Genomic DNA, 144,179 nt, shown 5'->3' on the forward strand with positions numbered 1-144,179 from the left:
ACTGCGTCATGCTTGTCCCAAATCTGGGGCTGGGGTACGCATAGGCCAAGGGGCCCCGGCTTCCTCAGGACTTCCGGCCAGGTGCCATCACAGAGCCAAGCTGAGCTGTGAAATCGCTGACCAGTGGTGGGTGATATTGGAATTACCCATTTTCCTGGCTTCCCCTGTCAGAGGAAGCTGGCTTGCCCCAGCTCCTGTGAGAGCACAGGTTCTTCCATCTGCATCCACTGCAGGAGGCGGAGTCGTCCTTGCTGAGAGAAGACATCAGCCTTCTCTTCCCTGGGCCCTTAGGCAGTAGAGCTGGGCTGGGGATGTGGACTCTGAGTTCTCCGAGGCAGGGCTGGTGCAGGCTGAGAAGTGAGGCCAGGAAACCAGAAGAGGAGCCTTCCTCCTCCAGGATTTACAAAAGGGCTGCAGGAAACTGGGGGCTGGGGGGCGGGGGGGCGCTCTGGGAGTGGCGGGCGGAATCTGAGGGCCAAGTGAGCCTGCAGAGCAGAGCCTCCCCTCCCAACTTCCCAAGGCTGTTCTTGGCAAGGACACAGTCGGGCAGGAACAATGAGAGGATGGGAGAATGTGCTGGGTCCTGAGGTGGGGGAATCTAAACCTAGTGCGCATTCAGGGACCAATTAGAATACAGGGGTCCCGTCCATAGGCCAAGGCTGCTGGCGCCTGTGCGTGGTGTGGCCTGTGCCATGGAGGGAAGAAGGCCGGGTTCTGGGGTGGAAGAGTGGTTTGGGTGGGGGGGGGTTGGTGCCAGGACCCCACGGTCCTGCTGCCTCACAGACAGCCCTGGAGCACCCACAGCCCTTGGCTTGGGGGAGTCTCACCCCAAGGCGACACAGCTGTGCCAATGGGAGGCTCTGGGAGGCTCCAGGAGGGTGGTTGGATAGGTTTCCTGGAGTTGGCTGAGAAGCTTGGAGGGTCCTCTGTGCAAACCATCGTGGGAGATCTGATCTCAGGCTGGGAAACTATGACCTGGTTCTCAGTTAGGGGCAGCACTGATGGAGGTGGAGACCCAGGGATGCTGCTCTCCAAAGACTCAGACCCTCTTTCTTCATGTTGACAACAGAATTGTCTTCAAGAAGTTCTCTCCATTTGCTTGCTTTTTGCAATCCCCTGAGAAGGAGCTCCCCCCGCGCTGCCCCGTCTCGCCCTCCCCAGCAATTCCACATGGCCAGACTGGGGACTGCAGGGGTGTCCGACCCTGACCTGCGCCTCCAGGGCAGGCGCAGCGGGGGAGACCCAGGGGAATCCATGTCCAAGGGGAAGACAGGGCAAATCCTGAGCTCTTTCTGGTGGTGGCCCGGGCAAGCCTGCCAAGGCCGGCACTTCCCTGGGCGGCGTGGGGCAGTGCTCACTGAATATTTCTTTGCCTCCTTTTGTCTGCAAGTGTCTCCAAGGGCAGTAGGCGATAGAGCACCACTTCCCCCACACTCTTGGAAACAACAAGCGGATCAGGTCCTCCCTGGGCTCTAGACGCCGCCCTGTGCTGAGTGTATGTGTGAGTGTGTGTACGTGAATGTGCTGTTCGTATGCGACTGTGTGTGTGAGTGTGATGTGTGTGCATGACAGTATGTGCAAGTCGGTGTTTATGTGTGCGCACATGAGGTGTGTGAGAGTAGGTGGTGTGTGTGGGCACTGTGTGCATTTGGGGGTGTATGGGTGTGTAAGGAGGCTCTCTAACCTGACAGGCCCTGCCCTCCCTACAAAGGACCCATTGAGTTTGTCCTGATGCTTTCCTGGGGCAGTGGTTGGCGGCCTGTGAACATGTTTCCAGAATGTCCGGCACGGGGCTTCTCTCTCTTGGAGACAGAATCCATTCCAGTTAAAAGTCATGGCCTTTCCCTCTCTGACCCCATCCCATGGGCAGGTGTGTGTGCCTGCCAGTGTGTGTGAGCACACTGTGTGGTCACCGGGGAGCTCTGCAGAGCTGACCCCAATCTCCAAGCCCTCTGCCTGGATGGTGTCCCCTGGTGCAGGTGGTTTCTGCCTCTATGGGTGAAGGAGACGCTCCCTTCCACCTTAAGGATGCTGGGCAAGGCATTTGAGTGTTTGTCTGTAGCTCGGCTCCAATGTAATGTGGATGAAGTGATTGCTTTGATCCTGAGGGCACTGAATGACTGCTTGGGAATCAAGCCCAATGCCCTGGTCACTGAGCCCTCTGCTTCTTCCAGCCCCACTTGGGGTATGGTTGGACTATAGGGTGGTGAGGGCTGGCCCGCAGAGGCCCCAGCTGGCTGGCTGCCTTCCTCCTCTTTGACCTTCCATCAGCAGTTCCTGCACACCACATTCTTAGTTGTTCCTTGATGGTCTGTTGACAAGAGAAAGGAATCCCTGCTGGGTTCTGGCAGGGTAGAAGGATCCTGCTGTGCACGGGGTGTGCCTAGATACAGAAACAAAATTTCAACCAAGAGATGTCCAGGGACTCAGCTTCACCCATAAGCGCATGTAACAGAGGTTTTTGAGCTCAGCTGCTGGACTCACCCAGATCTGAGTTCAATTTCTGGCTTTACCACCCACCACGCTCTGGAACCCTGGACAAGTTACTCTATCACTATGAACCTCAGTTTCTTTCTCTGTGAAATGGGTATAATAATGCCTACTTACCTCATAGAGGTGCGATGAGGAATAGTCCAGCTTCAGGAGAATCTAACTATTGGGTCATGGAGAAGCCCAGTGATTTGTGAGAACTGTAAGCAGAAGGGACTGGGGGGCGGACCCTGATGCTTCTGTGTCTGAGAGATTCTAATAGCAGGCAGCTGTCTTCCCTTCATTCTCTTTACTTGCTGGCAGTACTTTGGAGATCACCTGTCTTGGCAGAAACCCAGAGAGGTGTCAGCAGTAGATCTGGGACTGGAATCCTGCCCTGCCAACTTGTGGGACTCATTCCGGCAATTATTACGACAATTAAAAGCATAGCTTCTGGAGTCTGTCAGATTCGGATTTGCATCCCAGCATCACAACTCAGTCGCCTCTCCTCTCTGAGACTGTTCTCTCATCCCTAACAGTAGTCCAAAACTTGGAATTGCATTGGCCAACGTGGTAGCTAGTAGTCATGTGACTATTACACTGAATTTAAATGAAATACAATTGCAAATTCAGTATCTCATTTGCATTAGTCACATTTCAAGGGCTCAATAGCCAGATGTGGCGAGTCTGGGAAAGCATTAGCCCACAGCACACACAGGCTCATACTGCTGGCTGAGGGGATGCTTTTGGCCTTGACACCATTACCTGGACTCAGGTAGCTTGGCGATGGGAGCCGATCCCTCCAGCCCTGGCTGCCACAGCAGCCCTGACCACATGGCCGCCCGCCAGCCTCCAGTGTTGTCTGGCTCAGGGGACTGCTCTCCGACAGGAAGCCTTTAATCTCACCATGGCAATCATGAGTTGAGAGGGGCCAGCTTCCCATTCCAGTGGGGACCGTGCAGTCTGGCCCTTTGTACGGAGAGCCCCCTTTTATCTAAGCACTCCAAGTGCCTTGTTATCTGTGCGGCCTGGAAACAGAGACAGCACTGGCCAGCTTCTTCCCCCGTGTGCGTGCAGCCTTGCCATTGCTCTGGGGATTAAGGAACACGATGGGCGCCAGGGGTGCTGACGCGGGGTGCACTGGCTGGACGGCCCTACTCATCTAGGGTAGCGCTTTTCAGAAATCTTTCCTGCTTTCCATAACTGACTTCAGGCCCTGCCCCATTCCAGGGGTGAATCTCTCAAGAATGGGGATCCCTCGGGATGGGGTTGGAGCCGCGTCTTCACAATCCTCTGTTCACTGCTTGCGCTGGTTTGAAAGGATTACTCACCCTAGAAAAGCCATGTTTTAATCTTGATCCATCTGGTGGAGGCAGCCATTTCCTTTAAACCCTGTTTAGCACTATAAATTGAGACTTGATTAGACTATCTCCACAGAGATGTGACCCGCCCAATTGTGGGTATGTGATTCGAGGGAGAGGTGACTCCACCCATTCCAGGTGGGTCTTGATTAGTTTACTGGAATCCTTTAAAAAAGGAAACATTTTGGGAGACGCTGCAGAGCTAGGAGAACCACCAGAGCCCACGCTACCAGAGACCTTTAGAGATGAAGAAGGAAAATGTCTCCAGGGGAGCTTCATGAAACAAGAAGCCTAGAGAGAAAACCAGCAGACATGCCATGTCTGCCACGTGCCTTTCTAGTTGAGAGAGAAACCCTGAACGTCATTGGCCTTCTTGAACCAAGGTATCTTTCCCTGATGCCTTAATTGGGAACATTTTCACAACTTTAGAACTGTAAACCTGCAATTTAATAAATTCCCCTTTTGAAATGCTGTTCTGTTTCTGGTATAGCACATTCCGGCAGCTAGCAAAGTAGAATACTGCTTAATAGGTTTCAACTGGGTCTCCTTGTAAACACCAGCCCGCTCTCCCTTCCCCAAGCAGACTCTGCATCTTGCTGATGCTTAGGAGAGGGGAGTGCAGTTTCAGAAGATTCCAGAATCTGACACCCACTCCCCAGAGAATCTGACATGGAGGATATTTACATGTGGGTAAATGACCCCTCAAAATACATTCACTCATCACTCATTCATTCATTAATTCATTCAACATGCGTTTACTGAGGGCTCCACATGTGTTCTAGCCTCTGGAGAAGAGCAGGGAACAAGAGACAAAGTGCGTGCCCCTGTGGAGCTTACCTTCTCGAGGGAGGGGGTGGGTTGAAAATGAACAAGTTAAACATACAATGTAACTTGAGTCAGAGAAAGGGCCATCAAAAAATTAAAGCAGAGTCAAGGCAGAAGGAGGGGAGGGGTTAAATCTGATGAGGTGGTTGGGCAAATGTCCTCAAGAAGAGTTAACTACCTATACCTTTTCCCTGGCATGAAAAGCATTCTTAAACTATCATTCTTCCTACTGCTTAGAGTCTCTTAGAAACCAGAGGTCAAAATTCCCATCTGATGCTCATGGTGATGAATACACAACCATGCGATGCTATTGTGAGCCAGTGAGTATACACCATGTCTGGACTGTATGTGGATGAAGAGTTGCCAATAAACATATTTTTTAAAAAATTCCCATTTGAAGAACCTTTTTTTGGCCCTCATTACCGCCTCTGTATACTACTTTCCAACCATGGACCACAGAGTGACTGTGACATGATAAAACTTAGGAGGTAGATGTTATGTCTATTAACTTTAAGGCCGGTTCAGTCAAATCTGAGGCTGACAGTAGTCTGCTCAGGTCACCGTGGGCTTCATTCCAAGAAAGCACCCCCCTGGAGCCGCTCTTAACTTTCTTTTCGCTAAAGCAACACCTTGGAATCATTGCTCCTCTCCCTTTTTAGGAGGATGGAGGCACAGAGGTGTAGTTTGCAATATGGGAGTGTCTGCCCTGAGACCAGTCTGCCAGTGCTGATACCAGGACGCCCAAGATGACATGTGGTTCAATGCAAGTGGGCCCCTTCCTGGAGAGGCAGAGGGTGTGCTGGACTTGAGGCAGAGCCCTGGCTGGAGTTCCTGCTGCTTGGCTCCTTCGAGCGTGGCCTGGAGGGAGCACAGGCTGGGGAGTCAGGCAGACCTGGAAGCCAGGCATGGTACTGCCCCTTACTGGGTGACCTCAGTCCCTCTGAGCCTCAGTTTCCTCATGGGGAAAATAAGGATTTTCAGTGATCTTCAAGAAACTGCCCACAAGCTCCTAGCATATGTTAGATACTTGATAAATCATATTGGCTGGAGCTCTTGGGTAACTAGCAGCTTTGATTCTTCATCTGTGAAAGCGAGATATCAATATTGGCCTCACAGGCTTACTGTAAGAATGAGACAATAAACGTAAAACCTCCTGACCTGGGGCTTGAGGTTCAGTCTCCAATGGGAGTCCATCCTAGAGTGAGTCAGCAGGTTGGCAGATGCATAGAGGGGCATAAATACTGGCCGAGCAGCCTTCCACATCGCAGGGCATGGGGCCTTTTCCCTGGCGTATGGCACAGTCAGTGCAGAGAAAGTAAGGGAGAGGAAGTGGGAAGAGGGGCTCACTGGACATTTTTGCTAATTTAAATTTTGTTTCACAGAATTGGAACTTACCACATTGCCAATTTACCAAATGAACAGATCACAGGCTTAAAGGAAGGTGGGGAGGCATGCGAGCAGAGGTTGCTGAAAAGTGCAGTCTCACAGCCTCCACTTCCCCTGTCATGGGAAGCAGTTCTGCTTCTCCAGGTTCACCATTAGCCTTCCCATCTGCTGACTCATTCTCACACAGCTCCAGCCCCGAAAAGCTGAGTGTGTGGAAGGAAGCCCTATGAATAGTCTTTTCCTGGGACACTCACCCTGACTTTTTCTAAGACAGCTCAAATGCAAGCCCTCATGTCGTGTGCCTCATTCTTAACCCCTTCCCCTCACCACTCCCTGAGAAGTAACAATTCTGGGCATTTACAAGTGTCCGGAAAGTTCTGGAGCTTCCATCCTGTCACTCTTAGATCTGTCAGGATTTCAAAATGGCATTTCTTAATTTTGGTCCAAGAATAAGGCGGAGGTGACGCTCTTTCTAGGGTGTTCCCAGAAAGGTAGAACAGGAACCCCAAACAGCCACTGGAAGGAAGCCATAGCTGTGAGGAGGAGGGAACAGAAAAAACCCTCAAAGACATCCTGAGGCCCAGAGGGAAGACAGGTGCCCAGCCTGGGAGGGCAGGAAGCAGCAGTGCAGTCAGCTTGGCTGGGTTTGTGTGGGAAGAGGCTCTGAGAGTCCTGGGCTTCTGCCCACTCCAGGGCTGGCAGAGCTGGTTCTGCAACTGGCCAGGGGCAGAAAGCACCTGCGCTGTGTGGTATGGGGCCCTGGCACTGGCCACTGCCTCTCTGGCCACATGGCATGACCTGCTTTGGAAGCATCATCTGTTTCAGTGAAGGACAGTGATTGGGTGAAGTAGAATCCACAGGCCAAGTTGAGGCTCCCTGGGCAGGCTTGAAGAAAAATGAGTCACTTCAGTGATTCCTGATCACTTTACAGATTCTTGACCAGTTTACTGGGGAACTTGCTTGCACATCTCTGCGGAGGGCGTTTGTAAGTAAGTAAGGCACAAATAAAGAGTACTGGTTTTTAGCCTCAACCTTATGGCTCATTAGCTGAGTGACCCTGTTCAAGACATGGTTCCTTCCTGGGCCTCAGTTTCCTGAATTATTTGGACAGCGTGTTAGTCAGGGTTCCTAGAGAAATAGAACCAAGAGGAGATATCTCTAAATATGAGATTTATAAAGGTGTCTCATGCAACTGTGGGGACACAAGAGTCTAAAATCCATAGGGCAGGCTGTGAAGCTGGCAGCTCCGATGAAGGGTCTCTCCGAACTCCATAGGAGAGGCTCCCAGGCGGAGAAGCAGCACAAATTCTCTCTTCTCCCTTTAAAGTCTTCAACTGGTTGGATCAAATCCAACTGATTGGATTCTTTCATTTGTGGAAGACACGCCCTTAGTTGATTGTAGATGTAATCAGTCACAGATGCCATCCACTGACTGATGATTTAGTAAGCCAGTCTTGTTTGTCAACCAGCCACAAAATATCCCTGCAGCAATGGGTTCGGCCAGTGCTTCCGTGATCAGACACCTGGGCACATCACCTGGCCAACTTGACACCTGCACCCAACCATCACAGACAGGATGAGTGCTAAGGTGTCTTTCAGGCCTCACTTTCCTAGTTGATATTAAGTAATTGTTCAGAAAGTGTTGATCTATTCTGGGGAAGAGGGAGGAACAACAAAAGGGGGGTCAGTAGAGGGACTTGGAGGAGAAAGAAAGGGATGAAGGAGGAGTTGGGCCAGTTCTGCACAGAAAAGCAGAGTGGCTTTTTGGGGTCTGAGACATGCCTCCCACCAGTAGCCTTGTCAGCCCAAGCTCTGCTTCCTCTTCCATCCCCACCCTTGCCTGCGTTGATTATAGATATAATGTAGATTGTAGATGTCTGAGTTCTTTCCTTCCCCCCGGAGCTCTTTTATGCTCAAATTAGTATTCAGAAGGCTTCCAGAGGAAGGTAGGACTTTGTGAAGGAATGAAAGTGATGTGAAGGGGTCTGGGTAATAAAGCAGAGACCTTGGCCTGTCGGGGCAGGGGTGGTGAGAGAGAGACAGAGAGAGGGAGAGAAAGCTTGGAGCTGGAAGAGACATCGGGAGTTGGTCATCCACACCCCTGACAACCGCTGTGACCTGCATAGTCCTAATAAGTCTTTTGCCTTCACTTCCCCATCTTTCAATTGGGCTGATCTACCCTTCTCTGTATCAGGAGGAAGTTGGGAGCAGTCTTGTAGCTCCTCAACAGCCTGCGGCTTTCCTAGCCCTGGCAGAGAGTTGGGGGAGAAGCACAGCTGCCTCTGGCAAGGAAGGGTCACTGGGGACCTGGCTGGACTAATGGCTTAACTGCTGGGATGGGAATAACCCAGCCCCCAGCTCCAGGATACCTCGGCACCATTCAAGCGGAACCAGGCCAGGTCCCCCTTCCCTTGCCCCCTGAACTTGGCATGCAGGATGCAGTTGAAATGATTTCCTGGCTGGAGCTCCAGCCTGAGCGTCTGTCGGGCAATCGCTCACCATCGCAGAAGCCACCTTGCACGTGGCTCTTGGATGCAGATTTCTGCAAAGCGGCACCAGGAAAACATAGCCGGTAGGGGAGGGGATCTGGCTGACGAACTTGCTTCAAGCCAAAAGAGGGTTTTTTATTTGAAAATGGACTGTCTTCTGCTCTGTTGATGTATCCCTGGCATTAGCTTGCTAGGTTGAAAGAGGCTTTCAACCCAAAAGTAAGTCTTCATGGAAAAACAGACCAGAGCACTGGACCTGGAAAGGCTATTCTTCCTTTCCAGCCTGGTGGCCACAGTAACAAAACACATGGAGCGAGCCCCAGCGGGAGGAGGAGCAGTGGGTTAAGAGCTGGAATGCAGATACTGGATACAGAAACTGGAATTAAACTGCTGGGTGGAAATCACAGCTGTGTTGTGGGACCCGGACCTCAGTTTCCTTATCTGTAAAGACGATGATAGGTGAAGCTTACACTGAGGACTCTTCTGTGAGGTAGTCAGGGCTGTACCCGGTACCTGGAAAATGCTCAGTAGCTCTTCCTTACTGTTACCCTGAGGTTAAAGGTGGGGAGGGGGTCTGCGAGGGGCCACCAACCCTCTGCTGACTAAGAGACAGGGACCAGGGCAAGCACAAAGAGAGGAGGAGACAGCCACCAACCAGGATTAGTTCAGGATGAGGGATGGAAAAAAGCCAGCCCAGAGCCGCCTCCATTCCCGTAGCCTTCTGGGTTAAATAAGAGCGTCTTTGATCCTTGGGCTGGAGAAAACTGGACTGTAATTCAGAGGAAGAAGGGACGAGGCAGGGCTGTCACTGCTGAGGAGGCTCCACCAGAAGCAGGAGGAGAGGCTGGAGGGGCCGGGGAAGGAACCACGAGGACCGTCATGGCGGTGGGAGGGCCTGAAGGGTGTCCGGGAAAACAGGGGTGGGCTGCTTTGGTTGGAGCCAAGGATTAGGCAGCCAGAATTTTGGAAGTATTCAGAAAGATACATGGTTGTATCAGTTAGGATGCTTTCAGTTGCAGGTGACAAAAGGTAGACCAAACTTGGCTAAAACTCTTATCCCGAAGGAGCTGACTGATGTGGGAGAAGCCGGCAGGTCTGCAGGCTTTTGTCACGACCTAATCCAGAGTTCAAAGCCACACCATTTGCGTTGCCTTTTTCCCCTTCTATGGGCTCATCCTAATTCCACCTCCTTGGCTCTCAGTCAATCTGCTAAATGATTTGCCAAAGACATAATTTAAGGAATGTTCTCTTGCTCATTTTTTTTTAATGAAAATTAAAATTTTAATGTTATATTTTTATTAAGGAACAAAATACTCTAAGTTTAGGTGAATGAATATGCAACTATAACAGAATTCCATAAAGCAGAGAATCATGGCACATAACTTCACCTAAATTCATCAAACCTCCAAAGGTAAGCATATTATTGGCAACAGCTAAAAAACATGAGACGAATATTCTTTTTTAAAACAGTCAATGAAGGGGTGGGCCATGGTGGCTCAGCAGGCAGAGTTCTCGCCTGCCATGGCAGGGATCTGGGTTCTATTCCTGGTGGCTGCCCATGCAAACAACAACAACAACAACAACAAACAGTCAATGAAAATGCATACTTTTCTAATTTGATTCAAGAATGGTCTTTTAGCTAATTGGCTTTCAGGAAAATGTATTGAGGCAAATTGTCCTGTTTCCAGCCATTCTTGACCACCGAGATGGCTAGTGGCAGCTCTTAGGACCACAAGCATCTCTATCGTGTCCAGGAGGAAAAAGGACCTCTGTGTCCCAGCCCTGTCAGCAGAACCCTCATTCTCTACCCTGAGCCAATGATGGGGCCTAGAGGTTCTGGCTGCCTTGGTCCTAGGTCAGTGCCTTTTCTGGAACAAGTTGCTAGGGCCGGACGATGGGGCTGGGTTAGCGGGCTTAAGCCATTCAATCCCCACTCCTGAGGCTAGAGGGTGGGTGAAGTCAAAGCCAGGGGACATGACAGGGACACTCCTGCTAGGAAGGGCCATGGAGGTCACAGATGCAGAGATCGCAGCTGGCAATGCTGCAGGCAGCTGGGGAGGATATGGAATAGCCTGCCAAAGGGTGTGATCTTCATTTTATAGGCAGCAAGGTGACACTGGAGGCTTTTAGATCAGGGACCTAACCTGTTCCTGGTCGTTTTAGGCTGGAAAACCAGGGGGGTTATTAGAGAACCCAGGGGAGGCAATAAGGACTGAGATGAGGGAGAAAGAGTGGGAAAAGAAAGGGACAGATATGAAGTACTTTGAAAGAATAGGAACTAGTGTCTCATTAGATATTGGGGAAGTGAGTGGATGGTGAGAGAGGGAGGCCTCAAAGGGCTTCTGGCCTGGGTGAAGTTTTGGAACGTCTGCTCCACCCTGAACTTCTCTGAGAGTTGCTTCTTCACTCACAGAGTCATGTTTGCACTGGACCCCCTCACTCTGGCAGCCTAACTCTCCTCCCCATTTCTGAGAATTGGTCCTTCCCTCCTTCTGGCAACTGCCAGTTGCCACCACGATTCTTTCATGATTCCTGTGGAAGTCGCCATGTAAATGCCCAACCCTGTCCAGCGGCACCTGACCCAAGATGGGTCAATCAGAATTCTTCCTCGCCTTTGGGACTAGAGCTGAGAAACTGATGTCCTTCTCTCTCTGAGAAACTGAAGATGCGATTGGCACCATTGGCGAGGAGCTACTCCCCTGGTTCTTCCACATGGAGAAGCAGAGAAAGCTGGCCTGCTGTATGGAGGAGGATGAGGCAGATGCAGATACGCTTTCTGAAAGAGAGCCTGGGACCAGCTGTCTGGGTCCCTGGAAGGCTGTGAGTGTTCTGGATATGTATCCTGTTCTTGGGTTCTGTGAAACACTGTCTGGCTTCTTCATATACATTTTAAGCAATTATTTCTGATGTGGGGACATCACTTGGTGAGCAGAACCTCAAGTAAAGATGGAAGCCAAAGGCATGGGTGAGATCTCTTAGGGAGAAAGTGTGGAGAGAATTTCAGAGGAATCTTGCAGAACAACCACATTTAGAGATCACAAGGTGTAAGGGCACCCCCCAAAAAAGATAAGGATTTACCGTGGAGTTAGGAGAATGAGGACTGTTCAGTGTTCAAGAATCCAAAGGAGGAGTGAATTTGGGGAGCTAATAGATTCAGCAGCTCAGTGATGTTATGAAGAAACCAGGTTCTTTCCATCTGTGATGCTCAGCATGGGTTTTATCCAAGGGTTGGTGTCCCGGTAGGTTGAGTTGACTGTTGGTAACCAGCACCGTGGAAGAGATAGAGAGAGACTTTCCACAACCATGGAATCTAAGCTTCTCTCTTCTTTCTGATGGGTTCACTGTTAGATCATGTGCACACCCTTAGCCTAATAAGAATGATAGAGAAATGTCATTTACTGATTGGCATAGACCAACTGAGAGCTGCCCCTTAAGCTGGGAACATGTGGCGAGTGTCCCCTGAAACATGCGACTGTGTGGAGGACGTTGGCTCCACTGATCACGGTCAGGATTCTGTTGTGGAGGAAGAAAGGTGCATGGATGCCGAGGAGGCAATAAGGCATCCCTCACACGTGACCCTCAGGCCCCGCCTCACCCAGCTCTTGCTCCCTGTGCTTTGTAAAGTTCCTGGAATGTACCAGACTCCTTTCTCCCTCAAGGTCTTCTCGTGTGCTGAGCCCTCTGTGAGGAATAGACTCCATGATATCTGTTGCCTAAGTCCTGTTCTTACATCAGGTCTCACTTAAATGTCATTCTTTAAAGAGAACTTCCTTGATCTCCTCAACTAAATTAGGTCCATTTATAGGGTCCTAGAGATGGCCAGGGTGTGTGTGTGTGTGTGTGTGCATTTTTATCATGTTCAAGTAACTAATGCTTCGTGTCAATATGCTCACATAGACAAAGGCTAAAACTAGGGCAAATCTGTGAACCACTTAAACACTCTTTTCACAGCATCCTTACCTCATTACCTTATTATCTTAGCAAGCATTTGTTGAATGTCTCCTCTGCACGAGCCATGGTACTGGGCTGTAAGACTTGGCCCGGGTTTCAGTGCATAATCTAGTAGGGCTTCCAGCACTCCTTCTCTCTTCGTGGCTTTCCACAAGTCAATTCAACAAATGTTTATTGAACTCACAGTTGGGTGGAAGAAACGGTAAATGAGTGACTCCATGGCACTGCCTTGTGCCACAATTTTCCCAACAATGGCTATGAGATGCTATAAGATATAAATATATATATATATATTTTTTGCATGGACAGGTACCGGGAATCGAACCCAGGTCTCCAGCATGGCAGGCGAGCACTCTGCCTGCTGAGCCACTGTGGCCCGCCCACTATAAGATTTTGAATCATGAAATTTATGTTAGTGTCATTCAATCTGCTAAGGCAAGAAATGAACTAATGCATCGTAAGAGTGGTTTTGTACCACAAAGATTAAAACAAATAGGTTCTTCTGGTTAACCCTCAGATAATTCAATTAACCTCTATTACTGCTACTTTTATTCAATTACTCTTTTAGTATTCTATTCTGTCTGCTTTGCTTGTCAGAATTTCTACACAGGAGGCACTTAAGAGTCAGCAATCTGGTAGGAAGAGGGGCTGGAGGTTGTCTCGAAGTCATGTTGCACAGCAAGATGCTGTTTTTTCTTAGATTGGGTGGCAGTCGGGGATGGCTATAGGTGAGTATTGGAAATTATGGGAAAATTATATAATAGCCCCCTCCCAACTGCCCTTTGCAGACACCACTGGTCCTAATTAACTGAGGCATAATTGCATTTTGTTTATCAGACTTTCAGATATTCCAGGCTTCAAACTCTACTAAGATTAAAAAGGAAAAAAACCAAACTCAAAGGGAGGAAGCAGCAGTGGTCTGCTCTGATAACCTGTTTATCAGTGTATTTCCCCATTGCCTCATCCTCTCACAGAGGAAGGCGTGGCTGAGACTCAGATTCTGGTTGTCAGGACTTATGTACAGCGATAGGCAGTGAGGTAGAGAATGTGTAAATCATTTGTTATATATGTATATTTTTTGGCCTTGAAAAGAAAAAAAAAAAAAAACAGGAAAATGTTGCTGGAACGCCAAGTTAAAAATTTGAAAGCTAGCAACATTGAAGCATGTATTTAACCACTTGATAGGAAGGTCAAGGCATCAAAATCAGAAAGAAACGTGCTGTGAAAATACAAAAGATGTGATTTAATAGCTTCTGAGTGGCCTTTCTTGTTTATCACGGGTCCACTCCAAGGATAATGGGGGAAAAATGACTATTTACCCTCCTCACTTGTGCTGAATGAACACATTTTACTCAAGGAAGGCAAAACGAGACAGGTCTGGTTTAATTGCACAATCGGATATTAATACAGTGTTTTTGAAGATAAATGCCTTATGACCTCAGAGTGAATCAGCGCCAAGGCGAGGAGCTATTGAAGCCTACCCACCCCACCCCAACCCCCGGCGGGGCACCTGCCGTCCTCCACGTGGCGGGATTGCAGCCCTGGGCTCCAAGATCACATCACAGGGGGCAGCACACACGCAAGCTGGGTTAGGGCGAATGTGTGAACGTGGACTTCACACTCTTTCTCTTTCCTAAATTCTGCTCAGGAAGTTGGTGTCTGCAATTATGTAATCCTGCTGGACGGCAGCTCAGAATGATAACGATGCTCCCAATAATAGCCATCGTTCGTTGTGCACCCATCACAGGCCGTGCTCCTGGCTAAATGCTTTGCGTCCTCGTCTTGGGAGCCCTCACCTCACCACTGCGTTGATGTTCTCATTTTGTAGATGAGGCGACTGAGCAAGTGAGCTGTTTAGTCAAGTGCCCTGGATCCCACAGAAAATATTTCAATCTAAATGCGCCTGGCGTAGAAAGAGATTCTCGGAGAAACTAAACAGCTGGGGTGTCACGGCCTTTTGCGGCATGCGTCCTTCCAAGGCCCAGTGCCTGGTTCTGTGCTCGGAATTGTATAAGCTTTACCCACAAAGCCTGTATCCATCCCTGGCTTGGCCTCAGAGCCTTCATTCTTAATCTCCAAGCTGTAGATGCTAGCAAATGGTAAATAACCTGAATGTCAAGGACTGACCTTCTATTCCCCACCACACAGTAGGTATTCAATAAATGTTGAATGACAGCCTTGGGACCAAATAAATGCTTTGCTTGAAAACCATGCTGTGGATTGATCGCCACTATGGGTCGAAAACCACAGGATGGATTAAAAAGGTGGGGACCCAGAGGGCCTCATGGACCCTTAAAAGAAACTGGTTCTTTCCTGACATAGGACATGGAGTAGGAACTGGGCTTTCACCAGAGCGACAGAGCAGTCAGGCGACTTCGATTCTTCTCTGATGCCTTCACCCTCGGTAAGGCACGCAGAATGCTACACAGATGAATCTGCAGCGGCTTCCTTTTTGCAGGCTCTACCATAAAAGACAACTCATTTTCACTTAACTTATCCTATTAACAAAGGGAGAAAAACAAATTAAAAGGAAGTCCCTGAGGTGGCTGAGACCCATATGCCTAAATGGATAAACAACATAATTGGAATTACCTACCCTGACGAAAGCACCAAACTCAGGGCTGGTTTTGAACAAGTGGTTCTTCTAGTTTTGCAACAGTTTGCTGGTGTCATTTCAGAGGAAAGAGGAGGAGGAAATGTGTTTAAAATGAAACAAGAGAGGTTTTGGTTAGCCACACAGATGGTGAGGATTGGTACGTAGTGGAAGTAGCTGCTGAAGGAAGTTGGAGAGTCCTTGCCCCTCATCTGCCTAAAATGTAATCTTGCCTCCAAGCAAGGAACCTGGGGAGTTGTCAGGGCCCTTTCCAACCTGGAAATTCCAGTGTCCTAATGGGATGATTTTCCCCACCATTTGCACTGAACTGTGTGTCAGAACAAGGAGGTTCAGAGGAGTCTGGACTGCTACTGGGAGCAATTGGTGACAGCTCCCAGGACTGCCTCTGCTGTTGTGGCGACGTGACCTCAGAGCCCTCTGCCCACTGGTTTTGGACCCACATGCTCCCCTGATTCGGGGTGGTTGGTTGCCTGGGTCTTTATGCCTTGAGTACAAACAAACAATGCCTCAGTATCATATTACGTACCGTCTGCCTGCTTTTGTCTGTAACAGTGGGACAATCAGCAAAATCATAAATTGTTGTATTTTTCAGATTTGGGGGCTACTCATGATTTAGTTTCAGGAACTCAATGCATTGATGGGAGAATCAGGACTTGTCATGGGTGGCTGTCTACACGAATCAACCAATCAGATTTAGTACAACTGAAATAGGTAACCGAAAAAGTAAGAGGAGGAAGAAAAAGGAGACGAGGAAGAAGAGAAGGGCAATAAGGTAATGAGGCAGTCACTTTCTTTTTCAAATACTGATACACTTCATAAATGTTCAAGTATATATGGTAATTAAAAGGGTGTAGCCCAGCAGTCCCAGTCCTAGGTGAGACCATGTGAAACCTGTGTTCACACAAAACCCCGATGTTGACAGCAGCCTTATTCCTGATTGCCCAAAACAGAAACAACCCAGATGTTCCTGAGTTGGGAAGTGAATAAACAAACTGTAGCCCATCCATACAATGGAATAGTATTTGTCAGTAAAAAGGAATGAGTACTGTACTGACACAGGAAACAATTTGGATGGATTTTAAGAGGTTTATGCTAAGTGAAAGAAACCAGACTCAAAAGACTACATGCTATATGATTCCATTTTTATGATATTCTGGAAAAGGCAAAGCGATAGGGACAGAGGAGAGATCAGTGGTTGCCAGAATTAAAGGAGGGGGAAGGACTTGATCACAAAAGGGGAACATGAGTGAATTTTGGGAGAAAGATGGAACTGTTCCCTTTCTTGACTGTGACGGTCATTGCATGCCTCTCTTCACTTATCAAAACTCAGAACTGTACAACAAAATTTACCATATGTGCACTAAAAAAACAAAATAAAATAAAGCAGTTTTGCCCTAGTATAGGTATAGATGGGTCAGTGGAACATCATAGAGAGCTAGAAATGGAATCAAGTATAAATAGTTCATTAGTTTTGTTAAAGGTTGCAATTCAGATCAGTGGGGAAAGATGCAATATTTAATCAATGATGCTGGGAAAACTAATTCTAATCATTAAAAAAGATACCTACCTCATAAGTTAAGTCAAAATAAATTCCAGAAGGATTAAAGATTTTTAAATGGAACAGAAATGAGAATACTAGAGGAAAATGTAGATTTTGTAATAACCCTAGAGTGGGAAAGGATTTTTGAAGCATGATATAAAAGCCAAACTAGAAGAAAAAATGAATTGACTATAAAAAACATTTTAAAAACTCAATAAAACAAGCAAAAAATAACTATTAGCAAGTTGACAGACAAATGACAAACTAGAAAAAATATCTACAAGACACATAATAGTCAAAAATACCTGTAGTGGATGAATAAAAAATATGGATAAAAATAAATAAATATTAGAGGGGGACAAAGGGTAAAATAAATTGGGTAAATGAAAATACTAGTGGTCAATGAGAGGAAGGGGGAAGGGGTATGGTATGTAAAATTTCCTTTTTTTTATAGTTCTTTTGCTAGAGAGATGCAAATGTTAAAAAATGATCATGGTGATTAATGCACAACCGTGTGATACTGTGAGCCATTGATTGTACACCATGTATAGAATGTTTGTATGTCAAAAACGTTTGTATGTTTGTTTGTTAATGTTTACAATAAAAACATTAAAGAGAAAAAAGGAAAAGGACGGCCTTAAAAAATTTATATATTTATAAACACAAGACATTGTACAATGATCAAATAAATTCCTTAAAAAACACTCTGTAAAATAGATTGCACGGTACATAACATATCTAAAGTAAAAAAAAACAGTTTGGTAAGTTATAAAACAAAATTTTAATAGTCAACATTTCTTGAGATTATGCGGGATGGTTATTTTATTCTTTTTTTTTTTTTTTTTTTTTACATGGGCAGGCACCGGGAATCGAACCCAGGTCCTCAGGTATGGCAGGCAAGCATTCTTACCTGCTGAGCCACCGTGACCCACCCGGTTATTTTATTCTTTATACTCTGCTGCGTTTTCTGAAGAATAAAAAAAAGGTAATGAGTAAATAGTATATAACCAGAAGAAAAACAATGCTTATTTCTAAAAGGATACTATTGAATACGACTTTAATATGAAATTTAAATCTACTAATTAAAAGCCAAGCATATTTTCATTTCCCCATTCCCAATAGTTCCAATGAAAGCAAAATAATTAACTTCAAAATTAACATTAACAAGGTGTAGCAGAGAGGCTGGAGGGAGCTGCCTGAAACTGTAGAGCTGTGTTCCAGTAGCCATGTTTCTTGAAGATGAATGTATAATGATATGGGTTTCACAATGTGACTGTGTGATTGTGAAAACCTGGTGTCTGATGTTCCTTTTATCTACCTTATCGACAGATGAGTAAAACATATGGATTAAAAATAAATAAATAATTGGGGAACAAATGTTAAAATAAATTGAGTAGATTGAAATACTAGTAAACAATGAAAGGGAGTGGTAAGGGGTATAGAAAAAAAATAGGGGGGACAAAGGTTAAAATCTACTGAGTAGATGGAAATACTAGTGGTCAATGAGAGGGAGGGGTAAGGGGTATGGGATGTGTGAGGTTTTTCTTTTTATTTCTTTTTCTGGAGTGATACAAATGTTCTAAAAAATGACCATGGGGATGAATATACAACTATGTGATGATATTGTGAGCCGTTGATCGTACACCGTACATGGAATGTTGGTATGTTAAGAATGTTCATGTTTGTGTGTGGTTTTGGTTTGATTATACAAAATAACTTAAAGAAAAAAAGTCAGCCTTAACAGAAAGGTGTAACTTATGGATTGATTATGGGTTTGCTGTTCCTGTTGGTCCACAGAGCCCATGCACTACCCTTGCTGACGCTGCAGTTCTGTATTGGTTTCTCCCGAGCAGTGACCTCCCACCTGCAGGAAGTGTGCCTGGTTTGCCTTAGGGAAACTGTCCCTCCCTCCCCTGAGGCCTTGGAGTCCTGTGCTCTGGGGAGTTGGTGACCCATCCATACGCCCAGCTCCCTAGCTGCTTTTAGGAGGCACAAGTGTCCTAAGTCGGTAGATAAGTGTCAACTTCAGGATTTTGGCTGCAACTGTTAGAAAAGCAATGCTCCCTTTGAACTGGTGTTGCTAAGCTGGTGGAAGACGAGCCTGGAGAAATGCTGCTGAGAATGAGGTCAACACAGAGCAAAGCAGGACAGAGAGGGGAGAGAGACACATTCCTGAAAACAGCTTTGGAGCCCTTTGATGCAGCTGTCCCCAAAGCCAGCTACATTCCTGGACTTTATAGTGAGGCGAGCCAATGAATTCTCCATCTGTGCTTCAGCCTGTCTGAGTAGGGCATCCTTTCTATCTCAGGGGATGTGGTTTTATAAACATTCCAATACATCTCTGTAAAAACCAAAATCGTCTTCATTCATTCAAACATTAATGCATTCATTTAAATTTATTGAGCGCCTAGGACCTAGGAGCATTTGGGCCAGCAACTGTGCCAAATCCTAGAATACAGGATGAAAGACATGATCTGTGCCAGTAACACAAGGAGTACATTTGGTGGGAACTCAATTAGACAACAGCCCCTGGGGGTGCCAGAATCCATTCTCAGGAGGCTTTGCTGCCACCTGTAAGAAAAGGTGGGTCATCCCCCTTTCTCTCTTCAGACACACTCTCTTGCCGGACAGGTAGCATCTTTCTTCTCCTTGGTGCTCTCTGACATTCCCTCTTTGGACTCTTCCATCTGTCCAGACTGTAGCAGCCACCACCCGGGAGGGCTGGGGTGGACAGACTGGCCCAGCTTTGCTTCTGGTAGTGACACAAATGCCCTTTTGGCTTGACTTCCAACTTCTTGTGCTGTCTTCTTGTTGCTTGGACTTTCTTCCCCAGTGGACATAGTGAGGGCCAGGGCCCAAGAGTGGACTTATAGAAAAAGGAAAGAAGAAGAAAGCTGTCTCATGCCTAGTCAAAGGCGCTCTCAATTCTGCCTGGGCTCAGCCTAGGCAGATGGGCTCCACAGTAAGGTTTGCAATCCAAGTCTCAGAGTCGTAGTCTTTCCTTACAGAATTTCTCTGAGCAGATGTTCCCCTCAAAGACCCCAGGGAGAAGGGCTGTTGGCCAGAGGGCAGCATCGGGGCCTTCCTGGGCAACCTGGCCAAATACTCTCTTAACCTCACCACCATTGTCAATCCACAGATGTATATGAGACCTTCAGGGAAAGTGTATAGAGTGAGAAGAGAAAATATTCTATAGAGCAGGGAAAGAGTGGCGAGTACAACCTTTCTTAATGTGTCTGACTCAGCCAGAGGGCTCCCTCAGAAGTCCCTCTTAGAGAATTTCTGAGGTTGTAGGTCATATTACCAGGAGGGGGAAATAAGCATCCTCAGCAGATTCCATTAGAATAAGGGCAACCCATGAGGTCATGTCTGGTGATTTTAGGATCATCTTCATTATTTATTAATGTATTCAAGCATGAGAACACGGGTATTTTCACCACATAGTATAAATATTCAAAACCAAGCCCAAATGCTACCTGGGGAAACCACACGAACGCGGAGTTCGCTCCAGAGCACATAGGGGATAAATGATAAACTGTTGACCTCATGGAGCTGCCTGATGACTTTTTTTTTTTCTTTCAATCCTGGAGAATCATAGAATCTTTCAGCCTATGAGAACTATCAATCCAGTGGTTCTTTTCTTGGCAGAGTCACCTGAGGAGCTTTAGCAAAATTCTCTTGTCCAGACCCCACCTCAGAGGATTCTGATTTAGTAAGTTTGTGGCAGGGCCCCAGTATCTGAATAACCAATCCGTCAGTGAGCAGGTGGGGAACCAAGACCCAGAGAGGGAAGGAAACTTGTCTAAGGTGACAGTGTCTGCCAAGGAGCCGAGACCAGCGCCAAGTTTCCTGATTCTGACCCAGTGTTCTCTGTACTGCGCAAACAGAAATGCAAAGAAATAATCATTCTCACCCACACTGTCTAAATCTTCATTTACCCAGGGCCCACCTTGGAGGATAGAGTGTAGCTCCAGGTTTGTGCTTGGGAAGACTGCTCAGAGATATTTGGCACTGTCAGATAGACAAACCTGCCTTGTGGGTAACAGCTGTCACACATATCTGCCCTTATGTTCAAAGTCAAGGCCACTTGCCCTCTGCATTTCACTGTAGTGGACAAGATAGGGAAATATGTGACACATGTCTCCCCTGTTTCCTGTGCACATACTCTTAATGCCTTGTGGTTTGTGGTTATGGTTGCTTGTTTACAAAACCTGGCTCTCAAAGTCATGGTCAGCCCAAAGCCTTTGTTGAAAAAGAACTCACCATTTACGCAATAGCTTTCCAGAGGGGCCTCTCTGCTGCTCTGCTTTACTAGACATTTCCACCAAAGCCATCAAGACTGAATGTGGGCATTTTCATTGCATGTGGAAGCCGCATCCCATAACATCAGTCAAGAAATAAACATTTATTGAAAGATAGTATGTACCCAGCATTGTGCTTATGTTTAACTCCTGCTGTTGTTAGAAGGCATTCCAGGGTGTTGGGAAAAAGGAATGTAAGCTGCTTCAGAACTCCCTTTTGGAAAAAGAAGTCTTCTTTATTTAAAGCACACCTAAAAGGACACTGGAATGCATTAACTCTGGAGGAAAACACCCTTTGGATACTCTGGAAAACTTTCATTCAAATTCTCTGCAATGTACTTGTCTGTATAAGCTAAGCTTCCTATCATGAGTAATTATTTCGAAAGTGCCACCTTATTTAGCAGTGATCTGGCAGCTAAGAGTCTGACAGTTTCCTGGACACTTGGACTTGTCACCCATTATAACCACCTGTGTTTTACAGTTGAGGAAACCTAAGAACTGAGCAATTAAACCCTGCCAAGGTCACTCACATGGAGTTCAGAGTACAACCAGAGCAGAAGAGAAACTTCCTGAGTTTCTAGAATCAAAGGACCCTATAGTCGAAAGGGATTTCAATAGGTCATTTAGTTCACTACAGTGAAATCATCCAAGACTAATGATTGTCTAGGGGCAAAGGCCTCGCAAGGCTTCCAACTCTTCCTTCAAGTTTACACTTCCCCACAATTCTTCCTGAAGTCTAACCTAACTCTGTCTTGCTGTTACCCTTTCTACCAGCAATCCATGCACACACTGCTTAATAGAGAATAGTTTTGTTTTGTGTTTTTAATGAAGCCTGACCCTTGTTCAATTTAAGGTACGGGAGGTGAAAGCGGGCTATTCTGTATTTTTGGCTTGTTATACCCTGTCTGAATACCAGAAGATTGTGCTTCCTTGATCCATCCTCTCCAGGGATTATTTTCCCTGGGGAAGAGAAGGTTGAGAGACAAACCAATGGATTGCAAATTCAAAAGATACCTAACAACAGTGTCCGTGATCATAATAAACTGGAGGGCGAAGAGTTTTAGGGTGGGCTGTTGGAAGGGATTTTTCCCTAATCTAGAGGGAGGCTGTGCCATCTCCTTCCCAGGACGATTTACAGATGGGAGAAGTTCCTAGCACAGGATTGGTTTCTGTGTGCTCCCCTCTGGGAGGAGAAACTTTCCTTGGATTCTTTCCTACAGTGGCTCTTCTCCTGGTCTGAAAAAAGCACCAGTTCTAAGCATTTCGAAAGATCTGTTTGTGTGTGAGGAAACTAAGAAGCAACTGCAGCTAAATGAGATTCCCTTTGAATTTGGCCGTCACCCTGCCTTAAACCAGCATAGACAAGCCTAAAATGAGATGGATTTTTACATGGCTCCCAGGCAAAATTTTGAACACTAACTACTGATATTTTCTTGATATTTTCCCACTCTACTACTGCCTCCTTCAATTAGACTGTGCTGTGGGAAGAGATGCAGAGTTCTAAGATAATTCCCACATACAGGATTTTATTTTGTTAAGTCTCCTTTGAGGATAAACTATCCACTAGCATTTGCATCAGTTGTTCTTGAATCACTACTTAACACAAAATGCTTCACTTGGGTGAAAAATTTCTCTTAAGCCAATTCTCCCTAAAGGTAAAATAAAATATTTCAAGCTCTATGCAGAAAGAGTTTTAAAGAAAAAATGACAAATCTACAGCCTTTTCCCAGCAACAACACTTTTCAGAACACTTTTCACTTCAGCATACCACGAAGCGTATCCATCAGTTAGGAAGCATTTACTGAGCCCAGCTTTATATCTGGCAGTGTGGGATCTACCCCAAAGAATAAGACTTAATCTTTGCCTCAAAAAATACCCAGGCTAACTTAAAATTAGGCCCAAGAGTCACCCCCTAGAGAACCTCTTTTGTTGCTCAAATGTAGCCTCTCTCTCTAGCCAACACAACAAGCAAACTCACCGCCCTCCCCTTCTCTATGTGGGACATGACTCCCAGGGGTGTAAACCTCCCTGACAGCATGGAACAGAAATCCTAGAATAAGCTGGGACTCAGCATCAAGGGATTGAGAAAGTCTTCTCGACCAAAAGGGGGAAGAGAAAAATGAGACAAAATAAGGTGTCAATGGCTGAGAGATTCCAGAGTCGAGAGGTTATCCCGGAGGTTATTCTTACCCATTAAATAGATATCACTTTGTTAGTCAAGATGTAATTGAGAGGCTGGAGGGAACTGCCTGAAACTGTAGAGCTGTGTTCCGGTAGCCATGTTTCTTGAAGAGGATTGTATAATGATATAGCTTTTGCAATGTGACTGTGTGATTGTGAAAACCTGTGTCTGATGCTCTTTTTATCTACCTTATCAACAGATAAGTAAAACATACAGAATAAAAATTAATAATAGGGGGAACAAATGTTAAAGTAAATTTGGTAGATTGAAATGCTAGTGATCAATGAAAGGGAGGGGCAAGGGGTATGGTACATATGAATTTTTTTCTGTTGTCTTTATTTCTTTTTCTGAATTGATGCAAATGTTCTAAGAAATGATCATGATGATGATATGCAATTATGTGATGATATTGTGAATTACTGATTATATATGTAGAATGTAATGATCATATGTTAAGAATGTGTTTGTTTTGTTGTTATATTTTTTAAAAATTAAAAAATTAATAAAAAAAAATACCCAAGGTAATAGGGACACAAGGTTAACTCACAGAAAATGACCAGAGGCTAATATAAGAAAATATGTTTAGTGGTATGGAGCAGACCTTAAACATGACAGGAATTCTGAGATCAGTAGATTAAAGCAGTCAGGAGCTTTTATTGGAGGGGTGCAACCCGAGTGGGCTTTCAGTAAAAGGTTTGGGAGAGGCAAAGTAAAAAAGCAAAAGCAAACAAACCAAAACAAAAGACACAAAGAGAATTAGGAAAATGCCAACTAGTATTTTAAAACCTTCAATTCTAGATAATTGCAATCACATAAAAAGGTGAAGAAGTCCCCTGTACTCATCCTTCAGCAACTCCCAGCCGATTTTGCTTCATCTGCATCCTCAGTCACTTTACCCTATCTCCTGAGTTATTTTGAAGCAAATCCCAGACATCATATCATTCCATCTGTAGATATTTCAGTATTTTGCTAGCATTTCAATGTAAGCAAGATCAAATTATACAGGTCAGAGCTTGTTGCAAAAAAATGGCACCAACAGGATGAAGCTTGAAGATAGCAGGTTGAATAAAATAGGCCAGACACAAAAGGACAAATATTGTAAGACCCCACTCATATGAAAAAACTAGAATTTGCAAATTCATAGAGACAATAGGAGATTACAGGGTATCAAGAGCAGGGGCAGAGGTGGGGAATGAGGAGTTAATGCTTGATGGGTGGAGAGTCTCTGTTTGGGGTGATGGGAAAATCTTGGTAATGGACCAGGGTGAAGGTAGCACAATGGCGTGAATGTAATTAACAGCACTGCGTTGTATATTTCAAAATGGTTAAATGGGAAATGTTATATAAATGTTACCACAATGAATTTTTTTTTAAAGCATAAAACTGAAAATCTTGGCACAATAAAAAGATCCCCCAAGCCTTAGTCAATGGCACACTTATTCCCTATTCTATTTTATTCAACCACATCCCAGTACAACAGAAGAATCCCTGATTATTTTGGAGGAGGAGGTTGAAATAAAATGAGCATGTCTAGAAACACATGCTATAATGCTGGGATCTTAGTGGAATGTCGGAATCCTACGGGCAAATGCTTGTCCCTGTACATCTGCTGCAACTTATTCTATTTCCAACGTCGATCAGAGTGATATTTCAGGAAGACATGCCTTTCTTAAACCAGAGTCCAACAAAAGTGGCCAATAGAATCTGAGGGTGATGGAACGGTCTAGGGCAAGGGGGCAGAAGCACAGTTGGGGAAGAGAGAGAACAGGGTGGGGTGTGGACGGGGTGCAGAGATTCTCAAGGCTCAGGCTGGATGTGAAACTGAGTGGGAGGCAAAGACTGAAAGTGGAGCATGTTAATCTTGGAATGACGATGAGTCACGCAGAAAATGAGATGCTTTCCCACTGATGCTTTGAATAATACCCCTTGACTAGAAAAGAAACCAAATGAAGATTTTCTTGATTGCAGTGGAGATATGATCTGGAATACAGAGTGTGTAGTTGAAGACTGGGCACCTCTCCCAGCTCTTCCATTTTTCCTGGTTGACCTGGAGAAAGCCATTTAGCCTCAGGGTCTTTCCCTCCTCATCCTTGACTAGGTGAGACTCACAATATTCAACAATTCAGTTAATTGAAATGTATGTAAAAGGGCAGGTAGATAGGAATTTGGAGTGACTTTTGGATATCAGCAGCTAGCGATAAGAAGCAGCAGTGGCAATCGAGGCAACTCAGACCACACACAACCTAAAATTGGGGGAAAATAAAATAGTGGGCATTTGCTCAGATTTATCAAGTACTTGTGATCATGATGTCTCCCCTGCCAGGTAAGTATTTTATCAAGTACTTGTGTGTCAGTTACTCTCCTAAGCATTTTACATTAGATCACTTAATTCTAACCCCAACCCTATGTGCTAAGTTCTAATATTATCACACTATTACGAAGTAACTGAGGCACAGAGAGGCCAACTAACTTACCAACAAGACATTGCTAGAAAACAGGAAAGTCAGATTTGAATCCAGATCTATCTAAATTCCAACTCCTTAAGCACTGTACTATGTCTCCTGTTATGCTAGTGTGCATAGGATAACTATTAAAGTCTTTTATTTTATCATTCAGTCAAACTCCAGAAACCTTCATTAAATATCTATCTGACACAGACGCCCATTGGCCAAATCTGGGGCAAATTCAGTATCAAAATAAAGTATGGCAATGAATCATGTTACTGAAAACAAAAGAAAGGAATTCATGAGTCCTTATTGATATAAATAGAAAAATAAGTAAATGGTGGAGAAGTGGGGGGCTCTGCTTACAGTAGAATACCAAGATTCAATCGGTGAATGTGGAGGGATTTTTGGAGCTGGAAAATCGTTACTTGGCAATCATCATAGTAAAGATGGGGCCAGGCAGGAATCACCAATGGTGTGCTGGTTTGAAACTGTTGTGTACCCCAGAAGAGCCATGTTTATTGAGGGATCTTTTTTATTAAGTTGTTTCCATGGAGATGTGTCTCCACCCATTCAAGGTGGGGTTGTTTGCTAAAGTCCTTTAAGAGAGGTCCATTAAAATAAAAAAGAGAGAGATCCATTTCGGAAAAAGCTTCAGAACTGACAGAACCAACAAAAGATCCAGCATTTGGAGATGCAGAAAGAAAATGCCCCCAGGGAAGCTATTTTGAAACGAGAAGCTAAAGGACTAGCAAATGCCAGTCACGGGACTTCCCAGCTGACAGGGGTATTCCAGATGCATGGGCAGGAACTGGGAATCAAACCTCTAGGGTTCTAGCATGGCAGGTGAGAAGTCTGCCTGCTGAGCCACTGTGGCCTGCCCTTTATTTTTTTAACATTGGCCTTTCTTGAGTCAAGGTATTTCTCCCTGGATGCCTTAGTTTGGGCATTTTTACAGCTTTAGAACTGTAAATTTGCAACTTACTAAATGCCCTTTATAAAAGCCAACCCATTTCTTGTATATTGCATCTTGGCAGTTTTAACAAACTAATACAATGGGGGAAATGATGATGAGCAAAATATTTGCATGGTCTTAAAGTATCTCCCCCAAGACTGCTTATTAGTGTCAAAAGAGAAAAATTAATTATACAGTGAACAAATTGGGCAACATCTTGATTGAGTGATCAATATTTACATCATCTCTAGTGTCTTACACAGTTCCCAGCCCTTTATAATATGTGCTCAAATTAATTTCTTAAATAAAAAAATTACATCATCAATAAGAGGCAGATGCATATTATGTGCCTCCAGATACGATATCTTAGAAGGATACAACAATTAATTTTGCAATATTCCAGCAAAGAATATATAATGAAGCATCAAACACAAAATGGAGATGTTCTATCAAAAAAAAAAAATGAATGGAAAGACTAAAATGAACAAAGACTGGAGGTTTTTTGGATTGAAAGAGGCTAAAGGGACAGGACAACTAAACGCAAACCTGCCCCTAGACTGGGTGCTGTACAAGGTGGGGGAAGACGGACAATGCTATAAAAGGCATTTTTGGACCAAATGGTGAAATTAGAATATGGACAATAGCAAAGCAAATTTATAAAGTTGACAACTACTGTGGTTATATAAAAGAACATTCCTCTTGTTAGGAAATGCACGCTGAAGTATTTAGATGTGCATTTAACTTACTCTCATATGATTCAAAAGAGAGAAGTCAGAGAGAGCACAAAAGCTAAAGTGAATGGGGTAAAATGTTAACAACAGGTGAATCTTGATTAAGTGTATGGGTGTTCTTGAAGCTTTTACTAAATTTGAAAATATGTCCAAATAAGAAGTTAAAAAAAATTCAATCTAATATCTCATTAGCAAGGGAGGTAGTCAGAACCTGAGTTCTTGAACTGTTAGGGATAAAAAGCAGTGACCTTTGTGGAGCCACAAGAATAATTATCATCTGATAGTATAAGCTTAAGGCCTATCTGGCTCCTTGCCATTTAGGAGTTCACCAACTAATATTGTGGGTTAGTGGGTCACATAGAAAACAGGCTCACAAGTGAGCAAATAATAAAGTAAGTCATTTCCATGGTCACTTGATATGAAATTCCACTGTAAGAAACACAAGGAAAACCAATGTCTCTGTGTGTAAAGAGAAGATTTCAAAGCTCAGGCTGATAACCTAGTTATTTCAATTTAAGTCTACCCAGCAGAGGAATTAGACGTCCTGTCCAAGTTCGCCTTAAATTTGCTGCCCCGTGAAATGTATTGGGAGAAGGTTGCGTGGCAATTGGGAAAGGCAGTGACACTAGGCATTTTGGCATGCGGAGCAAACTACTAGCACTGATGAGGACATAACTATGCTGGGGGCTGGGGAAGCTATGGAATGAGGAACAAATTAGTGTGCAACTTTTGACACCGGGCTGATTATTATTGCCACAACCTTGAGCCACCTATTATGCGCTGGACCCTAAGAATGCAGAGAGATAAAAGGACTGATCCCTGCCCTCAAGAAGCTTTGGGGAAGGAATGAGAGTCACACACAAAAAGGATACTTTGCAGGCCAGCGGGTGCAAAGTGCCAAATGAGTGTTCTTGTTCTTATCGCTGTGTGCTAGAGTTAACGGACGAGGTGAGGCAGGAAAAGCCATCATGGATACGTAGCACCAAGCAAGTGGGTTGAGGTGGGCTTCCATTCAGCTATTCATTCATCCATTCGTCCATCCAATCAATCATTCTTTCAATAAATATTTATTCAGCTTTTGCAATTACAAGGCACTCTACCAGTCACTTAAGGAGAACAGTGAGATCAAAACTGCAGAGGGGAAAAAGGATACAGTACATTTGGAAGTTGAGTGTTAATAATAATATTAATAGGTCAAACTTAATGGGCCTTATATTGGTTTCCTGTGGCTGCTGTAACAAATTACCATAAACTTAGTGGCTTAAAACCACAGGAGTGTATTCTCTTACAGTTTTGTAGGCCAGAACTCTGAAATCAAGGTGTGAGCCAGGCTGTGCTCTCTCCAGAGCTCTAGGGGAGATTCCATCCCTTGCCTCTTCCAACTTCTGGTGGCTGTCAACATCCCTTGGCTCGTGGTGGCATCAACCCAATCTCTGCCTCTGCCTCTGTCATCACATGGTCTTCACCTCTTCTGTCTAATCTCTCCTGTGTGTCTCTTATTAGGACACTTGTCACTGGATTTAGGGCCCACTCAGATAATCTAGGATAATCTCTTATCTCAAGATTTTGAACTTAATTATATTTGCAAGGACCCCTGTTCCACATAAGGTTATATTCACAGTTCCAGGACTTAAGATGTGGACATATCTTTTGAGGGGCCACCCTTCAACCCACTATAGGCTCTTTCCATATGGCAGGCATTGTCCTAAGCATCTTATGTCTACTAGTTATAATAAAATTCTCAACAACCCAGTGAGATAGGTGTCATTTTGGTCCCCATTGAGAAAATGGAGGTACAGAGCCATTAGGTTACTTGGGACCATTTCTTAGAATAATTTGGTTTGAGTGGAGAATCTGTTGAGTCTTGAGAGATAAGTTGGACAGACAAATTAAGATCACATGCATTACACCTTAAGTAAATGGATGAATCACTGTGCCACCGAGGGGTTTGTTTTTGTTTTTGTTTTTGGTTTGAGCAAGAGCAGCATGTGTCCCTTGAAGTTATGGTAATATTGACCAGAAAATACTGTGTAAAAGATATTGGAGGAGGGGGGAATGGGAGACCTATTAGAAAATGCTCACATAATTGCTATGAGCAAGGACATAGGCCTGGACTGGAGGGCTGGCCACAGAAACAAAGTAGCCACAGCTGAGTAGCCACTCAGTTTCTTTTTATCCTAACATATGGAGCCAGACCTTGGGCAACTGAGATAATACCATCTCCATTTACCCCAATTAAGCAGATACTAGTTTTCCCATTAAAGGATTGCACTCAGATTTGGAGGCACCTGAGTGAACAGTTCCTAGAAATGTGACACCCTGCCGTTTGGCTTGTGGGCACGTATAGGACACTGACACCCTGGGAACTGAGTGATATTTCTCCTGAGGTCAGCAGATGGCCAGCTCTGACCTTATGACGAAATGAGGCTTGAAACCGAGGTAAAACATAAACAAAGTCAGTAACAAGGCTCCAGGGAATGGCCTGTGGCTGCAGCCACCATAAGTTTAGATCTTTTCTCTGTTCCTCCAGAATAAGCAAGCAGGCAGAGGGCGCATCTCCTTCCCACCTCCCATCTGCTCTCCTTGGTGACTATGCTGGTTTGAAAGGATGTATATCCCCTAGAAAAGCCATATTTTAATCTAAATCCCATTTCATAAAGGCAGAATAATCCCTATTCAATACTGTATGTTTGAAACTGTAATCAGATCATCTCCCTGGAGATGTGATTAAATCAAGAGTGGTTGTTAAACTGGATTAGGTGATGACATCTCTCCACCCATTTGGGTGGGTCTTGATTAGTTTCTGAAGTCCTATAAAAGAAGAAACATTTGGGGGAATGAGCGATTCAGAGAGAGCAGAGCAGAACGACATAGCCACGAGAAGCAGAGTCCACCAGCCAGTGACTTTTGGAGATGAAGAAGGAAAATGCCTCCCAGGGAGCTTCATGAAACCAGAAGCCAGGAGAGAAAGCTAGCAGATGACACCGTATTTGCCATGTGCCCTTCCAGCTGAGAGAGAAACCCTGACTGTGTTCCCCATGTGCCTTCTCACTTGAGAGAGAAACCCTGAACTTCATCGGCCTTCTTGAACCAAGGTATCTTTCCCTGGATGCCTGTGATTGGACATTTCTATAGACATATTTTAATTGGGACATTTTCTCAGCCTTAGAACTATAAACCAGCAACTTATTCAATTCCCCTTTGAAAAGCCATTCCGTTTCTGGTATATCGCATTCCGGCAGCTAGCAAACTGGAACAGTGAGTATTGCTATTGCTGCTCCTGGTGCAAACTGAACATGAAATGTCCTTCTTGCTTTTAGTCTTTTAGGCTTTCTGTGGGTATTGGATCAGGAATGCGTGATGGGAAGGGTATTACCCATCGGACAAGGAAAGGTTGGAGTGCAAGAGATCCCCACTGGTACTCAAGAGTCCTCAGTCAGTTCATTATCCAGGCTTCAGGGCCATTAATGCTGGTCAAATAACTAAATGTTTCCAGGAGCAAAAAGGTAATTCTGTTTCTCTGACATGTTGAAAGCAAAAACTGCAGGTGGACCATGTTGACTTCCACACCGGCCGCTGGACCAGTTTTCAGGTGTGCCTTCCTTCCAGGATACGGCATTTGATGTCATTTAAAAACATTGGTATAGAAGTTGTATCTGTACATTACAAAAATGAAATTCAAATATGACAGATGACTCTAAGGTGAAAAGTGAACTAAAAGATTTTTTTTTTAAGTTTTGAGGTTACCTTTTTAAATGTGAATACCTTAACTCCATGAGGTACTATCCTCCTCCCACAATTAAAAAGGAACAAGCTTGCTGATACCTTGTAACTCCAAGTGTGGTCTGGGGTACACCAATATTGGCCTCACCTGGGAGCTTGTTGGAAATACAGAATCTCAGGCCCTACCCCAGACCCTCTGAATCAAAATTTGCTTTTTAACAAGCTCTCCAGGTGGTTTGTTCAAGTATGAGAAGCTCTGGGCTACCAGACTGAGGGGACAGTATTTTCATGAATGTTAGCCCTTTGGAAAGCATTGGAGTTGTTAAAAAAAAATCTGAAAGTAAGAAATTGGAAAAAAATGGTAAGCAGAAAAATCAACTCATTCATCCTACAGGATTATGTGTGAAAAGAACCCAGTTTTGGAGTGCACCGCTAGAGAATCAAACTGTGGAGTGAGTGACCTGTTAAAGAGGTGTCACTCACAAATAGGTCATCTCCCCTTAGTCCTGTTAGTAATTACAAATTAATAGGAAAATCATAGAACCAGAGATTTGAGAACTGAGAACTACAGAACTTCTCCTAGTTAGTGCATGGTGAGTATTAAGCCTCAGACTGATTTTGTTCTCCAAAAACTGAGGTATGAAGTCTAAAATAAATATGAAACTAGTGCAACGAGGGCCTCACACTCATAAGCTGTGGAAATCTGAGCAAATTTCTTAACTTCTTGGAGTCTCAGTCCATAATCTGTAGAATATGCCCACACACTTCATAGGGCTATTGTGAAACTCAAACAGAGTAAGGGATGTGGAAGTACTTAGAAAATTGTATGAGACCAAAAATACTTAAAAGAAAATTTGAGCCTAGATCGTAAACCCTTATAGCAGTCACAAGTTACAAGTGTATTTCTAGATTGTGAGACCCTGAGCTATGTGTGTATTTCCCTGGAACTTGTGAGCAACTCTGTGACACCTAACACTCAGAGACACCATGCTGCACCCTGAAAGTTAGCTTAGCTGCATACAATAACAGTTAAATTAACTGAAAAAGAGATCAAGCCTCAATTAGACATAAAAACCAAGCCAATCTGTCTGGGACTAAGGTAAATCAAAATACAGTGTAAAAGTTGATAGTGTATGTTCTCTAGACCTTCATCTACTGTATGAGACCAAAGGAAGAGAGGTTTATTGTGTTCAGAACCTAAAGTTTTTGTAACACACAATCTAAGTCAACCTGTCTGGATAGCTCATTTAAACAAAACAAGCTCCTGGAGTTCAGGATGGGAATGAGGCCTCGTAATTCTGCATTGCTTAATGTACTACCTGGATACATCTCAGACTATAGTGGGCTGATAACTAAAAAGAATTGGTAGATGACTTTAAAGCATATTACAAAGCTACAGTAGTCAAAACAGCATGGTACTGGTGTAAAGATAGATATACTTACCAACGGAATTGAATTGAATGTTCACAAACAGACCCTTTCATCTATGGACAATGGATCTTTGATAAGGCGGTCAAGCCAACCCACCTGGGACAGAGCAGCCACTTCAATAAAAGGTGTTTGGAGAATGGGATAGTCATATGCAAAGGAATGGAGGAGGATCCATATATCACACCTTATGCAAAAATTAACTCAAAATGGATCAAAGATCTAAACATTAGAGTTAAGACAATAAAACTGTTAGAAGAAAATGTTAAGAAAATATCTTATAAATCTTGTAATAGGATAGATAGACCTTACAACAAAAGCACGAGCATTAAAAAAATAGATAAATGGGATCTCCTCAAAATTAAGGTTTTGTACATCAAAGAACTTTGTCAGGAAAGTAAAAAGACAGCCTTTGCAATGGGAGAAAATATTTGGACAACACATCAAATAAGTGTTTAGTATCCAGGATATATAAAGAGATTCTTCAACACAACAATAAAAAGACAAACAACCCAATTTTAAAAATGTACAAAAGACATGAACAGACACCTTTCAGAAGAGGAAATACAAATGGCTAACAGGCACATGAAAAGATGCTGAACTTCACTGGCTATTAGGGAGATTAAAACTACAATGAGATATCATTTCACATCCACTAGATTGGCCATTATCAATAAAACAGAAATGACAAGTACTGGAGAGGATGTGGAGAAAGACGCACACTTATCTACTGTTAGTGGGAATGTAAAATGATACAACTGCTGTGGAAGGAAGTTTGTGGTTCCTCAGTAGGCTAAATATAGAATTGACATATGATCCAGCAATCCCATTGCTAAGGTATCTATTCAGAGGATATGGGGGCAGGGGCACAAATGGACATTTGCACACCAATGTTTATAGCAGCATTATTTATAATTGCCAAGAACTGGAAACAGCCCAAATGTCCATCAACAGACAAGCGGCTAAACAAGCTGTGGTATATGCATTCGATGGAATATTATGCAGCTGTAAGACAAAGAATAAAGTTATGAAGCATGTAACAGTGTGAATGAGCTTTGAGGATGTTATGCTGAGTGAAATTACCCAGAAACAAAAGGATAAATATTGTATGGTTGCACCAATATGAACTAATATGAATGCGTGAACTTTGAGAGTTAAAGTTAAGAACATAGGAGATAGAAAGAGGGTAGAGATTAGGCATTTGGTGCTGAAGGAATACAGATTGTGCAACAGGACTGATTGTAAAAGTTCGGGAATGGATAGCCCAATACTATCTGATGGTAGCACAATAACATAAGTTCATCGAATGAAACTGAATGTGGGTGTGATAGAAGGAGAAGGTCTGGGGGCACATCTGACACCAGAAGGAAAGAAAGAGGATAAAAGATTGAAATGGTATAACTTAGTAATGCCTGGAGTGTACAATAACGGTGATTAAATATACAAACATAAAAACGTTTCTAACTGCTTTTGCATACTAGGGGATATGTTTAACAGGAAAACATCATCTACCATAGCAATACCAGGGGTAAATAATGCGGGGGAAGGATAAAGAGTTGGGGGAGATTTAGATTTTCTATTTGGCGAGGGACAAATGAAAATATCTAAAATTGAAAATGTTGATGGACTGTTGACTTTGGACATTATACACGGTGCCCAATGAACGGAAGTGACTGAAGGATGCACTGACTGAGAAGCAGATTGACGAACGATGGTGTATACATATGGTCAGATATTGTGCTGCTACAAAAAGGAACAAAGTTATGAGGCATGTGACATTGTGAATGAAACTGTGGGACATTTGGTGAGGCAAGAATAAGACAGAAACAGAAGAGCTATTATTGTATGGTCTTATTTAGAAAACACTTTTAAGAAAACAGGGGCCTAGATTGTTGTAAGCTCTTATAGCAGTCACATTTACCCCGGAGTGGTACTTATTATTTCTGGATTTTGACAGGCCGTGTTATATATGTACAACCTGGTATTTAGAGTTAAGAATGAAGACAATCAGGTTAGAATTAAAGTAATTCAGAATACAGGGATAAGAAAGACATTGTCTGTATTTTAGGATCTCATTTACTCTTTGAAACCAAAGGAAGAAAGGTTTATTTTGTCCAGAACCTAAATTTTCTGTACCACACAATCTAACTCAACCTGTCTAGATAGATTATTTAAACAATCCAAACACAGGGATCCCAGAATAAGAATGAGGGCCTTTAATGCTATATAGCTTAATGTAATGCCTGGATACATCCCAGAGTATATTAAGCAGATAATAAAAAAGTATTGCCAAAGTCCTTTGAGGGATGTGAGAAAACATATGGAACTATTAAACTTTACACAGGGAAACCCCAGATATTGTGTCAAACATTAGGGACACCCAAATCAATAGGCCAAGCCCTCCATCTTGAGGCTTACTCTTGTGAAATTTATGTAGATAGTGGAGAAGCTTAGCCTACCTATAGGTGTGCATAAGATTTACTTCTGCAGGACCTCATCTGTTGCTCAGATTTGGCCTCCCTCTCTGTCTGTAAGCCCAACTCTGCATGGGAAAGCATTGCCCTCCCCTCTATGTGGGACATGAAATCCAGGGGTGAAAGTCTCCCTGGCTGTGTGGGAGATGAGTCCCAGGGATGAGCCTGGCCCTGGCACCATGGGATCAACAATACCATCCTGACCAAAATGGGGAAAAGAAGGGTAACAAATAAGTTTGTTTGAAGAGAGAGTTCAAATAGAGTCGAGAGGCTACGCTGGAGGTCACTCTTATGCAAACTTCAATTAGACATTGCTACCTATCATAACTTGCCAAACCTCAGCCAAAACTATTCCAGCCAACCCTAAAGAATACCAAGGGCATTATATTAGCTTCCACAAAGGTTCCATGCACTAGAGTAACTTTCCAGAAACCTGCAACCTCCAGACGGGTCCCTGGACCAGATAAGTCCTGAAATGCAGAGGGGCCAGCCTCTCCAGAACATCACCTAGTTCCATCCCCCTATCCCATATTATTGACGACCCCTTTCAAATGAAAAAGGTAGAATGGGTATAGTGCAAATATCCCTAAAGGATGGGAGAAAGATCAAAGGTGATGGTGGAGTTATACAGAGAAGGTAGGGTTTAATGAGTATGACTGCTGAATCATTATATTAATATTTCTTTTAGTCTCCAGACCCTTGAAACAGCTAGAAGTAAAAACCTAAAATGGTGGAATTGTAACCCATACCAAACTCTGAAATTTGTTCTACAACTAGTTGTTGTGATGTGCTTTGAAATTTATCACTTTTTAGTATATATATATATTTTTTCATAAAAGAGAAAAAAATAGACATTTCTTCTAGCCTCCAGTGTTTTGGAGCAGCTAGATGGAAAAATCTGAACTAGCGGAATGGTAACCTATAACGAATTCTGAAATCTGTTCTGTTTCTACTTATTGACTTCTACTTTGAAAATCATTGCTTTTTTTTCTTTGTATGTATGTTATGTTTAACAACAAAAAACATTAAAAAAATGTTTCTGCATGAGGGAAAACAAATGAATGTCAACATTGCAATGGGTAAAGATGGATGGTATAAGGAAAAGGTACAATCAATGTAAGCTAGGGTCTATAGTCAACACTAACATTGTAATAAGCTTCCACTGAATGCAACAAAGGTATTATGCCAAAACCAAATGTCAAGAAGCAGGGGGTATGGGGGAGGGGTATGGACTCTATGGGGTTAAAAAGGGAATGTCTTCATGTAGATTATGGTAGCGAAGGCATGTCTGTTTATTTAAGCTGATTGTATTATGTGCGAATAAAATTGTTTAAAAATGAACAGAGAGGATCTTAATAAATTGCAATTTTTTTCTTGGCTGTTCAAAAAAAAATGAACAGAGAGAAATAAGTGCTAGAGAAAATGTGAAGTAAGAGATGTACCTATTTACTGTTGGGAGGGAAGCTGAGAGGTGCAGCCCCTTGGAGGGCAGGGGTGGGGTTGCCATAGGATCCTGAGACCCCACTGGTAGGTATATACCTGAAAGAACTGACAGCGGGGCACGCGTGGACATTTGCACACTGATGTTTATGGTGTCAGTGTTCACAATCCACAATGGATGGAGTAGCCTAAGGATACAATGACTGAGGAATGGAAGGGGTGGGACTGTGGTGTATACATCCAATGGACTACTGAGCGGCCGCAAGAAAGAATGAAGTTGTGAGGCATTCAACTAGGTGAATTAACCTTAAGGAAAGTATGTTGAATAAAATGTCGGGAACAAAAGACAAATACCATGCCTCACCTATGGGTTATAATATACAAACTCAGAGAATGGAAGTCGAGAGCACGGGTTATCAGGTTGGGGCCTATTGTAAAGGACCCTAGATTGTAAGCTCTTACAGCAGTCACATCTATCTAGGAGTTTTAACTAATATTTCTAAATTCCAAGATGCTGAGCTATTTGTATATAGCCTGATCGTTTCCTGAAACTTCTAGTAGATAGGTGACACCTGAGATTCAGAGTTAGAGCACTGAAGCAAAGTCAGCATTACCACATTCAGCAACTTTTTAAAAAGCTGACAAAGTGATCAGACTTCATCCAGAGATATGAATGAAGCTGACCTGGATAGGACTAAGACAAATGAGAATACTGGGTAAAGAATGATATGGCCCATATTTTCAAACTTCAACCTCTGTGTGAGACCAAAGGAAGAGAGGTTTATTGGGTGCAAAATTTATATTTTGGGCATCACATTATCTAATTTAACTTGTATGGTGGAGGTACTTGAACAGCATTAATTACATAGAGACTTGAATAGGGTATGAGATCTTGTTGATTTGTATAGGTTAGTGTGGTGCTCTGATATATCCCAGAGTAATTTGGGCAGAGAATAAAAAAGCATTTGCTTGGGGGACTGGGGAGAAAGGGGGAAATATTCAACTTCCCTATCTGGGGAATACCTGATATTCTCACAAGCAATGGGGACAACCAATTCAATAGGTTGAGCCCTCAATCTTGGGGCTTGCCCCTATGAATTTTATTCCTGCAAAAGCATAAACTAAGCCTACTGACAGTTATGCCTAAGAATCACCCCCAGAGAACCTGACAATTGTGTGAGAACCTAGAATACTGTCATGGCAGATTTCAGTGGCTGGTATCAGTTTCATCTAATTAATTGCATCCTATGTGAGGTAACATCAAAACAGAAGGGTGTGAGACTGCTTGAAGTGAGACCATGTCATGTTTTTTCCTATACTGTCCCGAGGGAAAGGGCTCTCTGATTCTTGTGTTCCAGTGTAGATAGGGGACTGTGGGTGTTCAGTACAGATCTGTTGAATGAATGCTTGAATTGCCAAACTTGCATAAGGTAATTTATCAAGCATAATTCATTCTACAAATATTTATGAGCACCACCAGTGTACCAGACTGGCTAGTTACCTTAGTGAGCAAAACCACACACTGTCTTACCTTTCATGGAGTTTACAATCCAATTTTACCGATAAACATAAAATGATGTCATTGGTAAGTGTTGCAAAAGAGCAGGGTAAGGAACTGAGAGAACTTGTAGTAGAAGGATTTGACCTCATCAGAGCCATCAGGAAAGACTTCCCTGAAGAAGTGACCCTTGAACTGCGAGTTAAAGGATGAGCAAGAATTAATGTGGGAAAGGGGAAAATAAATTGGGTAGATGGAAATACTAGTGGTCAATGAGGGGGCGGGTAAGGGGTATGATATGTATGAGTTTTTTTCTTTTTATTTCTTTTTCTAGAGTGATGCAAATGTTCGAAAAAAATTATCATGGTGATGAATACACAACTATGTGATGATATTTTGAGCCATTTATTGTACACCATGTATGGAATATATGTGCATGAAGATTTCTCAATATAAATATTAAAAAAAGAATGCCTAAGACTCGAACTGAGACTATAAAAATTTCACGCACTAAGTTTGCTTTCCTGGAAACTATAATTTTCAATAGGTTCCTAGGTTAGATAAATCCTGAAACCCAGAGTGCCCAGCCTCTCCAAGATTATCAACTAATTACACCCTGCACCCCATCCTTTAGTGTCAACACCCCTTCTCAACATGAAAAAGACAGAATGGGCATTGCATTGCCTAAAGATTCCTATAGATTGGGAGAAGGATCAAAGGAGAAGGAGGAGTTATACCAGAGAAAACAGGATTTAACAAATGAGTATGATGACTGCTGAATCACTGTATCAATTTCTTCTAGACTTCAGTGTTTTGGAGCAGCTAGAAGGAAAAATTTGAAATAGTGGAATGGTAGTCTGTAACAAACTCCGAAATCTGTTCTGTAACTACTTGTTGAAGTGTACTTTGAAAATTAGTGCTTTTTTTTCTTTTCTTTGTGCATATGTCATATTTCACAATAAAAAAATTTAGAAAAAAGAATTAGTGTGGAAAAGAAGGAAAGAAGAGTGTTTCAGACAGAAGGCATGGCATGTGCACAGGCCTTTTGGCAGGAGGAACATGAGATTTCATGGGGGGGTTACTGAGCAAGGGCTCACAGACCAGCACACGCAGTAGCCAATGCCATCACACCAGGATTTAGAGAAAAGAAAAAACTTTAATGCAAGGTCCACTGGCATGGAGCCAGGAGCCACCATGCTCACATCTATCCATCCAAGCTGGAAGTCCTTAGGGATTTTATTAGATAAAACAGAAGGAGGTGCGGTTACAGATATTGGCACATTGTGATTGGTATGTAGCCATGCAAGTTAAGGATTGTAAATTGGCCATCTGAACTAATTGGGATAGGTATTATCTGGCTGTAAGAGGAGTGTGGGAAGAGCATGGTTACAGCACAGTTGTAAATCATTTAGCTAATATGTGACAACTATAATAATGGAAAGAAATAACAAGTAAGGGAAGTATGCTACAGCATGGTTATCAGTTACCACAAATAATAACTACAATAACAGCTAGAAGAATGGAAATAAGCTAAACAAACTGGCTATAAGAGGCAAGGAAGGCAACTGGTCACAGCAATGTTATAAATCCCTCAGCTAACATAAGATAACAACTATAATGACAAGTAAAAGAAATAAGCTTAAAATAACAACTACAATTATGTGTAAAGACCATTGTACTCAGCAGTCACAACCCCCCCTTATTTTTGTTCATTCCTTAATCTTGAGTGATTTGGGACAATGACTGTTTTGGTTTCTTCGGGCTGAGGAGGTATGTAGATATTATGGAGCAGAGGAATGGGGTTGTTTTGCCTGGAGCTGAAGGTTCTCACGAGTTCCTGATCATCTTTATTGAAGGGACTAGTTTCAGGGCTCAACCAGCATCGGAACAATCTGGAGGCTTTAAGTCTCTGAGAAATAAACTTAACAAGTACATTGAAAAGTATATGTCCAAATAAAAAAAAAAGGAGAAACGTTATTAGGGGACTTATGAGGGAATATAACCATGCCATTTTGAGAAAATAGCTTTTCGTATATTCCTAGATAGAGCCTGCTGAGGGGGTGTCGATTTTATGTAGCTATGTGGCTTGTTTATGGTATTTGTATGTTCCCAGCATTTTTAGGAGCACTGTTACTCAATGCTTTACATACTGCAGCAGTTTGTGATATTTGGTTGAGACCTGCAGAAGAGTAACCTCAAGAATGACGTCCCAACTCCATCTGAAATGTCTTAGCCATAGAACTCTATTTTGTTTTATTCCCTTTAACATTTCCCCTTTTGACCAAGATCGTCTCCAAAAGCACTGCCAAATCCCTCAGTGTCAGGGAGTTTCATCATAAGAGTCATGTCCCATATAAGAGCAGAGGTTGAAGGTAGGACATTTATTCGCAGGGTTTGGCTAAGAGAGAGGCCACATGTGAACAACAAGGAAGTTTTCAGGGGGTGGCACTTATGAATTAATTATAATTGCGCTTAGTGTCATCATTACAGAAATGTTTCATAAGTACAAACCTCAAGACCATGGGCTTGACTTAATAGCATATTTCTTTTTATGAGGCAAAGCTAATACATTTCCATGTTTATTTTTATAGGTCTCCTTGTTATAAGTTTAAATGGGGATAATTTGCGCTTTCCAAAAAGGAGAGGATTTTAGATTTAGATCTTGCAAAGTTTCTTCATTATAGTTTCAGTAAATTGGGAGCCCCTATTGCTTGAGAGAATAGCAGGAATTTCCTAGATGGGGAAGTTTACAGTTCCATGCTTTCCTTCCCCAGTTCCTCAAAACCTTACAAATACTTTTTTCATTTTATGCCTAAAACACCTTCAGTATATTACATCAACCTGTACAGCATACTAAGATTTCATTCCCTATTCTAAGTTCCATGTTAAATAGAGCTGCTAGGTTGACCAAACAGGTTAAATCAGAGAGTGTACCACAGAAAATTTAGACATTGGGTAAAATAAATCTCTCTTCCTTTGGTCTCACATAGAAATTAAAGCCTCAAAATACAAACAATATCACCCTCCACTATGTATTCTGATTCACCCTAGCCCTAACCATATCAACCCCAAGAGAAGTCTGATCCCCTTTGCAGCTCCTTTAACAGTTACTGCACATAGTAATGCTTCTCCTTCAGTACCTCCAGAGGTGGAGAACCCCAGCTCTGAGTCTCAGATGTCACACAAAGACCTAAAGTTCCAGAGAGCTTCCAGCTCACACATAAAGAGCAAAGCAGGTCAAAATTTGAGTAAAACATATGGAATAAAAATAAATAATAGGGGGAACAAATGTTAAAATAAAATTAGATTGAAATGCTAGTGATCAATGAAAGGGAGGGGTAAGGGGTATGGTATGTATGAATTTTTTTCTGTTGTCTTTTTCTTTTTCTGAATTGATGCAAACGTTCTAAGAAATGATCATGATGATAAATACGGAACTATGTGATGATATTGTGAATTACTGATTATATATGTAGAATGGAATGATCAAAAGGTAAGAATGTTTGCATTTGTTTGTTGTTTTTTTTTTAAAAATTAAAAAATTAATAAAAAACAAAAGCACATCGAAGTTTTAGAAATAACAACCAAAGACCAGGAACAAATATGACTGCTACAAGAGCTTACAATCTGGCCCTAATTCCCTTATGAGCAGTTTCCAAATGAAGTTATTACCAGAAATAAAAACACTTCACAATTAACTTAAATTAAGGCCATCAACCACAGACCATAGCAGAATGTTTTTTTCTGCCTCCCCTTTATATTTTTACGAGGATTATGTTAACTAAGAGGTAGAATATAATGTATATACTGGTTTCTCTTTTGACGTCCCTTCTTGTTGAAGATTTAGTTCTGACTGGTGTCTGACTACATGCACTTTTAGAGAAGCATCAGAGTAAAACAATGTAACTGGCAAGGAAATTTGCATGTTTTGTGATGTTTAACTTTTTAAAATGAAAACATGGCTATTTTAGAAGGTGGTTTCTAGAAATATTGCTTTACTCAGTTTACCATTCTATCAGTATTACAGTGAGATATATCATGAGTAATTTCTGATACAACTTTCTGGAGACAAGTAGGGAGGACTGATTTAAAACCATGATCTAATTGTGAACTTATAAAAGCAACCAGTGTTTTCCAAAAAAAAATTATTCTTATGGAGCTATTTGGTTCAGAAGTCATCACAGAAATAGAAATAGGATTAAAATTTGTCACTGCATTTTTGCAGATGTGTTTTCCTTGTGATTATAATTGTTTTCCTCTGTATTTGCCTAAAAACAACCAGGAATTTTAATTGTAGCCAAAACCTTTGGTCAACTAGCAATTTCTTAATGTAAGAATTTTTTTTTTTTTTTACCTCTATTGGAGGTTAAAAACTCTGTTTCCATACTATCTCCATATTATGAACAACCTCAAAAGCATACTGATGAATTCATCCTCCAGGGCTGCTAGTAAATAGCCAGGAACCGAATGGAACAACTGTTGGGGGGGCATGAGTGACATGCATCACACCCCAGTCTGGAATGGGTGGAACAGCTGAGACCCCACAAAGAACCGCAGGTCTCCCCAGCTGCGGGGCCAGCACCCCTCCCCCACGTGCACGGCAGGCTGTTTCTCCAAGGAAGAAAGAAGCCGACCCTACCAGGCACAAGGAAGTCAGTGCAACCAAGCTCCAATTGTGGAAGTGATGAACAAATTCAGACTGTTGAAAATGGACCTGAGCACAGAAAAATCTGAAACACAAAAGGAGCTAGGAGCTTTGGTGCCAGCAGAGAGGGGGTGGGGCTTACAGAAAACAACAACAAAAACAATAGAGTTTTTTTGAGTTGGATGATCCAAAATACTGGAGAAGTGCTGGGCCCCAAGGAAAGGGGGCACATAAAACCTGGGGACACACAAAGCTGTATAACAACTCTGGTTCTTGATTGGCAAATCTGGGAGCTGAGGTCCAACTCTAAAAAGTTTTCTCTCTCTTTCTTTACTTCTTCTTCTTCTTCTTTTTTTAATTGACCAAGCAAAACAACATACAAACATAAACATTCTTAACATATGAACATTCCAAACTCAGTGTACAATTAATGGCTCACAATATCATCACATGGTAGTATATTCATCACCATGATCATTTCATAGAACATTTGCACCACTCCAGAAAAAGAAATAAAAAGAAAAAAGAAAAAAATCATACATACCATACCCCTTACCCCCCCCCTCATTGACCACTAATATTTCCATCTACCCAATATATTTTAACCTGTGTTCCCCTATTTTTTCTACACCTGTTACCACTCCCTTTCATTGATCACCTCTTTTTACTTCCTAACAGCTCATTATGTAGAACTGCTAGTATTCTCAGAGTTCAGCACTGCCCCAGGCAAGGGCTGAATTAAGGCACATCTGAGACAAAGTAACTAGCCAGTTGAATGGGGATAATCCCCTAAAGAGTGTATTTTCCCTCAAGAAAAAGAGGGAGGGGCCGAGCTCAAATGGTGGTCCTCCTTCAGGGAAAGCAGGCCCCAGGTGGATGGAAAACAGAAACAAGCCAAGTCCCCCTTCTACCTCAGCCTCTGTATCAACCACACCACTGGAAGGGAAAGGCAGCTGAGAATTAAGGGCACCACACAGCTTTTTGCTGGTGGGAAGCTGCAGACTGACAAGCACAACCTCCTGAGCAGGATAGAAAAGCACAGATATAGATGCTTCATAAGAATGTCTGACAACATGATGGATCTCACCCTCAGGGAAATGTGACAATGATCAGGTGAGCCTGTCCAATCTGAGAAAGTCTGACTTGTGTCAATCATATCTGAAGAGAGCCTCCTCAAAAAAATTTCCATATAGGCAGGGCAAGAACCAGAAAAACAAGAGCTGAAAAATTCTGATCGGTTAAACAGATGTTATGCTAGATGTCTGAATAAGTTGAAATGGATGCCAAAGAACAGATAGAGAACAAAGCCAACCAACAAGAAAACCCTAGGTAAAAGAGTAAAAACAACCTCCAGAATTCAGGAAATCAAATGCCTAGACACCAGCAAAAAATATGAGTCATACCAGGAAAATTGAAGATATGATCCAGTCAATGAAACAAACAAACATTTCAAATTAGACACAGGAGTTGAAACAACTAATTCAGGATGTTTGAACAGACATGCAAAATACATCAAAAATCAAATCAATGAGTTGAGGGAAGAAATGGCAAAAGAGATGAAGGATAAAAAGAAGACATTAGGAGAATATAAAGAAGAACTTGAAAGTTTGAAAATAACAAATGGCAGAACTTATGGGAATGAAAGGTAAAAGAGAAGAGATGAAAAACACAATGGAGACTTACAACAGCAGATTTGAAGAGGCAGAAGAAAGGATTAGTGAACTAGAGGACAGGACATCTGTCCTGAACAGAGAGGGAAAAAGAACAGAAAAATATGAGCAGGGTCCCAGGGAATTGAATGACAACATGATGTCCATGAACATACGTGTTATGGGTGCCCCAGAAGGAGAAGAGAAGTGAAACGGGGCAGAAAGATTAATGGAGGAAATAATCACTGAAAATTTACCATCTCTTATGAAAGACATAAAATTACAGATCCAAGAAGCACAGCATACCCCAAAAAGGATAGATACAAATAGACATACCCCAAGACACTTATTAATCAGATTTTCAAATGTCAGAGACAAAGAGAGAATTCTAAAAGCAGCAAGAGAAAAGCAATCTGTCACATACAAGAGAAGCTTGACAAGACTATATGTGGATTTCTCAGCAGAAACCCTGGAGGCAAGAAGGCAGTGGTATAATATATTTAAGATTCTGAAAGAGAAAAACTGTCAACCAATAATCCTATACCCAGCAAAACTGTCCTTCAAAATTGAGGGGGAGTTTAAAATATTTTCAAACAAACAGTCATAGACAAAGTTTGTGACTAAGAGACCTGCTGTGGAAGGCAGTTTGGTGGTTCCTCAGGAAGCTAAGTATAGAATTGCCATATGATCCAGCAATACCATTATTAGGTGTATTTTCAGAGGAACTGAAAACAAGGACACAAATGGACATTTGCACACTGATGCTTATAGTGGTGTTACTATTACTTTGTTTTTTAAAATATTTTTATTGTACACAACAGACAAACAAATATTCTTGTCATACAAACATTCTATACATGGTGTACAATCAATGGCTCACAATATCCTCACATGTTTGTGTATTCATCACCATCATCATTTTTTTGAACATTTGCATCTCTTCAGCAAAAGAAATAAAAAGTAAAAAAAACATACATGCCATACCCCTTACCCCTCCCTGTCATTGATCACTAGTATTTTAGTCTGCTCAATTTATTTTAACCTTTATTTCCCTTATTTTTTGTTTATTTTTTATCCATAATTTTTACTCATCTATCCATACTGTAGATAAAAGGAGCATCAGACACAAGGTTTTTCACAATCACACAGTCACATTGCTGAAGCTATATCATTATACAATCATCTTCAAGAATCATGGCAACTGGAACACAGCTCTACATTTTCAGGGACTTCCCTCTAACCACTCTAATATACTGTAAACTAAAAAGGGTCTATCTGTATAATTCATAAGAATAACCTCCAGGATAAGCTCTCGACTCTATTTGGAATTACTCAGCCACTGACACTTTATTTCATCTCATTTCTCTCTTCCCCCTTTTGGTTGAGAAAGTTTTCCCAATTCCTTGATGCTGAGTCCCAGCTCATCCCAAGATTTCTGTCCCACATTGCCAGAAAGGTTTACACCCCTGGGAGTCATGTCCCATGTAGAGAGGGGGAGGGCAGTGAGTTTGCTTGCCGTGTCAACTGAGAGAGAGAGAAGCCACATCTGAACAACAGGAGAGGTTCTCGGCGGGGGGACTCTTAGGCCTAATTTCAAGTAGGCTTAGCCTATCCTTTGCAGGGATAAGTTTCATGGGGGCAAACCCCAAAATCGAGGACTTGGCCTACTTATTTGGTTGCCCCCACTGCTTCCAAGAATATCAGGAATTCTCCAGATGGGAAAGCTGAATTTTCCCCCCTTTCTCCCCATTCCCTCAAGGGGACTTTTCAAGTACTTCTTCCTTCACTGTTCCATTCATTCTGGGATTTACTGGAACATCACACTAACCTGAACAAATCAACAAAATCTCATGACCTATTCAAGGTTCCATGTACTTTATGGTGTTCAGTTAAACTGACCATACAAGTTAAATAGGAAATGCCCTAGTCAAAATATAAATTTTGCACCAAATAAACATTCCTCACTTTACTCTCACACAGAAGTTGAAGTTTTAAAATATGAATGACCATCTATTTTCAACACCCTGCAACCAACGTTCCTTTGTTCTTCCTCATGCAAAAACATTTTTTAATTTGTACATTTAGTCACTATCATTGTACATTCTTGGCATTCCTAAATTACACCATCTCAGTCTTTATCATCTAGCTTTCCTTCTGGTTTCATATGTGCCCCCAGCCCTTCTCCCTCTATCATTCTCATATTCAGCTTCATTCAGTGTATATTTAGTGGTATTCACGATTGCCAAGAGATGGAAGCAGACCAAATTTCCAGTGGCTAAATAAGATGTGGAATATACACATGATGGAATATTATGCAGTTGTTAAAAACAGAATAAAGTCATGAAGCATGTAACAACATAGATGAACCTTGAAGACATTATGCTTAGTGAAATTAGCTAGAAACAAAAGGACAAATACTGTATGGTTTCACCAGTATGAACTAATATTAATGAGTGAACTTTGAAAGTTAAAGTTAAGAACACAGTTTATCAGGAGACGGAAAGAGGGTAGAAATTGGGCATTTGGTACTGAAAGAGTACAGAATGTTCAGCAGAACTGATTGTAAACATCCAGAAACAGACAGCACAAAATTATCTAATGGTAACACAATAATATAAGTACACTGAATGAAGCTGAGTGTGAGTATGATTGAGGGAGAAGGACACCAGAAGGAAAGATAGAGGGAAAAGACTGAAATGGTATAACTTAGCAATGCCTAGAGTGGACAGTGATGGTGATTTAATGTACAAACATAAGAATGTTCTTACATGAGGGAGAAAAAAATGAATGTCAACATTGCAAGGTGTTGAAAATGGGTGGTATACGGGGTGAGGGGTGAAATGCAATCAATGCAAACTAAGATCTACAGTTAACAGTAACAATGTAATATGTTTCCATTGATTGTAACAAAGGCAATATATGTCAAAACTAAATGTCAGTAAGCAAGGGCTATGGGGGAGGGACATGGGATTCTTTGCAGAAGAAAGGGAGATGTTTTCATGTCAATTGTGGTGGTAAAGGTATGGTTATGTGATTATGCCAGGAACCATTGACTTTTCGCTTAGGTTGGATTGTATGATATGTAAATAAAACTTCTTAAAAATGAACAGAGAGAAACAAGTGCTAGAGAAAATGTAGAGGAATAGCTGTACCTATTCACTGTTGCTAGGGAGACAGCGTGGTGCAGCCCCTCCGGAGGGCAGTGTGGTGGTTCTGTGGGAGGCTAGGAGTGGGCTTGCTATATGATCCTGCAACCCCATTGCTAGGTATATACCTGGAGGAACTAAGAGTGAGGACACAAATGGACATTTGCACACAGGTGTTTATGGCAGCAGTGTTCATGATCCGCAATGGATGGAGGTGGCCTAAGGGTACAATGACTGAAGAATGGAAGGGGGATCTATGGTGTATACATACAACTGAGTACTGAGCAGCTACAAGAAGGACTGAAGTTGTGAGGCATGCAACTGGGTGAATGAGCACACTATGCTGAACTGAAATGTCAGAAACAAAAAGACAAATATCATCATTCCTCACTCATATGGACTAACTATAAAACACAAACTTGGAGAATTGAAGTGGAGAGCATGGCTTATCAGGTTGGGGCCTGTGCCAATTTGAATCTGTTATACTCCAGAAAAGCCATGTCCTTTAATCCTCATTCAATATTGCTAGGTGGGATTTTTTCATTGTTCCCATGGAGATACGACCCATCCAGTTGTGGCTGGGAACTTTTGATTAGGTGGTTTCCATGGAGATTTGTCTTCACCCATTTAGGGTGGGTTCGCTTACTGGAGTCCTTTAAGAGGGAACCATTTTGGGAAAAGCTTTAGAACCAACAGAGCCCACACAGCCAGAGACCATTGAAGATCCAGAGGGAAAACACCCCTGGAGAAGCCCTATGAAATGAGAGAAAGCTAGCAGACTTCGCCATGGGCCCTTCCAGCTGAGAGAAAAACCCTGAAAGTCACCAGCCTTCTTGAACCAAGGTATCTTTCACTGGATGCCTTAGTTTGGACATTTTTATAGCCTTGCCTTAATTTGGACATTTACATGGCCTTAGAACTGTAAACTTGCAATTTAATAAATTCCTTGCTTAAAAGCCATTCTGTTTCTGGTATATTGCATTCTGGCAGCTTACAAACTAAAACAGGACCTACTGTAAAGCGTCCTAGATTGTAAGCTCTTACAGCAGTCACATCTATTCCAGAGTTGTCACTGTTATTTCTAAATTTTGAAATACTGAGCTATTTATGAATAGCCTGGTTGGTCCCTGAAAAGTTAGGTAGCTATGTGACGCCCGAGACACAGTGTTAGAGCTCTGAAGCTATGAAAGTCAGCATTATGCTGTACAACAACTGTTTAAAAAGTTGAGAAAGTGACCAGACTTCAACTATAGATGTGAAGGAGGCTGATCTGGATAGGACTAAAGTAAATCAGAATACAAGGTAAAGGATGATATGGTCTATATTCTTAACACTTCAACTTCTGTGTAAGACCAAAGGAAGAGATGTTTATGTGGGGCAAAATTTATATTTTGGGCATCACAGTACCTAATTTAACTTGTATGATCAGTTTATTTGAGCACCATAATCACATGGAATCTTGAATAGGGTGTGAAATCTTGTTGGTTTGTACAGATTAGTGTGATGTCCTGATACATCCCAGAGTAATTTAGGCAGAAAATAAAAAAGTATTTGCCAAGTCCCCTTGGGGGACTGGGGAGAAAGGAGGAAATATTAAACTTCCCTATCTGGGAAATTCTGGATATTCTTGTAAGCAGTAGGGACAGCAAATTTAATAGGCTGAGCCCTCAATCTTGAGGCTCACCCATATGAAACTTATTCCTGCAAAGGAGAATCTAAACCTACTTATAATTATTCCTAAGAGTCACCCCCAGAAAACCTCTTTTGTTGCTCAGATGTGCCATCTCTCTTTAAGCCAACTGAGCAGATGAATTCACTGCCCTTCCTGCTAAGTGGGACATGACTCCTAGGGATGAGCCAGGACCCAGCATCATGGGATTGAGAAAGTTTTCTTGACCAAAATGGGGAAGAGAGAAATGAGGCAAAATAAAGTGCAGTGGCTGAGAGATTTCAAACAGAGTTGAAAGGTTATCATGGAGGTTATTCTTACTCATTATTTAGATATCCCCTTTTAGTTTATGATGTATTGGAGTGACTGGAAGGAACTACCTGAAATTGTTGAGCTGTGTTGCAGTAGCCTTGAATCTTGAAGATGATTGTATAAAGATATAACTTTAATAATGGGTCTGTGTGATTGTGAAAAACTCGTGTTTGATGCTCATTTTACCCAGAGTATGGACAGATGAGTGAAAAAAATAAGAACAGTAAATAAATAAATAATGGGGGGGTTAAGGGTAAAAAAAGTTGAGTAGATTGAAATACTCGGGGTCAATAGAGGGATGGGTAAGGGGTATGGGATGTATGAGTTTTTTCTTTTTTCTTTTTTCTGGAGTGATGCAGATGTTCTAAAAATGATGAATACACAACTATGCGACAATATTATGAGCTATTGACTATATATTTTGGGTTGACTGTATATGTGTGAAGATATATATTTTTAAATGAACAGAGAGATACAAGAGCTGGAGCAAGTGTGGAGAAAGAGATATATTTATTCACTGTTGGTATGGAAGTAGAGTGGTGCAGCCCCTCTAGAGGGCAGGGTGGTAACTCCACAGGAGGTTAGGGGTGGAGTTTCCATATGATCCTGCAACCCTATAGCTAGGTATAAACTTAGAGGAACTGCGAGTGGAGACATGAATGGACATTTGCACACTGGTGTTGATGGCAGCAGTGTTCGCGATTTGCAATGGATGGAAGTGACCTAAGGGTACAATGACTGAGGAGTGGAAAAGGGACCTATGGTGCATACACAAAACTTACTACTGAGCAACTGCAGGAAAGAATGAAGTTGTGAGGCATGCAACTAGATGAATGAACCTTGAGGACAGTACGTTGAATGAAATGTCAGAAACAAAAAGACAATGTTATCATGCCTCACTCATATGGACTAACTATAAAATACAGACTCAGAGGGCTGAAGTTGAGACATGGGTTATCAGGTTGGGGCCTATTATAAAGGGTCCTAGATTTTAAGATCTTACAGCAGTCACACCTATTCCAGAGTTGTAATTGTTATTTCTAAATTCTGAGATACTGAGCTATTTGTCTATAACCTGGTTGTTCCCTGAAATTTTGGGTATTTATATGATACCTGAGACTCAAAGTCAGAGCTCTGGAGCTACAAAGTCAGCATTACCCCACACAACAAACGTTTAAAAAATAGAAAAAAATGATCAGATTTCAAGTAGAGATATGAGTGAATGTGATCTGGATGAGACTAAGGTAAATCAGAATACAGGGCAAAGGTGAAATCGTCTATAGTTCAAACTTCTGTGTGGGACCAAAGGAAAAGATGTTTATTTGTTGCAAAATACATGTTTTTGGTAGTGCACTATCTAATTTAACTTGTACAGTCAGGTTACTTGAACACCATAATCACACAGAGTGTTGAATGGGTCATGAGACCTTGTTGTTTTGTACAGTTTAGTGTGATGCCCTGATACATCCCAGAGTAATGTGGGCAGAGAATAAAAAATATTTGCCAAGTCCCCATAGGGGACTAGGGATAGAGGAAATATCAAACTTCCACAACTGGGGAATTCCTGATATTCTTACAAGTATTGGGGACAACCAGTTCATAGGATGAGCCCTCAATTTTGGGGCTCACCCCTAAGGAACATATTCCTGCAAAGGAGAAAGCTTCCTTATAATTTTGCATAAGAGTCACCCCCAGAGAACCACTTTTGTTGCTTAGATGTGGCCTCTTTCTCTCTAAGCCAACTCTTAGATGAACTTGTTGCCCTCCCCTTTACATGAGCTATGACTCCCAAGGTTGTAATTCTCCCTGGCAACGTGGGATCTGACTCCCAGGGATGAGCCAAGACCCGGCATCATGAAACTGAGATAGCCTTCTTGACCAAAAGGAGGAGGAAAAGAAATGAGACAAAATATAGCTTCAGGCTGAGAGATTTCAAACAGAGTTAAAAGGTCATACTGGAAGTTATTCTTAGGCATTATATAGATATCTTTTTAGTTATGGTGTACTGGAGTGGCTAAAAAGTACCCGAAACTGTTGAACTGTATTCCAGTAGCCTTAATTCTTGAAGACAATTGTATAATGATATAGCTTTTATAATGTGACTGTGTGAATGTGAAAACCTTGTGTCTGACGCTCCCAGGGTATGGATGGATAAATTTAAAAAAAGGATAAAAAAAAAAAATAGTGGGGAAGAGACAAGGGGTAAAAAATAAATTGAGTAAATTGCAATACTAGTGGTCAATGAGAGGGAAGGGTAAGGGGTATGGGATGTATGGGGTTTTTCCTTTTATTTCTTTTTTTGGCATGATGCAAAAGTTCTAAAAATGATCATGGCAATGAATACTCAACTATGTGATGATACAAAAAAATTTGAATGTGGTGCTGAACTATGCGATGACAGTCTGGGTCATCAATTGTGTACTTTGGATGAACTGTATGCGGTAAATAAAATTGCATTAAAAAAAAGCATACTGACTATATGCTCTGGAAAATACACTATAATCATTTCATTTGTCCCTAAACATAGTCCAGAAAACTTTTCCATAACTCTCAAGGACATTTTCCTTTTTCTATTGGAACTTTTAACAGTTGGCAATTGGATTTCTTTTTTGTACGCTATATGGTGGGGGTCATGTTTCATTATTTTTTCATGTGAATATCCCATTATTGCAGCACCATCTTGTTGAATTTTTTGTTTTGCTTGTTTGTTCGTTTTGGGGAAGTATGTGAGCCAGAAATCAAACATGGGTCTCCCGCACGGCAGGCAAGAATTCTACCACTGAACTACCCTTGTACCCCCTTGGCAATTGGATTTTAATCTAATTATTCCTGTCCCAAGTTTTAATGTTTTAATAATGATCTGTCTATCGTGGCTATTGCCACAAAGGTATTGTATTAGCATGTCAGCTGCCAGAAGGCAGTATACCAGAAATGGAGTGGCTTTTAAAAGGGAATTTAATAATTTACAAGTTTACAGTTCTAAGGTGGTGAAAGTGTTCAAATTAAGGCACCAACAAGAGGTTGTCTTCACTCAAGAAAGGCTGATTCATCTGGAACACCTCTGCCAGCTGGGAAATCACGTGGTTGGCCATCTGTCTGTCCCTTGTTCCTGGGCTCCATTGCTTTCGGTCCTGTCCCTGTGGGGCTTCCTCACTTTGTTTGTCTGGGGCTGGCTGTCATCTCCTGGCTTCCTTTGGCTCTCTCCAGGTTCTTGCTTGCTTAACATCTCATAGCAACGTCTACTGGGCTCCACGCATCTCCAAACATCTGTGTCTCTGTTCTCCATGTGTCAGCATCTGTGTCAGCTCTGCTCTGAAGTTTCTGTTGACGCTGTCATTTCTGAGGTTTCTCCAAAATGTTTCCCCTTTTAATGACTCTAGTAAACTAATCAAGACCCACCTGGAATGGGCAGAGTCACATCTCCATCTATTCAAAAAGTTTACACCCACAATTGGGCATGTCACCTCTCTGTGGAAATGATCTAATCAAAAGTGTCTGCCCAACAGTATTCAATTAGGATTAAAAGAAGACAGGTGTCCTCACAAAATTGAATTAGGACTAAAGCATCATTTTTCTGGGGTGCAAGATATTTTCAACCAACACAGGTATTATCAGAAAAAATAATTTTAATTTGGGGGATTCCCTCAGAATAAAAATTGCCTATTCCCCAACATTTGTTCTGTGCCTATTACTTTTTATACATGTATTTTAGTGAGATATCTTCACACACCATACAGTCCACCCAAAGTATACAAAAAATGGCTCACAATATCATCACATAGTTGTGTATTCATCACCATGATCATTTTTAGAAAATTTGCATCACTCCAGAAAAAAAAATAAAAAGAAAAAAGAAAGCCCCCATACATCCCATATCCCATACTCTTCCCTCTCATTGACCACTAGTATTGCAATCCACCCCAATTTTTTTTTAACCTCTTATCCCTTCCTATTATTTACTTATTTTTTTGCCCTTATTTCTTTTCTCATCTGTCCATACCCTGGATAAAGGAAGTGTCAGCCACAAGGTTTTCACAATCACATGGTCACACTGTAAAAGCTGTATGGTTATAAAATCATCTTCAAGAATCAAGGTTACTGGAATACAGTTCCACAGTTCGATGTTTTTTCCATCTAGCTATTCTAGTACACAAAAACTAAAAAGCAGTATCTATATAATGCATAAGAATAACCTCTCAACTCTATTTGAAATCTCTCAGCTACAGAAACTTTATTTTGTATCATTTCTTTCCTCCCTCTTTTGGTCAAGAAGGCTTTCTCAATTCCATGATGCTGGGTCCTGGCTCATCTCTGGGAGTCCTGTCCCATGTTGCCAGGGAGATTTACACCCCTGGAAGTCACATCCCACATAGTGGGGAGGGCAATGAGTTCTCCTGCCAAGATGGTTTAGAGAGAGAGGCTACCTCTAAGTGACAAAACAGGATCTATTGGGGTGACTCTTTTGGCATAATCATAAGTAGATTTAGCTTCTTCTTTGTAAGAATAAGTTTCATGAGAGCAAACCCTAAGATATAGGACACAGTCTTTTTTTTGTTTGTTTTGCCTTTTTTAAAATTTATTTTGTATTATCAAACCAAAACCACATACAAACATGAATATTCTGAACATACAAGCATTCCATGTATGGTGTGCAATGGCTCACAATATCATCAAATAGTAGTATATTCATCACCATGATCATTTTTTAGAACATTTGCATTACTCCAGAAAAAGAAATAAAAAGAAAAACTCACACATACCATACCCATTTCCCCTTCCTTTCATTGACCACTAGTATTTCCACCTACTCAATATATTTTTAACCTTTGTTCCCCCTATTTTTTTCTATATGCCCTTACCACACCCTTACATTGTTTCCTAGTATTTAAATCTACTCAATTTATTTTAACATTTGTTCCCCCTATTATTTATTTTTAATCCATATTTTTACTCATCTGTCCATATCGTAGATAAAAGGAACATCAAACACAAGGTTTTCACAATCACAGTCACATTGCAAAAGCAATATCATTATGGCTACTGGGACACAGCTCTACAGTTTCTGGCATTTCCTTTTAGCCTCTCTAATACACCTTAAACTAAAAAAGGAATAGCTATAAAATGCATAAGAATAACCTCTCAACCCTGTTTGAAATCTCTCAGCCCCTGACACTTTATTTTGTCTCATTTCTCTCTTCCCCCTTTTGGTCAAGAAGTTTTTCTCAATCCCTTCAAGCTGAGTCCCAGCTCATTCTAGGGGTTCTCTCAATCCGTTGATACTAAGTCTCAGCTCATTCCAGGATTTCTGTCCCACGTTGCCAGGGAGGTTTACAACCTTGGGAGTCATGTCCCATGTAGATGGGAAAGGCAGTGTAGGACACAGTCTATTGAATTGGTTGTCCCCACTGCTTGCAACAGTATCAGGAATTCTTCAGATGGGGAAGTTTAATATTTTCTTGTTTCTCCCCAGTTCTTCTAGCAGGCTTGGCAAATACTTCTATTTATTTATTTTTTGCATGGGAAGGCACCAGGAATCGAACCCGGGTCTCCAGCATGGCAGGCGAGAATTCTACCACTGAGCTACTGTCGCACTGCCCTGCTAATACTTTCTGTCTGCCCAAATTACTCTGGGATGTATTGGGGCATCACACAAACCTGTACAGCCAATAAGATCTCACACCCTATTCAAGATTCTATGTAATTATGGTGTTTGAATAAACTGAACATACAAGTTAAATTAGTGTGCTACCAAAAAATATAAATTTTCGTGCTTATTACTCTTAATCTACAGGCCCAGTAGAAAGAATTTTAAACCAAAGTCACATCTCCCCCATCTTTCTGCACCCAGCCCTTCCCTCATAGCTGCTTTAACTGGTTCATTCATATTTGGCTAAGGTTTAAGAGGCCCTGGGGCAGGGATAGGTAAGACAGAAAGAATGTGGCTAAATGGGTTGGAATAGTATTTAAAAGAGGGTGGGGTTTAAATTTGATTTCTTTGACAGTGAAGACAGGAATATGTCTTGAACTTTCTTCCTTATCCTGGTCTGTTGAGTCTGATTTTAAAAGTTTCAAATGAAGACAGAGAGATTTAAGACAGATAAGGTGGCTGTAGTATTGATCAGAGTCCGTATGCCCATGTTTTAATTATTTCCAATTATCAGATCTATTTTACCTAAAGATATGATGCGGACAGTTGGAAAAGTCTCTTTCATTTCCCGGGACAGCCTTAGCAGTTACATTGAAAGGCACTTTGCTTTCTTTAAGGGCAAAGAGCATTAGCAGCGGGTGTTGCTGCCTTCTGGAAGTTCTAGGCAGTTTCTTTCCAATCACCAGGTTGTTTGCAGTCATTACAAGTACTAATGCCCTGAGCCCTGATGCCTAGAGGATTTATTGGGGCTTATTTAGCTCAGGAGGATTTCTTTATTTTTTTCTCAGTTTTCCTCTTCTAAGTAGTTTTGTTTCATCAGATATCGGCATGACCTTCATCAGCAATCCTGTAAATTAACTGGCTAAGGTCTGAGCATCCAGGCTTATAAGTCTGAATAAAATTGAATATTTTGTAAAACCTACTGAGTGCAACATTTGCGAAACCCACTTACAAGTCTGAATAAGATTGAGTATTTTACAAAATCCCACTGAAGAGTAGGATTTGAGAAATGTTCATCAGAATAGAAGGGAATACAGGACACAGAAGGGGAAGACAAGAAGACTTCTGAGAGTACTGGAAGCTCGGTTTCCCTATTTTATGGGACTCCATGAGTACTAATTTACATCTAAGCACTTATTTATCTTTAAGCAACTTGAGTAGAGCTCTCCCCTGAATTTCTACTTGTTAATCTGGTATTACTATACACAACTAGGAAAATATACGTCAAGCAAACAGACACAATTAGAAAGCCTGTCCATGAGTCAGACACAGAAACAAAAAACTCATTAGTTCAAACTATAATTTTGTAACTTTTTCTGTAAATTCTCATTCTGATACGCAGACATAAAATATTGACCTTACAGGATTCAATTCTATTTCTCTTCTTTTCTTTTACAATAAAAACTAATTGTAATATAGTCTTATAGTTAAGAGTCCATTTTCTGGCCATGGTGTCCCAGATCCTATTTTATATTAAGGCCAGTCTGTGTGACAAAAGAATATCATCTTTTTCTTTTTCATTGATTCATAACTAATAATAGACCAGTTGTCCAAAAAATATTTCAAAGGACTATAGTCAGATGTAATATGAACATTTCCCCTGGTTACAATTATCTGGCACCAACAGAAGATATCCTGGGATTAGATCTGTTTAGCAGGACTCGAACCTGACTTCTGACCCTTGTAAACTTACCAAGAACCAGAACCAGAAACCGTGAGTACTTCCCACTTCTAAATCCCCATTGGGGCTTGTTCCCAATGACAGATTCTAGGGTGGGATTCAAATCCAACATCCTAGCAGATGGGAACTTGAACTCTCTCAGGCAGTCCTGGCACTAGGGTGACACTCGAACCCACAAACCTAGCAAACAAGTTTTAACAAGAGAATAGGAGCTCATAAAACATTACATACCCAGAAGATGTCTGTTCCCAGAATAGTTACTTTTCCCCAAATAGCAGAAAGCACCAAATGGCCTGGAGCACCGGCTAGAGCCGAGGGGACCCCAATCATCCAGCTGCTGGACAAAACCAGTCTGGATGACCACTTAGGATGGGTGAAGGGGCTCCCTGAACTTCACTGGGGTTGCAGTACCTCAGGCAGGAAAGGACCTGGGAAACTCTGAGTCCCTTCATGGTTACCAAATTGTCACCAAGTAAGGGTTCATTGCCTGACACACACAGAAGTCAATGCCATGATACTGGGATTTTGAGAAAAGTTGGAACTTTAATGCAAGGTCGGCTGGCATGGAGAGAGGAGCCACTGCACACATGTGTCTCTCCAAGTTGGAAGTGCTTAGAGTTTTTATTAAATTAAAAAAAAGGAGGTGGGGTTAAAAATATGGCACATTGTGATTGGTTAGTAAACATTCAAATTTAGGATTGTACGTGGCATATCAAACCTCTGAACTAATTGGGATAGACATGACCTGGCTGTAAAGGAGGCATGTGGAAAGCATCTGGTTACAGCATGGCTGTAAATCACTTGGCTAATACAGACAACTATAATAATGGAAGGAAATAGCAAGTAAGTGAAGTATGCTATAGCATGGTTATCAGTTACCACAAATAACAACTACAGTAGCAAGTAAAGGAATGGAAATAAGCTAAACAAAGTGGCTGTAAGTGAGGGGCAAGGAAGGCACCTGGTTACAGCAATGTCATAAATTGCTCACTTAGTATAAGGTAATAACTACATTAACAAGAAAAGAAATAAGCTTAAAATAACAACTAGAATCCCAAGTGAAGACCATTGTACTCAGCAGTGACAGGGGCCAGAGAGACCAGTCTGGGTAGGTGGAGTTGTGGGTGGAGGCAGGGGAGGCCAGCCGAGGCCAGACCCTGCCGAGCCTTGTGCACTGGGTTTGATTTTTCTACTCAGGGCCACATGAGGCCATTGAAGGATGTCAGCTCTGATGGTGGTGGTAGCGGCGGATGTGAATAGGTAATGATCAGGTCTGCATTTTGAAAACAACACACTGGTTGCAAAATGGGGTATAACTCAGGGGCAAGAGGGTAGAGCGGGTATGGGGAGACAGGCAGGAGAATTTCAGAGCCTAGAAGAGAAATTAGAAATGCTCCCCTCAACAGAAGACCCAGCTCCCATGTCTGTGTCTGCCCCCACCATGCAGCCTTCCCTTTGAGAGGCCCTGTCCGCCCATGTGCCATTGGCTCATCCTTCCAGAACGGCTCCCCAAGGGACGTGAATAAACTAGCCACCCGACGGACAAGTCCGCTCTTTTAAGTCCGTGTGAGTCCGTTTCTTCCAGGTGAAATGATAAAAACGTAGGTTTCAGTATCTGCAAATCGAGTACTCAGTGTCCTCAAATACAAATAGCCTGGAAGGCCCTTTCTGAAGGTATATCAGCTAGTCACTCCATTTCCTTTGCCCACCTCTTAAATCCAGTTAAGTGTAACTTCACACTGAAAACATGAAGGCAAGTGAGGTCCCAGAGCAGTTTAATTACTTGTCTGATGTCACACCAAAACTTTTAAGGCTCTGTTCCCTGAACTTCCTGTCATCCTAAAACCCATTCGGTGTGTAACCCCTTGGAAATGCTCTATTGGTCAGCACCATCTTCACACACAAGTAATGCAGAGAGTAATAGTAACAGGCTTTTAAATTTAAATGTTTTTTTTTTTAAGTTTGTACTTGAATTATGACGCTTAGGCCTTAGAGTAGGAAGGTTAAGGAAAGAATGGGCGTTCAGTCTAAACCTTAAAACTCACTACCTGAAGCTTCGATTTCTTCGTATTATGTAACACTTTTCACCCAAGAAATTCACAAATGCTTTTAATGTGCACACTCTACGGGTGTTGAGACCTTTATTTCTAGACTTAATTTCCAGGCATAACTTGAGAACTTGGATCTGGGTTTCATTCTGCAAGAAAAATGAGTTTCCCTTTCCTACTTGCCCCCCTCTGCCATTCTTTAGCTTAACCAACCAAAAAGCTCAGTCATTGTCTTGGGTCTCTCACTGTACATTCTACTCCCCAACTGTTTCTATTTCCCCTTTGCTTTCATGTGGGGTTTCCTGCTCTGACCATTTCTTTTATATCGTTTCCCTCATACCTGTGAGCCTTTTTGTGCTGTTTCTGTATTGTATTGTTACTTGTTTATTCTTCTTTCTAATGCCTGTTCCCTCAGGGAGCAGGTTAAAAGAATCAAACCTTGGCCCTCGTGTTGTTGCTAGGATTTCAGTTTATATTTGTAAGAATTACTCAAAGGCCTTCCCCCAATCTGATTTTCCCCTGCTTTTGCTTTACAATTGAAAAATCAAAGTGATTGGTGTTACCCAAAGTCAAATTCAACTGTAACTTGGTTTTCATGTGGATTTTTTCTTTTGTCTTTCCAAGGTACAGTTTTACATACTCATGATTTTTCATAATCAAGATTCAGAGGTGTGTCTGTGTTAGGCGTTTTTGTAAGACTCCTTCTAGACCTACAGCTTGGGTTGATGATCTGCAGGTTAGCTGTACATATACTGCTTGAGCTAAGGAGTGCCAGGCTGGAGGAGGGAGATGGCATTGAAAGCAAGGACAAGTCCAGAAGGCGCCGAGATTTCAAGGGTTTGTGTTAACTGCTTGACTTTTATTCAAATTGGCAGTCTCTTTCCAAAGGGAACATTATTAGAGTATGCTGGGTTTAGTTGCTTTGGAGCTAAGCAAGTTATCAGGAGAGTTCTCAAGAATTAGGAGGAATAGTAGTCCAAGTCATTTTACTAACCTGGGCCACATCCTCGAGGGTTGTTGGTGAATACAGGCACCACTGCCTTCATTTTAATCCGTCCCTGGCTGGGTTAACACAATTGCTGGGACAATCAGCTGGAAAGTGAAAAACTCGAGTCAAGGTACCAAAGTATTTTGCCTACACAATGGAAGGGGAAAGAAAAGTTTAGTTTATTGGATTAAAATGTTTTGCTGTTATGGAAATGAAAGGACTCTGTCTGGGAATTCTTGAATATAATTTTTTCCCCTACCCCCTCCCATCATGAAAGAATAAAATAGAATGTCTGGGAAAAGGCTAAGAAGAGCTTAAAAACTGCCTGCACAAAATAGGTCCTCACTAAGTGTCCTTTGAGTTGAATTGAACCCATGAATCTATTTTCGTGTGGCTCTAAACATTTCCCAATTCAGTCTGTCTAGTTATTGAAGGATTGGCTACCCTGCTTGCTGAATATCTCCCCTATTTGGATCTCCTTACAGGTTCTTCACTTCCAAATCCATTTGGAAGGATTTTTTTTTTTTAAACAATAGGAATAGTGCAGGTCCCAATAAGGATAAAATGAGCAAAGCATTAGTCCGCTCTTCCAGCTGCCCCCTGACCATTTCCACAAGAATATTTCCATCCACAGGCAGCTTCCCAATTTCTATATAAGAGGTGGTTAGGCAGGACAAACTGTTTGGCAGGACGTTTGAAGCTGTGTTTATATATGATTGGAAAGCGTCAGTTGTCAAATTCGGTGCATTAAAAAGGGAGCTCAATATTTTCCTCTTAAAACTAGCTCCTCACTGCATCCCCCATCCCCACTTCCTCATCTGTTTAAGGCAATATCTTCCTGTCAGTCAGGTTAGAAACATTGGAACTCTCTTTGTTTAATTCTCCCTGGCTCTTTCCCTTTTGATATCCGATTAGTCATCAAATCCTATCAATTCTTCCTTTATAATGCCTTGGAAACTTTTCAAGTTTCCTTTTTTTGTAGAATTACAGAAAATCATGATGAAAGTACAGAGTTCCCATACATACACACTCATACACACGGAGTTTACCCTATTATTAACTTTTTTTTTTTTTGGTATGCTGAATGGCCAGTTACATTTCATTCTTTTTCCATGTGAGTATCCCGATATTGCAGCACCATTTGTTGAATTTTGTTTGTTTGCTTGCTTTTGTTTTGTTTTGTTTTGGGGAAATGCACGGACCAGGAATCGAACCCGGGTCTCCTGCATGGCAGATGAGAATTCTACCACTGAACTACACTTGCACCCCCTTTTGTTACCTTTTTGCATTAGTGTAGTACCTTTGCTATTACTATATTATGAACTATAGTCTGAAATTTACAAAACAGTTCATTCTTTGTGTTGTACAGTTCTGTTTGCTTTTTAAATTTTCATTCTGGTAAAATATATACAACATAAAATTTCCCATTTTAGCCACTTTCAAGTATACAATTCAAAGGTATTAAATAAATTCACAGTGTTGTGCTATCGCCACCACCCATTACTAAAACTTTTCTAAAACCCTATACAACTTTGTCCCCTTAATCATTAACTCCCCGTTCCTCACCTACCTTCCTGACCCTGCTAATATGCATTCTAATTTCTGACTATAAATTTGCATATTCTAATTATATCATATAAATAAGATCATACAATATTTGTCCTTTTGTGTCTGGCCTATTTCATTCACTATGGTATCTTCAAGGTTCATCCATGTTGTCTCAAGTATCAGAACTTCATTCTTTTTGTGTGTGTGTTTGTGTGAGCTTTAGAAACAAAATTTTACTTAATGTTTGCCCCCCACACACATTTCTTAGGTTAAATTCTGCATGTGTTATTTCTTACACTACTAATCCTTGCACTGCTACAGCTAAATATTGGTTTATGTAGTATTGCTAAAAGATCTAAAAACAACAAAGGTCTATGTTTACCAAGAAAAAAAGATCTTTTAAAAATAAAAACAAAATGGAAGAAAGCGATAATGTTCCAAATGAATGGCACTGGGCAAATTACATATAATAAATAACAGATTTAGACAGAGTATCCTTATTCTTTCATTAGGATAAAATGCTTAAGGAAGATCTTGAGACTACCATACCCTTCCTCTAAACTTTCAGCTTTTACATAGTATCAGATGTTACAACTAGTGTAAAGGATAAATGCTTTTAGGTCAAAATACAAAGCTATCTGCAAAGCAAACTAGCAAAATCTGTAGTGACTGTTTGTAAAAAGTTCTCTTTGTTGGTGGTAATAGCCTTGAGTATATACCCAGGATAGACTAAATTGAAACAGAATGTTTCTGATACAATAGCAATTCTTTCATATACTTTTACTAAATACTATAAAAATCCAAAAATGCATAAACATCGGTTGTAACATGCATCATGCAGCAGTTCGGGGCAGACTAATGAAATCATGGCTGCCATATTAACAGTGAAACATTGCACATAAAGGTTAAAATAAATTGGGTAGATGGAAACCCTAGTTGTCAATGGGGGGGAGGGGTAAGGAGTATGGTATGTATGAGCTTTTCTTTTTTATTTCTTTTTCTGGAGTGATGCAAATGTTCAAAAAATGATCATGGTGATGAATACACAACTATGTGATGATATCGTGAGCCACAGACTATACACCATATAGAAATGTTTGTATGTTAAGAATGTTTGTATGTTGTTTTATCAATAAAAATATATTTTTTTAAGTTCTGTCATTTATACACAGTGTACGGTGAGAGCTCCAGAGAGATGGCAAACCACCTCTAAATTAAAAAGCTTATGATGGAATGTCTTTTGGCTCTATCACTATATGCTATTTCAACCTCCTTATCACAGGGGCAAGTATTAGTGAACTCTTTCCTACTATAAGCATTAGCTGAGAACCTCCAGATGCCGGTCATACATAGTTCTCCATACTATCCTCACCAATTTCATCAGATATTCATTGAGCTTCTGCAGTGTTTTCAAGAACCTCGTGCCAGTGGTTCATTAGCCTTGGACCTTGAATTCTTGATATATGCATAGAATTTGGCAAAGATGTCCAGTCCAGCAGTATTTCATTCTGGGTGTTTTGGCGAAAGCTCTAAGTACTTGAGAGGGCACAAGCCTTGAAATTCCTCAGTCTTATTTACATCCGTTTTGACTTCAGTGTTGAAAGTTATAAATGGTGGGTGGGTCCCAGCAGCCAAGTTCTGCAGGTCTGCAGGCTTCCTCCTCAGGTCAACAGTCACGACACTAAATACAACTCCTTTGAGCCAAAGAATCATGAAGAGCCTCTGGGAAAAGGGGAAGTTTCCTATGGCTTCACCACCACTGAAAGCCTTGAGAAAGAGTTCATGACAGGCTCTTTGTCCTCCTCCTTCAGTCTTCTCAGTAGCATGGACAACTTCACAGCAAGTTCCACTGGGCTCGACTGGACTCCAAGGACTGCTGCTGCTGCTCCAGTGCTGCTTTCGCTGCAGCTGGTGCCTTGCTGTGCTTCCCTCAAGACTTCTCACAGTGGGCGTCCCGCCAAAGCACTGCCCCATTCCCAACCCTTCATTCCTTTTAATGGCAGAATAATATTCCATTGCATGAACATAACACAATTTATTCACCCACTGATGAACTCTTGGGTTGCTTTCAACTTTGGCAATTGTGAATAATGCTGCTGTGAACACTCGTGTGCAAACATCTGTTTGAGCCCCCGCTTTTAATACTTTTGTGTATATCCTTAGAAGTGGGATTGCTGGGTCAAATGGTTAATCCTATACTTAACTTTCTTGAAACTGCCAACTGTTTTGCATAGCGACCGCATCAGTGTATTCTCACCAACAATGCACTATGTTCCCATTTCTCTGTATCCTCACCAACACTTGTTTTCCTTTTTTTTTTTTAACCACAGCCATTCTAAAGGGTGTGCAGTGGTATCTCATTATAGTTTTAATTTGCATTTCCCCAATGCCTAATGTTGTTTTCACAGTGACAAAGCAAAGATCAGAACCCAAGTTTCTCCTACTTGAAGTCTGTACTCTCTAAGTAGTACTTAGATAAGCACATCTTTACATGTATTTATTGGTCATTTGTTTATCTTCTTTGGAGAAATGTCTACTTAAGTCATTTTGCCCATTTTTTAATTGGGTTGTCTTAGTCGTTGAGCTGTAGGAGTTCTTTAAATATTCTAAATAATAAACCCTTATCAGATAGATGGTTTGCAAATAGTTTCTCTTATTCTGTAAGACGTGTCTTCACTTTCTGGATTATGTCCTTTGATGAAGTCCAATTTATTTTTCTTTAGTTGCTTGTACTTTTGGTGTAACATCCAAAAGCAAAGCAGAAATAGAGGACAAGGATCCAGTTCCCCATGCTGGATGGGGAGAAGAAAAACACAAACTCAGACACAAGTCAGAGAAATGTTACAAGAAGAATAAAAATATTAAGAAGTGCAAAACAATATAGCTCCAAACAAGCCTTAATTGCGATGCTGAGACAGTGGCTGGCACTGCTTCTGTCTTGTAGAAATCCAGAGCAGTTGGGATCTTACCTCTGTTCAGGAGCTGTGGTGAAGCCTTGGGGTGTTCGAGTCAGGCCACTCTGATGATTCCAGCCGTGACTCCACCTTAGAATCAGGAAGTCTTCCTTTCCAGATTAACTAATACCCGCTCTGAGCACAGTATACACACATTCATTCTAAACTAGTGTTAGCACAGTTTATCAAGAGTACTTCATCATAATTTTTAAAGTATGTGTTTATATTTTACCACCACTTTGACAGAAGCTTATTTTTTTGTATTCTTACTGCCCCACCCCTCCCCATAGCAACCAACATGGAGTTCTGGGTTTGTAGTCTATAAGGAATATGTTTGTTATGTCATAGGGTCTTAGAATTTTAGAGTCAGAAGGAATCCTAGAGTTCCTCTAACATGAGCCTTTATTTTATAGACGAAGTAACAGGCCCAGAGAGATCAGGCAACCTGCCCAAAATCACACAGCTGGATAGTGATGACAAAATTGTATGGAGAAAGCCGTGGGAACCCCTCAGAGCCAAAACAAAAAAACATCCTCTTAAGTATCCTCTTGGTTGAAATTTGAAATCCCCACCACGGCAATTGATCCAGATAGCTGATTAAGCGTCTAGTTCATTAGTTTTGACCTAATACAAACTAAAGCCCATTTGCCCTAAGCCTGCCCCTATAAGATGGGCAAACCCTGGTTCAAGCAGTAGTAGTCAAGCCAATTTCCTTTCTCTGTCTATAAAAATCCTTTGCCATCCCTAGAACCCCCAAGCTACTTTCGTTTTGGCTTCCTTCGCTGCAGCAAAACTTTAATGTCCCAAATAAAATGCCATGATCTGCATAATCGACTCTGACTGGACCTTCACAGTGACAAAGCAGAGACCAGAACCCAAGTTTCTCCTACTCGAAGTCTGTACCCTCAGTAGTATTTTGATAATCAATGACAGAAATATCTGACTTTACACCAGGTCTCCTTCGGATGGCGGTGGTCGTGGCATTAGGGGTGATTGACTTTACTGAAACATTTACAAACATTCGGCTCACACCACCGGCAAGAGCCGGGAAGGAGTACCACCTTAGCTCGACGTTAAGCAGGGTCACAAATTTCTGGCAGCGCTTGTTGATGAGCCTGTGGGCCGACGGCCTAGCCCAAGCTTTTCTGACAGAAGGGAGCACCCTGGGGCCCCACGCGCAGGGGCTCCCCCTACCGGGCCCTCCCCGGCTGCGGTCTGTCACACAGCGGCCCGCCCCCACGTGGACTCGGCTCACAGGATCAAAGTCGGGTTGCTGCCGGGTCCCCGCAGGTGTGCGAAGGACCGCGGGGACCCGAAGCGCGGGAGCAGAGATCCCGCAGCGCCTGGGAGGGCCCCGCCGGCCCCGCCCCGCCCCACCCCTCCCCCATCCCACGCTCGCTGCACGCGGCCCGCGCCCCACCACCCTCCCCCGGACGCCCGCCGCTGCACCCGGCCGGGGCCCCCGGCCCACGCCCGGCTCCTGGAGGGAAAGACCCCGCCCCCATCGGTTGAAGTCTCGACCCCGCCCCCTCCAGCCCCGCCGTGCCGCCGTCCAGTGGCGAGCGCGGGTGGGAGGGGCGCAGCGGCTGTCGTGAGGGGGCCCTGACCAATGGGGAAGCGTGCCGGGCCTAGTGGGAGGAGCGTCGGGGCCTTGTCACGCTCGGGTCCGTGTGAAAACGGGGGTTCCGAGTGCAAAGCAAAGTTTTTTTGTAAACCGTCTGCAAAGGCGGGGGGGCGAAGAAGGCGCCCGAGACCGGGCCGAGTGCAGCTGCCGTGGTCGCCGCCTCTTAAGCTACTCAGCCGTCGGCTCTTCTGTCCGGCCGAACCACCGCGGAGGAGACTAGCGCCGAAAGGTCGCAGATGCTCGGAGTCCTCTGGAGGCGGAGCTGCCCTTCGCCCGCCGCCGCCGCCCGCCTGCTCCTGCTGCTGCTGGTGTTTCTCGTCCCCCGGCTCCGGGAGCCACGGCTCCCCGCCGCCACCGTCGCCGCCTCCTTCATCGCACGGTTGTGGGTGTGGGGACTCTGGCTCTGGGCCGGGCCTTGGCGCCGGCTCCGAGGACATTCGCCTGAGGAGCTGCGCGCCGCCGGCCCGCCGAGGACGCCCGCAGGTTCGGGGCTCGGTGGCTTGACCCGGGGCTCGCCCCCGTCCGGCTGCGGGAGCCCCTCTGCGGTTCCCCGAGCGGCCGGGCTCGGGCGGTGCGAGCGCCGCGCCTCCCGCCCTCCGCGCTTCGCCGCCGCCTAAGGAGTGACCCCGCCGAGCCTGGCGGGCCCCTCAGCCGCGGCCATGGGGTGCTGGGGTCGGAACCGGGGCCGGCTGCTGTGCATGCTGATGCTGACCTTCATGTTCATGGTTCTGGAGGTGGTGGTGAGCCGGGTGACCTCGTCCCTGGCGATGCTCTCCGACTCCTTCCACATGCTGTCGGACGTGCTGGCTCTGGTGGTGGCGCTGGTGGCCGAGCGCTTCGCCCGGCGGACCCACGCCACCCAGAAGAACACGTTCGGCTGGATCCGGGCTGAGGTGATGGGGGCTCTGGTGAACGCCATCTTCCTGACCGGCCTCTGCTTCGCCATCCTGCTGGAGGCCATCGAGCGCTTCATCGAACCGCACGAGATGCAGCAGCCGCTGGTGGTCCTCGGAGTCGGCGTGGTCGGGCTGCTGGTCAACGTGCTGGGGCTCTGCCTCTTCCACCACCACAGCGGCTTCGGCAAGGACGCCGGCCACGGCCACTCGCACGGGGGTCACGGCCACAGCCACGGCCTCGCTAAGGGGGTCCGCGGCAAGAGCAGCCGCCCCGGGGACAGCGACACCGACGGCACCCGGAGCGAACAGGGGCCTGATCAGGAGGAGACGAACACCCTCGTGTCCAACAGCAGCAACTCCAACGGGATGAAAGTGGACCGGACAGGTGAGGAAAGAAAGTCGCCGCCGCAGGTGGTTGGGTCGAGGAGCCGCAACCCTAGGCTGGCCCTGGGCGAGGCGGCCCGCACGCCCCCTGGTGCCGGAGCCAGGCGCGCCGCCGCGGTCCGGCAGGCTGCTCCCGGGTCCCGCACCCGCCCCAAAAGACCGGCAAATGTCTCTCCGCTTCTGCCGGCGGGTGAGGGGCCGGGGTGGGCCTTGGAGGTGCAGGGGTGGACGGCGGGTCGAAGAGTAGGGGCAGGGGCAGGAGGTGAGCGGTGGCCCGCTACGACCCGCCGCTGGCCTGGGCGGCCTTTACAGGAGAATGTCATGTTTAGGTTTTAGCGTGTTCAGGAATGATTCCTAATGAAATTTCGTGGTCCTCCTGGGAAACGCGAGAAAGCCAATCCCCAGTATGTCCTTGGTTGTCGGGGGTTTGAACTCTTGGGCTGCAAAGTAGATTCTTATGCCCATTAAACAAGTTTCATAATATTGCATTCAAAGCATAGCTAGCATTTAATGCCTTCCCAAACTCCAAAAGTCTAGTTAAAGGTTTCTTTTATGGACGGCAGTGCATGTGTCAGTTAATTGACCCCTAATCCTGCAAACCATCGGCTGCTGACCTGCCTGGGCATATTTAACATTTACTGCACTTAGTCATTTTCATAATCGTGCTAAAATAAAAGTGATGGTAATTTATTTGTCTGTTTTTTTAATAGAAGCTTTTCATTCTCATAGTAAGGGCTCTTGAAGGAAATCTGGAAAGTATAGAACTGTTGAAAGGAAATAGAAAAAAGCATTTAGCTCGTGCCCCACTGCGCAAATGCAATGGCTGTTAATTTGGTGTATTTCCTTCCAATATTTTCCCATTTATATTAATTAATTCTAGCTGTTTCGTATTGCATAGGCAATTTTCCTTTTTTCAAAGTCCAGGAGATCGTGTTCATACAATACAAGTTGAACGCAGCAAAGGTGCAGTATGTAGGATTTCCTCCCACCCCTACTCAGCAGGGTGATCCAAAAAATTAAACTTCTCTGGTGTGTATAAATCTTTTTAAGGTTAGTATTTTGGGTTTAAGAGCTAGAAGGGGGAAGGTAGTGATCATCTAGTTCTGTCCTTTCTGAAGTAGCCTGTGATTATTGATAGATTCATATTGTTAATTTGTCAAGTTCTAAACCCCTCCCCACAAAGAGGCTATATCTTCTATGTTCATGATAAAAGTGTAAAAGTTAAAATTGATTTTATTCTCAAACTATTGAACTTAGTGACTACAATTAGAGGCCAGTGTCAAATCAGGCAGTTTGTAATAATAGACTCATCCATAGCTGCATTTAACTTTGGGTAATGGTGTTCAATTTTATGTTTCCTTTTTGTATATGCCAAGAAGTCTAGCAGAGTAAGTGCAGGACTCCACCTCCATAGAAAAGATATACTTTTTGGAAGGGGAAAGGGCATGAGGAGGGTGGGTGGTTATGAGAGCAGGGAAGCAGTATCATCTTAATGACTTAATTTAACCCTCGCCATTATGTCCTGGCTTGTTCCCAGTATGTCAATTTATATTAAATTACCTTGAGCAGATTTTTAAAATGGTTCTTTGTGAAAAATTTGGCACCTCTGGTTGAAGTTTTATGAAAACACTTTAAATGTATTTGATACAAAATTTCTATTCCTTTACAGAGCCAGAAAAATCCAGAAATGATTCAGTGGAAGTACAGGTGAATGGCAATCTTATCAAAGAATCTGACCGTATGGATTTGGAAGAAGATGATAAACCTGGACAACTTAACATGCGTGGAGTTTTTCTACATGTCTTTGGAGATGCCTTGGGTTCAGTGATTGTAGTAGTAAATGCGTTGGTCTTTTACTTTTCTTGGAAAGGTTGCCCTGAAGGGGAGTTCTGTGTGAACCCATGTACCCCTGACCCCTGCAAAGCATTTGTAGAAATAATTAATAGTACTCATGCTCCAGTTTATGAGGCTGGTCCTTGCTGGGTGCTATATTTAGATCCAACTCTTTGTATTGTAATGGTTTGTATACTTCTTTACACAACTTATCCATTACTTAAGGAATCTGCTCTTATCCTTTTGCAAACTGTTCCGAAACAAATTGATATCAGAAATTTGATAAAAGAACTTCGAAATGTTGAAGGAGTTGAGGAAGTTCATGAATTACATGTTTGGCAACTTGCTGGAAGCAGAATCATTGCCACTGCTCACATAAAATGTGAAGATCCGACATCGTACATGCAAGTGGCTAAAATCATTAAAGACGTCTTTCATAATCACGGAATTCATGCTACTACCATTCAGCCTGAATTTGCTAGTGTAGGCTCTAAATCAAGTGTAGTCCCATGTGAGCTTGCCTGCAGAACTCAGTGTGCTTTGAAGCAATGTTGTGGGACACGACCACAAGCCCCTTCTGGAAAGGATGCGGAAAAGGCCCCAACACTTAGCATTTCTTGTTTAGAACTTAGTGACAATCTAGAGAAGAAGCCTAGGAGGACTAAAGTTGAAAGCATCCCTGCTGTTGTGATAGAGATAAAAAAATTGCCAAACAACCAACCTGAATCGTCTTTGTAAGTCTTGGAAAGGGTGATATTTGACTTTTGCTTTAAACTGCAAGAGGAAAAAGACTCCATTGAATTCTAAGTTTGCCAAGTAGTGTAATTGAAGTCCTTGTTCTGGTCACACAGTTTAATTCTATTTTTGTAAGAACATAATGGAACTGCATAACAGAGTTCTATATTACAACTTTGTGATTATTAGTGCAGAGTACAGCTATGCTGTAACAATTTTGGAAAGCCAGTTTTAACACTATGTTACATTTTTGTTTTGAGTAAGTATAAACCTTATATACCATAATGATGTTTGATTTCAGTTTTCCCATGGTAAAAATTAATTAAGGGGGATAAATAAAATTGTTAATGGAATTTTTCTACTTTTCTTTCCCCCCATCGTTGTACTTTTGTTTCTTAGAATTTTAATTGCTGGAACTTTAAATCATCAACCATTTTTTTCCTTTGATATTTTAGGTAATATTTACTTGTCCTTTGAGATCATTACATGGCATAATGGCAGCATATTATAAGAGTGACTCATGGATATTCTTTTTTTTTCTTCTAATGGAGTATTTATAATACTAAAGATTAGTTACTATCCCATGTTCTATATTGCTGAGTATTATCCTAATAAATGGTGAGATAATCAACAAATTGTGACTATAGTTTACACATATAATAGGGCATGTTTGAGAGCAGGGAAGAAAGTTTACCAAACTAAAACTGTTGTATATTAACATTCAGAAGACGTTTTTAAATTTGAGAATTTCACCTCATGTTTTCTTTTACCAAATTTAGTAAAAAACATGTTCACCAGCATTACTTTGAAAGATTGAAATTAGAAACAGTGAGCTGAAAGTTTACTCACAAAATATAAACAGTAAATATTTTTAACGTTGTTAAATTTAATCAAATAATTACATGTTAAAAGCAAGCTATTAAATTGTAATCTTTTAAATTGTGGGTATTAAAGAAAAAGTTATTTTCAAAGTTAAAGTCATTTCATGGTGACCAACCATGAATGATTTAAATGGAGCTTTCTAAGCATAACCAGTAATGCTTGTGCTTTGCTAACAACAACTGACATGGGAGTTAAAAAGAAATCGGAGGTTGATGCAATTTGGCTATTAAATTCTTAGAAAGCAAGACTAATAATTAAGGCTAGGTGCTGTAAGTCATCCTGTCTTGACTTTGCTCAGATCTTCTAGTAGTGGTTTATTTTTGCAAAGATGCTACATAATTTACACAGGAAATTGTTCTTGACTATTTCATTGTTGCTATGGATTTCAAATCCATATGCAAATATTATTTTAGGGTATTAAGTTGTATTTTTCTCAATAGAGTGTTTTGCTTTGTGAAGAAACTGTAGATTTGTGTCCTCAAATGGATGAATATTAATATCAGTTATCATGTATAGCTCTATTTTTCTAGAAATGAGGTGTCTTGACTACTTCAGTAACTTTTATAGCTGACTACTTTTGGGATGGCTACCTTTTGGGATTTGAAAATAATTCATTGTTTAATGGGTCTTAAAATTAAAGCATTGGAATTTGACAGTTACTTTTTAAAGGGATGATCTTTGTGGTAGACTGTTTTATTTCCCCCTTACTATGCGCCTATTGCTGGCAATGGGCCTATTTAAAAACAGCCAGTTTTTCCAATGAGAATGAAGTCATTTTAGGAACATAGTTTATAAGTTTACATTTACTATAAGGGGCCAAAACCATAATCTACCAGTTTGCAATACATCTTGATCTTTTACTACTCTTATCTGGTATTGTGTAATTCAGTTCCTAAAGTGGTAGTTACCTTGAATTTTGCAAAAATTAGTTTTTTGTTGTGTGTGTGTTTTTTTAACATAAAACTGGGGGATCTCATTATGTGGTGAAAAAGAGAGAAAGCTACGAATTGTACTGTATCATGTACATTCCTGATTTAACCACAGAACATTTTCTTAACACTTTAAACCACAGAACATTTTAGTAAGATCTCAAAAGAGTTTATATTATATAAACATTTCAGTAATGATACAATAGGATAACTGGCAAAATGTATTACATTCAAATGGAGTTTTCTTCATAAATGCTCTATTTAGGGTCTGTTCCTTAAAGATGGTGTATTATCTAAGGATAAGACATGATCTGAATGAGGATTTTTTTAAATGCTAGTATGCATGAGACAAGGGCTGTTTTTTTCCATACATTCTTTGAAGGTAACAGCCTTTTTTTTTTTCAATAATTATTTTTAAGTAGCTTGTATGTAACAAAGTGTTACCATAGGATTCTCTTTTTCAAAGGATTGTGTCATAATAACAAAATCAGTGGGCACTGACTCACCTTTTGAGTTTTAACAGAATTATTTATTTCTTTATGATGCACTTTCTAATCCATTTTTAGCTATATTAGCGTAACCTTAAAGAAACATGCTTTTATAATTTAAATATTGTGGGATTTAAGTGTCATTCCCAAAGTTTATTCCTTTCTAAAAGAAAATGAGGGAAATACCCTGAATTATTAGGAGACTTAAACCCAATATTTAAATATGCTGTTTTATAGCACTGCATCAGTAATAGGAGTTGCATCTCTCCTACTGGCTCTTTTATATTTGAGCAAGATCGGTGTATTTAGAATATGTGTTTAGAAACTTGTCTGTTTTCTCAGTTTAGTCAGAAGGAGGTGCTGCATGTGCCTGAATTAAAACCAACCCAGAAAAATTTCCAAGCCAAATGCAGCCTTAGTGATGAGAGAGATTTAATTCTCCACTGTCACCTTTCAGCTTATATGATTGTTTAACTTACATTAGTTTTTTTTTAAAGGTATCTGCATGGTTAAAAAAAAAAGTATGGACCAGAATCTGAAAAAAAAAAAAATCAAACAAAAATTCCTCAAAAACTTTGCTGTATTGTATTTTAACAGTTTAGGAAACAGTATGTTGAATACCCAAGGTATGTAATTTGAGTAGGAAAAATGTCTATCAAGTGCACCCTAGAACATCACTATAAGTAGAAGAACGCTATGTTAATGTGTTTGTATCTTATTAACATCCTCAATTAATTCTGAATTTTTGAAAGTTTTGAGAGAAAAGAGCTATGGAATCTAATGTGAAGTATTTGGTAGGTTAACTGGTATTGAGTTGAAGATTTTTACTGTTTAGAAGCAGAAATCATTTGAATGATACAGATGCCATTCACCTGCTGTCTTAAGATGTTCACACACACAAATATGGAGAGTAATTCTACAATATAAACATTTATTTTAATGTTGAGTTTCAGTTAAGTCATAAAACAGTGTTAAAACTCTTAGGGAAGGTGGAGGGTTTTTTTGGTTTGTTTGTTGCTGTTTTGATTGAAGCTGTCAAACATGGTGTTTGACCATATTTGACATGGGAATTGTAATAGCACCATTTTAATGTATCTCTACCGATATTAGGTGGCAATGCTATTTGTTTTACTAACAAGCTCTGGAATGTTTAGCAGTCATTTTCACTGGCACAAGAGCCTTTTGTATGTTATTCAATTTAAACTTTTAAACCAAAAATTTTATGGTCCAGTGTCTTTGACCAAAAGATGCTGAAGGGAATGTAACATACAATTAATATGTGGTTATATATAAAAAGACACAAATTGCCATGTTATGGTTCTGCCTTGAAACAGCACAATGAAGTTTATCAGTGTATGCTGTAATTCTTTATGAAAATTTCATATTGTATTGTTCTTGTGTCTGCTGTTGCCTGTCCTTTTGGCCAGATGTGGCACAGTTAAATGCAGTTATCATCTCATTAAGTGCAGATGCAGATCAAATGTCTTTAGTGCTACAGCATTTTACCTAACTTTTTGTATGTTCAATGACTGTGTGTTATTTTCCAAAGCTGTTCCTACCTCACCATGAGGCTTTATGGATTGTTATGTATTATAAATGTTATATATGAGACAGACTACTGTGTTTCTTCTCGTTTATTAAAAGTCATAAGTAGAAAAATAAACTAATTTTAATATCTACTTCATCGTTTTGTGCAAATGGCCTCCCCTGCTATGACAGGTTTGGTTATGTAGAAGAGTGATGGACTTCAGGTATAAGGGAAATTGCAGCTTAAACAGGGGTTATTGGTATGCAGAGTAACTGAGTTACAGGATAGTGGTGGGGAAGAAAACAAACATGGGCAATAATTACAGTAGAAGTTGAAATGGTGACTCATTGCTAAGGCTCACTAATATGAAATACTCAATGGCTGTGAATTTTTGTTGTTAAAAGCATTAGGCTTATAGATATTGTTTATATAGTTATAGGTTAGTTAACCTTCCTTTGGTACTTGCAGTTTATTTATTTGTAAGCACAGCTACTAATAAGGGCTATTAAATATTTTATAATTATATAATCATCTGAAACTATTAAGCCAAGAGTTAGTATATTGGTTTGGCTAAATGAGCCTCAAGACTATCACAAATGTAGTTTGTCCTATAAAAACGATTTCTTTAAAGAACTTACACTTTTAGCTGAGAGACAAACTAGTTGTAAAACCAATTGACAATAAATAGCAGTAGATAGTTGCTCAATGGAACTGACATATTCCAAAGAAAGGGTGAATATTTTGGAAAGGATTCATGTAGGTGGAATTTGAGAGAAGGATTGGGGGTTGATGCATGGTTGATTGGAGCAGAGGCAAAGGGGAATGGAATATGCAGAAGGTTAAGGGTCAAGGGGTAGAAGATTGTAAAAGAGAAGGTTAAAAGTTCTGTGCCTCAATAATGTAAGTACACTGAATGAAGCTGAATGTGAGAAGGATGGAGGGAGGAGGGCTGGGAAGACATATGCACATATGAAACCAAAAGGAAAGAGACGATAAAGACTGAGATGGTTTATTCTAGGAATGCCCAGAGTGTACAATGATAGTGAAAAAATATATAAATTAAAAAATGTTTTTGCAGGAGGAAGAACAAAGGAATGTTAATATTGCAGGGTGTTGAAAATAGATGATCATTCATATTTTAAAACCTCAACTTCTGTGTGAGACGAGCAAAAAAAAATGTTTATTTAGTACAAAATTTATATTTTGCTAGTGCATTTTATAGTATAACTTACATGGGCAGGCTAATTGAACATCACAAGTATATGGAACTTTGAATAGGGCATGAAATTTTGTAGGTTTGTCTAGTGTGATACCCCAATAAATCCTAGAGTGATTGAACAGTGAATAAAGAAATACTTGCAAAATCACCTTCAGGGAATGGCGAGAAAGGGGAAAAATTCATCTTCCCCGTGTTGAGAATTCCTGATATTCTCGCAAGCAGTGGGGACAACCAAATCAACAGGCTGAGCCCTCAATCTTGGGGTTTGTTCATATGAAACTTATCCCTGCAAAAGATAGACTAAGCATACTTAAAATTAGGCCTAAGTAAGTCACCCCCAGAGAACCTCTTCTGTTGCTCAGATGTGGCCTCTCTCTCAGCCAACACGGCAAGCAAACTCACTGTCCTCCCCTTCTCTGCACATGACTCTCGGGGGTATAAACCTCCCTGGCAACATGGGATGGAAATCCTAGAATAAACTGGAACTCAGCATCAAGGGATGGAGAAAACCTTTCGACCAAAGAAGGAAGAGAGAAATGAGACAAAATAAAGTGTCAGTGGCTGAGAGATTCCAAACAGAATTTGAGAGGTTATCCTGGAGGTTGTTCTTATGCATTATATAGATATCACCTTTTTTGTTTAAGATGTATTAGAAAGGCTAGAGGGAAATATCTGAAACTAGAGTTGTCTTTCAGTTGCCATGTTTCTTGAAGATTGTATAATGATATAGCTTTCACAATGTGACTGGGTGATTGTGAAAACCTTGTTTGTCTGATGCTCCTTTTATCTGTGATATGGACAGATGAGTAAAACATATGGATTAAAAATAAATAAATCATAGGTAAAAGAAATGTTCTGTGCCAACCAGTTTACATTTGGTTTTATAGGCAAGGAGGAAGCCATCAATTTTATTTTTTATTTTTTTAAATACGAAAAAACACAAAGCAAATGCAAACATTCCTGTCTTGATCATTCCATTCTACATATATGATCAGTAATTCACAATATCATCACATAGTTGCATATTCATCATCATAATCATTTCTTGAAACATTTGCATCTATTCAGAAAAACGAATAAAAGACAACAGAAAAAAATTTATACATACCATACCCCTTACCCCTCCCTTTCATTGATCACTAGCATTTCAAACTAAATTTATTTTAACATTTGTTCCACCTATTATTTATTTTTATTCCATATGTTCTACTTGTCTGTTGACAAGGTAGATAAAAGGAGCATCAGACACAAGGTTTTCACAATCACACACATCGTGAAAGCTATTATCATTATTCAATCATCATCAAGAAACATGGCTACTGGAACACAGCTCTACATTTTCAGGCAGTTCCCTCCAACCTCTCCATTACAACTTGAATAACAAGATGATATCTACTTAATGCCCAGGAATAACCTCCAGGATAACCTCTCGACTCCGTTTGGAATCTCTCAGCCATTGACACTTTGTCTCATTTCACTCTTCCCCCTTTTGTTCCAGAAAGTTTTCTCAATCCCTTGATGCTGAGTCTCAGCTCATTCTAGGGTTTTTCTCAATTGCTGCTGCTGAGTCTCAGCTCGTTCTAGGATTTCTGTCCCACGTTGCCAGGAAGGTCCTCACCCCTGGTAGTTATGTCCCACATAGACAAGGGGAGGGTGGTGAGTTTGCTTGTTGTGTTGGCTGGAGAGAGAGGCCACATCTGAGCAACAAAAGAGGCTCTCTTGGGGGTGACTCTTAGGCCTAATTTAAGTAGGCTTGACCGATCCTTTGTGCGGTTAAGTTTCATATGCATAAACCCCAAGACTGGGGGCTCAGCCTATAGCTTTGGTTGTCCACACTGCTTGTGAGAATATCAAGAATTCAACTTGGGGAAGTTAAATTTCTCCCTGTTCTCACCATTCCCCGAAGGGGACTTTGCAAATACTTTTCCACTCACTGATCAAATCACTCTGGGATTCATCGGGGCATCACTGTGGACAAACCAACAAAATCTCATGTCCTACCCAAGGTTCCAAGTACTTATGGTGTTCAATCAAGCTATCTACATAAGTTATATTAGGAAATGTACTAGTCAAAATATAAATTTTGTACCAAATAAACATTTTTTGCTTTAGGTCTCACACATAAGTTGAAATTTTAAAATACTAATTACCATCTATTTTCAGCACCCTGCAGTAATGACATTCCTTTGTTCTTCCTCATGCAAAAACCTTTTTAAAATTTGTACATTTAGTCACTATTATTATACACTCTAGGCATTCCTAGATTATACCATCTCAATCTTTATTGTTTTTCTTTCTTTCTGATTTCATTTATGCCCCCAGCCCTCCTCCCTCTATCATTCTCACATTCAGCTTCATTCAGTGTTTTAACATAATTGTATTACAGTTAGGTAGTATTGTGCTGTCCATTTCTGAGTTTTTATATTCAGTCCCGTTGTACAATCTGTATCCCTTCAGCTCCAATTACCCAATATCTTACCCTATTACTATCTCCTGATGGTCTCTGTTACCAATGAAATATTCCAAGTTTATTCACTAATGTCAGTTCATATCAGTGAAACCATACAGTATTTGTCCTTTTGTTTTTGGCTAATTTCACTCAGCATAATGTCCTCAAGGTCCATCCATGTCATTACATACTTCATAACTTTATTCCATCTTACAGCTGCATAATATTCCATTGTATGTATATACCACAGTTTGTTTAGCCACTCTTCTGTTGATGGGCATTTTGGCTGTTTCCATCTCTTTGCAATTGTAAATAATGCTGCTATAAACATTGGTGTGCAAATGTCCATTTGTGTCCTTGCCCTTATGTCCTTTGAGTAGATACCTAGCAATGGTATTGCCGGATCATATGGCAATTCTATATTCAGCTTTTTGAGGAACCGCCAAACTGCCTTCCACAATGTTTGCACCATTTGACATTCCCACCAACAGTGGATAAGTGTGCCTCTTTCTCCACATCCTCTCCAGCACTTGTCATTTTCTGTTTTATTGATAATGGCCACTCTGGTGGGTGTGAGATGATATGTCATTGTGGTTTTGATTTGCATTTCTCTCATAGCCAGGGAAGTTGAGCATCTCTTCATGTGCCTTTTGGCCATTTGTATTTCCTCTTCTGAGAAGTGTCTGTTCAAATCTTTTTCCCATTTTGTAATTGGATTGGCTGTCTTTTTGTTGTTGAGTTGAACAATCTCTTTATAAATTCTGGATACTAGACCTTTATCTGATACGTCATTTCCAAATATTGTCTCCCATTGTGTAGGCTGTCTTTCTACTTTCTTGATGAAGTTCTTTGATGCGCCAAAGTGTTTAATTTTGCGGAGTTCCCATTTCTTTCTTTCTTTCTTCAGTGCTCTTGCTTTGGGTGTAAGATCTATAAAACTGCCTCCAAGTATAAGATTAATAAGATATTTCCCTACATTTTCTTCTAACAGTTTTATGGTCTTAGACCTAATGTTTAGGTCTTTGATCCCTTTTGAGTTAACTTTTGCATAGGGTGTGAGATATGGGTCCTCTTTCATTCTTTGCATATGGATATCCAATTCTCTAGGCACCATTTATTGAAGAGACTGTTCTGTCCCAGGTGAGTTGGCTTGACTGCCTTATCAAAGATCAATTGTCCATAGATGAGAGGGTCTATATCTGAACACTCTATTCAATTCCATTGGTTACTATATCTATCTTTATGCCAGTACCATGCTGTTTTGACCACTGTAGCTTCATAATATGCCTTAAAATCAGGTAGCATGAGACCTCTGATTTTATCTTTTTTTCTCAGGATACTTTTAGCTATTCAGGGCACCCTATCCTTCCAGATAAATTTGCTTATTGGTTTTTCTATTTCTGAAAAGTAAGTTGTTGGGATTTTGATTGGTATTGCATTGAATCTGTAAATCAGTTTAGTTAGAATTGACATCTTAACTGTATTTAGTCTTCCAATCCATGAACAGCGTATGCCCTTCCATCTATTTAGGTCTTCTGTGATTTCTTTTAACAATTTCTTGTATTTTTCTTTGTATAGGTCTTTTCTCTCTTTATTTAGATTTATTTCTAAATATTTTATTCTTTTGGTTGCAATTGTAAATGGAATTCATTTCTTGATTTCCCCCTCAGATTGTTCCTTACTAGTGTATAGAAACTACAGATTTTTGAGTGTTGATCTTGTAAACTGCCACTTTGCTGTACTCATTTATTAGCTCTAGTTGTTTTGCAGTGGATTTTTCGACATATAGTATCATATCATCTGCAAACAGTGAGAGTTTTATTTCTTCCTTTCCAATTTTGATGTTTTGTATTACTTTTTCTTGTCTAATTGCTCTGGAAGCCATCAATTTTTGAGTATAGAAATGAGAAAATGGAAAAGGTACTGTACAGGATAGATTTAGACAAAGTGAAATAGGAAAACAAATCAATTTACCGGATTAATAGATTCTAAGAGCCTGTAGTAGTTCCCAAATACATATGTGTCCACATGTACATATATCACATTTCAATTGATTCTATACATTTCTTTCATATTTTAGCATTTGTGAAATAAGAATACATAGTTAGAATCAATGGTGTCTTATGATGGCTGTGACCAACTTTTTTTTCTTAATTTAACATCTTTGCTGTCTGGTTGTGCTTTCCCTCGATGCATCTTAGATTTGATGAAAAATATATTCAGGGTTGAGAAAAGAATTATCTTCACAAGCAATACAGTCTTGGGAGAAGTATTTCCCAACATTCCCTAAAATGTGATTTCATGTACTATGTATTGTACACCTGAATGAGAGTTGGTGCTTTTGAATTAAATGAAAATATTCTAAGAAAGTTAAGTGACAACATGTTTTTAAAAGGAAATTTCACAGACATTTCTGAGCCTTCAAAATTGACCATTTTTTACCTCTACTATAAAATAAGGTTTTTCCCCCCTTTGAATGAAATAATTTATGGTATTTTGTATTTGTTTATTTAAAAATCTGGTTCTCGGGCGGGCCGCAGTGGCTCAGCGGGCAAAGTGCTTGCCTGCTATGCGGGAGGACCTCGGTTCGATTCCCGGCCCCAGCCCATGTAACAAAAACAAAAAAAAAAAAAACAAAATACAATAAAACAAGAAAATGTTTAAAGATGTTTCCCTTTCTTCCTTCCTTCCTTCCTTCTATCCTTCCTTCCTTCTCTCTGTCTTTCCTTTAAAAAAAAAAAAAAAAAAAAAAATCTGGTTCTCTTTTATATTATAAACTCAAGTCAAAACTAGGTCTTCTTTGTCTTTATTTCCACAGAATTTAGCACTTTTTAGGCATTCAACGATGTTTGAGAGTTTCAATGAATGGCTGGTGTGAGAGAAGATACACTAATAATATTATAAATAGCTAAAATTCATTGAGCACTTCTTATGTACTAGGCACGTATGTTTTCATGTAATCCTTACACGCTATTAGGCATATTTCATTATTATTCCCATTTTATAGACAAATAGATGTTAAACACCTTACCCAAAGACATCTAGCTAGTAAATGATGGAGCCAGACTGGAACCAGTGAGAGATCTAGGATGCTGCAAATAGCTTATTTTCCCATAATTTTGGACCCTTCAAAACCCACTTCATAAGTAAATTCAAAAATGGAGAGATCTTTGTAATTTTCATCCAAGAAGCAATAATAGGTAGACAAAGCACATACACTGAGTACTAGCAAAAACAGTGGTACCAAAAGAAATAAGGAAAGTAATTTTAAAATCATTTGATATTTATAAAAAGCATTAATCGCAAGGCAGAAAGTCAGAACTTCTATGAACTTTGTTATCTAAGTTATAGCTTAGTATCATTTTAATTTTAAGCTACATGGCGGAGAGGAATAACAGTCTTTTTAGGATCTAGGGCTTCTCTTGGTTTTATTCCAGACTTGTGGACAAGTGGCAATCTACAAACTGGTAATGTTGGCATGTAACCTCTCATCTAGTATGACTTGACTTATTAATCGTTTCTATCGGAGCAGGAAATTTGTGGCATAAATATCCTTTGGGTTATGCTGAAAACAGTGGATCCTCTTGGGAATGAGGAACAGAGGTGATGAGGTAAATGTGGATGAGACAGGGAGAGAACTGTCCTTTCTTCAACAGGGTGGCTATTGGTATTTGCGTGAGATCATTCATCTTATTGCAGAACTGTCCCATGCATTGGGCGATTTAGCAACCCTGGCCACCTTCCTCATGCATGCCTGGAGCTGCCCTCTCATCTCCTGTCCCATTATGGAGACATCCCAACAGATTTCAGATGCCCCCTAGGGAGGCAGAAGAGCCCTATTGGGAACCATAACATCCCCATTCAGTGAGTCTGATCCTAGTCCTTGCACACAAACCAAACACCACATTCAGTCTCCTGCTTTTACACTGCCTGGGTGGGGTGGGGGTGGGGGGTGGCATAAATCCTTCATGTTTTGTCTGGACTCCAATTCCGTCCTTAAGCCCAGGAACCAGGCCTCCTTTCCTGAGTAGGCAAATTGAAAGTGTGAAGGTTTGATTTCTGAGGCTTCTAACCCTTGATGAAAGAATCGGCTTTATTTATTACTGCTAAAGACTCTGATCATCAGAATTAAGTGCAGGCTAATTTGTAAATAACATTTTATCAGGAAAGGATTAGACACTGGCAACTGAGTTTTTGGTATATGACTTTTGTTTAATGCTTATGGCAATAATTTACTTTGGATAAGTAAGTTAATGAAACATGCGGTTTTAAGGTGGGAAGGAGACCCTGAGGTTGAATATATGAACCACAATGAGGTGTTTTCTTTAACCCTATATGTGGTTTGAACTCATGTGTTGTGATATCAAGCATCAAAGGTAAATTATTCCTTAAGGGATTTGGTGGGCCCCCAGCTTCCTCATGTGTTAAAACGAGTCCCAATTTGAACTAAAGGAGAGCTCACGGTGAGCTCATCAACCTTGTGTGGGTTAGGGATGGTCGTGTTGAAAACCCCTGAGGCCTTCTGAGTGGCCACTATAGAGGGGCATTTACCACAGCAGGCCTCTCTTTCTTCTCCTAATATTTCCTTTTTTGTGTCCCGCTTAGAACCTGCCTCCCCCTCCTTTCTGCCTTCTTCTCCTCTCTCTTCTCTCTATCCTGTCATTCCAATCCTCACCCCTTATTAGGCATATGACCATGGCAGGTTACAGAATGCCTTGGAGTCTCAGTTTTCAGATCTATGAAATGGGGATCATGTTTCATAGGATCATTGTGAGGATTCCATGAGATAAAAGCTAAATTTTACCATGTCCTAGGTGCTGCCACTGTGGTACACGTTTTGGCTTATGGTATCCTCACAATCACTCTATGAAGTAAATGCTATTATTATTTCCAATTTAGGGAGGAGAAAATGGAAGGTGAGAAGATGAAGTAACTTCCACATAACTAGCAAGTGAAGGAACCAGGATTTAAACTCAGTTCTGCCTAGTCAATGTCTGCACCCTTAACTCTGACATTGATTCTGCAGAGCATCTAGCCCAGTCTCTGACTTAAGGGAGCCCTTCAAATTCAACAGTACAGCGAAGTGGCTAGCTCTGCAGTCAGACTGCCTGGGTTCAAATCCCAGATTGTCATTAACTGTGTGACCTTTAAGGTACTTAAACTTTCTTCCTTAGTTTCCTCATCTGCGAAATGGAAATGATAATAGCATACCTCCCGGAATGTTGTTATGAAGATTGAATGAATTGATATAAGTAAAGCACTTCGAACAGTGCCTATTACTTATTAAGTACTCAATAAATATTAGCCAGCTAATTCATTCCCTTCCTATTGCTTCTCCCCTTTTTTCCTCCCTTCTCTTTTCTCCACCGCCTTCCTGTCTCCATTTTTCCCTTTCTCTTTATCTCTTCCTAAACCCAGCGAGTGACATTGAAGGTCTTGCCTAATCCCATTCTTGACCCATGAGTTGCTACTGTTTTCTTCATTGGTGTCACATGTGTCTTCCTTTTTCAAAATCACAGGTGCTTTTTCCTCAGGTAATTTCTGTAACACACACCACCTACATGAGATAGGATTCTCTTGGGGGGGGAAACAGATATTTACCTAGGGATCTAGGAGAATGACTTGTGTTTCTATGGGGTAGAGGCTTAGGGGAAGAGAAGCAGTAGCCTCTTACCTCTGGAGAAATGGTTGAGGCTCAAAACAGGAAAGACAATCCAACAATCTGTGTAAACTGAAGAAGGAATGGATGGCGAGGCATCCCACCGAGGGGTTTGGGAGCATGTTACCGCCTTCTTGCTGGAACCCTCGACTGTGCCTCTCCTGCTAAGGGCAGAGCGCGGACTCACTAAACTTCCAGGCCCTTCCAGCTGAGATGCGGACATTTTATGAGAAGTTCACTTCAGAGGCAGTGGTGTGGCACAATGGAAAGAGTCCTGGACTAGGGGTACAGACGCCTGGGTTCTGGGTTCCTACTCCTGCACTAACTATAGCCATGCATGGCCCAGTCAATTTCTCTCAGCGGACCAGTTTCCCCATCGGCAAGATGAGGGGCTGAACTTTATCATCTCCTGCATGCCTTAGAATTGCATGGTTCTGTGTCTCCCTTAGCAGCCCAACGCCATGACAGTTTGTTCACCTGCAGTTAAGAAGCTGTCACTTCCTAGGGGTGGGGCTGAGCACCTCAGGCTTAGGACCAATAAAATGTAGATTTAGAGTTAATGTTTTCTATTCATGGAATAGAGAAGTAAATTGTCTGCTGGACTTGGATACTAAAGAAATTAAAAGTATTAGACACGGGCATTTAAGACTCAGGGCCTATGCTGTTTAGTATCTGCACTGAGTTGAATAGTCCCCCCACTACCCCAACCCCTGTCCGCCTGGAACCTCAGAATGTGACTGTATCTGGAAAGAGTGTCTCTGCAGATGAAACTAGTTACTTAAGATGAAGTCATGCTGTATGAGTGTGGCCCTAACCCAACGACTGGCATCCACATGAGAAGAGAAAACAGAGACACAGAGATCCTGGGGAGAAACTGTGACAGCGAGGCAGAGATGGGAGGGATGTGGCTACCAGCTGAGCAGCACAAAGGATTGCAGCAACCGCCAGAAGCTGGGGGAGAGGGTGGAACAGTCTCCCGCAGAGACTTCAGAAGGAACCCACCCCGTTAGAGCTGCGGTAGGAAACCAGCAGCATCCTCAATTGAGTCTAATGCCATTCTCTTTGGAGATTCAAAACTAACTTAGCAGCCGAAGACGTCTTAACTGTTGAGTACCTGTGGGTCTTGGTTAATTCTGTGCAGGGCCTGGCCCACGACCACTCGCTGTTGGTGGAAACATAAAACGGTCCAGCTGCTGTGGAAAACAGTTTGGTGGTTCCTCAGAAAGTTAAGTATAGAATTGCCATATGACCCAGCAATCCTGCTTCCAGGTATTTTCCCCAAAGAATTGAAAGCAGGGTCTTAAACAGAATGTGAATAATGGACAACCAATGTTCACAGAAACATTATTTACAACTGTCAAAAGTTAGAAGCACCTCCAGTGTCCATCAACGGATGAACGAATAAACAAAATGCGGCATATTATTCAGCCATAAAAAGGAATGAAGGTCTGATACATGCGGCAACACAGATGAACCTTGAAGACATCATGTTGCGTGAAATAAACCAGACAGAAAGGACAAATATTGTACGGTATCACTGATATGAAATAATGAGAACATGCAAATCGTGTCAGAAATTAGAATGCAGGTTACTGGGGCCAGTGTGGGGGTTGGGAAATGGGGAGTTAATGCTTAATGGATACAGGGTTTCCATAGGTGGGGGTGGGAGAGTTTTGGCAATGGATGGTGGTGATGGCAGCACAACATCATGAATGTAATTTTATTTTTTTCATCATTGCCCCAAGACATTTTTAAAAATGTTTATTAGTAAAACCAATCAACATACAAACATGGATATTCTTAACAGATGAACATTCCATACTTTGTGTGCAATCAATGGCTCACAATATCATCCTATAGTTGTATATTCATCACCATGATAATTTCTCAGAACATTTACCTCACTTCAGAAAAAGAAAAAAGAAAAAATTCATACATACCATACCCCTTAACCTTTCTTCTCATTGACCACTAGTATTTCCCTTTACCCAATTTATTTTAGCATTTGTTCCCCCATTATTTATTTATTTTTAATCCATATTTTTTACTCATCTGTCCATGCTGTAGATAAAAGGAGCATCAGAACAAGGTTTTCATAATTACACAGTCACTTTGTGAAAGCTGTGTCATTATACAATCATCTTCAAGAAACATGGCTACTGGAACACAGCTCTACAGTTTTAGACATTTCCCTCTAGCCTCTCCAATACACCTTAAACTAAAAAGGGAATATCTATATGACATACAAGAATAACCTCCAGGATAACCTCTCAACTCTATTTGAAATCTCTCAGTTGCTGACACTTTATTTTGTCTCATTTCTCTCTTCCCTTTTCAGTTGAGAAGGTTTTCTCAATCCCTTGATGCTGCGTTCCAGTTAATTCTAAGATTTCTGTCCCACGTTGCCAGGGAGGTTTATACCCCTAGGAGTCATGTCCCACGTAGAGAGGTGGAGGACAGTGAGTTTGCTTGCCATGTTGGCTGAGAGAGAGAGGCCACGTCTGAGCAACAGAAGAGGTTCTCTGGGGGTGACTCTTAGGCCTAATTTTAAGTAGGCTTAGCTTATCCTTTGCAGGGATGAATTTCATATGAACAAACCCCAAGATTGAGGGCTCAGCCTACTGATTTTGTTGTCCCCACTACTTGTGAGAATATCAGGAATTCTCAAAATCGGGAAGATGAATTTTTCCCCTTTCTTGCCATTCCCCCAAGGGGACTTTGCAAATACTTTCTATTCACTGTTCAGATCACTCTGGGATTTATCGGGGCATGCCCTAAGACATTTTAAGGGAGGGAAATACATTATTATCTATCTTTTTTCTGAGTACAGATCTCTTTTTCCTATTATAACACTCATTTAACATAAATACAATATTAATTTTTCTTTTAATTGAAATAATTAAAATTGTAGTAGTTTGAATTTATTCATAAATGATCAACACTCCATTTGGGTGGAAGTTCTTGAGATTCTATTAAAAGTCCTAAGTCCTGTGAGTAGGATAGAGGCAGGTAGTTGAGGCAGAATCTGGTCCTACAAACACTTGATGGATCCTGTGAATTGGTTTGATGTGTCTCCCCAAGGGAGACCCAGAGACATCACATTTCACCTAGCTCCAGCCCCTAACATTTCTGGATTTTCAAGATTCTCCATCTTAATGCTACCTTAACCCACCTACTTTTTTGTTGTTGTTGTTATCCTACCCTCCTCCCTAAACACCTTATGCTCTTCTGCTGTTATCTATTGAGAGTTTCCAGACACGCATTGAGAATCATGCATGTCAAAGGTGAATTTTGCACTAGCCTGCAACAAAAAACAGCAGAGGTTGGGAATGCGGAGCGGGTAATGACACATCCAGTAAGTTTTTTGTTAAGCCAGACAGTTTGAAATTATGATTTCCTTTTTTTCCCTCCCTTTTTTCAATTTTTAATTTTTATTTGAGGAGTTGTAGGTTTACTGAAAAGTCATGCAGAAAGTACAGAGCCTCATGTATGCCCTCTCACGCTCACAGTTTTCTCTATTATTAACATTTTGCATTAGTGACACATCTTTGTCATAGCTGATGAAACAATGCTATTATAATTCTATTATTAACTATAGTCCATAGTTTCCATTAAAGTTCACTCTTTGCGTTGTACAGGTCTATGGTTGTTGTTTTTTTAAATTCTAATAATTATATACAACCTAAAATTTCTCATTTTAACCACTTTCGAGGATAAATGTACAAAGTCGTGTCTCCATTACCACCATCCATTGCCAAAACTTTTCCATCCTCCCAGACAGAAATTCTTTATTAATTAAAGCATTAACACCTTGTTCCCACCCCCACCTGGACCCTGAAAACCTGTATTCTAGTTTTTGACTATATTAATTTGCATATGGTGAATGTAATTAACATCACTGCATTATATGTTTGTAAGTGGTGAAAATTGGAAATTTTAGGTTGCATATACGTGTACTGGTTGGAACTGTTGTGTACCACAGAAAAGCCGTGTTCTTTTAATCCTGATCCAATATTGTAGGGTGGGATCTTTTGACTGGGTTGTTTCCATGGAGGTGTGACCCACAATTGGGTGTGACCTTTTGAGGAGATGGAGATTTGACTTCACCCATTCAAGGTGGGTCTTAATTAGTTTACTAGAGTCTTTAGGGAGCTCACAGAGAGAGAAACAGTTCAGAGCTGACGTAGACACAGAATTTGGAGATGCTTGGAGACAGACAGAAGCTCAGAGAAGAGGTCACTGGAACTAGGAGCTGAAAGCAAAGAAACCTGGGAGCAAAGGGCCAGCAGATGCCAGCCATGTGACACTGACCTTTCTTTGGAGTCAAGATGTCTTTCTCTGGATTCCTTAGTTTGAACACTTTTAAGGCCTTAGGACTGTAAACTTGTAACTTAATAAATACCCTTTATAAAAGCCATTCCATTTCTGGTACATTGCATTCTGGCAGCATTAGCAAACTAAAACAATATGTTATCAGAGCTGTGACAGTACAAACAGGGACACTATGGACTTACAATAATATTGTTTCATCAATTGTCAGAAAAGCATCGTACAATCTAAATTGCTAATAGTGGGAAAAACTGGGTGTGTGGGGGGCATATGGTAGCACTGTACTTTCTGCATGACTTTTCTGTAAACCTACAGCTGCTCTGATTTTTGAAATGATGAAAAAATCAATGGGTAATATAATTTTCACCCATTTTTCTCTTTGCAACCGAACAACCGGAGAACCTCTGACTGTGCACAGGGTGAGCCTGTGCCATGGCAGGTCAGTGAGGAACACTTATTTGACATATGAGTTAATGAGAAGAATAAATGAGCAATGATTCTGCAGATTTGCTTCACAATGTTCTGCCCCAGATCGCTGTGTTTCATTCATTTGATAACTATCATTTTACAGGACATTAAAATGCGTGCACTCATTGAAAAACCAATGTACAAAAGAGAAAAGATGGTGCTGATTCTATCCAATGTTAATTTTTAATTTATTGGGAATTCAGACTGTCCATGCCCACAGTAGGGAATTGTAGAAAAGGGTTTGCAAGGAGCACCTGACACCTTTCTTACCTCATCGGTGTGGTGTATAAATGAGGCCTTGGAAGCACTTTTTGTTCTTTTTTGATGCTAGGACACGTGATAATAGTCCAACCTACTTTTTTTTCCCTGTCACCTATCTCTATTTATGTATCTATCTATCTATTATTAATTTTTTCATGAACCATTTGAGAGATAGTTTCAGACATTATACCTCTTTAACCCAAAATACTTCAGTGTTACTAAAAGCAAGGATGTTTCCTGCTAACATCACAGTACAATAATTATCTGCATGCATGATATTTAAGACTAATTCAATGCAATTGAACACATGATGCATATTAAAATCCAAACTACATGTTAAAATATGTATGCATATATAAATATGGTTGTCTACAAATATTTTTTCTTACTCAAATAAATGAGTCAGTTGAATAATTTCTGTCACTTGTTAAACAGTGAAAAATTGAAATGTGAAATTGCATTTCAAAGCAGCTGCTAAAACAATGTTAATGATATATTGATCTAAAGCTAAGAAAATTTTTTCCTTATAAATCACTTTTTTTGGATATAATACGCAAAAGTGACAAAGTACCAGGGCCTGGAGGTGGAGAATGGGGTTTGATATGAAAGGCTGGGCCAAATCACCAGGCTGGGAGGGGATGGAAGTGGTGACTTACCCGTTGGGCCCTTGGCTGTCCCTGCTCTTTTTCAGTAATGGGAGCAGCATCTTGACTTTATTCATCAGGAGCTAGGTGCAGTCCTTGACACATGGGCTGGTACTAAATAAATGCTCAATAAATTATTACTGGTTGCATTAGTTAGTAAGCTGCTGGATTGCTATATACCAGAAATGAAATGGTGTTTTTTTTTTTAAGGAAATTTACAAAGTTACAAGTTTACAGTTCTAAGGAAGTGAAAGTGTCCAAATTAAGGCATCGACAACTCAAGAAAGGCTGATTGGTCTGGAACACCTGTGTCAGCTGGGTAGTCATCTGGCTGGACTCTGCTGGTCCCTTGCTCCTGGGTTCCGTTGTTTTCAGCCTCTGTTCCTGTGGGGGTTCCTCACTTTGCTTCTCTTGGGCTGACTTCCCTTGGTTCTCTCTAGGTTCTGCTTAACATCTCATGGCAACGTCTGCTGGGTTCCAAGCATCTCCAAACATGTGTGTCTCTGTTCTCCAAGTGTTGGCATCTGTGTCAGCTCTCCTGTGAAATTTCTGTTGGCTCTGCTGCTTCTGTCTCTCTCCAAAATGTTTCCTTTTTTTAAAGGATTCCAATAAACTAATCAAGACCCACCTGGATGGGTGGAGTCACATCTCCATCTAATCAAAAGGTCACATCCACAACCGGGTGTGTCACATCAACCTACAGTATTAAATCAGGATTAAAAGAAACAGCTGCTCCCACAAAACTGAATCAGGATTAAAGATGGCTTTGCTGGGGGTACATAATACTTTCAGACCGGCACACTGGTCTTTACTACAACACCTTGTGTCCCCATGGTTGCATGAGACACTTTTATAAATCTCATGTTCATAGATATCTCCTGTTGGTTCTATTTCTCTAGAGATCCCTGACTAATATAGATAGTGATAGATTCTAAGAAGAGAAAAGAAAACAGGGGGGGGGATAAGAAGTCAGAGCAGACATGTGGGTGTGTGCTGGGGAGGGAAGCCTTGTTGATATGATAGATAGAATGGTCAGGAGTATGTGTGACCCAAAGGGGGCAGGGTGAGGGTTTCTGGAGGGGGAGAGTTTTGCAGGCAGAGGGAACAGCAGTGGCAAAGGCCCGGGGAAGGGGAGCAGACTGGTTATTAGTAGAGGACAGAAGTGGAAACCCTCGGAGGAAGGTCTGAGTTCCTGGAAACCATTTCTTCATCCTTTATTAGGTGGAGAAACAGGTTTTCCTAATGTAGTCTTCATCTGGGTCACTAATGCCTGGGATCGAAGCAACCCTGGGCAGCAGGGCTGGCTTCGGGCGTTCTTATTTGTTGTGTAATGGCGGTTTGCTGAGTGACCCAACAGGCTTCTGCAGCTGAAAGTCCACGCAAAGGATGACAAGCTTCCGCCCCGAGGTCCACAGACCCCCGGCAGGGTGAAGGAAGGGGACATTTCTCAAGGCTGCCATCTCGCTGCCTGGGCTCTGGAGATTTAGGTAAAGGATATTGATCCCAGGAGTAGGGATCCTCCACCTTGATTCTGCCTGGTCAACGCAGAGCATGAGATCATGGACTTTGGAACCAGAGTATTGGTTTCCACCCTTGTGCTGCTGGGCATGAGTTATGTAACCTTGAGCAAGTTACAACCTACAGAATGAGGACATTCATGCTGATGGTCTTAGGAGGCTGCGAGTCGGAGGGCAGAGATGTAGGGAACTTAGCAGGAGCTCAACAGACGGTCGTCATAATTATTTTAACCCTTTGAGCTCTCCCATTCTGGTGGAACAGCGACCCACTAATTTGTCCGATTCCTAATCCTCATTCAAATAGTGATGCAATTGTCCACCCTGAACTCAACTGATGCTGGGCTGCATGATCTCCATGCAGTGAAGGAACCAGTTAGTCAAATTCAGTCAATTTCCGATTATCTGCCCTGACATAAGTGGGGCTGAGTTTCCCTCCCATTTGATCTTGGATTGTGGTATTCTGTTTGCACCATTCTTTAGACCCTCCCATTTGTATATGTCTTTGGTGAATGATGACTTCTTTTACATATGGTAAGAGACCACTATTTCAAGAAGATCTACATTGTATGTGTTTTAAGAATGCACACCTTGTCCCAGTGGTTTAGTTTGCTCATCCAGATTTTCATATTTTTTCTTATTTTATTTATTTATTTTTTTAAATTTCTTTTCTTATGCTTTTTTTATTTCTGGGATTTTCATATTTTGATATACACATTTTTATGTTGGCAGAATCATTTGTGCCCTCCCAGATACTTCTGTGTTTAGGTGGATATTCATGGCATCATACTCTTTTTTTTACTATTATTGTATAGCATAACATATATTTAAAGCAAAGAAATTTAAAAATGATAGTTTTCAAAGCACTCTTTAAAAGGCATCATAGACTCTTTACACTAGAAGTCTGCTTTTCACTAGAATTTCAGGGTTGTGGGGACCAGAAGGATGGTCATTTGACTATGATTAAACCCTTGCTTGGGCAAAATCCACTTGGGGCACTGGAGGTTTCCGAGTTAGTGCGATGCAGAGCCTGCAAAAACTGAGAATCAAATCACCCTCCCCTTTGTTCTAATCCACCTCATGGATTTATTTTATTTTAGTTCAGTTTATTCCTCATGGATTAATTTTTCCTCTTATTGGAATAAATCTTTTTAATTATTTCAGGGAGGACCTGAGGATTAAAAACTGTCTGAATTCTCTCATATTTGAAAATATCATTATTTTGTCTTCACATTTCAATGATAGATTGGCTGGGCATGGAGTTTTAGGTTCTGTAATTTCTCCTTGCCGTTTAGAGAGGTATTACTAGTAGTCTTCTTGCACCCAGTGAAGCTGATGGCAAGGGATGATGATCTGAATTTCTTTCCTTTGTAAGGAATTTGTTTTTTCACCCCTGGAAGGACTTAGGGTTTTCTCTTTGGTGTTCTGGGATTTTGCAACCGTGAGAGTCTAGATAGAGATGGGCTGAGAGAGGGTAGTGGTATTGGGGGAGGGACAGAGGTTGAGGCCCTGGCTGCTTTGGCTGTTCTCAGTAACCACCTCCTCTAAAGGTCAAGCCCTCTTGGTACCACCCTCTTTCTTGAAACAATGACCTTCTCCGAAATCCCATGTACTTTCAGCCTTTAAGAGACTCAGCACAATTTTTGGGCCACTAGCGGTTCCTCTTCCTGTTTTGAGCTTGATTATGGCTTTATTTCATGTTTAAAAATGTATTTTCAAATATAAGCACTAAAATTATAAAACTTTTAGAAGAAAATATAGACGAAAATCTTTACTGCATTGGGTTAAGTGAAGAATTCTTAAATAAGATGCAAAAAAAATGCGAACTAAAAAGAAAAATTTGACCCTATCAAAATGAAAATTTTCTGCTTTTCAAATACACTGTCAAGAAAGTGAAAAAATGAACCACAAACTGGGATAAGATATTGGCTAAATACATATCTGATAATAATAGCTGATAAAGAACAAATATATAAAGCAAAAAGAACTCTTACAATGCAATAATTAGAACTAATCCCATTTTCTTAAATAAGAAAAAGATTGGAAAAGACACTTCATCAAGGATGTATGGATAGCTAATAAGCACAGGAAAAGATGTTCAACATCATTAGTAATTAGGGAAATGCAAATTAAAGCCACAATGAGATACCACATATCTATTGGAACATTTTAAAGGCTGACAATATAAAGCGACAATAAAGATGTAAAGTGACTGAAAATTTCATTAGTTGTGTTGATGGGAATGCAAAATTGTACAGGTACTTTGAAGAGTTTGGCATTTTATTTATTTTTTTTCATGGGCAGGCACCAGGAATTGAACCTGGGTCTCTGGCATGGGAGGTGAGAAATCTGCCTGCTGAGTCACTGTGGCCTGCCCAGCAATTTTTTATAAAGTAAAATATACACTTATTATACTCCTAGGTAGTTGCCCAAGAGAAACGAAAATTTGGGTTCATATGAAGATCTGTTCTCGAATGTATATAGCAATGTTTAGTCATAATAGCCAAAAACTTGAAACAACTCAAAATGTCTGTCAATTAGTGAATAGAAAAGCAAATTATGGCATTTTCATATGACAGAATACTACTCAGAAAAAACAATTTCTGATATGCATAACATAGATGAATTTCAAAAGCATTATGCTAGTGAAAGAAGCCAGACAAAAAAGATTCACATTGTGTAATTCCTGCTAAATGACATTTTGGAAAAGACAAAACTGTAGAAACAGAAATCAGATCTGTGATTGCCACAGGCTGAAGCTAGGAAGAGGAAATTGACTTCAAAGCAGCCCAAAGGGACTTTTGAGGATGATGGCCATTTTTTTTTTTTTTGTATATTCATCATCATGATAATTTCTTAGAACATTTGCATAAATTTAGAAAAAGGAATATAAAGAAAATAGAAAAAAATTCATGCATACCATACCTCTTACCCCTCTCTTTCATTGATCACTAACATTTTAATCTACTGAATTTATTTTAACATTTGGTCCTTCTATTATTTATTTATTTTTAACGCATATGTTTTACTCATCTGTCAATAAGGTAGATAAAAGAAGCATCAGACACAAGGTTTTCAAAATCCCACAGTCACATTGCGAAAATTTTATCATTATACAATCATTCAAGAAACATGGCTACTGGAACACAGCTCTAAATTTTCAGGCAGTTCCCTCCAGCCTCTCCATTACACCTTAACTGAAAAGTTGATATCTATATAACGCATAAGAATAACCTCTAGGATAACACCTCGACTCTGTTTGGAATCTCTCACCATTGACACTTTATTTTGTCTCATTTGCTCTTCCCTCTTTGGGTCGAGAAGGTTTTCTCAATCCCTTGATGCTGAGTTCCAGCTCATTCTAGGATTTCTGTCCCATGTTGCCAGAAAGGTCCACACCCCTGGGAGTCATGTTCCACATAGAGAGGGAGAGGGCAGTGAGTTTGCTTGTTGTGTTGGCTGGAGAGAGAGGCCACATCAGAGTAACAAAAAAGGTTCTCTTGGGGGTGACTCTTAGGCCTAATTTTAAGTACGCTTAGTCTACCCTTGGCGGGGTTAAGTTTCATATATACAAACCCCAAGATTGGGGGCTCAGGATGACCATGTTTTATATCTTGATTGCAGTGGTGATTAAATGACTGTATACATTTCTCAAAATTCAAAATTCATAAAGTATATGCTGATAAAAGGGGTGGAATTTTTTGTATGCAATTATACCTCAAAAAATTCTAACTTAAAAGGACAAATACTGTATGGTCTCACTGATATGAACTGACATTAGTGAATAAACTTGGAATATTTCGTTAGTAACAGAGACCATCAGGAGATAGAAATAGGGTAAGATATTGGGTAATTAGAGCTGAAGGGATACAGATTGTGCAACAGGACTGAATGTAAAAACTCAGAAATGGGCAGCACAATACTACCTAAGTGTAATACAATTACGTTAAAACACTGAATGAAGCTGCATGTGAGAATGATAGAGGGAGGAGGGCTGGGGGCATAAATGAAATCAGAAAGAAAGATAAACGTTAAAGATTGAGATGGTATAATCTAGAAATGCCTAGAGTGTATAATAATAGTGACTAAATGCACAAATTTTAAAAAGGTTTTTGCACAAGGAAGAACAAAGGAATGTCATTACTGCAGGGTCCTGAAAATAGATGGTAATTAATATTTTAAAATTTCACCTTATGTGTGAGACTAAAGCAAAAAATGTTTATTTGGTATAAAATTTATATTTTGACTAGTGCATTTCCTAATATAACTTACGTAGATAGCTTGATTGAACACCATAAGTACTTGGAACCTTGGGTAGGACATGAGATTTTGTTGGTTTGTCCAGAGTGATGCCCCGATGAATCCCAGAGTGATTTGATCAGTGAGTGGAAAAGTATTTGCAGAGCCCCCTTCAGGGAATGGTGAGAACGGGGAGAAATTCAACTTTCCCAAGTTGAATTCTTAATATTCTCACAAGCAGTGTGGACAACCAAAGCAATAGGCTGAGCCCCCAGTCTTGTGGTTTGTTCATATGAAATTTAACCCCACAAAGGATAGGTCAAGCCTACTTAAAATTTAGGCCTAAGAGTCACCCCCAAGAGAGCCTCTTTTTTTGCTCAGATGTGGCCTCTCTCTCCAGCCAACACAACAAGCAAACTCACCACCCTCCCCCTGTCTACGTGGGACATGACTCCCAGGGGTGTGGACCTTCCTGGCAATGTGGGACAGAAATCCTAGAATGAGTTGAGACTCAGCATCAAGGGATTGAGAAAACCTTCTCCACCAAAAGGGGGAAGAGTGAAATGAGACAAAGTGTCAATGGCTGAGATATTTCAAACAGAGTCAAGAGGTTATCCTGGAGGTTATTCTTATGCATTAAGTAGATATCACCTTGTTCTTCAAGATGTAATGGAGAGGCTGGAGGGAACTGCCTGAAAATGTAGAGCTGTGTTCCAGTAGCCATGTTTCTTGAAGATGATTGTATAATGATATAGCTTTCACAATGTGACTATGTGATTGTGAAAACCTTGTGTCTGATGCTCCTTTTATCTACCTTGTCAACAGACAAGTAGAACATATGGAACAAAAATAAATAATAGGTGGAACAAATGTTAAAATAAATTTAGTTTGAAATGCTAGTGATCAATGAAAGGGAGGGGTAAGGGGTATGGTTTGTATAATCTTTTTCTATCTGTTTTCGTTTTATTTCTTTTTCAATTGTCTTTTTATTTCTTTTTCTGACTTGATGCAAATGTTCTAAGAAATGATGAATATGCAACTAAGTGATGATATTGTGAATTACTGATTATATATGTAGAATGGAATGATCATATGTTAATGTTTTCGTTCATTTGTTGTTAAATTTTTTTTAATAAATAAATAAATAAAAATTCTGACTTAAAAAACATGCTTCCCCACCACCACGCATACTGTCTCAAACGCTAGGGACTCCCAAATTCATAGGCCAACCCCTGATCTTGAGGCTTGCTCTTATGAAACTTATTTCTGTAGCGGAGAAGCTAAGCCTACCTATAATTATGCCCAAGAGTTACTTCCAAAGGACCTCTTTTGTTGCTCAGATGTGGCCTCACTCTTTCTAAGCCTGACTCTGCAAGTAAAATCATTACCCACCCCCTATATGGGACATGACATCCAGGGGTGAAAGCCTCGCTCTGACAACGTGGGACATGACCCCCAGGGATGACCTGGCCTTGGCCCCGTAGGATCAACAATGCCTACCTGACCAAAAGGAGGAAAAGAAATGTAACAAAATAAGGTATCAGTGGCTAAAAGAGTTCACACAGAGCCGAGAGACTATTCTGGAGGCTGCTCTTATACAAACTTCACCTAGACATTGCTAATTGTCCCAGTTTGCCAAACCCCAACCAACATTATTCCTATAACCCTAAAGAACACCCAGGACTCTATCTGAGATTCTACAACGGTTGCACACACTGAGTTTACTTTTCAGAAACCTACAACCTCCAGATGACTCCTAGGCCAGGTAAGTCTTAAAATCCAGACTACTTGTATCTCCAAGAACATCAGCCAGTTCCATTCCCCTCTCCCAGATTATGAACAGCCCTTTTCAACATGAAAAAATTAGAATGAGCATAACACAAATATCACCAAAGATTGAGAGAAGGATCAAAACAGAAGGAGGCATTATTACAGAGAGGTTAAGATTTAACCAATGAGCATGACTCCTGAATCATGATATTGATATTTCTATTTAGTCTCCAGTGTCTTGGAGCAGCTAGAAGGAAAAACCTGAAACTGTGGAACTGTAATCCATACCAAACTTTGAAATCTGTTCTGTAACTGCATGTTAAAATGTAATTTGAAATTTATTGCTTTTTAAAAAATGCATGTTATATTTCACAATTTAAACATGTAAAAAAAAATGCTTTCCCCTCTACGATTTCTAGCACTTGAGGCAAAAGGGAGAGATGTAGCTTGTGCTCAGTTGGTCATCTTGAAACACCCCTCAGCCCAAGATTTTTAAACAGTACAAAGAAGCTTAAGATGTGAGCTTCCATTTTCAGATGCCTCATTCATTGCCTGTCCTAGAGCCACTTGTATCAGTCTTATTTCTTATAAAGATTGTAAACTCCATGAGAGCAAGGGTTAGGATGACCAGCCATCTCCATTTGCCCAGGATGCAAGGCTTTCAGTGCTAAAACCAAGAAAGTCTTGGATGAACTGGGACCAGTTGGTTACCCTAGCCAAGTTTTTTTTTTTTTTTTTACAACTTCTTATTTAATCGGCCTACGATAAATGAGCAGAAGAATGGGCACAAACTTGTTGGCTGATGAGTTGTTGAAAAAGGCTCCAACCTGCTAACAACCAGGAATCCCAGTGGCACCCAAACTATGTGGCTCAGAAGTTGCCAAGAGTCAGGACCAACCTTGGCAAGCCCCAAATTCCTGGCATAGGAACCATCCCACAAGGCTCAGCCTTGAGGCATCTCCTCTATTGGCATATAACTCAACATCTTTACAGCTCAGTTTCTTCACATTAATATAGAGACTGCAATATCTATTTTTTTTATGAAGGGACAAGAAGCTGATATTGTTAAGGGGTTATTGCTATGGTTATAAGTCTTTGTGACAGCCCTTGAAGGAAGGTACTGTTAATCCATGTTTTACAGACATAACTACAGAAGCTTGGGGAAGCTGAGTAGCTTGCCCAAAACCACACAGTTGTTACAGGACAAGTTAAGATTTGAATCTAAGTCCTTCTCGTTCCAAGCTTAGGTACTGGGGCACGTTGCTATTCATGGTGCTACCTAACACATGAAGTATATAGAAGTCATTCAGCTTTTCACTTCTTTCTGTCTCATCTCCCTCTTCCTCCTTTCCCCAAAAGTGGACAGAAATTTTTCTCCCCATGAATGACTTAACAGCTAATAAATCAAGTTCACTATTTAGGTTTTCAACTGGGAAAAGAAGAGCTTTTCTTGGGACGGTGGAAATGATGGATGGATATGGACCCTGGGGGAGGCAGAGAAGCCAGAGTGTGGTTTCCCTGTCTGAGCTGCCTAGTCCCTGTCTGGTGTGCGATCTTTGGGGAGTTCCCTCCTGTCTTATGTCCCATTATCAGTAGCCCGACCTTCATAAATTGCCTGATGTGGGATTGACTGGTGAGAGAGCAATCCTGGCTGGCCCTGGGTCAGCCCAGGTCCTGTGCCCTCTCCCGTGCCCTGCAGGTTTGCAAGATGGCACGCGCCTGGCCAGGCCCCCAAAGCAGGGCCTCAGAGGGCAGCAGCTAGCCAGAATCCTGCCAGCCAGCACGTGAGAAGGTAGGAAAGAATTCTGAACCTCTGAGTGTCTGGGGATGGAACATTCTGCCTTGCTGGCTGTGATTCCCTGTCCCTCTTCCTTGGCAAAACTAAATAATTAGGTACATCGGGGGCAGCAAAGTCAAAACTAATTTTGCTTCCCTCTGCAATGAAAGTCTAGCTGAATTGGGAAGGGAGGGGCCCGAGAAAGGTATTTCCACTTTGGCTTGACTTATTAGGTTAGTAGTAATGGGCTTTTTGTTCTTATTGGCAGTTTATTAAAACCCTCAAGGAATGTGCAGCGGGCGAATTTGGTTTGAGGAGCCCAGAAGGCCCAGGAGCTGCTGAATAAGTAGTCTCGTTGTTTGGAGAGCTGGGGTGTCGGTGAGAGGGAGTTTTTTTTTTTTTTTAACTTTTTTTATTAATTAAAAAAAATTAACAAACAAAACATTAAGATATCATTCCATTCTACATATACAATCAGTAATTCTTAATATCATCACATAGTTGCATATTCATCATTTCTTAGAACATTTGCATCGATTTAGAAAAAGAAATAAAAAGACAACAGAAAAAGAAATAAAACGATAACAGAGAAAAAAAAAAGATTATACATACCATACCCCTTACCCCTCGCTTTCACTTACCACTAGCATTTCAAACTAAATTTATTTTAACATTTGTTCCCCCTATTATTTATTTTTATTCCATATGTTCTACTCTTCTGTTGATATAGTAGCTAAAAGGAGCATCAGACACAAGGTTTCACATTCACAGAGTCTCACTGTGAAAGCTATATCATTGTTCAATCATCATCAAGAAACATGGCTACTGGAACACAGCTCTACATTTTCAGGCAGTTCCCTCCAGCCTCTCCGCTACATCTTGAACAACAAGGTGATATCTACTTAATGCATAAGAATAACCTCCAGGATAACCTCTCAGCTCTGTTTGGAGTCTCTCAGCCATTGACACTTTGTCTCATTTCACTCTTCCCCCTTTGGTCTAGAAGGTTCTCTCAATCCCTTGATGTTAATTCTCAGCTCATTCTAGGGTTTTTCTCAGTCCCTTGATGCTGAGTCTCAGCTCCTTCCAGGATCTCTGTCCCACATTGCCAGGAAGGTCCACATCCTTGGGAGTTGAGAGGGAGTTTTGATTGGGGGTTGCTCAGGGCCGTGCCTTATGGTTCCTGGTGAACCCGTCCTGGTAGGGTCTGCAGCAGTTGCTCAGCCCCAATCACTTCCCGAGCCCAGGAGGTTCCTCTCCTACTATTGGGGGTGGGGGGGGGGCAAGAAGGTCAGTTGGCTTTTGCCCCCTGGATTTGTTCTCTGCTGAAATCTCTTCAGGTCGGGAAGCTTCAAAGGAAAAGGAGTGGAGGGATTGGGTATGTTCCAATGCCCTCCTGAGCAGCGAGGAGGGTGGAGCAAGCCTCCAGCACAGGGGCATGAAGGGGTGGTGGTGCTGCAACCTGCTACTGTAAAGAGCTTGAGTGAGCTGCTGACTCAGAAGCACAGGGCTGATTACCCATAATTACAACCCCAGGTGGTGTTGAGTCTTGTCAAATGCCGAGACCTCCTCAGCCCCAGAGTCCCTCTGCCCCCTTCTAAGTCGGAGAGGCCCTTCTAGGAAAAAAAATGCAAAAATCCTCACACCCCCACCAAGGTGAGAAGGACCATTCCAGAAGAGGTGTTCTCCTCTGCCCCGGAGCCTGGGGCTCTTTCTAAACATACTCATGACCAGGTCGACTCTTCTCCAGCTCTTTAGCAGCTCTACAAGCCCTGCTGGTCTGGCTCCTACCCGGTTCTCAGCCTCATCTCACACCCATGACCTCTACACCTACTCATGAAATTAATGCAACAAATAGTTACTGAAGGCTTACAGGCGTTAGGCACTGAGGTTGCTCCAGTGAACCAAATAAAGTTCCTGCCCTTGTGGCATCTACACGCTAGCAAGGGAGAGAGGTAAAATTTATAGTAAGTCAGATGACCATATGCATTAAGAAGAAAAATAAAACGGGGAGGGGAGAAGGGTGATTTTATTACTATTTTATGTTATATATAAATATAAATATTAATATAAATATTAATCCTATTTTTAAAGGGTGATCAAGGAAAGCCTCACTGATAATGTGCCATTTGAGCAAAGACTTGAAAGAAAAGAAAGGGCAAGCCAGATATCGGGGAAGAGTATTTCAGGTGAAAATAGTAAGTGCAAAGGTCCTGAGGTGGGAACGTGCTTTCTATGATCAAGAACAATAAGGAGGTCAAAAACAAAGTGGAAGATAGAAGACGGGATCAAGAATTGCTACAGTATTTGCACTTTGGCTTTTATTCTGGGTAAGATGGAAGGTTTTGAGCCAGCATTAGAGGAGTTTGAGCTGACTAGTGATACAATCTGACTTACGTCTTATATGGATCCTCTGATTGCTGTTTTGAGAATAGAATGAAGGAGAGCAGGGGCAGGAATGGGGGAAACCAGTTCGGAAACTCTTGCAGTGATTGGGGAGAGGAGTGATGAAGGCTAGATCTGAGAAAGGGTTAAAATCTGATGATAAAGGAGAGAGAGGAGACAACTGCTGGACTAACGTCCTGAGTCAGATCAGAGAGGATGGACTCTGGTATGAACAGTTCGTCCAGAGCCACAAGAATAAAAGCATGACATTTGGGCCCAGGCTTAGGTATGTAGATGTAGTGGTGGAAGCATATAGAAGTTCTCTTTCAATTCTTTGGTGCATGTTTTTGTTTCCTAGGCAGCTTAAAGCAATATCATGAAATGAGTTGGCTTAACCATGGGAATTTTTACCTTACAGTTTTGCGGTGGTGAAAAATGTCCGGATCAAAGCATCATCAAGGTCATGCTTTTTTTCCCAAAGACCAGCTGCCAGTGCTCCTTGGCTCTTCTACCTCATGACAAGGCACATGGCAGTGGCTGCTGGCCTCTCCCTTCTCTTCCCGGTTTCATCGAGCTCAGCTTCTTGCTTCCATGGCTTGCTGTCATGCTCTCGTTCTCCATTCCATTTACAGAGGACTCCAGTAATAGGATTAAGATACATCCTCAATGAAATGGGACACCTTAACTGAAGCAGCCCCGTTACAAGATCCCAATTACAAGCCACCAAATATTGTCTCAGAAAAATAGGTAGTAAGATCATCAGTTGAGAGTGAGGGTAGAGGAGGATTAGAGTTTTGAGAAGAGAGGAGAACATATGAAATAGTCCTTTAGTAGAGTGGGAGGGTGAGTAGATGCAGGAAAGGAGGTAGGGTGCTGGCAAGCACAAGAAACCTACTTGCAATTAGTGGCCTTGAGTTTCAAGTAAGCCAATTAGCATGATTGATGTTCTCTAGCCACATTTAGCTATTGTGGTGCAGGTGCTAAATAGTTGGAGAGCTAGATTTAACCAGAGCTCTGCCTCCCACCCCCACCCCAGGAGAGTACTATGAAGAGAAAGAGAGGGGCAAAGGAGTTGAGGGTGCAGTCAGGTGAGTGATTATAGACTGACCTAATAATCTAAGCTGGAAAAGAAGAGCAGTGGGGAGGAAGGGGGAAGTGAGAGGTGGCTAAGTCTTGGGAGACTGAAGAATTATTGGAGTTGGGGATTCAGAGAGAATCACCTGAGAAGATAGGAGGTGATAGAGAATACAAGGCGTGAAATTGAGATTATGGAGGTATTGATAATAACATATCTAGGGCATGACCATGGCAGTGAGTGGCCAAGGTGATGGGGAGGACGAGGCCACCAGAAGGGAGGAGGTCAAGGAACTGAGAGGCTAGGTGTGAACACCAGCCTGTGGATCCCAGCCCCCCTGTCTCTTCTGTGCTCCCACCACCCATACTACAGGTACTAGAAGCCGGGGAACTACATTTCCCAAAATCCCTGCCAGTAAGTTTCCATCAGCAAAAGCTACTTTTGAGAGATTTGGAAGTAGAAGTGAAGCAGAAGCAATGTTAGTGTTTCTCTGCCAGGGCAAGCGTAGACAAATACCTGCACTTTGGCTTCACAGACATAAAATTTACCAAGGTTCTGAGTGTTTTTATTTTGTCATTTCACCTGCATCTATAATGCAGTCAGAACACTGGGAAGTTTTCTGTCATTCTTGCAACTTTCTGACTCCCTGGAAGCTGGTACCAAGTTTGAAATTTGGTGGCAGCTTTCTGAGTTTTCTTCTTTCAATCCTTCCTATTTTGTTTTAAAGCATTAATTCCCTGCATTAAATATTTTGTGCTTAAATTATCCAGAGGAGTTTCTGTTTTGTTTCCTTTCAGATTTTTTAATGCACCTGCCTCCTGCAGAGAGCTTCTGTACCTGCTTTTCCCCCTGTTTGAAATGCTCTTCCCTAATGATTCACCCTTTATCCAGTTATCCTTCAACTCTGAGCTCAATTGTCCCTTCTTAGTGGTCATTGTTCCAATTACCTATTGCTACATAACAAAGTACCTCCAAATTTGACATAATACAACATTTTTTTTTTTCACATGGGCAGGCACCGGGAATCAAACCCGGGTCCTCTGGCATCACAGGCAAGCATTCCTGCCTGCTGAGCCACCGTGGCCCGCCCTAATACAACAATTTTATTATACTCAGGACTTTGAACAAGGCAGAGAGGGGATGGCTTGTCTCTGCTCCACATTGTCTGGGGCTCAGCTGGGAAGACACAAACAGCTGGGGGTCACTTGGATGGCTGAGGATTGGAATCCTCTGGAGACTTTTAAACTCACATGTTTGGTGCCTGGACTGGTGTGACTCAAAGGCTGGCACAGGTGCCAGCACCTGGCTTCTCCATTCAGCTTGGGCTTCCTTCCAGCATGGCAGCCCTAGGGCAACAGGCTTCTTACATGGTGGCTGAGGGCTCTGAAGTGAGTGTTCTGGTAAAGAGAGCAGAAGTGCATGGCAGTCTATGATCCAGCTTCAGAAGCCACATATTCGTACTTTCAGTGTATCCCACCAGTCGAAGCAGTCACAAGGGGACTCAAGGGAAGGGACAGAGAATGCACTCCTCAATGGGACAAATGTCAAAACTCTTTGTGGTCATGTTTTGAAATCACTATAGGTGCCTTCTCTGACCTTTGTCTAAGTCAGGCTCCTTTGTTACATCGGTATGTTTGTTTCTTTTAGAAGTCTTATCTCAGCTTGTAGGTATTCATTACGGGGAGAACTTGATCCATGCCTTGCAAACTCAAGGAAATGACTAGCTGGGCAGGGGAGCAGAAGCTGGGCAGGTGCAAGAGGCAATAGGAGTAGTGAACCAAAGCATTCATGTTCTCTGGATAAGCAGCCACCTCTTGGCAGCAGCTAATTGTTGTCACAAGGGAAGACAGGCTCAGTGTTGCCAGAGCTTCCAATTTTTCAAGAAAATCCACAACTCAGGGTGTTTATGTAAAATTTTCCCGTTTGAAAAAGGCTGGGCAGGCCAACCATTGTATCCCCAGGGCCTGGCACAAGGTAGGCTCAGTAAATAATTGTCAAAAAAATTAACCAAGTTTCCCTGAGGTCCTCACAGCCTCCCGCCCCAGGCTGGTTGCCATTTCTGTGCTGGGTTTCTGCTGAGAAAGAGGAAAAAGCAAAACTAGATCACAGTGTGAGGAGGGTGTGGGGGACATTCTATCCCCTAGTCTAGGTGTGGTGGGAGCTGAGGGGCATGAGACAAGGAGATTAGGGTTATCTGGCATTTAGTGTGATTCACCCAACAGCTCAGAAGGTAGGTCTCTCTGCCCCTACTTAGCTTTATCTTCCTTAAAATGATCTGATATGCATCACGTACCATCTGGCTCTCCCACAGTGGTGGTTTGAAGCTGTATGTACCCAGAAAAATATGTTCTTAAATCTCATCCATTGCTGTGGGTGTGAACCCACTGTAAGTAGGACCTTCTGACGAGGCTATTTCGGTTAAGACGTGGCCCACCTCCTCCAGGACGAGTCTTAATCTTATTACTGGAGTTCATTATAAATGGAATGACTACAGAGAAAGAAAACTGAAATTAATGAAACCCAGAAGAGAAGGAGAGACCAAAAGATGTCGCCATGTGCTTTGCCATGTGTCAGAGGAGATAAGGATCACCAGCAGCCAGTCTTCGGGCAGGAAGCATCGCCTTGATAATGCCTCAATTTGGACAATTGTCTTGGTCTCAAAATGATAAACTAATAAATTCCCATTGTTCAAGCAGAACCACTTCAAGGTATTTGCTTTGAGCAGCCTAGGAACTGAAAACACTCACCTACCAGACTGAAAGCCTCACTTGTTTTGTTTGCTCCTCTCGCAGGGGTGCCTGGCATAGAGGGCGCTCAGCAGCTTCTCAGTGGAGGAGGGGCAAAGGGGTGTCAGCTGCGAGACTCGGGAAGGTTAGCACCTTTTGCTGGGCCACAAGGTGAACAAGGAAGCTGGGATTAAAATGTACAGACACACAATTTGTTGCAAACCATTTGGTATAGAAGACATTCCTTGACATAACTGGAGGGATGTGTTTTCGAAAAGGGTTGTGCAATTAAAAAATGCATTTGTCAAAATCAGTCTCCCTTTAAGATATTCCAGGAAACAAGAAGAGATTTTGCTGATGCTGAGAGACACTACCAGCCTCATAGTGCTGGTCTATTTTGTGCAGAACTGTGAATATTTAAATATGTCATTTAAATGCGGAACTTGGGGGTGGGGAGAGAGTGGGAAGAGAAGAGTCACGGAAGTGGGCAGGGCTGAGCACGGGTGGCTCAGACTCCCTACTTTGCCTGGGGGTTCACAGCAGCAGAAATTGTTCTGCTTTTCCTTTTTTGCTTTAAAGACATTTGAAAGTATCAACTATTAGACAATTTTTTAAAAAGAAATTTGACTTAGCTCAGCTAGCTGCATGGCCAGAAGCTCTGTAGCATAAAAAAATAGTACACAGTGTTGGCTTCTCACCCTCTATCTTTCTTTCCTTGCAAGAGTACACACATGCTCTCTGGCATGTAGCTTAATACATTTCCTACTTACTTGCAAAAAAAAAAGAAAAAAGTAGATGGTGTGGTGCCAGCAAAGATGTCTCTAGAGACAATGGCCTTGGCATGCAGCCACCCACTGGTATAACTAGCCAGTGATACCAGAGACACTGGGGGCTCAGAGCCAGCAGCCTGTTGGGATGGAATTGGTATACTGTGACACCCATTACTCACCATCGGTCAAGAAAAGGTGTGGGGAGAGAAAGCAAACCCTTCACAGAGAAGGGCATATCCTTTGAGTCTCATTTTTTGGAACTGGAATTTGACCCATAGCTGTCTGACCCCAAACCCTCCTTCCCTCTATGGAATAGGTTTTGCAGATACACCTCAAGTCTTTTCAGAACAACAGCTGATACTTCTCCCCAAAAAAGTGTCATTTGCTTCTCAGCGAGGAGGTAGGATGGCTTCTGGGGTCTCTCCATTCACCCACACCGTCTCCCCTCTCTGCTTACCATCCACAGGCAGAATCCCAGCAGCAAGTTTGGGTGGCAGCCCTTCGTCCTGCTGCTGTCCATTAAAAGGGGACACCCGCATCACCTGCATCTTTAACAGTGCTTGGTACATGGTGGATGCTCAAGAAATGGGTGTTCATGAGAGTATTCTCCATGATTGAGCACCCACGGCCTGCAGGTGCTGCGCTGGCCACCTGCAAGCCCAGCCTCCTGTAGTCCTCACCACAGCCATGGATGTGGAAATTAAAGTTCTGGGAGCGTGGGAGACTTGTCCCCACTCAGAAAGCTAGTTGGTGGGGGAGCTAGGATTTGGACTCCATCAATTAGCCTCTAAGGCAGCAGTGACTGTGGTATAAAACACTCTGATGTGTGTGTGTGTGTGTGTGTGTGTGTGTCAGGAGTATATTTTAAACCTGCCTGTACCCAGCGCTAAGGACATTCAGATCAAAGCAGGCATCCGTGGGTGTGGAGAGAAACTCAGTGGGCAGCTTCTCCTTGCACAGAGGTGTTTGGAGAAGCACAGGGAGGAGGGAAAGAGAGGAAACAGGTCAGGGCAGCAGGTGGAGCACATCGCAGGCTAGGTGACGTGGGCAGGCCGAAGGACAGGCTTAGCTGGGCCGCTGAGTTTTGGGACAGGAGGGAGCTGAGGGAGGGGCCGCTGTATTCACAGGCCACAGTTGAACCCATCAGAGCTCAGCCCAGCCTGAGCGGTGTTTTTTTTTTTGTGTGCGTTTGTGTGTTTTTAGCTGGACTAGCCAAACTTGCCCCAGCAGCTTCCCGGCTTTCTAAGGCCTCCCCTTTCCTTGCTCCTAGGTCACTGGGCTAAGAAAATACAGCCTGCCCACCTGGCCAGCTTCCAGATAGCACCTCATGAAACTCCAGCACACGGAGAAGGGAAAGAGGAGAAAGTGACACGCTTCATCCAATATTTATTGAGCATCTACTATATTTACTACTATTTACTAGGTGAAGCAAGTGGAAGTATATATGCTAGGCACCATACTATTAAGATCTCTGACCTCAGGGAGCTTATGTTCTAACAGGGGTGGGGAGACAGTAGGTAAATGAGATGACAACAGCTGTGGAAAGACAGTAAGTAAATGAGATGACGACAGCTGTGGAATAAAGACAAAGTTGGGCAGAGAAAGGGGGACTGGGAGATGGGCTGGGGTTGGCTCCGGCTGTAGTCGTAACAGGGCCAGGGAGGGGAAGGGGTCGCCGTATACCCCAGGCAGAGGGAATCGCCAGGTCAAAGATGCTGAGGGCAGGGAACAGGCTTGGCGTTTGCACAAAAGCAAGGATCCCAGGAAGCTGGAGCCGGGGAGGGGGGGGGGGCGGTGGGGAGGGTAGATGAGAGGAGAACGGGTATGTGGAGGGTGGTGGGTCCCTGAGAGCCACGAGGGTCTTCAGAAGGGCCTCTGATTTCACGTTGAGTGAAATGGGAGCCATTGCAGGTTTCTGGGCAGGGGCAGGACATGATCTGATCATCTTTCTAAAGGATTCTCCTGCTACTGTGCAGGATGGAGGTGGAAACAGGGACCAGTTAGGAGGCCAGTGTGTTACCCAGGTGAGAGGTGATGGGGGCTTGGCCCAGGGTAGATGCAGAGGAAGTGGTGGGACGAGACTGGATTCTAGATAGAGCTGAAGGAGGGTTCAACAGGATCTTTCTTTTTAAAAAAATATTTTTATTGATAAAGCATCACACACATACAGTTCGTACATAGTGCACAATCAATGGCTCACAATATCATCCCATAGTTGTACATGCATCACCATGATCACGGCCATTTTTTAGAACATTTGCATCACTCCAACAGGATCTTTTGATGGAGGGGATTTAGGGTCTGAGAGGTTAAGAGGAGTCAAGGAAGACCTTAAGGAATTCCACCTGAGAATGGGAGGGTAGCCCTTCCTTCAGCTGAAATGGAGGAGAGGTCAGGAGTAGCCGTAGATGTATTATGTTGGAGAAGTTGGTCAGACTTCTCAAGTAGACAGGTATATGAGTCAGGAGTAGATGAAAAAGGTCTGGACTAGAAATATATTTGGGTGTCATCCTATAGATGGCGTAATGAAGGGATAATGAAGGGATGGGTGCAGACAGGGAAAAGGACAAGAGCTGGGCTTCGGTGACCCCATGGTTAGCAGCCCTGGAGAAGAGAAGGAGCAACCAGGGAGAAAGAAGGACAACCAGCCAAGGATGGAGTTCTGGAACCGCATGAAGGAAAAGCTTCAAGAAGAGGGAGGGACCCACTGTGACAACAGATGCTGAATCAAGTCTCGCCACTTCTGCTGTGCCCTTGAGCTTCCCCTCGCTTCGCCCGGGAAATAGGAGTTACAACGTCTAGCCCCAAGGATTGTGACAAACTAGTTCATCAGTGACATAACGCGTGGCATGTCAAAGGCTCTTACTAAACGTTGAGTTTCTGCAAGAGAATTCATGAAAATAATAATGACAATAAAAATAAAATAATATTTTATGGTGATGTCTATGTTTCGGAAAGAAGTATAAGACGTGGTCCTTGTGCTAGCAGCGCAGCAGTGGGTGGGGAGCACCATGGGAATCAACGGGTCCCAGTCGGTGGCTGCTGTGCGCCTGCTGTAACTGAGCGATGGGGAGAGCATGAGGGAAGGTTCCCCCTGGCTCAGAGTAGGCCCCGGAGCTGGATCTAGAAGCATGTGGAGCTTTGGGTGGACAGAAGGGGAAGGGATACTCACATGAAGAGAGGGGCAGAGATGGGACTGAACTTCACCTGAGGGCTGCATGGGGGCCTGCCTGGCAAGAAGGTCACATATTTGGGTACGGGTTGGAGCACAGGGACAGTGGGAAAGAGTTTGGCAAGGGATTACACAGTGGCGTCAGGTTACACAGGGACCACATTTTGTACACTAAAAACCAGGGCACAAGAGTCTGGGTTGGCTGCTCCGTCCTGGACCCCACAGCACCCTGCCTCTTTCCAGCCTCCATCTCCCTGGGTGGCAGCTGCCCTTTAACTCATAGGCTTCACCCTGGGCGGAGAGCGCCACCAAGGCAGGAAGTTCTGAAATTGGTACTGTGCTGGAGGTCGAGCAGGGATGCCAGGGAGGCATACAGAAGCCGAGGGGGGCATCCCTGTGGAAGGCAGCCGCTGAGCTCCAGAAGGCAGCGCCGCCCCGCCCCGCCCCTCTGGCGGGTACTTGGTAAACGTGGATGGAATGAATACATGAATCCAGGGTGTGCCCCAGCTCTGACTGTCGCAAGACCTACCGCTGGGTCTTTGGGGCCCTCCACCTGCTCCTGTTGGCTCTGGTGACTGCCGCAGGCTCTCCTGGATCCGTGGGGGAGAGGACCCAGGTGCTGGGAGGGCCCCACCGCCCCTCTCTGCTGGGGAGATGTCCACAGATCCTGACACGGGAGGGCCAGTGATTCCCTGCAGAGACCCTCCCCCAATCCCACTCCAGACACTGCCCCAGGTGACAGTTTCTTCATCTGCCCGCTCTCGGCCTTGGGGCCCTTCCCGTTGCCCCCCATCCCCGGGCCTGGCCCCAGGCCTCACAGCTGGCATCCCCCCCCACCGTCCCCCATCTGCTCATGTTCCCTCTTTTCCCCGGCTCTCCTCCCTGCTTGGATAAGCAGATGCTTTTGCCATCCACCCATTCCCCCACCTTTCCCTCAGGTCCCCTAGGCTGAGTGGGGAAGCCGAGGCCATCAGGGGCAGGGATGGAGCCACCAGCTGCTCGGCAGGGAGGGGACGATGCTGAGGGAGCAAGTGACTCAGGCAGAGCCGGCCAGACCGGGAGGGAGAAGCAGGAAGGAGCAGGTACAGGGCAGGAGGTGCAGAGGGGAAGGGGGGCAGGGCCGAGGGAGACCCGGACAGAGGTGAGGGGAGAACTGGTGAGAGCTGAGAAAGAGAGACAGAGGGAAGTCGAGTGCACAGGGGCGCCCGCGGGGCCCGGCCTGAGACAGCTCCACTTGCCCGGGGGTGTGCGGCTGACACCCCTGCTGCCTGGGGCAAAGGGAGCCCTCTGCTCTGGACTGAGCACGTGGCTTCTGGAGCCTCCCCCAGGTGCCCGCAAGCTCTCAGGTCCCGCAGAGGGTCCAGAGATGGCAGGAAGGGGCACTCAGAGCCTATTCTGTCTTCCCAGCCAGGGCAGAGGGGGGAAGGTCCGTCCTCCTAACTCTGGTCTTTGGGGATGGTGATGGCAGGCGGGGGTGGGGTGGGGTGTGAGGAAACGGGAGTGGGGGGGTGGGGGGGTGGACTCTATTTGCAAAAAGTAGATGCTCTGGGCTGAGAGATGAGCAGAAGGGATTCAGGGTCTAGAAGATGGGGTTGCAGAGGCACAGTGCTGATTTTGAAAAAAAGGTAGAAATAGAGATTTGAAACATTAAGGTCAAGTGAGGTGGGGCTCCTAAGCTGAAAACAACTCTCACTCCAGCACGTGCTTTGTACATTGGTCCCGTTGTAACTTTTCTGTGAGTTGCCCCTGTGCTAGGGCAGTGAATCAGAAGGGGTGAGGCGGTGTGGTTGTGAGTGTGTGAAGATATGAGTGTGTGTATGGTGGGGAGTATGTGAGTGAAGCTGTGAGTTCAGGTGATTGTGTGAGGTTAAAGATGTGAATCTCTGTGATTGCGCGTGATGGCGACAGTGTGATTGCATAGATTGGAGCTGCGTGTGATTGTGTAGGGTGTGAGTAAGGATGAGGGTGGGAGTGTGTGTGATTGTGTGAGTGTGTGAGCATATGTCCCCTTCTTACGGCGCTGGAGTGGTGTTGGGGGGCAGGGTCCCGCATGGCCTAAGGCGGGACTTAGACCTGCCTGGGCCTGGCCAGCAGGCTGGTGGGGCTGACCACTTGAAGTTTTGCTCTGAGTCCCTGGAGCACCTGGAAGAGGACTTGCCTGGGATGGAGGTGTGTAACCAGGCCCCCAGGTCAGTGGGGAGATGGGATCTGCAGCACAGCAGGGGGGCCGGTGGCCACATGCAGATCTGAGCCCTGGGAAGAGGACCCTAAATACAAGCAGGAAGGCCATTCCCTAAGACCGTGACCCTTCCAGGCACATGCAACCCTAAGGGAGACACGTCCACCCTCACCATCCAGTACCCCCAACACCCAAGGTCCCTGTAATCTGCGACAGTGGCTGGTGACAGAGGGTGAGGCCGCTGGGGATGGCAGAAACCCTGGCATGGCCTCCAGGGACATGTACGTGAGGGCAGTGGGTGGTGTTGGAGGCTTGCCGGGGCCTGAAGCCCTGAGAACAGGTCGGGGCGCAGGTCAATGACATTTGTAGGTTGGCTCATCCGTACCCCCACGTGGAGGGGTGGGGGGAGGTGAGGGATTCAGGCACCTAAAATAGCAACAATTAAAGACTTGTCATTGCTGTACTGTAGACCAACATTTATTGGGTGCATATTTCTTCATGCCAGACCCTGGAGTGACTAAAATGAACTAAACACAGGCTCAGCCTCCAAGGAACTTGCTGTCTCATGGGGAAGATGAACCTATGAATGGCTCGTGGGGTTAGGCTGTAATGAAAATGACAACAGCACATGCACTTAAAGCTTGTGTGCATGGGCACTGTGCTAAGCGCCTGGCACATGTTAACTCAGCGCCAGAACTGAGGCAAGGGCAGCTGCCAGAGAAGGGCTCTGGGGCTCCAGGGTGAGGGCAAGCCCATTGTCGTCCCCACCGCCCGCCTCCTTCGTGGGTAAGCTCTTTCAGAGAACAGAGTTTTCCGCAGGGCTCTAGAATGGGTCATGGAGGATGGAGGGCGTCTGTGTGCCTCTCCCCAAACCCAACAGGACCAGCTGCTTTCCCACCTGGCCGGCCTCCGACCTGCCCAGCTCAGTGTTGGCTGGATCTGACTTGTCTAGACCAAAGCATTCATTGCTCAATCTCTCCAGCCCACCTCTGGGGCAAACAATGGGGTGGGAGAAAGCAAGGATAAAGGTATGGACAGGGAAAAGCTGGAGGTGATGGGATAGAGAGGGAGGGGCCTGGGTGTCCAAGGCTGGGCAAGCTGGAATCCCCCTAAAAGTAGGAAAGAGGAGCCAACTGGGTTCCCCTTCTACCAAGCTCAGTGCAGTCACCCTCGAAAACACAGGGCTGGTACCTAGAGGTGGGAGGGTAGGGAAGGCAGAAAAATCTGCCCTTATTTTTATGGGGCCCAGCAGAGAAGAGCAAATAGAAGTCCCTGGATCATGGTCTATACCTTCTCCTGGCTCCAGCCTGAACCACAAGGCACAGCCCATGCATGTGTGGACATGCCCAGCTCACATGTCCACATCCCCCCAACAGCAGCCCCAGGGCCACTTTCTGGCCCAGGGTAGGGTTGCAATATTTGAGACATGCTTATACTTAGGAAGTCTTCCTTGGGGACATACTTACACTAGAAAAGCACTCCTTATTTATCTGACATTCGAATTTGACCTGGCATACTGTTGTGTTTTGCTAAATCTAGCAACCCTGCAGAGAGCAGGGGCTTTGGAGACCCACAGACTGGGTTCGGATCCCAATGTCACCACCTTCTGGCTGTGTGAACCTGTCCGAAGCTCTCTTCTCTGGCTGGACTCCGAGGGCTGGTGGAAGCATTAAATGATGAAGCGTCTGCCCTGTAGGTGATGACCGTCATCACTGACCCTGGCCACAGCTCTAAGGCGTGGAGTCAGCAGTCACCTCCAACTTCCAATTTCAAATCCCTCAGTCTCCCCAAGGACACTCAGGGCTCTGGGTCTGAGCCCAGCTGGCTAGGGGTTAGAAGGGCGAGGGGCAGGGCAGAGACCAGTCAGAAGGGCCCGGGGAGGAGAGTTCCAATAGAGTCGCAAGGCTTTTCTGGAAGCTACTGTTACGGAAGCTTCAGCTAGATATTACTAATTACCCAGGTTTGTCAAATCAAACCATTTCTGCCAACCCTAAAGAACACCTAGGGCTTTTTCTGAGATTCTACAAAGATTTCACATACTAAGATTACTTTCCAGAAACCTACAACCTCCAAATGGGTTCCTAGGCTAGATAAGTCCTGACACCCAGAGGGGCCAGCCTCTCCAAGAACATCAGCTAATTCCATTCTTCCATCCCGTATTAGTGACACCCTTTCCAACATGAAAAAGTTAGAATAGGCATACCCCTATACCAAATACCCCTAAAGACTGGGAGAAGGATCAAAGGTGATGATGGAGTTATAACAGAGAAGACAGGATTTAACAAATGAGTATGACTGCTGAATCATTATACTGATGTTTCTTTTAGACTCCAGTGTCTTGGAGCAGCTAGAAGGAAAAACTTAAAATTGTGGAACTGTAGCCCATGCCCAACTCTGAAATTAGTTCCATAACTCCTTATTTCAATGTGCTTTGAAATATATTCCTTTTTTTTGTATATATGTTATATTTCACAATTTAAAATAACGTTAAAAAAATGGGAGGTGTGGGCAGAGAAGTTTAAGAAGGAAGCATGCTTTGGTTTAGGTATCTCGAACAGCTCTTGGAGTAGGAGAGGAGTCCTGTGAGAAAAAGGAAGGAGAAATTAACATTTATTCTGTGTCTAGTATTGTCATTGAGTTCTCTAATCTTCACAGAATCTTCTCCTTTCCACTTTTTCAGCTGAAGAAATAATAGTATTAATATTAATATAGGAGAAGACCCCTGCCTTCCTTCTGTTTGGAATACTTTTCCTCCAGACAGTTTCTTGCCTCATTCCTCACCTCCTTCAGTCCTGCTCAACTTTGCCTGCCCAGGGGCACCTTCCCTGCCCACTATTTTTGAAGTGTAAACCCTCCCCCCCACACACTGGAGTTCCTTATTCCCCTTTTCTGCTTCCTTTTTCTCAAAGTGCTGATCATCATTGAATCTATTAAATATCATGTCTCCGTTCCAGAAAGTAAGCTTCATGAGAGCAGCTTTTTCAGTCTGTTTTATTTACCAACTAGTTCCCCAGGCCTAAAACAGAGCCTTGCACATACGTGTTGAATGAGTTAAAAGTAATAATGGTAATACCAATAATAATACCTAACACTTTTTCACCATCTACTTTATGCTCAAACACTTAACATATGCTAATTCATGAATTCCTCAGAACACCTCCATGAAGCACAGAGAGAGTAAGTAACTCGCCCATGGTCACACAGCGAGTGAGCAATAATTATGATCTGGTTGGTGTCTGTGATCCTGCTGCCTGCTCCTCTCACGGGGTGTCATGGCCCCGTAGGTGGCACCCCTCCCGTTCCTCCGTCCTGCTTTATTGCGCGTCTCTTTGTTTACTATTGTCTTAACCTCTTGGAGGGCAGGGACTGGCCTCCTTCATCCTTATTTCCACAGTGCCATGCCTGGTGCCCAGCACATTACAAGGCTTCCTCTCCAGTTTCCCACTTGACTTTTACAACCACCTTGTGAGATAAGAAGTGCAGGAATAACCACGCCACTACCATTTTCCCAGGGAGGAAACTGTGATTCAGAGAAGTTAAGTGGTTTATTTCAGCAGTAAGAGGCAGACAGTAACCAGACCCTAGGCCAGCTGTTCTGGCCACAGCCCACAGCCCCTTGGAGCTGAGGGAGAGAACAGGCGAGGGAGCGAGTCCTGTCCTATGATGCATATCTGCCAGGTGTGCTTCAAAGCAAACAGGATGCAAAGCAGGGCATATTTAGCCTGCGGTTGCTGCTGTGGTAGATACCAGCCCCACCACCCAGTCTCTGCAAATGGGGGAAGCACTTTGGAGTGTTTCCCTCTTCTTTGGGAATGTGTTCCCAGGAGAGGGGCCTGGTGAAGTGTACAGAACTCTGGATACTTGGGGCTTGATCTAGAAAAGAAGTAGTTCCAAGGAAGAAATATTTCACAGATGGAAGCAGAAGATTTGTACGCCTGTCCTTCTTTTGTCAGTCCCAGGTCTGGGACCCGGGAGTGATGGGGAGAGGTTATATGCATTCATTTATTCATTAGTTCATTCATTCAGTATTTGTCGCATTTCTGTTCTACTCCAAGCACTAGGATAAGTGCTGAGAATGAATCAAGGGAAAAACCAGACAGGCCTGACCCTGTCCTCATTAAACTCTAATTAAGGGAGCCTTACTGTTATTTAATTATTTTTAGCTGTCAGTGCTCTGAAAGTGAGTTCCTGGATGCCGTGAGGGGGTGAAATGGGGAACCTGTTTCAGTCTGGAAGTCAAGGAAGACCTCTTGGAGGAAGTGGTGTTTAAGTCAAGCCCCGGAGGGTGTCTAGAAGTTCATTTGGCAACGTGCTGGGGTAGCAAGAGGGGACAAGAGGGGCCGAGCAGGCATCAGGCATGGCAGGCTCAGGGAATGGCACATGCTAAGGCCTTAAAGAGGGAAGGAGTGTGGCTTCTGCAGGTTATGCAAGAAGACCTCTGTGATACTTTGTAAGCTGCCCGAATGCGATATACCAGAAATGAAATGGCTTTTAAAAAGGGGAATTTATCAAGTTGCAAGTTTACATGTTCTAAGGCTGTGAAAATGTCCAAATTAAAGCAAGGCTATAGAAATGTCCAATCTAAGGCATCCAGGGAGAGATTCCTTTGTTCAATAAGGCTGATGATGTTCAGGGTTTCTCTCTCAACTGGAAAGGCACATGGCAAACGTGCTGACATCTGCTTGCTTTCTCTCCAGGCTTTTTGTTTCGTGAAGCTCCCCCAGGGGCATTTTCCTTCATCTCCAAAGGTCTCTGGCTGCATGGGCTCTAAAGGTTTATCCAAAATGGTCCCCTCTTACAGGGCTCCAGTAAGCAACCCTAACTTGAATGGGTGGAGACACATCTCCGTGGAAGCCATCTAATCAAAAGTTACCACCCCCAATTGGGTGGTCACATCTCCATGGGAACAATCAAAAAGCTCCCACCCAAAGGAAAGGAAGAAATATTCAACTTCCCCATTTGGAGAATTTCTGATATTCTCACAAGCAGTGGGGGCAACCAAATCATAGCCGAGCCCTTGATCTTGGGATTCACCCTTACGCAACTTATTTCTGAAAAGGATAGGCTAAGCCTACTTAAAATTAGGCCCAAGAGTCACCCGCAGAGGAACTCTTTTGTTGCTCAGATGTGGCCTCTCTCTCTAAGCCGACATGGCAAGTGAACTCACTGCCCTCCCCCTCGATGTGGGACATGACTCCCAGGGGTGTAAACCTCCCTGGCAACATGGGACAGAAATCCTGAGATAAGCCAAGACTCCGCATCAAGGGATTGAGAAAACCTTCCTGACTAAAAGGGAGAAGAGAGAAATGAGACAAAATAAAGTGTCGGTGGCTGAGAGATTTCAAACATAGTTGAGAGGTTATCCTGGAGGTTATTCTTAAACATTATATAGGTATCCTCTTTTTAGTTTATGGTATACTGGAGTGGCTAGGGGAAGTACCTGAAATTGTAGAGCTGTCTTCCAGTAGCCATGTTTCTTGAAGATGATTGTATAATGATATAGCTTTCACAACGTGGCTGTGATTGTGAAAGCCTTGTGACTGATGCTCCTTTTATCGAAGGTATGGACAGACAAGTAAAAACGATGGATAAAAAATTTTAAAAAATAGGGGTACATAGGTTAAAATAAATTGGGTAGAGTCAAATACTAGTGGTCAGTGAGAGGGAGGAGTAAGGGATATGGCATGTATGAGCTTTTGTTAATGTTGTTGTTTTTTGCATGGGCAGACACCGGGAATTGAACCCGGGTCTCTGGCATGGCAGATGAGAACTCTGCCTCTTGAGTCACCATGGCCCGCCCGAGTTTCTTCTTTTTTATTTCTTTTGCTGGAGTGATACAAATGTTGAAAAAAAATGATCATGCTGATGAATACACAATTATGGGATGATATTGTGAGCCATTGATTGTACACCATGTATAGAATGTTTGTATGCCAAGAATGTTTGTATGTTTGTTTGCTAAGGTTTCCTAAAGTTTGACAGTAAAAAAATTAAAAAAAGAAAAAGCTCCCAGCCAGCAATATCGAATGAGGACTAAAGGACATACGTGGCTTTGCTGGGGTCCAGAACAGATTCAAACCAGTACAGGCTCCAAAGCGGCTGGTTGTCTGCATCCTAATCTGATCAGGAAACAGCCCCATCCTCAGGGATCTCCTGGTGTGATAGGGAAGACGGTGAGTTCAATCACAGGGTAGAAGGCGACGGAGAGATCTATAGATCTGCAGAAAGGGGACATTTGCCACGAAAGGACAAGTCTGTTTGGAAAGGTTAATGAGGAAGGCGTGTCCTGGGTTTTGAAGGTGGGGCGTGTCCTGATCTGGCAGAGAAGAGGGCATAAGAGTTTGACGGGCTGTGTGTGCAAAGCCACTCTTATTTTTGCACCCAATCTCGGGGAAGTCAGTTGTGGGGAGGAGCCCAGATTCCCCTGCGAGACCCTCTGTCTGGGGGGACCCAGAAGGGGGCTACTGTGGAGTGTGGAGTAGACCATCTGCCTGACTTGATCAAATCCCTTTCAGACTCAGTATTCTCTTAACTGAGAGCAAGGAGGGGGGAATGGACTTGGACTGCAGCTGGAGGGATGGCAGTTGAGCATGAATTTGAGGGTGGGTATCAAGTCAAGTACAAGCTCATGGATGTCTTTGAAGGGAAGAGAGAATTTCACCCTGGGATTCGAGTTGGAGTCCCACCTGGTGTGAAAGGAGTGCTGTGCCGGGGTGGGGGGAATCAGGGCCACTTGTCTCCCATCCCTGGAGGCTGAGCCATGAAGTAGGTGTGACTACGTGGAAGTGACCACAAGTTCAATTGTCCTCAGAACACGGGGTTCGGTGGCAGATGCGGGCCTTGCCCGCTGCTCCCTCTGGAATCTCTGACCCAGCCAAGGATAGCGTTTCTGATTTTCTCCCCAAGGCTCCAGGCCTGTGCTCTCATTTATCCCATCCTCCAAAAGGCATGGCCTGCCCAGGGACCCACCCCATGTGGCTTCCTTCCCTTGGCTATAATGCCTTTGAAATTGGCTGCAGCATTTCCTGTCCTAGGCAGATTGGGGCTAACCGCTCACGGAGTTTCCTCTCTTCCCAGGAGCTCTAGGCGGCCAGTTTGAGCGCAGGCCAAGCTTGGGAAGGGAATGGGCGTGGGGCCTGGGTGTGGGGCCTTCCTACCAGCTCAGAGACGGGGGCTGGCAGGAGGCAGGGCCAGGCCGAGCAGGCAGCTGCCGGAGCCTGCCATGGATCATGGACAGGGACCAGAGGCGACCAGCCCTGGCTCTGAGAAGGCTGGGACAGAGTGCCATTTCTGTCCTCTAAGGCAGCCTGAGGCAGCTACCTGAGGGAGCAGAGGCCCGAGGCGGCTCACATGAAGAACCAGTGTATTTGAAGCTTCTCCAGGTAGTTCCAGGCAATTGCTTTACGCTTACCTCCCCAAATCCTGCCATTTAAACTTGGCTTATCATTTCGGTTCAGGGCTGAGAGCCAAGCAGCTCTGGGTCCTGAAATGCACACTCTGGGCTCCAGGTGCTCTTTCTCTAATGATAAAAATGGTAACAGCAATAATCTTAATAATAGAGGCCAGTCAGGTGACCCTGCCAGAGGCAGAGTACATGCTCGCCACGCCCTGTCTGGAGAGTGTCAAGAGTCTAAGGCTAGGAATGGCTTCCCAGGAGAGGCCCCCCCTTCTCCGCTCCACCCCAGCTGTCACAGACAGGTCTGAACCCGAGAAAAGGCGCTGTGCCCGCAGGTGCCTCAGCCAAGACCACAAACACTGTGTTTCTCAAACTGCCAAAGGTCGGGCTCTGGGCAGGGTCAGGTGAGGCTGTGGAGAGACCGGCAGCGGGGAGGGGTGGGGAGGGAAGGTCGAGGATGGGCCCCGCGGCTGCTAGGCGGTGAGGGTGAGAGCCTTCCCCTTGCCTGGTGGGCCCTAGGCCCAAGGTCATGGAGACCCTCCGGTGAAGTGGGCAGGGACAAAAATAAATTGCAGGCTATTTTTGCACAACATTTGCATGCATTTTGGTTTGGTTTTGTTTTTGTCTAGAGCTCAGGGCAGGGACAATCCCCCAGCCTGACTTTCTCCCTGTCCTCCCTCTCTGATGGCTGGGGACTGGCAAGCCAAGGTGGGAGAGGGGTGGACTGGAGTCCTCCTCCTGCACTGACCGGGGCTGGGGTGGGGGTGGGGTGCTGAGGCCCCCTGGAAGGAAAGCCAAAGGTAGAGGGTGGTGTGGGGGGGAGGGGAGACCCCTGCTGGAATCTGGAGGTGGGAGGTGCAGACTGTCTGGGGATGAGGAGTTTTTTGGTTCCAGGCTTTTTTCTAGACCAGAACACAGGAGGAAGGAAGCCAGATGAGGTGCTTCCTACTAAATCCTTGTGAAGTTTTTCTTCCTGTCACAAAGCAGGCTTTCGACATCAAATGCCTTTCCTTCACTCACACTTCAGGGGGCCCTTTTTCACTCCCAGTGCCAGCCCATCTCTGTGTTTCCTTGGAGGCTATAGAAAGGACAGAGAAGTCCACCAGGGACAGGGCCCTGTGTCCTTCCTTCTTCAGCCTTGGTGGCTGGCTGGGCTCAGGATCAAGCTAAACCAAGGGTCCGGGGACCCCTTTGACTCAAAGCTCTTGGACGGGCCCTCCGGTAGGCTGGTGAAGTGTAGGAGGCTCCTGATTGGCCAAGGGTGGATAATCCCAGAATGCACTGGGGCACCGGCTCTGGGTAGCCCGGGAGGAATTCGGCCACCCAGGTCCTTCCCTTCTTTGCACCTTTTCTTTCTGTCTCCAATTTTCTTTGGGAAAAGAAAACACCCGTCTGATTTTTTATTATGAACATACAATTAGGACCCCTTAGTCTTGTTAGCCTTTCCGGGGTACTTCCCTGCTGCTCTCCACAGTGCTTCCCACTGCTGCTGCTGATAAGGCTCATTTGGTTCTGGGTGAGGAGCGTGACTTCTGCCTCACCCTGGAAACCCCGCTCCTCCACCCAAATTGCAGGCAGGGCGGCGGGGGGCAGAGGGAGATGGCAGCGAGAGCAAGCTCTGTGAGCTGGGGCTTAACTCCTGAAGAAGGCTTCCTCACTGGGATGAAAATGCCCACCAGGAGCAGCAGGAAAGCCTGGGAGGGGTAAGGAGGGTGGGGAAGGCTTGGCACACTGGTGAGGACTCACTGGGCACCAGAAAGGGTAAATGGCCAGGCCAAGCCTGGTGGGAACAACTCACAGAGGTGCTGATTCAACTCCTGGGGAACGGTTTGAATTCATCTCTCCTGAGGAGAAGCCAGTCTAGATAAGGTAGGAGATGATTTCTAGGGCCGAAAACAAACAATCTCCTTGGGCATACCAGGAACGCTTTGCACACCCACAGTCTGGCCTACTCGTGGTCTCTGGGCACGCCCACAGGAGCTGGCACACGTGGATGGGCTCTGCACATGCCATGGAGAACGTGTACAGGCACAGACTGGAACACTAGATTTTCCTAGATTTATGCTCCAGTATTGCTTTCCTTTAGGTGAAGTTCCATCTTATTCCAATTTGTAAAATCATGTTATCTATATGCTAGCGTGGACCTTGGAATCCATGTGGCCTGCCCTTCCTTCATTTTATACTAGAGAAAACTGAGGCCAAGTAGGGTCAAATGTGGACTTAAGTTCACACAGCCGATAGGCAAATTTTCTTTTGCAGATATAGAATTTGAGATTTGGACAACATACAGATTTGGGTGACTTGAAGTCCTGGGCAGCTAGGAGAAAAAGGGAGACAAGCTTTGGAATCCAAAAGACCTGTGCTCACATCGAGGCTCAGCCTCTTTCTAAAGGTTCATCATTTGACAAGTTACTGACCCTCTCTGAACTCCAGCTTCCTTATCTTTAAAATGGGAGTCAATCCTACTCTGCAAGGTTGTTGCAAGGCTTAACAATGACATGCATGAGAAACCTGGCATATAGTTTATATATGATTAGATACCTAATAATTGAGTAAGGTGGTGAAGCAATCAACCCCAGTTGCTATTTAATGATACCTACTATTTAGTAGGCTCTATGTTTAGAGCTAGAGAGCTAGGGAGAATAATAGAGGCCAGGTCCCTGCATCCATGGATTTAGAGTTTGGAGTGGATGAAGCATGGGATAAAGGCAAGAAAATAGTGCTGTGCTACGTTATGGTGTCATACAGGATACAGGCTGAGACACTTAACCCAGACAGTCTGTGTGGGGAGCAAGAGGCACTCAAGAAGACTGACTACCTTTAGGAATGGAAGTCTAGGCTAAAATTTGAACGATGAGTATAATTTAGCCAGGTTAAGAGGAAAGGAAAGTGAAAGATTTAGGAGGCGAAAGGGTGAGAAAGAAGGAAGGCAGACTGGGAAATTTAAAGCAGGCGGGTTTATCTGGGCGCTCTGGAGCAAACCTAACAGAATCCAAGATGGAGGCAGGGGAGTCTGCGCCTAGGTGATGGCGTGGGCAGTTTTTAAGCCAGCGGGTCGGGTGATGTCCGGAAGGGGCGGTTCTCCAGAAGTCAGGTGTCCGGAAGGGGCGGTTCTGGAAGTCATGTTGGGAGGGGCAATGCAGCCTCCGCAGCTCCAGTTGCAGTGTCCTTCCCGGTTCCCCCGACCTAACAGAAAGGAGGTTCAAGCTAAGAGAAGAACAAGGGCAAACACCCAGAGGCTAGAGATAGCCTTATGCAGAACCCATGACTGTAGGGAAATGAAGGGTATCGAGGGGAGGAATTGGTGTGTAAGAAGGAGGATGGTCTGTGATCTGAAGGGTTGGGGAGCCTTTGAGTACAGCCATGCAAATAAGTTCTCAAATAAAAGCAAATTTAATATGAACTTTGTTTCAGTGCACTCTTTCCCCTCTCAAAAGTAATTGCTTCATTGTTTGCTAAAAACTTTTTGCCTTTATTAAAGGTCACTGGCAGATGAAAATGTTGGCTCAGAGCTAGACTTCTTGGTGTAAAGGGAAGAACGTGTGAAGTTCAAACATACGTGACAAATGCAAGCATCCATTCATTTACTAATGGCATAACAAATGACTGAACAAACCAAAGCTCTGTTTCTTTAATTGGGAGGGTCCTCAATCCCTTCAGCTAGAGATTCACCCTCATTATGTTATTAATGTATTTAACACATTGCAGATGATACCTCTTAAGTTTGTGCTTGGTGATAGCAGATAGGAAGGCGGGTTTTCATTGTAAGCAATTTCAATGAAACATTCATTCAAACCAATTCAACAGGTATTTACCAGGCTCCATCCAGGTGCTTGAAGATACAAGTGCAACCAGACAAGGTTCCTGGACTCCTGGGGCTTACATTCTAATTAAGCTGCCATTTTTTGTTTCACAAGAGAGAAACTCAGCCATCCCAACAAAGGTGGCCTAGCAGAATGGTTAAGAGCCTGGCATTTTTGAATGACACAAAACCTGAGTTTGAATCCCAGCTGTTTGAACACAGGCTTAATCTCTTTCAGGCTCTTGAGAGTAAAGTGGGAGAAACTGAACCTACTTCACAGGTTATTTTGAAGATTAAAGGAGATAAAATATCTGAAGTGCTTTACACCAAGACTGGTGTATAGTACGCCCTCAGTTAATGGTAACCACTAGTATTTATCATCTTTGGGACAGACTTAAAAGCTAAGGGAGTGGCCAGAAAAGAGGCTTTAGTATGGTGAAGAGGAAGGTAATGAATTTAGGGGGAAATAATCCAGAGCACACTTACAAAGCCTTTAGAAGAGGGTTTCTCAAGGATCAGGATTGGTTTTGAGCATTTTGTATCTCCAGTGTCTGGCACATAATAGATCCTTAATAATGAGCCCTAAATGAACAGTTCTTAGTTCTTGGCCAGGACGGAGGAGAGGCAGCTGGGTGTCAACTGAACTGTTCCCGGAAGACACTGCCCATGGGCTCCTCTGGCCAGGAAAGGTCAGTAGAACCTGGGACACCATCAGGAACTGGGTCATTAGTGAAATAAGCAAATCCTGCATGGAAACCTGGCAACACAATTTTGAAAAGAATACAGAGAACAAAAAGTTGGGGGGAGAGAAGGCTAGGGTTAGGGAAGGAGAGTGTTATTTTGCAAGGGAAAACCCTGGGGCAAGTGCTTTGGAGAGTGCTTTGGAGAGCCTTTGACCTTCTTCAGAGACTCTGCCTTACCATGAGTCACCCCAAATTGGAGGACACCTTTTCCTGGTTTTGGGGGTGAATGTAAGGATGTTTGGGCTGTGCTTCATCACAGATTCAGAAAATATTACAGCTGGAAAGAACATCAGTCCTCCTTTCCTCCACAGAACACCTTTACAAGTCCCAAAGAAGGGCAGTGATTTGACCAATAAGACACAGTGAGCAGGAATCAGAACCCTCAACTGCTGGTTGATTCTTGGGTCAGTGCATACAATTTACAAATAATTCACACATGGTATCTCTGAGCTCCTGACTGAGACATCTAACTGCCTACTGACATCTTTTTTTGGATGTCTAAATGTTCCTCCAAGTCAACACGGACAAGACTGAATCCTTACTCTTCTTCTCAACCTGGTTATCCTCCAGTGTTTCCTGGTCAGTGACCAGCAGCCCATCCACTTTGGTGGGCAAGCCAGGAACCCCAAGTTCTCCCTGGACACACTCTCTCGCCCCCATACCCTCCATAGCCAGTCTATTATCAACGTCTGCCGATTTTACCTCCTAAATATTTCTCCATTCCCTCTTCCATTCCCCACCTCCACTGCCGCCACTGTGCCAGCTACCGTGGCCCTTCACATACGGGCTACTTCAACAGCCATCAGCTGCTACACCCAAGTCCACTGTGGACCCATCCAATCCACTTGTCACAACAAAGACACGTGATCTTTACAAAACACAGTCTGAACACGTCACGCGCACACACCTGCTTGGGGAAATTCAACAGGCCCTCATTTGTCCTTAGGATAAATACAGTGTCTTGTCTGGTTCCAGCCTCTCTGCTGCCTGCTCTCATGTCACAAGACACTCTCCCTTTCTTCACTCCATCCACACTGACCTCCTCCTAGTTCTTCTCTATACTCCCTCTAGATTCTATAACTTTGCTACTGTGATTTCTTCTGTCTGGAATGCTCACCTCTCTCTCCTGGGCTGTGTAACACCTTTCATCCTTTAGATTCCAGGTCTGGTTTTGCTCATCATGCCCCGAGCACATAGTACAGTGCCAGGGGACATGTAATGAGCATTTACTTATTGAATGGGTAAATGAATGAATACTCTGTTTTCTAGCTTTCCTCTAAAGGTGAAATTATGGGGAATAATTGCTGCTTTTTGTGCACAGATGGCCTCCTGTGCCTCTTTCTGAAACAAGATGGCAGACCAGATGACGGGATGTATCACTCTTTTGTGTGAATACAATTGTGCCACAAAACTTGTCTCCTAATTAGTTTCCCTTAGGGTTCCTAAAGAAGATCACGAAATACTGGTAAGTGGGGTGAAAAATAGTCTGAAAACTGTAGTTTTTAAGAGTATGTATATGAGGCCAACACTGAAAAAGAAGTTAACAGTGGAATAAGATACGGCTAATTATTCTTCCTTTTTCTCTCTCCCTTCCTCCCTTGCTCTCTCTTTTTGTGAGTTTTTCATAATGGATATGTATTACTTTGGCAAAAAGGAGAAAGCATAAGAAGTTTTCTAATATATATTTTTAACCCCCCAAAAAGATAAAAAATGGAAGCTCATGTGTTCTGACATCCAAGAATGCAGACCATATCTCTTCTCTCAGCCTGAAATCTGTGTGAAGGTAGAAACCTTTTCACTTTTGTGTTAGACAGAGTTCTCTAGGGAAACAACTGACAGGAGCTATCTATAGATATTAAGAGATCTATTTTAGGAATTGGCTCATGTGACTGTGGGGATAGGCAAGTCTGAATTCCATAGGGCAGGCTGCAAGTTGGAAACCCCAATGGAGGTTTTCTATGAATTCCCCCGGAGAAGCAGATTGGCTGAAGTAAAGATGGAAATTCTCCCTTGTGACTGTCAAAATCATCACTTCTCCTTTCAAGTGCTTCAACTGATTAGATGAGACTTCTCTCGTTGCTGAAGACACCCTCAACCGTGGATTGTAGATGTAGTCAGCCATAGATGCAATCAACTCAGTGATGACTGAAGTCCACAAAATGTCCTCACAGTTAAAATCAGGCCAGCTCTTGCTTAACCAAACAACTGGCCACCATCACCTGGCCAAGTTGTCACATGAACCTAACCATCACAGCTTCCTTTCTCTGTTTCTCCCTGCACTCCCCAGTACTCTTTTAGTTCTAAGTGACAGAAAATCCAACTCAAATGAATTTAAGCAAAAAAGAAAATGCAGTGCTCACCTAACTTGACAATTACAGCATGGTAGCTCCAGGAGCTCGGGGAATGCCCTCAGGAGTTGGCCTCCCTCTGTTCCTTCACTCAGCTCTCCTCCTGTGGTGGCAAGATGCCCGCCAGTGGTTCCCGGCTTATATATGCTACCAGCAAGGAGAGTTTCTTTTCTGGCCAAAGTCCTGGCCCTGATTCCTGAACTGGGTGCCGTGACCAGGGCTGGAGGTGGCGGTGAAATGTCCCGTGGCCAGGTCTGGACCAGGTGCTTACTTCTGGGAATGGGGCCTACAGGAATCATACTAATTATAAGTGGATGGTTCAGAACTTGAATGCTTTTTGCCAGAATAAGGGGGCAGGGATGCTGGGCAGCTGAAACAAAAAATGACTACCACACGCTGGGCACAAAACACACCAGGCTCTATACATAGCAGATGTGGACTGGGGTCCATAGTGCGGAGGGGTGGAACCACTTGGCAGGAGTGACGTGTTGGCAGCAAGAGCTTCCTAGGTCCCACATCAGCAGCTGTACCTCCATCTATGTCAACAGGCTCATGTTAACATCCAGAGAGAGGGATTCTGGGTCCTTGCAGTTCCCAGAAGGCTATGAGGAGATTGAGACAGGTTTGCATGGAAAACCACCCTTGAACTTCTCCAAACACATATGCCCAGAAGGCTGATCTTGATAACTTGTAGAACTTTGGCCCAGATTGGTTAAACAAGCCACTCAGGAAGCCTGGGAATGCCTGGTGCCTTGCGTCCCATCCCAGAGCCCAGGCCCATAGGCCAGCAAGCGTTGAGTGAGGGCTGATTGAGCTCTCAGAGGAAGAGAGCCTCTTTCTAGACATGTTGAGGGTATAAGATAAAGAGGAAGCATGGCTGCTGTCCTCGGGCAGTTTCCAGCCTGGCAGGAGAAACATCAAGACTGAGCCCGCCCTCTGGGGCATCAGGTCCATGCATCAGCTTCTGTTGGAGAGGCGGCATGGTGGCCACCTCTGTATCAGAGTTCAGGCTCGTTGCCAAACCATCTTTGTTTCCCTTCACCATTCTTTTCCCTCTGCCTTCCACGATTCCAGCTTGTTTTGACCACATAGCCTTGTTCAGTACCCACTGCTCCCAGGAGAACCTCACCTTCTCATCTTGGCCCAGACCATGAGCCCAGAAGATAACATCAGACAAGGCTGGAACAAGCTCTCTTGGCTGAATCTCTGCCAGAGGGCAAAGGCCCAAGGGAGCCTGGCTGTAGTCCTGAAGAGAGGAGAAAGGCTAGTTCTGGCGAGACCTCTTGGATAAGTTCCCCCCAGGCTCCTCCATTTCCCAACCTTCACTGTGAGGCAGGAAGAAAGCAGGCAAAGGAGAAAGTGACAGTGAGGTAAAGTCTCCTAGGGGTGGTGAAGGAGGTGAGAGGGGACAGAGATGAGAACCTGAGAAGACAGTGTGGAGAAGCCCAAGAGCTGGCTGGGCAGACATGGGACTTATAGGTCACACCCAGCTTGCCAATTCCCCAGGAGCTTCTTGGAGAAACCGGGCCTGGCACTTTCCAGACCAGCAGGTCAGGAGTGAGATCACAGGGCTGATAAGGCCACATGGCAAGCCCTCCTCCTCTTCCCCTCCCTCTTCATCTTACTCCCTCCAGTTTTCATACCTCCTGCTCCTCCTCCCCTGCAGCAGGCCTCAGGTTCACATAACCAAGAAAGGCCAGTGCTAAATCTGCTTGCACCTCTGGTGGTGTGCAGCATACAAGACTCTGCAGGCAGGGCCTTCCATGAGAGTCCTGACCTTCCTGCGGCCACTGAGAAGAAAGATTGTCCTTGTTCCAGGCAAGTTCTTAATAAATGTTTGATGAATGGATTAGTGAACAAGCACCTGTTTTCTGATTTGAACCCTATAACAACCCATGGAGGCAGCCCAGTCAGTTTTTGTCATTTGCCATCTACAGCTGGGGAAACTGAGACACAGAGAAATTATATGTTATCACATAAGCATGCAGTGAACCAGCTGGGGTCAGAAGCCAATTTTTCTGACACCCAGGACCCCAGTTCCTGCCCTGAGGCCCACTGCCTGTGCCTCTCACACCCACCTATGCCCTCTTAGCTACTCTTTGGGGTTCAGAGGGTCAAACTGGGGGGTGAGTTGTGGGGAACAACAAAGGCACACGGATCAAGTGGGCAGATTTCCACTCTGCTGTCTTTGGGCTGCGGGCACAGTCGGTCTGGGTTGTCTCCCTGGCCTTAACCCAAGACCAAACATCCTATGAGGGGCCTCTTCCACTTCTCTCAATGCAGGTACAGGGCTTAGGGTCAGATCACACCGTGCAACCACATTACAGGCTCCACTGAGGTTAAAGTGGAGCCACCAAAACCTGGTCAGTGACGACCTTGGACCTGCTGGCAGATGGGTGCTGTTTCAGTGTTAGGTGACCTCCTCAACTCCATGACCATAGAGAATTAGAGCAACTAGAATTCTCTGGGGTTTGGAGGTGGGAGATGCTCAACTCTTTAGTATCTTCACTGTTGGCCTTATGACCTCGATAGCAGAATTAGAGAAGCTTCCTCAGCACCCAAACAAGTCTTTAACCTTGGGAGCAGCCTTAGCAGAAGAGAGCATCAGGGTCCTGGGAGAGCCTTCTGCCCCTCCAAAACCTACCACCACTTCCTCTGCACAGTTCCTTTCGCATGTGGTCTTTATGTAGGGGTGGGGGTGGGGGATAATTGAATTTTAAAATTTAAAACATAAAAGCTAAGAATAAGACCAGCACTGTAAGAATTGTTCAAAACCAACATATGAGCCAAGCAACTGGTCAACCAGCCAGTGCACGGGCGTTCATGTGATAAAACTTCCATAATCACACATCACAAAATCTACCCTACATCACAAATCTTTTTTTCTCACTCCACAAAAATCCTTGACTCCAGCCTTGTCTCCCAGGATGTCTTCCCCATCGCCTCTGGCAGGAGGTCTTGAATCTGGTGCAGGAAGCATAACAGTGCTTTAAGATGTATCAGCTTACATGCTTCTTGTCAATCAATCCATCTGATCTTTTCCAGAACAGTTTTTTTTTTTCTGAGATGATGATAGTGGGTTTGATGAGGGAGTGATGGGGCATCTCTAAAGGCACTAGCCAAATGCAGCTATTTAAATTTAAATTAATGAAATGAAATTTAAAGTGCTTCAGTTGCACACTTTGCACATTTTAAGTGCTTAATAGCAACTGTACTGAGCAGCTTTGATAGAGAACCTTTCCATCACTGCAGCAAGCTCTGCTGGACAGGCATGGGCAAGGGGCTGACTTTTCCTGCTGCCCAATCTTGGCTCCCTGAATAACCTCACCAGACCCTTTTTGAAATAGGACATGTCCTGGGCAGTGTGGGAGGGGGGCAAGGCTAAGCCTTCAAGTCATCTCAGCTGGAAGGGTTTATGGCCTTGTAGACGGCACCACCTTGCTATTCTCCGGCAGGTCAGGGCCGTTTGGGCCGCTCCCTTGGTGGGACCCTAGCAGATCTGTGAGCCGCAGGGTTCCCGGTCTTTCTGCACCGAGGAGTGGCACGTGGGAGGACAAAGAATGCTCAGGCCGGCGCGAACTCCATGATCCCGGGCCACTGTGGGAGGTCCAGGGAGAGGGGAGCCGGCCAAGGCCACAGTGACTCAGCACCGAGCAGGGCCCAGCGCAGTGCCAGAGGGGCCTGCCTCCCCCTCCCCCGCCCCCTCCCGCGGGGCCACCGGACTGGGGGCAGCAGCCAGGTCAGGGGCCCGCCCTCCTTCACCTTATCCTCTGCTCTCCCCTCACCCTCACCCGTGCCCGGGCAGTCCCCGAGGGCCCTGCGGTTAATTATCAACTTCTCCTGCAGGGGAGGAAGATAGCCTCCCAAGCGCAAAGCGAAAGTTTCGCAGGATGGCAGGCGCGCACCGAGCTCTCCCAGCCCCTCGTTTTGCCACGGGAAGCGGAGGCCCCAGCGAGGGGCGTGAGTCAGGCGAGGTCACGAGGTCGCGCCTCGGCGGGACGCCGGGTCTAGGGGAGGGACTTGGATCCTTAACTTCTTTTCTCTCCTGAACTCCGCACAGCGCCCTGCGCCGGGGACGCGCGGCCCCCCTCTCGTCTCCGGTGTGTCCCCGTGCCAGGCACCGCGGGGCGCTTTCACTTACCCGACAGATTTAACCGAACCCCACCCCCTCCCCGCTATTATTTATTTTTAATCCATATGTTTTACGCATCTGTACATACCGTAGATAAAAGGAGCATCAGACACAAGGTTTTCACAATCACACAGTTACACTGCGAAAGCTGTGTCATTATAGAATCATCTTCGAGAAACATGGCTACAGGAGCACAGCTCTCGATTTTCAGGCACTTCCCTCTGGCCTCTCTAATACACCTTAAACTAAAAAGGGGTCATCTAACCCCACTTTACAGATGAGCAAACGGAAACCCAGGAGGTCTAGACGCGAATCCAGTGTCCCTCCTACCGGTGCTCACGGGTCCCTTCTCCCCAGGTCACGGAGCATTACGCAAGTCACTGTTCCAACTTAATCACAGGATCTCAGGAATGATGTTACGAGGTCGGCAATAATAGTTCGTGTTATAAAACATTCCTTTGGGCTGAAAGCAATGGTTAAGAAGGCGCCCCACACTCAGGGCGTTGGTTCACAAGCCCTTCACTGTCTGGGGGTGGAAAGATCAGGGAGGCAACTGATGCACCAAAAAAATGAAGGGAAATGAAGCTGGAAGTTGGGAGAAACAAGCTTAGGTTTCCCTGCCTCTGCGGTAAAAGGAGGCACACAAGCAGGCTCCTGCAGGCTCCTGGGCAAGGTCCGGGCCTTGCTGGACTCTGTCTACCCCATCCAAGGAGGGCTGGGCCTGCGGGGGCCTCTGGGCGGTGCTCTCCGGGCGCCGCCGCCTCGGCACCTCTGGGGCGGAGGCCAGAGGGAGTGCCGGGTTCCTTCCACTCCTCACCACGAGATGTCGCTGCTGCTCACAGTTAGAGGGCACTGAGCAAGACCCAATCCCACCCTCAGACACCCTGAATCAGAAAACAACGGGTGGACAGCCCAGCCATCTCTGTTCTGATGCAGGCTCAAGTCTGATAACCACTGGTGTACGTCATTCTGCAGGCCCAGCTGCCCATGAGGTCTTCCCCCCTGCAGGTGGTCAAGGCAACTCAGTCTGTCACCCACCTGGAATTCACACCTTGCTCCCTGAGAGGGTGGGAGGTGGGGTGTAGATGTCAGAGCTCCGGTTTCCTCAATAGCAAAATGGGGATGGCAGTGACCACTGGATCGGTTGTTATGAGGCTAAATGAGGCGGTGTCTGTGAAAATGCTTTTGCAAAGGGTGGAGAGCTATGCTGTGAGGTGCTGGGGCTGTTGCTGATTTTCTTTCACTACAGCCCTGCAGCACAGTAGCTTAACGTTCATTGAGCACTTGCCCTGCATCAGACCCTGAGTTGTGTGGATTATTTTATTTAATACTCAGGCAGCTTTACAAGGTAGGTGCTATTAGGATGCTGATAAGGAAATCAAGGCACAGAGAGGAAATAATCATGTAGTAGGCATGCAGTGGGGCTGGATTTGAACTGAGGTGGCCCGTCTGCTCAAGCTCCCCACCCTCCTCAGTGCTGCCTCCCCTAGAGCTCGTCTCCCAAGACCTTGCGTGGTGGGAAGCAGCGCGGAGTGGTGGAACAAGCACTGATTTAGACTCAGAGCCCTGGCTTTGCCACTTTCTAGCTCTGTGATCATGAGGGAATTACTTATTTATCTGAAAGGGATTCAGAAGGGGTTGCTTTATGCAACGTATGCAGCAGGGTGTCTGGTATATAGTAGATGCTCATTGCATTAGTGTGTGGAACAGACTCCTCTTTCCCCACTGTCCCCTCCTCGGATCACATCAAGACAGTTTTAAGATCCAGAGGGACAAAAGACGTACTCCATGCCCTCGCACTGTCCCTGCCAGGCTTGTCGTGAGGCTGAATTAAGGCCAGGAAACAGCCTCCCGTCCTGGACCCGGCTTACTGCAGTCCACCTGCCAACAAGGAGTCTCTAGTATTGGGCTATTCACCTGTTCCCCACTGGGGCCGCCCTGAGCTCTCCTGGCGCAGTCCAGGGAGGTGTGTTTTGCTGGCCAGGGAGCAAGGCTGTGCCACGCCTGCCGGAGGCCCTTGTTCCTCCAGCTCCCCGTTCTGAAACCCGTCCAAACTCCCGACCCTTCAGTCAGCTCATGGACATTCTGACTGGGCAGAGGTCCACACCACTGGAGAGGACTTGCATTTATGTGGGGTGGGACGGCCCAGTGAGTGTGGAATGTCAAGGAAAGTAGAGCTGAGTCTGAATCCTAGCTCTGTCTCTTACTCAATAGTCAGCTTTGAGCAAATCCTTTTGACGTCTCCATTTTCTCTTGTATTCACTGAAAACCCTGTTTAAAAATATTTTCTATACTCCCCCCACACTAAAAAATATGTGCTTTCTACCCAAAAAAGTACAGACAAATCATTTGGATTCCTATGCCTCCCTCACATTTGAGCTTTTTCTTCAGTTGTAATTCAACTTTGAGCCAGAACTCTGTTCACCTAGAGGAAGCGCCTGCACCTTGTCTTCTCACCCCTATGGAAGTACGTGGCTGTTCTAGTTTGCTAGCTGCAACAACGTGATAGACCAGAAATAGGGCAGCTTATAAAAGGGGGGAATCTAAGTTGCAAGTTTATATGTTGTGGTAGTTGAGCCAATGGTATGTGAGCCAATGGTACGTGAACCTCATCTGTTGCTAGGAGGCATGCCTGCTGCAGTGAATGACGTTTGACTTAATTGGCTGGTACTTAAATGAGAGAGCGCAATGTAGCACAGCCCAAGGAGCTCGCCATTCCTCATCTCAGCACTCACTCAGCTCAGCCCAGGCCTTTGGAGATGCAGAAAGGAATCACCCTGGGGAAAGTTGTTAGAACCCAGAGGCCTGGAAAGAAGGCTAGCAGAGACCATCCTGTGCCTTCCCATGTAAGAAAGAACCTCAGTGGAAAGTTGGCTGCCTTTCCTCTGAAGAATGAACAAAATAAATCCCCTTTTATTAAAAGCTAATCTGCCTCTAATGTGTTGCATTCCGGCAGCTAGCAAACTAGAACACATGTTCTAAGGCTGTGAAAATGTCCAAATTAAAGCAAGTCTATGGAGATGCCAAATCTAAGGCATCCAGGGAAAGATACCTTGGTTCACAAAAGGCTGACGATATTCAGTGTTTCTCTCTCAACTGGAAAGGCACATGGCAAACATGGCAGCGTCTCCTAGCTTTCTCTCCTGGCGTCTTATTTCATGAGGCTCCCCCAGGGGCATTTTCCTTCTTCATCTCCATAGGTCTCTGGCTGTGTGGGCTCTGTCGTGGCTCTAAAAGGGACTCTCTCCAAAATGTTTCCTCTTTTAAAGGATCCCAGTCAAGGCCCACCTGGAATGGGTGGAGTCACATCTCCCTCTAACCAAAAGTTAATTCCCACAGTCGGGTGAGTCCCATCTCCATGGGCGCAATCAAAGAAACTCCCACCCAGCAATACTGAACGAGGATGGAAGGGTATGGTTTTTCTGGGGTCCACAAATTCAACCAGCACAGTGAGGTACTAACATGTCCTGACCCCCCAAATCAGGGCGGAGTCAGCATATTCCCTCTTGTACCAACAACGCAGGTTTCCCTACTTTACATCATTCTGTTCAAGAGTCAGAGCCTCAAAGAGAGTGTGTTCAACTGCCCAGCCTTGGCTTCAGAGCCAACCTTGGCTAGAGAAGAACAGGACATCTCATTGTCTATTGATGCAAAACTGTATACACAGGGAAAAGGGAAATTCTCCAGCAGAAAATAAATGCCAGGTAATTTTAAAAAAAGAAACCCAAAGACAAAAAAAGAAAAAGTCCACCACGGTGGGGAAATGAGGGGCAGTTATAGTTTTTTCATCAAATTCCAGGCTCGGGTTGGTGAGGGGGACAGACTCCATGCCGGCCTCATGAGCCCTACCTCCTGGTGTTCATATCTGGACTCTGTAGGAGCATTTAAGGGCAATGGGGCATTTATTTTGTAGCTTACCTGCAAATCATTCTGGAAAAGACTAATGATAATAATGATAAAAAGACACATAAAACTAGAAACAGTTTGCAAAGGTGGTGAAATGTTGACAGTTGGGGAGTTGGTTTGAGGAGAATATGGGAGTTCTTTTCCTATTCTTGCAACTTTTCTTCAAGTTTGAAATTATTTGGAGAAAAAAGATATATTGAGAAGCAGAAGCCAAGGCAACAGAGGATCTACTGTATGATTTCATTTTTGTGAAGTTCTAGAACAGGCAAAGCTAATCCAGGTGATAAAAATCAGAACAGTTGTTGCCTCTGGACGAGGGTGGGGAATTGACTGAAAGAACCAGAAGGGAACTTTCAGGGGTGACAGGTGTTTCTGAGTATCAACTCAGAGGTTGGCTATATGGATATACAAATTATCAAAACTCAGAGAACCGTACACTGAAAATCTGTGTACTTTATTATGTATAAATTATACCTCGATTTAAAAAGCGGATAAAGAAATTGGTTTTTGGAAGGACTGGTAAAAATGACAAACCCCTGTTGATACTGATCAAAAAAAAAGGTAGTATAGAATCAAACTAACCAACAATTTCGGATGCAAAAATGCCTCCTTACAGATAATCTTGAACTTAAAAAGATAATGAGATAATGATTTTTAAAATGGTAATTTCGGTTTATGCATTTGTCTTAAGCATGTTAAATGTCACTATATATATATATATATTTTTTTAATTAGATGGGTGTGAACAGCCGGGCAAAGGGGAAATAAAAGTAGAGTGAAATAAAAAGCATATGTCAAAGCCATTTGGAGGTTAGCCTGCCAGTGCAGTGTGCTCAAAAGGTGAGCTCTGTTTACTAATAAAACTTGAAGATAAAGCTAATCTTTTTTAATTCTCATAGTAGCCTAGAGGTAGGTAGTTTTATTATTGTGCTTTACAGATGAGCAAACTAGGGTTTAGAGAGGTTAAATTACTTGTCCAAGATCCTACAGCCAGTAAGGAGTCGAACAGGGTTTCAAAGCCCCACAGCCTGGCTCAGAAAGCCGGAGGGATTGCCCTGAGCTGGCGGCTCACAGGTTTTTGCTGTGCTCCATCGAAAGGCTGTGACACTGGCCATGTGCCCAGCAGGGTGCTGGCAGGGACTGACAGTGTGTTGCCTTCACTGAACAAATGGCTCTCGGGGGCTCCCCTGGGGCCAGCCATGGTGCTGGGTGCTTGGGAAACAATACGAACAAGACAGATAAGGCATGAGTTTGCATTCTAGTGGGACATGTAGAAACACATGATAAAGAAAAGAATAAATACCAACGTCAAATGGTGATTGTTACGAAGAAAATACAGTAATCGAGGTATCTGGATGGGGTGGGCGGGCAGCGGATGGGTACTTGAATTAAGGGGTGTCTAGTCTCCAAAGCTGCCAGAATGCAACACACCAGAGATAGATTGACTTTTAGTAAAAGGGGATTTAGTTAAAAATGTATAGTTCTTCAGAGGAAAGGCAGCTAACTCTCACCTGAGGCTCTCTGCTACATGGGAAGGCACCCAGCAACGACTGCTGGCTTTGTGTCCTGGCCTCTGGTTCCAATGGCTTTCCCCAGGGCAATTCCTTTCTGCATCTTCAAACATCTGGGCTGAGCTGCAGTGCTGAGATGACGTATGCTGAGCTGCTGGGGCTGTGCTGCATTGAGCTCTCTGCTGACCTCTCTGTTTTGAGCCTCCAGCTAATTAAATTGAACATCACTCGTGCCGAAAGGCATTCCCTGTAGGTAACTGCAGACGTGGCCAGCCATAGGTGAGTTTCGCAGGCTGATGGTTCAAGTTCACAGCAACAGAACCAAGCACCGTCACCTGGCCAAGGTGATTCCTGAACCTAACCACCACACGGGGGTCAGGCAATGCCTCTCTGAAGAACCAGCCTTTGGAGAGAGCAAGAGAGGAGGCCTGGTGGGTGGAATCACCATCCGTGCATCACAGGGGCAGGAAGAGACCAGCAAGGCCAGGGAGGAGCTAATGGAGAGAGCATGGTGAGGTCTCCTCCTTCATCAGACAAAAGACAAATTCCCCCTCATCTTCCTCACCACCCACCTCCTCCCAGTTTTTTTGGATCCTCTACATTTCGTGGCTCTAACCCTATAAGCCCCTCCTCAGAACCAGGCTCCCAGCTTACCCAGGAAAGTTACAAGCCAGTGACCGATAGTTTTCCTTGGGAGAACGGGGGGCCAGCTGGCCTAGGTCACAGGTGGCCTCACCCAAGTCTAATCTCCAGGTAGCCCAACCTCTTTCTACCCAGGCAGTCGAGATGAACAATTCTACCTTCTATCTTTTTGTCTAGAAAGGCTGTGGCAGGTGGGGCAGCCTCCTGGGAGGGGAGGATCTTGAAGAGACATGGGCCTCTTCTTATCTCCTCTCACAGCCCCTGGGTCCCAGCCGTGAGCCTCTGCCTCTGCTCAGCTGGGAGAACGCGTGGTGGGATGAGAATAGCCTGAGGGAGAGGTGCTGTCTTCCCTACCCTGTGGCTAAAGCAGAAGTCCCCAATTGTATTAGTTTTCTGTTTTCACGTAATAATAGCTAAGTTTCTGTTTCAGTCTGTAAGCTGCTGGAATGCGATATACTAGAAACGGAAAGTCTTTTAAAAAGGGGAATTTATTACATTGCAAGTGTACAGTTCCAAGGCTGTGAAAATGTCCAGATTAATGTACGGCTATAAAAATGCTCAAATTAAGGCATCCAGGAAAAGATTCCTTGGTTCGAGAAGGGTGATGATGTTCAGCATTTCTCTCTCAGCTGGAAGGGCACATGAAGATGTCTGCTAGCTTTCTCTCCAGGAATCTTCAACAGTTTCTCTGGGGGTATTTTCTTTCCACATCTCCAACTGTCTCTGGCTTTGTGGGCTCTGGTGGCTCTAAAGCTTTTTCCAAAATGGTTCCCTCTTAAAGCTCCAATAAGCAACCCCACCTTGAATGGATGGAGTCACAGCTTCATGGAAAACATCTAATCAAAGGATGCAATTTATTGGGGCTCCAATAAGCAACCCCACCCACAACTGGGTGGGTCACATCTCCATGGAAACAATAAAAAAGATCCCACTCAGCAATATTGAATGAGGATTGAAGAACTTGGCTTTTCTGGAGCACACAAAAGATTCAAACTGTCACAGTATCTCAAACCTAGTGGCTTAAAACAACACACATTTATTATTGCATAGTTTCTGTGGCTCAGGAGTCAGGACATGATTCAGCTGGGTTCTCTGCTTAGGATCTTGTAAGACTGTTCTCTAGGTGTGAGCTGGGCTGTGTCCTCACCTGGTAGCGCAACTGGGGAAGAATCTGTTTTTGAGCTCACTCAAGTTGTTGGCAGAATTCATTTCCTTGTGGTTGTAGGACTGAGGGCCCTGGCCTTCTAGCTATTGGCTGGAGGTCTCCCTCACCTCCTAGGGGCTGTCCGTATTTTTGAGTAACTTCAAAGGTCCCACATGTCGTCTCTACATGGGCTTTCCCAGCGTGGCTGGTTATTTCATCAAGCCAGCAAGTGTGCTAGCAGGCAAGATGGAATCATATATATAATGTAGCATCATGGAAGGAGTGGCATTCCATCACCTTTGACATATTCTATGGCTAGGGCCATAGGTCGCAGGTTCTGACCATACTCTCCTAATTTTAGACGTATCCCATTATAATTGCTCTTTTGTTGAATAATTTGAGAGCAGACTGCAAACAATACCCCATGTACCTTAAATACTCCAGCATGCACTTTCCCCAAAACAAAAGCACTCTCCTAAGAGACCATATACAATACAGTTTTCTAAGTCAGGAAATCAGCATTGTTTCAACATCACCATCTAATCTGGAGACCATGTTAGTCTTTGATGGTTGTCTTGCTATCTGATAGGATAAGGTGTTTCAGGCTCCTATTTCCTGCCCAGAACTGAGATCAGTCACTTCTCCAAGAAGCCCTTGTTTCTTGTAGGAAGTGTATTAGTTTCTTAGAGATGCTATAACAAAGTACCACAAGATGGGTGGCTTAGAATAACAGACATTTATTCTTTCAGAGTTCTGGAGGCAAAAAATCTGAAATCAAGACATTGGCAGGGCTGTGCTGTCACCCACGGCTCTGGGGGAAATTTCTTGCTTGTCTCTTCTAGCTTCTGGTGGTGGCCAGCAGTCTTTGGTTTTCCCTCACGTGTAGCTGCATCACTCCAGTCTCTGACTCTGTCTTCACATGGCCTTCTCCCCTCTGTGTTTGTTTCTTCTCTTCTCATAAGGACACCAGTCATATTGGGTTAATGGCTGTTTTGGTTTGCTAGCTGCTGCAATGCAGTATACCAGAAACAGAATGGCTTTTAAAAGGGGGAGTTTATTAAGTTGCTAGTTTGCAGTTCTAAGGCTGTGAAATTGTTCAAATTTCAGCAAGTCTATAGAAATGTCCAATCTAAGGCATCCAGGGAAAGATATCTTAGTTCAAGAAGGCTGACGACTTCCAAGGTTTCTGTCTCGGCTGGAAGGGCCCATGGTGAAGCCTGCTAGCTTTTTCTTCCAGCTTCTTGTTTCATGAAGCTCCCTGAGGGCATTTTCCTTCTTTGCCTCCAATGGTTTCTGGCTGCATGGGCTCTCATGAATCTTTCCAAAATGGTTCCCTCTTAAAGTGCTCTAGTAAGCAACCCCATCTTGAATGGGTGAAGACACACCTCCATGGAAATGATCTAATCAAAAGTTACTACTCACAATTGGGTGGGTCACATCTCCAAGAATTTCAGAAAACTCCCAGCCAGCAACATTGAATTAGGATTAAAGGACATGGCTTTTCTGGGGTCCACCACAGATTCAAACCAGCACAATGGCTCACCCTGTGACCTTATGTCCTCATCTTAACTAAATGCATCTGCAAAGCCCTTATTTTATTTATTATTATTTTTTAAAGCCCTTATTTTTTAATGTTACACTCTGAGGCATCAAGGATTGGGAATTTACCATATCTTTTGCAGGGGGCACAGTTCAACCCATAGTAGGGAGAAATGGTATGGGTGCTAGCATCCACTTTTTTTTAATGTGTAAATAAATGTTTACAAATGTGTAAGCAAATAATTTCATTGAACTGACATATGGTAGCACCCACTATGTAGCGGGTAGTTTCTGTAAGAGGATGAAGTATAAATAAGCATAATTTGTTACCACCAAATTTCAGAACCCCAAAGAAATAGGGGAGCCTTGTGTGCCCATGCGAGGGCACTTGTGCAGTGAGGCCCAGGTGAACAGCTGCACATGATGTGTAGAATGTCTGATCTCCCAACTGGTACCCAAAGCTTGAGTGTCTCAGTGTCTGTCTGGTTAGCAAGGGAGAGACGCTTAAATGGAGAGTGATGCCAGGTAATGAGGGCAGGTGATTCTTGTTGCCATGTTTACCAGCTGAGACCACTCCAGGGACTGAGGGTGGGGCTGGAGGAACACAGCTCAGCTTTCAGAGCAACTGCTCCAGGCGTGCCCTCAGGTATGCCTCAGTGGCGCCTGGCTTCTGCATAAACAGGTAAGAGATTCAGGGGCCAACAGAGAATTCTGAGCACAAATGATTGGCCTGCCCTGCTCCCAGCCTATCCAATGGGGGTGGGGTGGCGGCATGGGGGATGGTTGGTGGGTGCCCCCGATGAACCAGAGTCATAGAGGGCGAAGGTGAAGTGCTGACAGAAGCCCTGGGGGCTGCCCACCAGAGCCTGTTTCTGGATGGCTTGAGCAACCCACTGGGCTGCCTCGGTAGCGGCAGGTAAGGGTGCATGGGGGTGCGTGCCAAGGGGTGACTCTGTTTCTCAAAGCATTTGGAAGGGGGCTCAGGCCTCAGGTCCAGGCTGCCTAGGAACCAGGCTCCTTTCTCTGTGCCATCAGTTCAAGGGACCCGTGTGTAGCTGTCACTGGACTTTGGGATCTCTCCAGGCCTTGGCGTAGTGGAAAGGGCCTGGCCTTTACTGCTTGCTAGTTTCAGCCCTAAAACGTTCAGCAATTACTCAGTTTTCTCATTAGGAAAATGGGTTTGTAAGAATGCTACTTAAAAAAAAAAAAAGGAATGCCCCCTTGGGGTTGCAGTGGCCTGGCAGAGGACTGGGTGTGTGGCAGGGCCTCAGAAAGGGGTGGTCCCTTTCTCCCCACATCCCGTGGGAGAAGCTAAGCCTCCTGACCCTGACTCTGGGTCTCTGTGCAGGGGTTATAAACTCAAACAGCTTCAGGGGCCGGCCAAATACCACAAATGCAGAAAGTGGCAGGTCTGAGAAGATAAGGAGGGGACAAAGTGGAGAGAGAGCTTGCCCCAAGGGTGTCCCAAAAGAAATCTTTTAAAGCTGTGCTGGCAAAGCCAATGAGGATGTGGTTGCCAGTTTCTACCCTTGTGTCATCCTGTTTACACTTGGGCTTGCAAACAAGTGCCAGAGTGATCGTCTCCCCCAAGATTCAGGGAGGATCGTAAGGGTGAGGCCAAGTGTCTCCTGCCCCTGTGTCTCAGAGAGCAAAACCTCTGGATCAACTGTCCAGGGCCTCAGGGCTCGGACTGGATGTTCCATGGGAGGTGAGGAATGCCTGGCAGGAAGGAACACTGGCTCAGCCTCTCTCACTGCCAGAAGCCTGACCCTGGGGACAGGGCTGGGTCTGCTTCCTCACACCTCCATTGTCCTGAGAACCAGGCAGAGCCTCTGTGAGTGTGTGTGTGTGTGTGTGTGTAGAATGAGGGCACAGTTCACCTCCCTGCCGCCTCCCCGTTGTTGGTGCCTTTTGTTAGAGAGAGCTAAGGACACTGGGACCACGCACTTTGTCCTTGAATGTACTGAATGTGCCATTTGCTGTCACCCAGACGAGCTAACTCCAGGGGTACCTGAATCTAGGAATAGCTGCCATTTATTGAGGGGCTATTTTCTGAGAAGGGCACGGGACAAGATGCTTTATATACGTATCTCCTTTGATCCTTACAACAACACTACAAGGAAGATATTATTATCTTCAAATTACAGCCGAGGTTCAGAGAAGTTGGGACACAAACCTAGAATCACACAGCAAATAAATGCCAGGTCTGAATTTGAAGAATCCCTGCTCTCCATTGGTAGACTCCTTCGCCTCTACTGACATTCCCCAACCACTCGCATGGCTCTATGTGATGCTCCCCAGGCGCCAGGGAACAAGTCCTTGCTCTATCTGGCTGAGGCATCCTGAGCTCAGAGAGTGAGCCCTGAGAGGGTCACGTGCAAAGAATTCCATCCTCGCAGTCAGTGCCAGCACATTCCTCTCCGGATGCTGGTGAGAGAAGATGGGTGTTTGTCAATAAAATAAGACAACCGATGTGAATATGCTTTGTAAGTTGTCAAGTGCTGTACTAATGCAAGATGATTGCAACTTATCTTTCCTCATGAGCATAACGACTCTGCCAGTGAATTATGAGGTTGAATTTCAATGTTTAATAATTCTTTGGCGAAGTCATGTGTCAGATTGTTCAAGTTCCATACTCATTGTCTTATTCTACTTTTCTCATCCGGGACAGCACAGAGTAAATAATTTGTAGTCATCCTTTCCGGGGAGGTGTTTCCCACCTTTAGATCCTAGAAGAGATTTTTGGATTTATATCTGTAGGTAAATACCCCTAGTATGTGGGTCTTTTTGTTTGTTTTTTAACCTGTTAAGAACCCCGAAATAGGCAGGGAGTCTGAATTGTACTACCCTTTGAAGAAATGTGCAACCTCAAAAGTATCACATATGTCAAGAAAATATGAGGACCCAATGGAAACAGAGAAGATAACCAGAAAATAAGTGAATAAATTTCTCATCTTCTTATATATTTTTTGTATTATACTCTGGCTTAAAAAGGCAGTGTAACAGCAATTTAAACACTTTGAAAAGAGTCCCAGCACATGTGTAGTCTTTTCCTTTACTGGGGCAAGGTGCTAATTCCACCCAACGGAAGTGTTTTATTCTGTGCGCCCCACCACCCGAGCTTTGCCCACACGCCATGGTGGGGGTCTGCCTTTTATTTTTTCCCCACATGAACCTAGAAGCATATTTTATCGTAATTATTGTTTCATGGCTGGATAAAGGCTTGGCTATCAGCATACCCCAATTTACTAAGAGGCTCCTCCATTACCAGATAGTTCATAGCTTCCAGTATGTGCTAGAGTGAGTGTCTGAATCTTGTGTTTTCAACATCTGTTTCCAGTTTCCTCTCTGAGGCTTACAGAGATGGGGCCAGGAGTCCAGCCTTCCCCACACACTTGGTCTCCACCCTTAAGTGAAAGGGCCTCTTGACCCAGTGAGAAGCCTGTTGATGCCTCAATACTCCGTGTGTGTTCAGGTTGAGGTTGTAACCCTCTCTGCTTTTCCTGTGGTTGGTCAGATGCCACCACTCTTACTTCTTCCCTGAATAGTTGTTCGGCTGCCAAGGGGAGGTTTAAGTGCCATTGGCTTAGCTTCTTTTGGGAACTAGCCAAGGGTGTTGGTCAAAGAGACTCAGTGGAGCCTGCTGCTGCTTTCTGGCAATTTCCAGCAGCTGGCACAGGGCCCAACACAGGGCAGGTGCTCAGCCAGGGCTTGCGGACATACCACACATTCTGATTCCTTCATCAGTCCAGATCTCGGGTCCTGCCCCCACCCCTCCTGTCCCTGGATTTTCCTTGTTTATCCCACCAAGAACATCTATCATTTGGGAGACTGCTGAATTACCTCCTCTTCCAGGAAGCCTTCCAGGACTTTGAAAAGAGAAACTATCATGAAATTCCACCTACCACTCACACACATACACACATATGCAGGTACAAGAGCTACCTCCTCATTTCTTCCAGATGTAAGTGGATATTATTGTCGCACACAGGAAATTAGATGTGTTTGATGTCCATGGTTGAGGCTTAGGGTATATCCACCCAGGGCATCTGTCTGATTTGTTGAAGCCACAAAAAACAGCAGTGGGCAAGACAGTGGTTTGGAAATTAAGAGCATAGGTTGTCACCCTGCCTTTGTTACTCACTTGCTGTGCAATATGAGAAGTTGCTTGCCTCTTTCTGAACCCATTATCACAGCAGGTGTGGGCCTAAAGGCATCTAAGCCCCTTCCTGTTTTGCATTTCTGAGATTCTCAGTCCAGCAACCCAGGGACAAGGGTGTCCAGTGCATGGTGATGGAGTGGGAGCCAAGAAGCCATGGGTGTCTATGGGTCTCTGCAGCACCCTGCCCCTGCCCAGTTGCACAGAGCCTTGCTCCCTTCCTCTGGGCTGGGAGCCCGTGAGAGAACAAATGGCCCTGACTTCTCCATCTCCACCTCCACCATTGGCACCCGGCTCTGTGGCTGGCACAAAATGCATGCTGAGTCAACCTTTGGGGAGCAATTGGGCCCAGCCACGTGGGGGAGGGATGCCAAAACGTGGGGAGGGGCCGCCAGCAGGGCTGAGGCCCACCATCAGAAAGGGGCTGAGCAGAAGAGTCCGAGGGAAATTGGCAGTTTGGTGTGGATGCAATGAAATCCTCCTCCTCTGGCTTTTCTATAAAATCTCTAGTTAACTCTGGTTTAAGGAATGCTGTGGTGTGGGTGGCTTCTACCTAGAGAACGAGGACAGGGGTGTGGTGAGGACAGAGAGCAAAAACAGAATCTGGGCACTGCGTGGTGGTCCCAGGAATACTGGTCCCTCCCCCATGTTCCAGCGGCATTCCCCCCCGCCCAGCCCCCATGGTCTGTACTCTCTGCTGTTAACGTCCTTTCCAGAGCATCACTTTCTGCTTGAGCTCTCTGCAGCATTTCATGTCATAGACCATCTCTCCAGACATTTAACATTTTTTCTCTCTTTGGCTTTCCCAGAGGCAGAGCCTGGGCCAGGGACTTGGGTGCAGATGGTTTATTTGGGAGGTGATCTTGAGAGATGGAGTGAGGACACAGGGAGAGTGAGACAGGGTCAGTGGGAAGCCAGCTGGAGGGTCTGTTATAAGGAATCAGGCTCTGAGTCCTGGGGGACCTGCTGAGAGTTGTAGCAGCCTTCCAAGGCTGTCCACGGAAGGGCAGGAGCATTTATCCCCCAGCCCCCAGAACCCATTGGTTTGAAGACACTAACTTGGTGATACTAACTGCCCACGTGCCCAGACTACATTTGCACATGGGCTCCACAGGGAAGAAAGTGGAAAGGTGGCTGTGAACTTGAGCAGAAGTGTTCCAGTGAGGGAAACCATTGAGCGCCAACAGCACTGCCCGCCAGAGCTGCCCTGAAAGCAGTGGTGGGCGAAGGTGATGTGAAGAGAGTACCTGAGATATCACGGCAGCATCCCCTAACCATACTTCCTCAGTCTCTCGGGGGTGGTTTGCCCTGACCTGTTGTCGGTAAACATCTGCTAACTCCGTGTGAGCTCCACTTCTGTTCTAAAAGCTCACACCCTGCTTGTTTGATTATCTAGAATTTTGTCCAGGATCATGTCAGAACATGGGGGAAATTTGCATTACCAAAGCATGCTTGGCTTTCCGTTGTTTGTTTATATGCTGCTTGGCAGGAATGCAGCTGAGCGCAGCAGTCCAATCTGTTCCTCCACTGGCCACTTGAATCAATCCCAGGTCCTGGGTGATCCGAGTTGGCTCGCCTGTGCCCATGGTCGAAATTCCGCCTCCACCCCTGGGACCTCGAGATCTGTACCTTAAAACCCTTTCTTCTGCATTCCAGAGCCTTGCCTGGAGCCGATCACTGAGTACGTGAAATCTCTCCACCTCCACACAGTCAGAACCCAGCTCGCTGTCCTCCCCACAGCCCATTCCTCATCCCACTTGCCGCATCTCACCACCCTCTACATAGCTGTCTAAGGCAGAATTTCAAAGCGACCCCACCCTCTCCTCCTCTCTCCACACCAAGTCTGAGCAGCCTCCCAGGCCTCAGGCGATAAATATACTTAGTGCCAGGCTGTTATCCTTGCTCTGGATGCACTGAAAGTCTTCTTTGGGTGTTGATTTCAGAATCTATTAAGGTCCACTTGTGACGATTTGTTTCATCTCACATAGACTGATCTAGCACATCTTTCACTAACAGCATTCCTGTTTCTTCCTGGGCCCCAAGACATCCATCTATAGCCTGGCATCCGTACCCTTTCAAGAGCTCATATCCAGCTGGGCCTCTCATGTTTTGTTCTTTTTCATATGGTACTGCGTGCTCAGCTTGCTGTTTTCCCTTTTGACTTTCCATCATCCTGCTTCCTCCCTAAGCCATTCCTTGGTTGAGCTGATTGGGCTCCCCTGCTTGTCTTAGGCCTGTCCTGCCTGGTCCTAGATGCCCGGACTCCTCTACTGACCTCTAATTGTCTACCCCTCGCTCGCCTCCCCTGGGATGTTCACACCTGGCCCCCCGCACCTCAATCTCTGCTCCTGCCTGGTCTGCATCTGTCATCTGTGGGTCCTTGAGTCTGGGAGAGTTGCAGGTTCAGAAGAGCAGGGAGCAGTTCTGACCATGCCCTGGACGTTGCACCCATGGCCCTCTCTAAATCCTGTGCGGGGTGAGCATGTATTTAGCTTTCACCATGTGCCAGTTCTCAGGCTTCTTCCCCTGGAGGAGATCTTAGCCTTAGGGGATGCAGAATCAAATGCTTGGGAAGCAGTATGAAGTATGTACAGAAGTAAGAACCAGGGCCTCTGAGAGTGGAGAGGAAGACAGAGGAAAACCCACTGAGGCGTAACCATTGGAGTGAAACTTTGATGGCTACAGAAGCCTTGCCCAGGCGGAAGGGCGTCTCAGGCAGACGGGAGTCACGTGCAAAGATATGAGACAGCATGGGGAGGGGTCATGTCTTTGGGGTGAAGTTGGAAAAACTGGGAGGGAACATGCCAAGAAGAAAGATTCCATG

General features: G+C 43.8%; 1 protein-coding gene, 1 long non-coding RNA gene and 1 pseudogene across 3 annotated transcripts; 1 reads left to right on the forward strand and 2 right to left on the reverse strand.

Annotated features, from left to right (window-relative positions):
- Positions 1-13,901: 13,901 nt before the first annotated feature.
- LOC143679053 (uncharacterized) lies at positions 13,902-65,449 on the reverse strand. 2 transcript variants are annotated; one of them, XR_013173531.1, is made up of 4 exons: positions 64,114-65,449; positions 17,546-17,602; positions 15,078-15,144; positions 13,902-14,979 (listed from the first exon to the last, which is right to left on the reverse strand). It is a non-coding gene; the product is annotated as an uncharacterized LOC143679053 (long non-coding RNA). The 2 variants fall into 2 exon arrangements; XR_013173530.1 differs by lacking the exon at positions 15,078-15,144 and having other exon boundaries at positions 13,903-14,979.
- LOC143679052 (chloride intracellular channel protein 4 pseudogene) lies at positions 62,220-63,076 on the reverse strand (annotated as a pseudogene).
- Positions 65,450-66,315: 866 nt separating the features above from the next.
- Positions 66,316-73,478, forward strand: SLC30A1 (solute carrier family 30 member 1). The gene is made up of 2 exons (XM_077157752.1): positions 66,316-67,003; positions 68,672-73,478. Exons 1-2 carry the CDS (start codon positions 66,382-66,384, stop codon positions 69,571-69,573), a joined length of 1,524 nt encoding a protein of 507 aa, XP_077013867.1. The 5' UTR covers positions 66,316-66,381; the 3' UTR covers positions 69,574-73,478.
- The last annotated feature ends 70,701 nt before the right edge of the window (positions 73,479-144,179 follow it).

Source organism: Tamandua tetradactyla, chromosome 4 (assembly GCF_023851605.1).
Source record: "Tamandua tetradactyla isolate mTamTet1 chromosome 4, mTamTet1.pri, whole genome shotgun sequence".
NCBI classification, from domain to species: Eukaryota; Metazoa; Chordata; class Mammalia; order Pilosa; family Myrmecophagidae; genus Tamandua; species Tamandua tetradactyla.

Coding starts and splice junctions, on each gene's coding strand:
- SLC30A1 (XM_077157752.1), top strand. CDS start 66,382: ATGGGGTGCTGGGGTCGGAACCGGGGCCGGCTGCTGTGCATGCTGATG. Junction 67,004..68,671: donor GATGAAAGTGGACCGGACAG/GTGAGGAAAGAA, acceptor ATTCCTTTACAG/AGCCAGAAAAATCCAGAAAT.